The sequence below is a fragment of the Xenia sp. Carnegie-2017 genome, unplaced genomic scaffold (assembly GCF_021976095.1).
Source record: "Xenia sp. Carnegie-2017 unplaced genomic scaffold, XeniaSp_v1 HiC_scaffold_24, whole genome shotgun sequence".
NCBI lineage: Eukaryota > Metazoa > Cnidaria > Anthozoa > Malacalcyonacea > Xeniidae > Xenia > Xenia sp. Carnegie-2017.
In genome coordinates, this window is record NW_025813487.1 from 9585119 (window position 1) to 9729297 (window position 144179).

Consider the following 144179-nt stretch of genomic DNA (forward strand, 5'->3'; position numbering starts at 1 on the left):
CCTAAATGTCTTATGTTTTAAGATGCATTGTGGACGTACCAAGACATGTTTTATATACGTAACGCTGTATTGTATAAAACATAAAAGTGAGAACTTGCTTCGAAATATAAATTTTTTATTTGTCATCGAAAGACCAAAAATTTAGAAATACCGAAAGATAAAACTGATAACAGGTAGTCTGTATCTTTGAATGCTGTGCAAAATACACACAATTCGCTTAACATAACATGTTTCATAACAATTTTACTGCTTTTAAAGTTAGACTTGCTTTGTAAGAATTTCACATGCTCTTTTTGTAGTGTGCGATAGTGATGATTTGAAATTTTGAACTATGGGTGATTGTTGGTTCTTGTCACTTACTTCTCCTACTTCTCAAGAACTGGTGGAAGATTTGACATGCATCCATATTTGTGTATTGAGCATTTTATAAGCAAGTTCATGCTTATAAATAAATAGCCAAGTGTACAACATGACAAGTATTGCTAATATAACCTGCTCTACATAAATGCCAAAAAGCAACCCCCATCCTCAGTGGTTTGAACCAGGGTTTTAAAATGATTATAAAGCAAGCAAAGCTATATCATATATCAAAATCTTATAGTATATCATATTGATTGTAAAATTAGTTTTTTCTTGTAATACAAATGATGATAAATGTCTATGTGATATATTATATTTTAGGATGTGTGTTTAAAATGTTTGGTCATATTTGTGAAAATATATGATGATTCTATAATATTAGACTAATAATCTTTTTCATACTTGTATTACATTACAAGTTTTAGAAAACAGCGTTTTTTTGCCCTGACAGCTTCATTTTCAAAGATTCAAACAATATTACAAGGATAGACAAGTGTGTTTTACATCATTTTAATGAAAAAAAACGAGGAGTGTCAGTTCTGCATTCAAGTTATAAGGCATGTTTTCACGCGCCAAAGCAAAGTTCGCTTTTCATCTTTCTAAAAAGAAGCTTAAACATGTACAAATGTCGTTCAAACTTGTTTTATATTAAACTCCAAATATTGTTGAAGGTTTTTAGACATTAAGCTGGCTCGAAAACCACTGTTTTTTGCAAAAAATCAGGCAATTTCGAAGTGATGTATTTCGCCTCCGTATCCTCAATAACGGCGATCATGCAGGCTTCAAAGATGGTGGCTAAGTTAGCGTTCCAGTTGTTGTAGAGTTCACTGGGCATGACCCATGTTGCTTTCAACCCTATGTGACCAAAACTCTATTTTATCTAATCCGTTCTCCTCTCTCATTACTATGCTCAACAAATATTTGAAGGAAAATGTAGCTGCAAGCGACATTCATTTTTTAAACAGTATAAAAGATTCTTTGAGCAATCGATTCAAAATGAAAGATCTAGGCGAACTAAAATGGTTCTTAGGAACATAATTCAAAAGAAGTGAAAATTGTTATAAGATGAATCAAACACGGTATATTCAGAAAGTTCTTTTAAAATTTAAAATGTCCGATTACAAACCAAAACCGACACCCTGTGTTTTTGAATTGAAAAAGTAATGAGCGAAGAATCACCGGTACTATCAAATCCAAAATTGTATAGAGCAATCGTAGGAAGCTTAATATATGTGATGACTGGAACCAGACCAGATTTGTTATATTGTTACTAAACTATCTCAAAAAATGTCTGAACCCACACAAGCAGATTTATCCATTGCCAAAAATGTTTTAAGATATTTAAAAGGGACAGAAGAGGTTCGATTAGTCTTTCAAAAATATGATTCACAACTTAAACTTACAGGTTTCTCTGACTCAGATTGGGGAGCGTCTATAAAAGATAGACGAAGTATTACAGGTTATAATTTTCAGCTTTCACAAGAAGGTCCTCTAATATCATGGAAGAGCCGAAAGCAACCAACTGTAGCACTATCAACGTGTGAAGCAGAATATATTGCCCTAGCAAATGCAATTCAAGAAGCGTAGTTTTCAATGCAACTTTGTTTAGATATGAAGGTAAGTATAATGGAAGGTAAGTCTTTTCTTTTAATAGATAATCAAGGAGCAATGAATCTAGCTAAAAACCCAGTTCATCATCAAAGATCAAAACATATCGACATTAGATACCACTTTATCAGATCAGAAATTCAGCAAGGAAGAGTTAGCTTAAAATATGTACCTAGTGAAGACAACGTAGCAGATATTTTTACAAAACCAACAAGCAAAAACAAATTGGAAAAATTTAGGCAGACAATATTAGGAAACGTGCGGTAGAAATTTTAAAGTGCGCATAAGTAAGGCCAAAGGTAAGTATCAGTTTAGGAATAATAATAAGACAAAAAAAAATGTAGGATGCTCAGAACATAAGAGCAACAGGGGGTGTTAAGATATGCTCTCATATTCTTTCTGTCATTAGTAAATAATTAAGTCAAGTGTAATTAACTAAATGATTATATTAAGAGATACTTATGTGCAATAATCACAACATTTTTTATAGTTCCTAATAGCTTTTCGTTGATTGTAAATTAACCATATTTAGTAAAGAAACGAATATATCCATACGTAATATCTTGTATAAATAGAAGTAGTTTAACCATTGTACGATAGATCGTAGACAATAGACATTGACGTTGAACATTAAACAAATGTGATCATAACAGTTATCTGTAATATCTCCATTTGTTGGTGTAAGTCAATATATACTAAAGAAGGTAGATGGCTACATCACAAAACCTCACAAACATAACTTTGATTGCTGAGATTCGAGTTGAAAAAAGAGTAAAAGTTGCAAAATTCAACGCAGTCTTCGTCATTTCAGTTTTTATGTTGAGTGAATTAGAAAGTGCTTTATAGCTATTTTATCAGCCCAAATCCCAAATGTATCTAGACATATTTTGCAAATATTGCATTCAAAAATGTTCAGTGTTGCTTTGTATAAAATAATAGGGGTTATTAAAAAATATTGAACAGCGCTTGCTCTTATTCTTGGATTGCAACCAACCTCCACAGAATTATAAAATAACACACCACCACCACCACCACCTCCACCACCATCCTACGACGGCCGGTGCCCACAATAGCATTGATAAAGTATTCATTTGCACGAAAAATAATTTGCCAGCCACCTTTCTTCTTTATCAAAAAGACTGCTGTGATTTTAAAGACATGACTATCGCCTTTCAAGTAAGGATGCATTAAAGCACTTGGCATATTCCTAAGCCTCTGTAACATATTGCTTTCAGTCGCATCATGATGTGCAACTGTACGAATCAACATTCCCCTTTATAGAGTCCACTTTCGACTCAATATGTAACGTTCAACAAATATCATTATGTCATTTTATAAGAAACGAACTGAAGCCATTCTAAGCCGTAATGCCAAGCACACGCACGACATTCCGCGATAAAAGCTTATATTTTACAAAGCAACGTCCTGTTCCAAATTCCACGGCAATGGTTTGCGTTTGCATGTGTGATGTGGTTTCTCCGCATGCTAACATATCAATGATGACGTCACTAGCTCATTATGGTAATGTGCTCAAAAAAGCTCCTACATGCATGGTAAAAAATTTGTAAACTTTAAAAGAGCACTAATGGCGGGCATTTTGAATAAGTTTATAGATACTCAAAAATGGCCGTTTTTGCAGTAAAAATGATAGCGCATATCGACTGTGGATGAAGCAGTCTTCTACAAGTGTACAACAAAATTTTTGTGCATTGTAATGATTGTATATAAATTACATGATCTTCTAATTATAAAAACAAGATTTAGTTGACTAATTCGAAACAAGAATTTCACATCCAAAAAAACCATAAATCGCTTATATGAGATTCATTTTATTTGGTCTCGCAGTCGAAACTGTACTTAGTCAGTGGATTTAGATCGTTGCCTGTTCCACCCCAAGACTGATAAATGAATGATTCGCTTCGCATTATGTGCTGTTGTCGTCTATCAAGGCCCAGCGAAGTTGTATCAACGCTTCATTATTTGGCGCTTTCATACTTTGCTACTCAGGCCAAGTCCAGTGACGATCTTTGCATAACACTACAGGCAAAGCGAAAGACGTCTGCTGTCAAACGAAAGTTTACTCAACATTAGCAAATGACAAACAAAGAACACCTTGAAATTACGGAAAATAAATGTTTCCAGAATATTTACCGGCAACTGAATACTTTATCACTTGTGAAAAACATCCCGTTGAGTCACCTGATTTTTTCAAGTCCTGAGACGATTGCTTAAATTGTCCAGCAAAGTGCGAAGATCATTTCTTCATTTAATGGGAAAAACACTGTCGCAAAAACAAAAGCGAGTAAATCTGGGGTGTATAGTAAACTGAAGAAGGATGAAATGAAAGACGGAGCTTGAGCATCCGGGGTTTATTTAGTCGATGATAGCAAACTAATATTGTCCTCTAATATAAGGGGTTATAAATAGTGTGATATGCTGTTATTCACTAACAAGAAACGTAGAATTTTTTAAAATTTCCGAAACTATTGATTGTCAAGGTCACAGGATTTCCTCATCCCCGTTTCGAATTGAAGAAATCCTCAACAACAAAAGTTAAAGGACTCCTCGCAAAAACTACAGAAAAAACGATAAAAATCTGTTAAAAATGTTCGACCTTGTTATACGTACTAAGTTCAAAAGCTATATATCTTTTAAGTATAGGTAAAATTATATAGACGTTCTCACAATAGATAGTTTGATTGTTATTATTAGGCTCTTGATTCACTGAGGGCCCGTCCACACTAACACGGATTCGGTCAAATCCGTAAACATTTTGATACGCTTAGGCCTTCCGACCACATTAGCATGCGGATCGGATTCACCGAGTCAGTATATCAGTTTGGAAATGCTGTCGAAAGTGGATAAAAACGACATATGTTTTGAGCTAGTATGGACGGTTGGATCTGCATAAAAATTGAAACGATGTCATCAACCAAACGCAAAACATAATATAAAATATTGTTCATTGGATATTGTAACTAGAGATTTGACAGTTATTTGTAAACTTACATGTAGCCAAGATTACTCGTAGAGTTTAAGTTAACATGCCTTTGGCATACAGCGAAAGTTTTGAGAGAAAAACACTTTTCACATACGTTTTAATAGGACGTTTTGAATATCTTCATTAATCATAATATGTCAATAAGATGTTACATTACAAGATATGTCATTGATGCGTGTCAACTGTGAAATCTCTAATTCCAATATCGAAAGAACAAAATCAGAAAAACGCGATTAGAAGACATTACTCGGGATTCTAATTTGTTTTATTTTTTGTTTTTTTGAAGTGGTCTCCAAGTCTTGGTCATAATAAAATTGTATACGGTGACTCCAAATAATGTAACACATTATTCTATGTCAACACGAAGAATCAAAAGGTTAACATAATTTGGAGTTATCGTTGTTGTGTATATACTACAGTTATTATAAATGACAAAGTTTCTCTCATTCCGGTTTTCCCAGATTCCGGATTTTCTCATTCCGGGTTTTCCCATTCCTCCATTCCATTCCCCGATTCCCCATTCCTTGTTTTACAGATAACCGACTGTTATGTGGAAATAGCTTTTCCTAGGACTGCATTCGACGAAATAGCTAAAACATGCGACTAAGTGAGGCGAAAAGATTTTTGTTGAAAGCGCGAGGTGACACCAGTTTCGTTTCACAAACTTTTGTTCCGAAAAGTCGTCTTTTGCATGAGCAAAGTGCTCATTATGTCTTGCAAGGCATTCATTACATCCTTCAAAGGGTAGTAAGGACCATTGGAAGCGCAAGAAAAACGGCAGTGTGGACGCGGATCAGTTGATGCGTTTTTGATTAAACGAATCCGTATTATTTTGAATCCGCGTTATTGTGGACGGGCCCTGGCACGTGAGTGACACACATGCGCAAGTGAATGCAATGATCTTTAGGAAATAACATCCAAGGAAAAGAAAAGTGGGAAGAAATTATGACTGGGGTGTATAAATCTAGTAGGAAAAGAGAAGGTGAAAATCGCATTTTTAAAATGGAGCAAAGTCATAATTTGGGGAGATATTGGGACAAAATTTGATGTATGATGAACATGAATGGTAAAAATACTAAACATAATGGGTTCTGGGTGGTCGAGGCGGTAAATAGTCATCGACAACCTGAGGCGAGGTATTTTTCTTTGGTGGCTTTAGGATAACATCACATGTCTTTCGAGTCAGCTTCCCGAGCTTACATTTTACAAATTTCTCAATGTATTTGTTAAGATAGGCCTCAGGCGCAGAACCTTGAGACAAAACCTGATAATGAAACTCTTGAATGTTGAATGAGTCATTCAGTTGTTTCTTTGCATAGTTTCTAAGCTCAACGAGTTTCTGTTGACCCAACATGTACGCTGTAGCTTGTCCGTGAAAACCCTGGTACCGAGTTATCTCCTTTTGGGCAAGGTCTGTGTCGTCCCAGGCATAGTGGGCGAAGTACCATAAGGCTTTGCTTCTGTAAAAATAAAAATAACAAAAATATTGGTCCATGTTACTGTGGTGAAAAACATGAGACATAATGTTAAATATCGATTTTTGAATCCATGTAAAGCAAGCAACACAATTATATATAATTGGTTAAACATCTATTTCAGAGAAGGTTGAAGTGAAAACGTCTTTAATGATGTTGAAGTATCACAATGAAGAAATGCGTATAGAAACGAACAAAGTTAAAATAGCTTTCGTATTTTTACTGAAAGTGGAGGATAATTTGAGGGTTGCAGTATTTGTCTATATTCCATGAGGGGGATAATTAGAGGGCTAAATGTCAAATAGAAGAAATACGTTAGTCAAAGTGCAAACCTGTTTTTCCGCTCGTATTTTATGATGCTGAAGTATCATAATATGTAAACTTAGTCAGGGGCGGATCTAGGGTATGTCAAATCAGTCACGCGACTGATGTTTACACTTCAAAAATTATTTATCAAATTTAATGATTACAATTTTTTTTGATCATTAAATTTTCGTTCTGTAATCGTTTGGATTTCATCGTCAAAATTCTGTTTTATGTATGAAAACTTATGCAAATATCACCTTAGTAAATAAATCAGAAGATAAAAACATATCTAGAATTATATTAACTGACTGACTGATAAGCGGGGTGGCTCGACTAGTTCGACCGATAACGGAGTTCAGAAACGCTAATTTAAGTCATTCCATTGGTCAATAGCCAGATCAGTGGACGATCTGGAATAATCTCGAAGGATAAGCGGGGTGACCGGACCGATAAGGGAGTCCAATTGCTATCGTGTAATCGGTTCGTTTAAATTTTTGTCTTACTGTGATTGGTTTGATCAATTTCGACTGATAGCAAACTGAACTAACATAGTCAAGCTCTGAATTGAAGGTTTCATCGTTTCATAGTAATTTTCTAAAGCGTGATAGAAACTTAACTACAATCACATGGAATTTATGGGAATCTTTTACAAATTCATATATTGACATGAATGCTGCTTTCCAAACTGTGAATTTTTTCAAGAGGGTGAAAAATTTATGGATGAATTGTAAATGCTTGGGAAAGTCATTGATGTTCAAAAGCAAGCCAACTTTGTTTTGAGTTTTCTCAGCAGAAATTTACTTCCAAAATCGTAAGTAAAGGACAACTGAAGTGTATGCATGAATGTAAAATATCAAAGTCAATTTATGGGAGTATGTGATGCAATTTATGTCAATATGGCGTATGGTAAGCAGATTGATGCTTCTAAAATTGTTATTGCCGAAGGACTTTTAGCTATGATTTCTTCAGTGTTAGGGGAATCGTGGCCGTTATATGGCAGCGAAATCCTACATTCCTTTAATTGTATTTCAATAGAAAAAAAATCTGTAGCAGTAAGGTGCCATACTATTATTATAAACAAATGTTTGGGGCTTTTCAGTCTATGATCATTGATCATTCAATCATTGGACAGTTATACTACATATTGTTTAAGATTTGAGAAAACTAAAATTGATTACATGAGAAGCTGTTTACTATAACCTGTGATTTTGAGTCTTTTCTGATCCATGCAGCTTTTTATTTTGACAATTTTACTGGAATGGTCTTAAACCTAAGTATTTCGCATAAATGAAATGTTGTCCCATGTCACATATTGTCCCCTTTTCTAGTTGAACACATCATGTAGAGATGTCAAGGTGTGTTGATCTACGGCTCATACCAGATTGTTTGCCATAAATTCAAAATGGCTATTGATGTATGAAAAGCATTTTCTATAAAGTTAAAATGTCTTCCTATGTATGCAGATAAACCTTGAAATTTGGCAAAACAGCAAAGTATTTTTCATGGTCACTAGGTAATTTTTTTGATGATCATTATAATTTCTATAATAAATTATTTCAGATTTACATTTAAACAAGCTTTGATCATATGAAAAGATATTTATCATAACCAGTAAGCACAACACATGAACCAATTTTAACATTCATGTAATTATATAATTAAAGACATGTTGGTTACATTCTGTTTGTATTTGCAAATACAATGCTACTAGTAATTGCTATATAGCACACCTTGCATATGCTTACAGAAGATAATAGTCTAGTGAAATGCCTAATAAACATTAAGGGCATTAAGCTGTCCTTAATTGCAAATTTTCTGATAATTTTTGCTTAATCTTTGGCAGAAAAAAATTTTGAGTTTTTTCTCAAAAGGTGAATTTGCTGGCACTGTATGTGGAGATGGGTAAAGGGTTACAATAAACTTGCATGGTTTGAAGTCTGAGCTTTTCTATATCTATGAACTGTCACTTGTAGTACCAAATTTCTAACTTAACTCATTACATAGAGGTTTGAATGGGGGTCTCTAGGGGGTCTATGCCTGATAACTTTGTAGAAATTTTTAAAGACAATATCTGTTTTTGAATAGCATTATTGTAAAATAAATTTTACGTTCCTAGACATGCTAATGAGCCATATATTTGGCATGATAATGAGCCTAAATATTTGGCAAAACATTCAAGTATTGTTCACTTCAGTTTTTTTTGAAAAAAACGTAAGCAAAATGTGTTGTATTTACGCAAAACGATGCCCACTAAATGCATTTTGTATTGCTCTAAAACGCTGAAAATGGCATTTTCAAGGCTCTGAAATTCAAAATTTCCCGTGGAAGAATGCCTCGGACCCCCCCAGGTACTGAGCACCTCCGACGTTTTATGACTGATGTTTGAAAACTCCTAGATCCGCCCCTGAACTTAGTAAAAAAGAGACTTTGTCGTGGTGACAAATTTGAATATCACCTTAAAAACTAAAAAAAAGGCAATTGCGATGGCGAATGGACAGAACCAAAGAAAACCACCAAACCCAAGATAAAACCGAGAAAAAAATAGCCAGAGAAAACCAAGAAAAATAAAGAGTTCTGAAAGAACTGTTTTACAATGAGAGTACTAACACGAAAGTGCTGAAAAGAACTGTTTTAGAAATTTAAGACACTTTATTCAATTCGGCAGTCAACTCGTCAGGTGTCAACGTCTGCTATCTGTTAAGGGTGAATCAGCTTGTAAATATATGATTGATTTTGACGATGACTCATCCAGCATGGGAGATGCGTCATCGTCGAAATAAAGTCAATTTAAAAATTAACTGCTTGGGTCGACAAAGGACCGGATTATTAAACTTGATAATGACTCCTTCCATTGTTTTGAGAGAAAAAGCAGACTTGAATTTGTGTAATATCTTACAAAATTTAGCATCTGAGTATGCATCAGCACAGGATTTGTTTGAAAGAAGGTGTGTGCCAATTGCCGAGTCAAACTCTATTTCGTGATGTTGTCTACACTTTCAAACTAGTAAGGCGATATTCAAATATGTAAACTTCTCTTTTTTACGATTTACTTTTAATCCTACGTCACATACCTATTCATTCCACGATAATGTAATCCAGTATCAACAATCAAACGTAGAGCTCTCCATACCTTAAAAAAACAGAACGAACTTGAACAAGCGTAATGATTGATGAAATTATTAAATGAAGTCGCTGAACAATTTGAAGACCAAATGAATTATCTATCTGAAGATGTCTTAGCAGAGACGTCATTGAGGAGATTGGGGTGGAGAGGTGAGAGATACATAACATGATTCTTTCGAACGCAGACAGATTTTGTACAGGGCGGGGATACTGGCTTAAGTCACTAGAAATTTGTACTACTCACAGCATTCTATTTCTGTAAATAACATATATTTGAAATTTGATTCTGTTTAGACTTTAAAGTGAAATCTAATATAAAACGTTATCGTCGTCAAAACTTCAAAATCTGATAAGGTTGTGCACCATTAAATAACTTTCTCTTGCGCAACAGGCAAAAGGCTCTAGGTCAGTGACTCAGTATAAAAATTTGATAGCTATAAGTAAATACAGAGATTTAATCATCACAAGCTGTAGAGTTGTTTCCTTGCTACAAATATAGTTCAACTATAGTTATAATTATCGCACTAAGCAGAATTAGTCCAGCAAATTTGTTTGTTTGATTGAAACAAGACATTTGGATTTTATGAATTCTATTAACATTACTTCTTATTTTCTGTTTTGTACCTGCCATTTTAGCATGCCAAATTTCTGCATTGGTTCTTCTTTGTAGGTGTCTGTGTCATCGGAAATGACAGGATTTTCCGAATACAAACCCCAGCCTTCGCTGAAGAATGTGTAATCGGTTATGTCATCAAGCCATTTTGGCAGACCACCATAAGGGTCTTTGAAATATTCTATATGACCTGGAATTCAAAGTTTGCTTTTTTATGCTAAGTACAGTTAGAAGCTGTTATGTGTAAGTAATGGTAGTGATGAATGAACAATGGAGAAGGAGAACAGTCTTTACACTATCTAAAATATCTAAGAAAGAAGACAACTTGTGTCAGTGCATGTAGGGATGAATGAACAAGAGAGAACTAGGACAATCTTTTTACTATCTAAAATATAGAGTATAAGAAATAAAAGTGTATCAGTTTTTTTATATAATGTTCTACCTCATTCAATAATCTTTTATAATCAGTCTCTTGACCAACACTAACACATATTACCTTATTTCTTAAATCTGAGATAATGTTAAGGCTGTTTTTTCTCTTTTGTTCATTTATCACTACCTACACTGACAAGCTTTAACTTCAGGGTTGAACTAAAAACTCACTTTGCACTTGAGTGTGGTGTCCAGGCCAAGCCTCATGCGCAGTTACGGACCACTCCGAAAACCGAGGACCATGATTTTCAAGAAAGAAAGGTAGACCAAACTTTGCTGGAAATGTACACGCCTTTGTAGTGCTCTGAAAGTACTGGGCTCCAGATGAAGGATTAAAATTAGGTTCCATTTCAATAGGACAGTTAGGTACTGTTATCCATTCACCAGTATGATAAAATAAATTAATGATTTTTGGTGCAAGCATGCTCATGACCTCTCGACATGACGTCATCCAAACTTTTAATGATTTGTAGCGTTCCGAACAAAACTTTCGAGCACTTTCCATGTCTGTACAGCGCTTGTGGGCGGTAGCATTTGATTCGATCTCAGGAAAAGGCTCCTTGTTATAATATGACGTTTGATTTGCTAGTATCTTACGAAAAGCTGCTATGGCGGCGGTTTCATCTGACAGTCCAGTGACATTTTTAGCTATTTCTACAACCTATTGCAAAGGAAAGGGGAACAAAGTTTTACAGCACTTGGTACGTTTTCTAAGGCGCAAAAAGGATTTTACGTAAATAGACAGGCAAGAAGTTTTTGAAATGATAATAAAGTTGACAATCTTTAGTCTATTTGTCCTTCATTTTCGTTCAACCAGTACTTGATGAAACCTTCCTATATAGGAGGGTCTGAAGTAATCATAGGAGAAATGAATGCAAAAATAAATAAAGGGCAAATCATAAGATAATAAGGACATTCTTAAGTTCATCTGTCCTTCATATGTAATAAACTAACACTCGATAAAGCCCTCCTATATGGGAGAAATTATTATTTTTTTTAAAATGTGTGCCTAACCAATGCTTCATTACGTTTAAGAGATAAAACCTTGTTTGAGATATTCCTTCATTATATCACAAAAGAATAAAATCTTCACCTGAGGATAGAGAACATTTAATCGTTCATGTCCGATTTCGTTTATTCTTTCAGGAGTAATGTCACTTGTAGTAAAAAAAGCCAAAATGTCTTTGTACGATTTCTTTCCATCAATAATCGTGTTTGTGATGGGAAGTCTCCTGGTAGTGCGATTATCTGTTCTCTTTCCATCGACATATATATACTTCACTGGAAGATTGGCAAGACCACTGGCATGATTTAATGGAAGGCAATGTCGTAGATGTACATTTTCCATGTATTTAACAAGATCGACTACAGGCTTGCCAATTCCTAAAACAACGTTTAATTTTAACGTCGTATGACTGATATACTAGTGTAGATATACTAGTATGTCCTGACATACTAGTGTAGTGTCTTTATCAGGAGTGATCTAATGTTGAAAGTTGAGTTCTTATACACTTTGGTCTTCTGTCTTCATTAGGAGTGATGTAATGTTAAAATTTTTTATACATTATGGCGATAAATAGTAGATACACACGTTGTTTTCATAAATAGTATTAAGATGAATTTTAACCGCCACTAGACCACATTACCAGGGGCAAAATTAAAATATCAATTGGGTGAGTGGGGCGTGACGGTGAATAATAAAATCTTCAGCTATGGCCTGCTAACATACCAAATCAGTAAGGTAGAGATGAATATATGAATATTTACTCTCCCAATTAATGTTCTAGCTTCACCCCTGCACATTTCCAAGTAATGCAGACCCAAGGAACGAGTTTAGCCTCTTTTGATGGAATTTGATCACTTTTCAAACAATATTTGGCTATCAAATACACTGACAAAATCAAAAACTTGATGACTGAGAACTATTCAAGTTTCGAATTTTTTTTTCTTTTACCTACCTTCGATTAAACTTTCTTTAACGGATTGGCTAAAATTTTTCTTGTACGTTTCCATCCATTTCTCTCGATCTTTCGTCGACAAATCTTTACTGAACTCGTCTCGAAGGTAGACATGAACAAACCACTCGTTAACCACTTCTCTGGCGTTATTTTCTCTCGAAATTTTCTTAAACATCTGTTTGAACGCGTTAATACCAGAGATACAGTTAACTTTTGAGCGAACCATTCCAGTTCGAACGCCTAGCTGCATGTTTGATCTTAAAATAAAAGATACAAATCACATTGAATTCTGCTGTGAAACAGCACTACTAGCCCACTTATGTCTTGCTTTGCAATTTTTTCCTCAGTTCAATAGCCGTAAATACAATACATTTGTGCAAAGCAATGAAACTGAGCTGGCTTGTTGGCTTCGCAATGTAACAAAGCAAATACCTTGCAAAAAGCATGACCCAAGGACAATTAAGGTTACTTTGAGACCTGATGCAAGATCTCCCCTATTCCGTTAACAAGACTGCTACCAACAAGTCACATTTATATCGGGGAAAAAATATTTCCCAATGGCCTGTGACTTTATGCAATTTTGAATATTAAAGACTGCAAGAAAATTGCGCAACATGTCCTGAAAGTTAAAAAACTAACAATGGAGGCCTGGGGCCTCCATTGGTTTGGAGGCCTGGGGCAAAATACCCCTTCTAAGGAATTCCAATTTATGCCCGTATAATTTTGGGTAAAATTTGTTTTAATGAGAATAATTTTCTTTACTTTCGCCAGCTTATGGTCCGATTATTCAACCTTTTACTTCTCAAGTTTTTTTAGTCCTTTGAGTTTTGGATGGTTTCTTTAATGTTGCAATTCGGCAACGCTTAGAGGGAAAGCTACTAGGCTAAACATTCATGAAAGGATCTAACATGTATAAAACTTAAAGGTCATATAGCTAGACTTGCTGGAGGTAAATGTGGAAGGTTTATTATCAGTGACTTGTGCAATTTGGAGATATCAAGAAATTTCTGGAGGAATCGATGGCTGTTAAAGTTGGCTCTCAGTTTGTTCTAAAAATTTAAATAATACTATCCGTTCTGCAGCGACTTATTAGTCTGAATCTCAAGCTTGCTATAACCATCGATTTGGGAGAGCATTTTCTGAAAGCAACGTGTTTTCCTAAGGGAAATGGTCCTATTGTGTTTTGGTGTTGTGAGTTTGGTTTACCTAGTTGACGCAGTTGACGTATTTGAGAAAAAAGAAAATAAAACCTGGTTTGTTAAATTCGAAGGAAACAAAACAAACTGTTTGTCTGTTTAGCTGTGATCTATTTGTTTCAATACATTAATTATTTATTAATCAATTTTATCATTCGTCAATTGATCAATTGACTTATTTATACAGATAATTAACTATTTAACATTCAAGTTCACCGTATCTGAAAATATATATACAAATTTTACCTTAAAAACAAATGTCATTGATCATTGCAATAGTTTATTTGAATAGTTTATTCAAACGTTACTTGAGCCTGGAAGGTATAAATGTTTGTCGACAAAAAATATGAAGAATTTTCCCAAGTTATAGCTAACATTTAGACGATATGTTGGACATTTATTTGTACTTTTGTCGTAAGGGTAGAACTTCAGCAATGGCTCCACGTCTTGGACAGTTCATCGAAGGACGATATGTCCATGAGTCACTTCTCTCAATATTAAAACACTCAACTGATTTAAGAAATTTACCTTCCTCATTCTGACCCCCCATCACGACGATTGTATCTCCTGTAATAATAGCACAACACTCCCATCTTTTTCCAACATTGATGGTAAGGCTGTGATTTTTCGGTCTTACTATCGTACATCTTGACGTCGTTTAAGAATCTCCCATGACCAGTGTGACCGCCAAGAAGGACAACCTGATCTCTCCATGTAACTGTTGACATTCCAGTCATTGAATGAGGTAATGGAGGCATTTTCTTAAATGTGAGCGTCATTGGATCAAACTCAATTACACTGGACAAAGTATTGCCATCTTTTCCACATCCACCAAAAATAAGAACTTTATCGTCAACAATCCCAGCTCCAAAGTTCCTTCGTGGTTCAGGCATATGACACAACTCTTTAAAAAAAATCAGACGCGGCATCGTAAATCTGCACTTTACAGATCAGAGAGGATGTTGCCTTGTTATCGAAGTCGTACTCTCCATTGCAATTAACCTGAGTCAATCATCTCGATTGACTTGCAACCAACAACAAATATACTAGCGCCATAAATGAACGCTGCAGCCCGCAAACGATTGTTTTCCATTACTGAAATCTCAAACCATTTCTTGTCCTTCCAGGAATATATTTCTGTTCTTTTCTGGGAATCATTCGGCAAACCGCCAGCAATCAAAATATTTCCTTTTACTTCGTTCGTCACATCGTAAATTTTTGACAACTCGATTTTTTCTTTCTCGTCATTTTCTTTGGTGGAAAGAGCTGAGCACAGAACATTTTCGTTTCCACCTTCGCCATTTATTTTCTAAAATTTGTATGCCTTTGACGTTTGATCATGGCGGAATTGAAACCAAATACGCTTTTCACTTAATAGGGAAAGACAATGGTAAAAACTCCAGCCTTCAGGCATACATCAACAAAATGAAATTGGTAGATTACAGCACAGTTTGTGCAGTAGACTATTAAGCAATAATACTTCATTGAGTATTGATTCAAAGTTTCATGGACCGACAATATGATACAATGCTGAAGATATTTGTTGAAACTTGATAGTTCTGCTCCATTTAAATAAACTGCCTCCTACGTATTGAATGATATTAAGTATGCTGATTTCGTGAAATAAAATGAACTGTGACTTATCCTAATTGCTCATGGCTTTTAAAACACAAATCAATAATTTGTTCAACGCACGCAAAGACTAATACACCAAAGCGACAAATGCAAGTCGAAGACTAATAATCTTTTGGTTACGAATTAATTACTTCTGCATCACTTTGTTGGCTTTGGTAAATTCTCTTCACAGTTCGTGATTTATTACTAAAGATTAATAAATTAAGTTGATTTCGAAAGATCGAAATGCTTTCGGCTTCCCGGTGCCGGAAGTCTCAAGTTTTTCTCCAAAATCGTCAGTTTTTGGTGCGGAAAGTCTCAAGTTTTTCCTCGAAAATCTTTAGTTTTTTTAATGGCACAAGTCGAAATCTTCAATTGCATGGTCTTCTAATGTTGGCGAGCCTGGTAAAACTCTGCTTTTTCATTAAAGTTCTTAACAATTCTAACATGCATGGTTATATGCGAGTGTTCTAACTGTCGCGGGCAGAAAACACTTATATGACTTGCTCAAAAACTTTTGCCTTCCTGTCTTACCTGATAGAGTGGCAAACTAGCATATCCGGGAGTGTATCGAACTGTCGCGGGTCGCATAATAAAGACGCGTTAAATTCTCAGGAATTCTTTATGTCTATGTATGCCCACTTGAATGTGCTCTATAAATCAACGTTCTCTGCTGTCAAAATATGTCACCGGTGCTTTGGATATTTAAGATGTGTTTTGTTTTACCTATCCAAATATACAAAACGATGCGTTGTCAATAAGAGAGGAATTATTATTATAAAACATATTATTGCTAAGTAAAAGAAACTTGCCAATCGTGCGCAAGGAAAAGTGGAAGCGGTTTTACTTATATAATCTATCCATAGCTTATGAAATATGATCATAAACGAAATGTGTTTACAACTTTAAGTGGATGTACGGAGTTTTCAACGACAATGTCCTCAAACCTTGCAGCCTCTAATTATAGAATTTACATACTGGTTACATTGTGTATATCGTAAGTATAACTTACACTTTACGTCTGTTGGAAATTTGCGTTTCCCTTATAACTACCAGTAATTCAATTTCTAATGCATGCAAATTTTTACATTTGGCAATGCTTTTCATGATCGATGTTTTAATTCTGGGTGTCATGTTAACAACATATCTAGAGTTACCATAACTTAGTAAAAGCACTATTAATATTGCGCATTTAATGAATACGACAAGTTTTTTTAAATAAACATGTTTCAACATCTCATGATGCCATTTTAGTATATAGTTGTACACGAGTAATTCCTTGAATTGTTGACTGTTGTTAAGCGCACAACTATATGCACGATTATAGCAATAAAGTACTTTGAAGTTTAATCCAACACATGTATATTTGGATAGATAAAACAAACACAAATCTTAAATATCCAAAGTACCGTTGACATATTTTAATGTTGACAGCAGAGAACGTTGATTCATAGAGCACATTCAAGTGGGCATACATAGACATAAAGAATTCCTGAGAATTTAACATCGACTTCTTTCAAACTTTTCCATGCAAAAGAGTGTTTTTATTCCGCGACTTTACCCGCGACACGCGTCTTTTTATCCGCGACCCGCGACAGTTCGATACACTCTCGGACGTGCTAGTTTGCCACTCTATCAGGTAAGAAAGGAAGGCAAAAGTTTTTGAACAAGTCATACTTCTGATGTAGTGTTATAGTCCGTTTCATAAACACCGGAATATTCATTCTCAATTGTACCGTGATTTGAGTGTATTTCAAAACCATTGGCAGTACGTTTTTAAATCCCATCTAAGCTACATTTTTCTCAAGCTGTATCCTCTATGTTGAAGTAAAGTGACTACTTGTTACGAACCGTTCACAAGATCCGATTTGTTGGATCGTATAAAAACGGATCATGTGAACACATATAAAATGAGCCTCCGACAGTCGGACAGTCAGTCAGAAAAATTGGATGGAAATAGAACTTGGTCTTTTTTCATCCGATAAGATCAGAGGAAGCCAACCAGCCCCAGACTTTGCACTCTCCATACTTCCAAATTTGATTAGGCGTAAAAAATTACATAAAAAAGACTTGCAAACAAGAACAAAAATACGCAAAATATATCGATAAATGTACTGGAAAACATAAATCTCTGCCACCACGACTGGAAATATCTAAACGAATATAAATATCAACATAATTGTCGGACCGTCTGAACAAGAAACCGAAAGTCGAAACCGAAACAAACAGATCCGACAATCGGATCCTGTGAACGGGCCTTTGGTGTTTTATATATGAACGAGTCTCCCGATTGGTTCCATCTGACAATGACAATGAACATTACCTATTCGCTTTTTAGATACAAAACTTCAATACCATATTGTACTTTATTGTACTCCGAACTAATCGTAAGCCCGATTTCATAAGTTAATACACCATTTAGGCGTTTTGTGTTATTTTGTGAGAATTTTAAAATCATACAAGACTTACTTGAATTGCATAATAGAATGCCTGTTCGATAAAATTTTCTCTATAATTTCCTTAGCGTCTTCAAAACTTTGTGGTGTAACACGGCTTCCGTAAGAGACGATGTGGTAAGGAATTGAACAGATTGCTTGCCAACAAAAATGGTTTGGACCCATCATCCAATCTGCATTATAAAAGTTTTCGTTGTAAGGAGCACCAAAAATCGTTTTCAGAAAGTGCTTTACCTGAAAGGAGTGTCATAAAATGGCTTGTTTTATACAAAAGCTAAACCTTGCTGTCAAGATTGTGAGGTAAGTATTTATTTTGCCCAACAAAAGAGCATGGCAAAAGAGTACGCATGTTATCTACAATACATGGTTGCCTCGAGATCTTATGTTATCACAGGGATTTTTACTGACGTATTTCCCTCAATCTTAGGGATGAGGTTTAGTTCTAAATATTCCTCATCAATATTAAAACAATACGCCTTGTTTTTACATCTTATTTTATATTTTGGTCATGTAGAAATTACTTTAGCTTGCATCTTAACTTTTCGACGGCTGAATAATTCTGCTAAATGAAAATGGTTAATTGCACAATGTCTTCCGCAAGTCCTTTGAAACCACGACACTTTGTGGGCAATTTTACCAAATCGAATATCGTTTTGCTCGACTGTTGTTACATCGTTAATTTTTCAGAATCAGAGACAAGGTAAATCTTTTGACCTATAGTTCAAATCGACAAACTTACGTTATTACAAGCCTTAGTGCCTTACAATTAATGTCGTTGAGTGGTAACAGAAATCGTCCTTCCTTAGGGTCAGAAAATTTCTTGTCACTTACTTGGGAGAACCAATGATGAACCATCAATAACTTCAACAATAATGAATATTTGCAAAGCAAATTTAAAACAGATTCACTGAAGCAGTTCAAAAATAAAATTCACAATTCAAAAGCTACATGAATTTCTTTATTTCATCACTAACCATAAACAATGTACGCTACAAACAACATCATTATGATTGTCAATATTTGAATGAACGAGCTCAAAATTCGATAAAATTATTATCAAACGGAAGAGTCTAATGCATTGATTATTCCCTCTGCAACCATGTTATTACACAGTAAACCCATGATTTCAGTGTATTAAATATTCGTTTAAGCCTCGAGAGGTTTAGAAAAAGCCCTCGAACTTTTACTAAGCCTCCCTCGGTTTGCAGGACAAAGAATTAATCACTAATACCCTGACAGCATGCGTTTACTTATAATGAAATCGTTTTTGTATAAGATATTATGGACAGAGGCGTAATCTCAAAAAGGGATGGGATTGGACTTTTTCAACCTCAACACCACAATTTACACTCTTGGTTTTAAAGCCAAGGCTACAATGAACTACTGTATATTGTGATAATTAAATGCGATTATTCAGGAGTTGGGGCGAGGGGAAATAATACCTGCTCCAAAGCTTTAACTTCGCGAGGGGTCATTTTATTTTCATCGATGTTTTTTGCGTTGATTTCATCTAAAAGTTTTAATACAGCATCCGTTTTTTCCTTAAGATATTCTGGAGTTGCGTTGTAAGGAAGATGTCTGTAGAAGTAAACCACAAAATATAAATATGACGCTTGAACTGAACGCACAATATCTGTTACATATGGATAAAGGGGTGTAACATTTGAGTACAGAGTTTAAGCACATGGATATATGGGTGTAACATCTGGATAAAGAGGTGTAAAATCTGGGTAGAGAGGTATAACATCTAGGTAGAGAGGTTAGATATCTGGATAGAGGTATGTGGCACATGGGTATAGGGGTGTAACATCTAGAGAGAGGGATAGAGAGGTGTAACATATGGATGTAACATCAGATGGACAGGGAGAGGTAACATTTGGGTGGAACATGAGAGATAAAGATATCTGGGAGGGGAAGTGTGGAAGTAGGAGTGACAGATGGATGTGTAACATCTGAGTGAAACAACTGGGTAAGTAACAAGTGCGTGACCATTGTCAACTTTCTTGACAAAGTTTATAGCGATACAATATAAAAAATTTATGACAGTTTGTTATACATGCATTGTCAACACAGCATCTAAAGACAAACACCATGCCATTAAAGTATAGCACATGAGATATATATTGATGGCAGCCCTATCCGAAGGAGTTAAAGGCCAAAAGAGATTTTCGATAAATTTGAATTGTAAACAAGACAAATCTTTTGTTTAATTCAACTGGCAAGATGGCGGCCGTATCGTAACAAGCAACTAAACTATATGTTGTTATCTGTTGTTGAATTTCGATGGTTCAAGGAGAAGTTGGGAATTAGGAGATGTTGGGAAAAACAAATTAACAACAAAGCCAATTCTGGCTTACAACCAGTGACTAACGAGTAACAGCATGAACGAAACAAACCTGCGTTTCAGTTCGTCGGTTCGTATCTGAGGTTCCCAAGTAAGCGTGTGTGGATTATACTTGAAATATGTATCTTGAACCCTTTGTAAGAAATTTTGTAATTTGATGCGTTGAGCTTCATCAGAATAAACGTATATGCTCTTAGTTGAATCTAAAGAAAAAACACTTGAAGGTAAAAATGCCAAATATTTCGGTGGGAATACACAATACCATGATGTTTATTAGGAGTATACAGGATAATACAGTAAGATACATTTGTTATTAACACGCTACCATGTTTTATATTATAGGTGTATTGCGCTGTAGGATACATTTAGCGTTAAGCTTGTTTTCCACTAGCCACGTATCGTAACGTATCGTAGCAAAACGTAACATGGCGCATGCGTGCTTATAAATTTGATGGTCAATATGCACAAGCACGCATGCGCCATGTTACGTTTTGCTACGATACGTTACGATACGTGGCTAGTGGAAAACAGGCTTTAGCGTCAATCCGAAATAACTTGGGGGGGGACCATATTCATATATTCTGCTATGCCTAGGTAAAACTTTAGAATCCAAATGAATAGGTAACGAAAGTTTTATTATCATTTGCCGTCAACAAAGTGTATTGGCAAATTTGATTAATATCTGCAGTTGTCAGCACCTCATTAAAACGACTTTTTTGTTGACGTTAAATAAAACGGCGAGGCGAAATGCGATTTCTTATCGCAGATAAATGGTCAAATTTAAGCAATACAACGCGAAATTACATTGTTGCTTTGCTTTTACACTGTATTTTTCAAATGGTTTGCTACATTTAAACAATTTCATTGGGATGGAACTCGAAGTCAAAAACCTCAAAACAAATTTTGTCAGGTTTAAAACGTTTAACGGGTTGCTTTGTGAGAAACATTTGCCTTAACTTACGTATACTTAACACACATAGTTAAAACAAACAAATATTATCTAAGACTGAAAGCTCTAAAGAAATGCTTAGAAACAGTTAAACAAACATTTCCACAACAGCCACCGATGTACGCGAATCTTTCACCTCCCTATATTTAGCATTTCTAATCGCCAAAAACCATATTTTATTAGAGTCATATGAATGAAATATCAGGTCTGAAAGACTGTGCGAACTTGTGATTTGTGAAAAGTGTTTCTCCATTGGGTTTTAACACTCATGCTAATTACGATTCTGCTAAATATTTGTAAACTATTCAACTACGTACACGGACACGGTACAATTCACTTTAAATACTAGAAGAACAATTGCCACTAGATAGCATTGTTGAAAAATAACTAGAGTGTTTAAATAACAAGCCCTTGATAACCGAGCTCGAGGTCTTTACGGAGAAATATCGGACCAAAGTTTTTTTTGTACAGAAAGCGAGGTTATTAAAGAGTCTATTATATGGCATTATTTGATCTGAAACGAAGCTTGCTTTTATTCTCGTCCTTGCTGTTTTTGACCGGTTGGCTTTCACTTTTCTAGTTTTCGTCCATAAAAAATAAATCTTTTCAATTTGTATTGTCTGGATAGTTGAACTGTTTTCCAAGTGCTTTTCCTTCGAATCACATTCGTAAATGGTTTTTGTTTCGTTTTTCATGCGTTTTGCTGTTTGCTTTGCGATGTTTGTTTACATTTGACTGTAAAATTACGCGTTTTGGACCGTGGTCGATTACAGAAAAATAATGGACAAGCAAAAACGTTTCTGAGCCAATCAAAGCGTGCCATTCTACCGGATGGGACGCTTGCTATATAATAATACAGATTAATGAATTGATAACCTATCTATTCGTAAAATATTTTCTGCTAAGTGCATATATTGCAAATCTTTGTCTGTATGGCACAAAAGTTTTCTTCTCCTGGTGAATTAAACACATCTTTAACGGTTCTAAACGCAAAACATGCAGAGTTATAATGCAGGAATTATAGAAAGTGATTAGTCATCGAAATTCTAACAATTGGCAAATATCCTAGGATTCTTATTTAATACATCCTGTAGATATGAGTATGTTAGTTTAAGCATGAAGGATCGTCATAATAAAATAAACTATTTTTTATTTGGTCCTAATTTGCAATCCGCTTTCGAGGTCTTTGTTTATAATAACAACAATTAATAATGAACAAAAACTCAAAATTGAACTACATGAAATCATCAAACCTTTCAGAAATTTCAATATTTAACGTCAAGCTCTTTCATTAAGTCCGTTGTCGGGCAGTGCACCATAAAACCTGGTTTCCACTATTAACACGACAAACGCGACATGGATTAATTTTAATCGCGATAATCCCATATGAGAATGTGGTAATAATCGCAATAAACGACGACTAACAATCGCGACAAACGCGATAAAATATCAAAAATTTTTGATATTTATTCGCATTAATCGCCAAAATGACGTCATCTTAAATGAAAATTTAGGAATTTAAGATGGCGAAGCCAAAACGTTGTTTTCTTTTCTTCGATGCCTTTTAACGGTGTCTTTGTCGCCTCCATAAAACATAAGCTACTGTAATTACTACCAGATCGTATTTTTTTACTGACGCCATTTCACAAATAATCGCCATCCGACATAATGTAAACAACACGTTTAATCGCACAACCATTGCGAATAAAAGTTATCGCTATCGCTTTTATCGTGATAAACCAATAGTAGAAACCAGGCTTAATGGTCGAGATTTGCAACACTTTATAATTGTTTACAAATAGCACAATGAGGCAAACATTAGCTAGAACGTTGAGACAGTTAAAATATTTCAAATGTAATTTAAAGAAACCTTTAATCCTTAAAGCATCCAAAGCATGTATTATTGATGTGAAATTAGTAAACTTCTGTTGTCGAAGGCTCTTATTTTAAAGTGATGACTATCTTTGTGATGACACTCAGCTAATTAGTTAAAAATATTATATTTCGAGTTTGTTTGTGAAATTGTCGTGCGTGAAATAAGTTGCATGTAAACAACACAAGAAAGGCAATTCTACATTTGATTTCAAAAGGCTTTTACAGCTTAATCCAAACCATACAGTTCCTTAAAATTGGTATAAATCTTTAATGAACTGTTTCGACGGTTTAACATTTTGATTTCCTAATTCAATTAAGACGCTCAAACCACACATTTTTTTAGTGGAACTAATTTAAAAAATTCAATTGGGAATTTGCTTTCATGAAGAAGTAACACATAAAATAATCGCGGAAGGGTTGACATTTCAGTTAGTTAAAAAATTCCCAAGTTTTTTTTATTTCTTTCCTTTTTACCTAAAAACTAAACGTTTCTCCTGAAGATTATACTTCTACGCTATAGTTTCAAAAACGATAGCGTAAGACCACAAGTAATGTGTTCCTCTCTCGCGCATACAAAATCAACAGGATGTATTTTTTTCTAATTAGTGTAGTAGTGGCGTTCATGCATTTAGACTCTCACGCTTTATCCCATCTCATCAAACATAACCACATACAATGTTTCTCATGCTGACATCCTATCCTTAAAAATAAACTTCTTCATTCATCTATGGTCAAGCCTGACAATTTCATGGATATTATCTAAAATACGTGCAATTAACGCGACTATGCTATTTCCGCTAGTCGATTTGTTTATAATGAAAATTGCAACAAAGAACGACTTATGCTTAGAAAGTAAATCTGCCTCGGCGTTGAGTTGTCTTGCCATTTTTCTATTACATCTACTAATTACAACATCCACATTGTCACTATAGATTGAATTGTATAATCGCTTTAGATTTCACAACAATTAATGCAACTTAAGAATTAAGCGCCCCCATAAAGAGTTGACAAACCACACAGTACTGGAAGATTATTTGTTTCAATAGAAGCAATAATCGTTTCCTCACCCATTGCCGCAAGCAAACGCACAAACAATTGATGAATCCATTCATCGACATCAATCTAAAATCGTTGTTACCAATCATAACAATCGCCTATTTATATCAATTGAACCATTCAGAAATAAAGCGGCGCTAAAACAAATTTCCCCACTTGCTAGAATCGTCGCCCACAACTCATGGTGGCCTCAAGCAGGTATTTTCATGACAATGCAAACCTTCAAACAACTAATAAACTATACGATTGAGAAAAGTAAGCAACGAACAAAGATAACATTGTATATGCACCAATAATTACAAACCGACCTTCATTTTCTGAATTTGAAACATCCTTCGCAGATTTTGTCACCAATAAAGCCATGAGCACTATGCAGATTATAAACAAGATAACAGCAACAGAAACAGAAATAAGGAGTCGCAGATTTTTCTTTAAACTCCGAAAAGCGAAAGTTTTTTCTTTTAAATCTCCAGTCAGTTTCGTCTCAGACAAGCCACGAGCGTGCTTCGATCCTTTCATTTCAAATTCCAACTCGGTAGCGTCGTTTTCTGCAGCCATTGCTTTGTTAGTTGTTCCTATCGCGATAAGAGGGAGTTTATTACTTCATTAACAATTCATCCAAATGACCTTTTCAACTTTATTCGAGGCTTAGAGGGCTGGCCTGTAATTTGATAACGTAAAATCCAAAATGTTTCTAAATCTAAGGAAGTGTTTTAAACGAAGAAGCCACACGAATTATATTTGTTTAGCCATAAAAGCACTCAACTGAGACAAAAAGACGTAATGTATACAATTTAAAGGAAAACTTACGCAGCAAATTCAAACGCGCCACTTTTTCCGACAAAACACAACGTGCAACTATTTTGATTATGTGAAAGTAATCCAAAATGAAACTGGCGTCAAATAGACGTTGCAATTTCCTTTCGATAAATTGAAATACAACATCGAAAGAATATTTGAGTCATTAAAGAATTTGCTATAAATGCTACATAAATGAAAACTTGGCGAATGGCGGGAAACATGATTCTTAACGAAATTTGTCATTTAACCACATTAAATAGCAGCGGATTTGAGTTTTGCAAAAAGTAATCGAAGGTCTAATGGCTTTTCTTAGTTAAAAAGCATTTGGTATTTTATAAGCTTGTACTATTAATGTTGCATTTTATTTAGCAACTCACCGCGAGCAAGAAAACTTCCTTATGTAAACAAACTTTCTACAATTTACCTTCTTCCTTTTAAGATGAACGAGCAAATACGAAAAAGTCAATCAGACAATAACGATGAACAGTAACTACTTTAATAACTCCTCTAATCTACTCTAATCGGACTAAGGAGTTATTAAATAATAGAATTATTTAATAACTCCTTAGTACGATTATTTCTATAGCGTAGTAGCTAAGTACGTCATGGTTTTTTGAACCAATCATAACCGCCTACCATATATATGGGCACTGAACCAGATGAAGTTGACTTGATAGCGTTATCGTCATATCATTAGCCAAGCAGGTTGCATCTGGGTCGCATGATCTGAGCATAATAAAGTAATGTCAAGTCTAGGTATCAAAAGGAAGAGACATTCCGAATTTTGAATAGCATCACAAAGCCAATTTTAAAGCAACGTATTTCTTCTAAAATTTCTCTTGCTAAAGAGGAATTTTAGAAGCAAATTTTATACATCAAATAAATGTAAATCGAAACCACGACAGTTGTTCACAAATGACGAATGTTAACTGGCCGAAGAGGGATGTTAGCTAAAAGTGATGATGTCATCCAAGAAATGTGTTGATGTCATCCAAGGGATTTTTCTCTGCATGCATCTCTCTCCTATGTTAATTGCTCTCCTATGTTAAAACGTTATCAATGATAAAATATTAATGACCAACAAAGTTTTGACTAGAGCCATAGAAATAGTCCAAGAATTGTCTTTTAACTTCTCTTTATTTTACTTCCTAACTTCCTTATCATATATCCATTTGACACCGCCTCTTTTAGTAGTAATTTAACACTCAATTGTAATAAATATATCTTGTCTTAACATCCTATTTATTAATTGTCTGAAGATGTCTTGAGTAAAGACGAAACGTCACAATAAATTCAATTTTACAATTTTTTGGTCTATTTCTATGGCTCTAATGAAAACTTATGTTGGGCATTGATTTTTATTACACGAATTCGATTTCCGCTGGGCAAGTCTCTCGCTACAATGATAAAAGAGTTCTTTCTATATTAATACTCCTCGGCATTTTCGAAGCATTCCTTTTGAAATAGTGTATCCTGTAGAAACTAGAATCAACGATGAATGCTCTTGACAAACAAGTAAAGATTTTAATGCCAAATTTGCTATCAAAACTAGGGAGCACGCTACTGAAAACTATAATTTGAGAAATAAATATTTATGTCTAAATATTCTGAAGTAAATATTGTCCATCTATGGGCAAACTTACCTATAAACGTATGCCTTATGCCGTGTAATAAATATGAATACTTTACGTATACCACAACAGTTAAAAAAAACTCCTCGAAAAAACTATTGGGGAAACGAAAAAACAACTTTTTCACAAACCTTGGCAAATGGAAGAAAAACAACCTCTACTCACGTGATTATAGATCTCTTAAAAATTGTCAATTCTTGTCATATATATATATCAAATGCAATGAATTTCGATGGAGCTCTCAATGACCCTAACCCGTGTTATCACTCTGACAACAAAGAATATTGATTATGCATTTGCGCGTTTGTGTTTGTGTGACGATAACAGAATGTAAAAGGCGAAAGACGAAGGGAATGGTAAGAAATTATGACTAAGAGTACAAAGCTAGTCACTATGCGGAGGTAGAAGGTGATAGAATATAAATGCATAACGTACATGAATGGTAAAAATACTAAATATAATGAGTTCTAGGTGGTTGGGGCGATTCATAATCATCGACGACCTGGGGCGAGTTACTTTTCTTTGGTGGTTTTAGGATAACATCACATGTCTTGCCAGTCAGCTTCCCAAGCTTACACTGCACAAATTTTTTAACATGTTTGTTAAGATATGCCTCAGGCGCAGAACCTTGAGACAAAACCTGATAATGAAACTCTTGAATCTTGAATGTATCATTCAGTTGTTTCTTTGCATAGTTTCTAAGCTCAACGAGTTTCTGCTGACCCAACATGTACGCTGTAGCTTGTCCGGGAGAACCCTGGTACCGAGTTATCTCCTTTCGAGCAAGATCTGTCTCGTCCCAGGCATAGTGCGCGAAGTACCATAAGGCTTTGCTTCTGGGAAGTCCAAATAATAAAACTATTATTCATAGTTAAACGTTTGTGGTGGATAAAAATGAGTCTATGACTTAAAAGTATGCAATTGTAAAGCATGTATTACAATTCAAAATAATAGGCTAAACATCCATGTATCGTATTTTCTCCATTTGTCCCCCTGAAGGTTTTATTTCACTGGAATCGTTTCTATTATTGTCTTGGTACGCTACACTGGGGCCTAAATAGATTTTCACGCCAAAGTGCAAATGCGATTCTGGTTTCAATATTAATTTCTAATCATTAAAATACCTAATTCAGTAAGTACAAAAGTGCATTTTAAAATGAAAACCTAAACACATTTGATTTGTTTGAAATTTTGATACAAAGGAAGTGATTATTTTGATCTTTACATGTAACTTTCAGACAAAAATACAAACGCCTAAATCAATGAATAGCATTCCTATTTTGTTACAATTTCACAGCGAGATTGATTTCCCGTTGAGTTTTAATTTACTGAGAGTGGGAGATAAAAAGATGGTCGGAGTTTTTTACGGCCTTTCGTGTGGGAAATTATTATGATGTAAAAAAAGGCTGGAGATGAATAGAGGAATATAGATACGTTAGTCAAAGTGAACACATTCTTTCCTAATCCAATTTCAGTCTCTCCAACTTCTCTCTATTAGTCTAACTTGATTTTCTAGTATACTCGGGATTTTGCAATTTTTTTCACTTTATAGCAAGTGCACGTGCAGAAAACATCAATGCCATGTAATACATGAAGAGAGTCCATAACCGCTACGTCACATACCTATTCATTATAAAAGGCATGGGGAGAGCATAACTGCCTCGTCACATACCTAATCATTATCTAAAGCATAGGAAGAGTATAACTGCTACGTCACATACCTAATCATTATCTAAAGCATGGGAAGAGTATAACTGCTACGTCACATACCTATTCATCATCAAAGGCATGGGGGAGTATAACTGCCACGTCATATACCTATTCATTATCTAAGGCATGGGAGAGTATAACTGCTACGTCACATACCTATTCATTCCACGATAATGTAATCCAGTATCAACAATCAAACGTAGAGCTCTCCATACCTTTAAATGAAAATAATAATTGATAAAATTGTCATATTAAATTGTTTAATGTACACCCAACAAAAATTGATGGGAATTATTTCTAGACAAAAAACACAAACCTACACACATATGCTAGTTGATTTAAACATTTAGGAAGCACGGTTCGAATGGGATTTTTTGATTTTCAGACTATTTCTTACAAAATAACTAATGATATCCAAGGATACTGCAATGTTTTCAACAGCTTGTATATTCAGGCAACCTTATATATATTTTGCTTGCAGTTTCCATTGGTATATACCACTTCCACGATATATCTCTCTCGTAAATGGCTTCATGTATCATGAGCAAACCATGGCCTTCATGACAAATAAAGATCATTCTACTTTCCTACACAATTGCAATGCTATTCATTATGAAAAGCGCTACAAATATCATGAAGTAGATCATCATTCTCATACATCAATTTATTTGTGTAGCTTAATGTGATTAGTTTCTTAGTAGTTTAATGTAATCAGTTTAGTAGTAGTTTAATGTAATCAGTTTAGTAATAGTTTAATGTAATCAGTTTGGTAGGACCTTTGTCATACTAATCGCACGACACATAACGATAGTGTGGAACGTTGCCTGGCAACATATAGCTTGTTTTAACGAGTACAACTGTGACTCACCCAGAATCTATTATTTTGTTTTGTACCTGCCATTTTAGCATGCCAAACTTTTGCATCGGCTCTTCTTCGTAGGTGTCGGTGTCCTCGGCAATGACGGGGTTTTCCGAATACAAACCCCAGCCTTCGGTAAAGAATGTGTAATAGGTTCTATCGTCCAACCATTTCGGCAGACCACCGTAAGGGTCTTTGAAATATTCTATATGACCTTAAAATAAAAGTCTCCTTTCTTGAGCTCAGAGCAAAAATAACTATTTAACTTGACGTTTTCTTTTGTTTATTCATCACTACCTACATCAACACACGTTATATTATTTCTTGTAAAGATTGTTGTCGTTCTCTGTTGTTCATTTATTACTACCTACACTGACACACGTTATCTTATTTCTTATCTATTTAAAATACTGTAGAGACTGTTCTAGCTTTCTGTTAATCATTCATCACTTGCTACGTTCACACACGTTATCTTGATTGTTATACATTTTAGACGATGCAAAAACTATTCCCGTTCTCTGTTGTTGATTAACACCTATACTCAGACTAACATGCATACGCTACTTTCTGGCCACACAAGAAACTAAACTAGATTAATACATGGAAAACCCACTTTGTATTTGAGTGTGGTGTCCAGGCCACGACTCGTGCGCTGTTACGGACCACTCCGAAAACCGAGGACCATGATTTTCTAGAAAGAAAGGTAGACCAAACTTTGCAGGAGTTGTACACGACTTAGCAGTGCGTCGGAAGAACTGCGCTCCTGCCGAAGGATTAAAACTAGGCTCCATTTCAATAGGGCAGTTCGGAACTGTTATCCATTCACCAGTATGATAAAACAAATTGATAATTTTTGGTGCTAGCATGCTCATGACCTTTCGACAGGACGCTATCCAAGCCTTCAATGACTTGTAGCGTTCGGGACAAAACTTTCGAGCACTTTCGATGTCTGTGCAGCGTTGGTGGGCGGTAGCATTTGATTCAATCTCGGAAAAAGGCTTCTTGTTGTAATATGTCGTTTGATTTGCCAGTATCTTACGAAAAGCTGTTATGGCGGCGGTTTCATTTGACAGTCCCGTGACATTTTTAGCGATTTCTACGACCTATAACAAACAATTTTGTAGGGAGCCAAAGCATAATTTGACAAGGATTTTACGAAAACAGACAGGAAAGAACTGATATGATAATAAAGACATTTTTTAATTTATTTGTCCTTCAGATTCGTTCAAATAGGACTTGATGAAACATTCCTATGTAGGAGAGTTTAATATAATTTAAAAATGAGTGCATAACAAAGATTTCTTTACGTTTAAGAGATAAAACCTTTCTTGAGATATTCCTTTATTAAATCACAGGAAAAAACTTTACCTGAGGATAGAGGACATTCAATCGTTCATGTCCGATTTCGTTTACTCTTTCAGGAGTAATGTCACTCGTAGTAAAAAAAGCCAAAATGTCTTTGTACGATTTCTTTCCATCAATAATCGTGTTTGTGATAGGAAATCTCCTGGTAGTGCGATTATCTGTTCTCTTTCCATCGACATATATATACTTCACTGGAAGATTGGCAAGACCACTGGCATGATTTAATGGAAGGCAATGTCGTAGATGTACATTTTCCATGTATTTAACAAGATCGACTACAGGCTTGCCAATTCCAAAAACAATGTTTATTTTAGAAAGTTTAAATTTCTGAATTGCTTTATAAAATGTCTTTATGAAGAGTGACTCAATTTTGATACTTGAGTTCTTGTCTTGGTATTTTCCTAAAAAGTGATCTTATATTGAATCTTCAAATACTCCAATCCAGTGCCTTTATCACAAGTGATCTTATGTTGAAACTTGAGTTCTTATACACCATATACTCCAGTCTAGAGTCTTCCTCAGGAGTGCATGATCTGATGCTGAAACTTGAGTCCTTATGAACTCCAATCTAGTGTCTTCATCAGGAGTGAAACTTGAGTCCTTATGAGCTCCAGTCTAGTGTCTTCATCAGGAGTGATCTGATGTTGAAACTTGAGTCCTTATGAACTCCAGTCTAGTGTCTTCATCAGGAATGATCTGATGTTGAAACTTGAGTCCTTATGAACTCCAGTCTAGTGTCTTCATCAGGAGTGATCTGATGTTGAAACTTGTGTTCTTATATACTCCAGTCTAGTGTCTTCATCAGGAGTGATCTGATGTTGAAACTTGTGTTCTTATATACTCCAGTCTAGTGTCTTCATCAGGAGTGATCTGATGTTGAAAATTTTGTGCTTATATATTCCAGTCTAGTGTATTTACCAAGAGTGATCTGAAGTTTGGAAGCTCAGTCCTTATGTATTCCAGTCAAGTGTCTTCAACAAGAGTGATCTGATGTTAAAACTTGAGTCCTGATATACCATATACTCTAGTCTAGTAACTTCACTAAAAGGGCCATGATCTTAAAACTTTCCTAGGTCTATCGACTAACAAGGCTTTGAAGTTTTTTTTTGACTCTGCTCATTACCTTCAATCAAACTTTCTTTAACTGACTGGGTAAAATTTTTCTTGTATGTTACCATCCATTTCTCTCGATCTTTCGTCGACAAATTCTTGATGAACTTTTCTTTAGTGTACACATCTACAAACCACTCGTTCACCACTTCACTAGCGTTATTTTTACTTGAAATTTTCTTGAAAATCTGTTTAAACGCGTTGATGCCGGCGATACAGTTGAATTTGGAGCGAACCATTCCAGTTCGAACGCCTAGCTGCATGTTTGATCTTAAAATACAAATTGTATACTTTCCTGTGAATGTTATTTTTAAATTAAAAAGGTTAACGTGCAGCAAGCCAGATTATTTAATTCTGTTAAATCATTCTGTATTTTAAAAAAATGAATGATGACAATATCCTGTACTTTACATAGCAGGACCATCCCAAAACTAATCAGAGGGATTAGAACATGGAAATATCAGAACATAGAGCTAATCCCAAGGACTAGAACGTTAAGGCTGATTTCAATTCAGGGCAAATTGTCGCGCAATCGACTTTTTCCGATCACTTTCTTTTGAATTGTGTGTAGCAGTATGAAACTGCTCCGGTCGAGAGTATATAACAGAATTATCCCAGGAATGAGAACAACAAATACCTAATCCCAGTGATCAGAACATTATAGAACTAGTCCCAGTGATCAGAACATTATAGAACTAATCCTAGTGATTAGAACATTATAGAACTAATCCCAGTGATCAGAACATTATAGAGCTAATCCTAGTGATCAGAACATTATAGAACTAATCCCAGTGATCAGAACATTATAGAACTAATCCCAATGATCAGAACAATATAGAACTAATCCCAGTGATCAGAACATTATAGAACTAATCCCAGTGATCAGAACATTATAGAACTAATCCCAGTGATCAGAACATTATAGAACTAATCCTAGTGATCAGAACATTATAGAACTAATCCCTGTGATCAGAACATTATAGAACTAATCCCAGTGATCAGAGCTTTCTAAAGATATGAATGGTGAAAATGTAGTCAAATTTAAATAATAGGGAAAAAATATTAGGCTGACAACGCCACCGAGAAAATCAAACCCTGACAACTGTAACCTGTTAACTCAAGCCAATTCCTTCAAGAGCAAAAGTTGTGATGAAACTTGGTTTGAAAGGCAAAAACGAAAAATTTTAAGTTTTAATGACCTTGTTTTGAAATGCCACCATGTAATCAGATTGTTTGAAATTTTGATAGCTTGTGCAACACAATCCATATTTTGACTGAGGGTGATTAAATTACTTTTCTAATGGCTGATTGCAAAGTTGTATTGCCGCAAATTCAGAACAGAGGGAATGTCTAATCTCATCTAACCGAATCTGGTAAAAAAACTTGTCTGGTCACACTGCTCACAACACTTACTTGAATTGAAAAATCGAATGCCTGTTCGATAAAATTTTCTCTATAATTTTCTCAGCGTCTTCAAAACTTTGTGGTGTAACACGGCTTCCGTAAGAGGCGATGTGGTAAGGAATTGAACAGATTGCTTGCCAACAAAAATGATTTGGACCCAACATCCAATCTGCATTATAAAAGTTTTCGTCGTAAGGGGCACCAAAAACCGTCTTCAAAAAGTGCTTCACCTGAAAGAAATGTAATTATAAGATTGACGGTTGGCCGTAATGTCAACGTTTCAATAACATATTTGTGTCGCAAAGAACCAACGTTTGGAACTCCGTTCCACAAATCGTGCACAAACCACTGTAAATATCCTATCAAGTGTTAAATACAATTGTCAAAATACAGTCCCATCGTTCGAGTGAAGTCTCGAGAGCAGTGAACCAGCACTTCGTACAGGTTGTGCGAAAGGCTTATAATTTATATTCAACATGGTCACGCACGCACGCCAATTTGTGCAGTAAGGAGTTCAAATGCTATTCAAAGGATAAATTCCCATTTCACCAGAACTAAGACTGCGTTATCAAATAAAAAGGAATTTCGTCAATACATAGAAAGATTTCGATAAATGTATTTTTTCATTTAATGGTAATTCCCCGAAATTTTTTGTTAAACGGTAATTCCCCGTTTTCTGGGTTTTCCCCAATTTTCCATTCCAAGCCTTTCTTCTTTGTTCTTTTTCCTTCGAATTTCATTGAAATCGATAATGGTGAACTTATTTTTGCGCGTCTGTCTAGTTCGAACTTCAGTTCATGCTCATTTGTGATTGGAGACAGCAACGAGGAAGATAAATACATTTTAAACAGGAAGTAAATGAAATGAAATCTCACGAACCACAAAAAATACTAACTTGTGTATTTTGTATGATAGGATTAACTACGACAATACATTTTAACGAATTTTTAGCAACAAATTGATGTTGAATGTCCAAGGAATTAACATGTACAACGCGCAATACCAATTAACAACCGAATGCCATAATTCTAAAAAGTAACTATAATTTGAGCAGCTAATAGATAACGAATGATATTTACCTTCGGTTGAAATATTTAGCTGAGCAGATTCAATCTCATGGAAAGTATTTTGGTCATCTTCAAAAACACAGAATTGCAAACTCGCCACTACGATTACTTGAATGTAATGAATGCAATGAATCAAACCAAGGTCATTTTCAATGACAGAGTATGAATACCATGAGCCAATAGAAAGCAAGAATACCTTAATGATTTGTGAATGACGATCACGTGCCAACATAGAGCTTGATAGAGCGATTGCAGAAAGTCATTTGCAACATTAGCCAAATTCGGAAGCAAAAACCCCGAAACCACTGGCATTTTCACTCTGCTTTAAATAGTTGTACATAAAAAATACCTTAATATATATTTCTTTAACAAATATAAGATGAAATTAGTTTGAAGCATAAAAGAATGATTGGTGTGTAGTCTTGAATCAAGATTAAAATAATAACTGCCAAGTGAAAACTCCTTTTATAAATCAACATTTTCAATATAAATGATTCTAGAAAAGGCTAATAGCCTACTTGATATTTGAAATATATTACGTTTTCTTCAATTTGACAAGATTTGTGAATCATTCTTACATTTCAATGGCCTAACATGATCATAATATAACTAGCCATAGCTCACATATCACTAATATGGTAACAATCGATTGGTTTCTATCAATTGTGAATAAAAGCGCAATAATGTTTGTCTATTCCAACTAAATACTTTAGCAAAATGGCTGAGATTTGAATGAACACGACATATGACTATATGTCACTTTACATACATTGAAACACGTGGCATGACCACTGAACTCTACAACAACTTGAAGGCTAACTCACAATATACATGCCTTGATCGTGGCCAATATATTCATATTGAAAATACATGCCTAGACTTGTATGAAGCCACTTAGAAGCTGATTTGCCGCTTCGCGTGTATCTCGCGTGGACTGTTTTACTTGCGTGACGGATTGTTTTGCAAAACTGCTAACTTGGAAATAGAATGCTAGCCTAAATGTCTTATGTTTTTCAAAACCGTTAGCAAAATTTGGTTATTAATGTGTTAAGATGCATTGTGGACGTACCAAGACATGTTTTATATACGTAACGCTGTATTGTATAAAACATAAAAGTGAGAACTTGCTTCGAAATAGGAATTTCTTATTTGTCATCGAAAGACCAAAAATTTAAGATAAAGCTGATAACAGGTAGTCTGTATCTTTGAATGCTGTGCAAAATACACACAATTCACCTAACATAACATGTTTCATAACAGTTATCTGTAATATCTCTATTTGTTGGTGTAAGTCAATATATACTAAAGAAGATAGATGGCTACATCACAAAACCTAACAAACATAACTTTAATTGCTGAGATTCGAGTTGAAAAAGTAGTAAAAGTTGCAAAATTCAACGCAGTCTTCGTCATTTCAGTTTTTATGCTGAGCGAATTAGAAAGTTCTTTATAGCTATTTTATCAGCCCAAATCCCAAATGTATCTAGACATATTTTGCAATTATTGCATTCAAAAATGATCAGTATTGCTTAGTATAAAATAGTAGAGGTTATTAAAAAATATTGAACAGCTTTCGCTCTTATTCTTGGATTGCAACCAACCTCCACAGAATTATAAAATGAACCCCCCCCCCACCACCACCACCTCCACCATCATCCTACGACGGCCGGTGCCCACAATAGCATTGATAAAGTACTCACTTGCACGAAAAGTAAATGGCCAGCCACGTTTCTTCTTTAGAAAAAAGACTGCTGTGATTTGAAAGACAGAGCCACACGCCTGTCGCCTTTCAAGTAAGGATGCATTAAAGCACTTGGCATATTCCTAAGCCTCTGTAACATATTGCTTTCAGTCGTATCATGATGTGCAACTGGGCGAATCAACATTCCCCTTTATAGAGTCCACTCTCGACTCAGTTAATATGTGACGTTCAACAAATATCATTATGTCATTTTATAAGAAACGAACTGAAGCCATTCTAAACCGTAATGCCAAGCACACGCACGACATTCCGCGATAAAAGCTTATATTTACAAAGCAACGTCCTGTTCCAAATTCCACGGAAATGGTTTGCGTTTGCATGTGTGATGTGGTTTCTCCGCATGCTAACATATCAATGATGACGTCACTAGCTCATTATGGTAATGTGCTCAAAAAAGCTCCTACATGCATGGTAAAAAATTTGTAAACTTTAAAAGAACACCAATGGCGGGCATTTTAAATAAGTTTATATATGCTCAAAAATGGCCGTTTTCACAGTAAAAATGATAGCGCATTTCTACTGTGGATGAAGCAGTCTTCTACAAGTATACAACAAAATTTTTGTGCATTGTAATGATTGTATGATTGTATATATATTACATGACCTTCTAATTATAAAAACAAGATTTAGTTGACTAATTCGAAACAAGAATTTCACATCCAACAAAACCATAAATCGCTTATATGAGATTCATTTTATTTGGTCTCGCAGTCGAAACTGTACTTAGTGGATTTAGATCGTTGCCTGTTCCACCCCAAGACTGATAAATGAATGATTCGCTTCGCATTATGTGCTGTTGTCGTCTACCAAGACCCAGCGAAGTTGTATCAACGCTTCATTATTTGGCGCTTTCATACTTTGCTACTCAGGCAAAGCGAAAGACGTCTGCTGTCAAACGAAAGTTTACTCAACATTAGCAAATGACAAACAAAGAACACCTTAAAATTACGGGAAATAAATGTTTCCAGAATATTTACCGGCAACTGAATACTTTATCACTTGTGAAAAACATCCCGTTGAGTCACCTGATTTTTTCAGGTCCTGAGACGATTGCTTAAATTGTCCAGCAAAGTGCGAAGATCATTTCTTCATTTAATGGGAAAAACACTGTCGCAAAAACAAAAGTGAGTAAATCTGGGGTGTATAGTAAACTGAAGAAGGATGAAATGAAAGACGGAGCTTGAGCATCCGGGGCTTATTTAGTCGATGATAGCAAATTAATATTGTCCTCTAATATAAGGGGTTATAAATAGTGTGATATACTGTTATTCACTAACAAGAAACGTAGAATTTTTTAAAATTTCCGAAACTATTGATTGACAAGGTCACAGGATTGCCTCATCCCCGTTTCGAATTGAAGAAATCCTCAACAACAAAAGTTAAAGAACTCCTCGCAAAAACTACAGAAAAAACGATAAAAATCTGTTAAAAATGTTCGACCTTCTTATACGTACTAAGTTCAAAAGCTATATATCTTTTAAGTATAGGTAAAATTATATAGACGTTCTCACAATAGATAGTTTGATTGTTATTATTAGGCTCTTGATTCACTGAGGGCCCGTCCACACTAACACGGATTCGGTCAAATCCGTAAACATTTTGATACGCTTAGGCCTTCCGACCACATTAGCATGCGGATCGGATTCACCGAGTCAGTATATCAGTTTGGAAATGCTGTCGAAAGTGGATAAAAACGACATATGTTTTGAGCTAGTATGGACGGTTGGATCTGCATAAAAATTGAAACGATATCAACCAAACGCAAAACATAATATAAAATATTGTTCATTGGATATTGTAACTAGAGATTTGACAGTTATTTGTAAACTTACATGTAGCCAAGATTACTCGTAGAGTTTAAGTTACATGCCTTGGGCATACAGCGAAAGTTTTGAGAGAAAAATACTTTTCACATACGTTTTAATAGGAGGTTTTGAATATCTTCATTAATCATAATCTGTCATTAAGGTGTTAAATTACAAGATATGTCATTGATGCGTGTCAACTGTGAAATCTCTAGTTCCAATATCGAAAGAACAAAATAAAAAAAACTCGATTAGAAGACATTACTCGGGATTCTAATTTGTTTTATTTTTTGTTTTTTTTTGAAGTGGTCAGTAAGTTTTGGTCATAATAAATTTGTATATGGTGACTCCAAATAATGTAACACATTATTCTATGTCAACACGAAGAATCAAAAGGTTAACATAATTTGGATTTATCGTTGTTGTGTATATACTACAGTTATTATAAATGACAAAGTTTCTCTCATTTCGGGTTTTACAGATTCCGGCTTTTCCCATTCTGGGTTTTACAAATTCCGGCTTTTCCTATTCCGGCTTTTACAGATTCCAGCTTTTCCCATTCCGGGTTTTACAGATTCCGGTTTTTCTCATTCCGGGTTTTGCAGATTCCGGCTTTTCTCATTCCGGGTGTTACAAATTCCGGCTTTGATGATTCCGGGTTTCAAAGATTCCGGCTTTTCTCATTCCGGGTTTTCCCATTCCTCCATTCCATTCCCCGATTCCCCATTCCTTGTTTTACACACAGCCGACTGTTATGTGGAAATAGCTTTTTCTAGAGCTGCATTCAACGAAATAGCTACAACATACGACTAAGTGAGGCGAAAAGATTTTTGTTGAAAGAGCGAGGAGACACCAGTTTCGTTTCACAAACTTTTGTTCCGAAAAGTCGTCTTTTGCATGAGCAAAGTGTTCATTATGTTTTGCAAGGCATTCATTACATCCTTCAAAGGGTAGTAAAGACCATTGGAAGCGCATAAAAAAAGGCAGTGTGGACGCGGATCAGTTGATGCGTTTTTGATTAAAGGAATCCGTATAATTTTGAATCCGCGTTAGTGTGGACGGGCCCTGGCACGTGAGTGACACACATGCGCAAGTGAATGCAATGATCTTTAGGAAATAAGATCCAAGGAAAATAAAAGTGGGAAGAAATTATGACTGGGGTGTATAAATCTAGTAGGAAAAGAGAAGGTGAAAATCGCATTTTTAAAATGGAGCAAAGTCATAATTTGGGGAGATATGGGGCCAAAATTTGATGTATGATGAACATGAATGGTAAAAATACTAAACATAATGGGTTCTGGGTGGTCGAGGCGGTAAATAGTCATGGACAACCTGTGGCGAGTTATTTTTCTTTGGTGGCTTTAGGATAACATCACATGTCTTTCGAGTCAGCTTCCCAAGCTTACATTTTACAAATTTCTCAATGTGTTTGTTAAGATAGGCCTCAGGCGCAGAACCTTGACACAAAACCTGATAATGAAACTCTTGAATCTTGAATGTATCGTTTAGTTGTTTCTTTGCATAGTTTCTAAGCTCAACGAGTTTCTGTTGACCCAACATGTACGCTGTAGCTTGTCCGGGAAGACCCTGGTACCGACTTATCTCCTTTTGCGCAAGGTCTGTCTCGTCCCAGGCATAGTGGGCGAAGTACCATAAGGCTTTGCTTCTGTAAAAATAAAAATAACAAAAATATTGCTCCATGTTACTAAACTGTGGTGGAAAACATGAGACATAATGTTAAATATCGACTTTTGAATCGATGTAAAGTAGGCAACACAATTATATATAATTGGCTAAACATCTATTTCACATGGTTGAAGTGAAAACGTCTTTTAATGATGTGAAGTATCACAATGAAGAAACGCGTATAGAAACGAACAAAGTTAAAATAGCTTTTGTATTTTGTGATGATTTGATCGTGAGATAAACTTCACGCTGATTTTTTAATTCACTGAAAGTGGACGATAATTTGAGGGTTGCAATGTTTGTCTACATTCCATGAGGGGGGTAATTAGAGGGATGCGTAATTTAGTACTTAGTCAGGGGCGGATCTAGGGTATGTCAAATCAGTCACGCGACTGATGTTTATAGTTGAAAAATTATTTATCAAATTTAATGATTACAATTTTTTTTGATCATTAAATTTTCGTTCTGTAATCGTTTGGAATTCATCGTCAAAATTCCGTTTATTTATAAAACTTATACAAATACCATCATATAAACAGATCAGTATATAAAAACATATCTATAGAATTATATTAACTGACTGACTGATAAGCGGGGTGGCTGACTGGTTCTACCAATAACGGAGTTCAAAAACGCTAATTTAAGCAATTCCAATGGTCAATAGCCAGATCAGTGGACGATATGGAATAATCTCGACCGATAAGAGGGGTGGCCAGACCGATAAGGGAGTCCAATTGCTATCGTGTAATCAGTTCGTTAAAATTTTTGTCTTACTGTGATTGGTTTGATCGATTTCGACAAATAGCCAACTGAACAAACATAGTCAAGCTCACTGTCTGAATTGAATGTTTGATCGTTTCATAGTAATTTTTAAAAGCATGATAGAAACTTAACTACAATCACATGGAATTTATGGGAATCTTTTACAAATTCATATATTGACATGAATGCTGCTGTCCAAGCTGTGAATTTTTTCAAGAGGGGGCAAATTTATGGATGAATTGTAAATGCTTGGCAAAGTCATTGATGTTCAAAGGCAAGCCAACTTTGTTTTGAGTTTTCTCAGCAGAAATTTATTTCCAAAATCGTAAGTAAAGGATAACTGAAGTGTATGCATGAATGTAAAATATCAAAGTCAATTTATGGGAGTATGTGATGCGATTTATGTCAATATGGCGTATGGAAAGCAGATTACATGTTTGTAAATGTAGATTGTCCAGGATGGTATAGTCCCGAGAAGGACTGTTTTTGTTGTTGTTGACTGACGTTTTGACAACCTTAGTGGTAGTCATCTTCCCGAGTCAAATGAGGAGTAAAAGTCAGGTTAGCCGTATTTGTTATCTGGTTCTTACGTCATTGTATGGTGTGTACAGGAAATGTGTATTGTCATTGTGAATTAGTGTGTAGTGAAATATTCTTAGTTGTAATGTGTGATTTAGGTGTGATGTTTTTACTTGTAATGTGTGGGTGTCAATTGTGTATTTTCATTGTGAATTAGTGTGAAGTGTAATGTTTTAAGTTGATCGTTGTTTTGATTGTGAATAAGGCGTTTGTAAGGCGTCGGTAATTGCTGTGATCTGTTCAGGGGGGTTTGTTCCAAGTTGATATACCAACTTTCTAATGTAAGCCGTTGTCTATAGTCAGTACTGTAAGCGATGCATTTTGCCGAGTCCCAGTCAATGTTGTGCTTTGTGATTCGGTGATGTTCGGCAATGTGATTAGTTTTGTCTTGTTTCTTAGAAGCTCATTTGTGTTCAGTAAGTCTTATGTTTAAGTTCCTGCCAGTTTCCCCGATATAGGAGGCGTGGCAGTCGGAGCAGTTTATTTTGTAAACTACACCTTGTCGTTTGTTGGGTTGTTCTTTGTCCTTTATGTTCGTTAGTACTTGTCGTAACGTTGTGATTGGTTTATGTGCGACACGTATGTTGTATGGTCGTAAGATACGCGAGATAGTCTCAGACGTACCTTTGATATAAGGTACCGTTGCTGTTGTCACTGAGTTGTTCGTTTCGTTGGGTTCGTTGGGTTTGTAAGTGTTGCGTTTGATAAAGTCAGAGTTATAGTTGTTTTTGTCAAAAACTCGTTTGAGATAGTTGTTTTCGTTGTGTAGAGCGTCCGGTGAATCACATATGATTTGTGCACGTCTTGTTAATGTTCTGATTGTGGTGGCTTTGTGTAATGTTGGGTTGTAAGATGATTGGTCTAGTAGTCGGTCAGTATGTGTTGGCTTGCGATAAACTGTCGTTCGTAGTTTTTGATTGTCATGTTTTACCAAACAGTCGAGAAAAGGAAGAGTTCCGTTTTCTTCGACATCTTTGGTAAATTGTATGTGGCTGTTCTGTTTGTTGATATGAGTGTGAAAGTCATCAATCTCGTCGGCATGTAGTGCTGTGATTGTGTCATCTACGTAGCGAAACCAAAAAGGTAGTGCATGTTTGTAAGTCGTGAGCACCCGTTCCTCTATAGATTGCATTACAATTTCAGCAACTACAGCAGAAACGGGCAAGCCCATTGCTGTCCCATGTAATGGTTTGTAGTGTGTGCCTTTGTACTGGAAGTAAGTTGATGTGAGGCAGAGCTCCAGTAGCTCCATAATGTCTTCTATCGGTAATGGCAGTACGTCCGTGGTGTTTGTAATGAGGGTTTTTGTACAATTAAGTGCCAGATTAAGTGGAATACTGGTGAACAGCGATTTCACATCAAAAGACACTAGTATATAGTTTTCCGGTATATGTATAGTGCTCAGTTTTTTAAAGGAAGTTTCAGCGAATTGTAGCTTGTGCTTTGATTTGTTTATAAGTGGTTGAAGTATGTCAGTCAAGTACTTTGAAAGTTCGTACGTAGGCGAACCACAGAATGATACAATTGGTCGCATGGGTATTTGTGGTTTGTGAAGTTTTGGTAGTCCGGATCGTCTGGGTGGTCGTGGTACTAGTACTGACTATAGACAACAGCTTACATTAGAAAGTTGGTATATCAACTTGGAACAAACTCCTGAACAGATCACAGCAATTACCTGCACCTTACAAACGACTTATTCACAATACAAACAAACGATCAACTTAAAACATTACTCTTCACACTAATTCACAATGGCAATACACAATTGACACCCAAACATTACAACTAAAAACATCACACCTAAATCATACATTACAACTAAAAATAAAAATATTTCACTACACACTAATTCACAATGACAATACACATTTCCTGTACACACAATACAATGACGTAAGAACCAGATAACAAATACGGCTAACCTGACGTTTACTCCTCATTTGACTCGGAAGATGACTACCACTAAGGTTGTCAAAACGTCAGTCAACAACAACAAAAACAGTCCTTCTCAGGACTATACAAACCTGGACGATCTACATTTACAAACATGTAACGATACTCCCGGGTTCAAACCATTTACTTTGGTATGCAGATTGATGCTTCTAAAATTGTTATTGCCGAAGGACTTTTAGCTATGATTTCTTTAATGTTTGGGGAATCGTGGCCGTTATATGGCAGCGAAGTCCTACATTCCTTTAATTTTATTTCAATGGACAAAAAAAATCTGTAACCGCAAGGTGCCATACTATTATTGCAAACAAATGTTTGGGGCTTTTCAGTTTATGATCATTGATCATTCAATCATTGGACAGTTATACTACATATTGCTTAAGATTTGAGAAAACTAACATTGATTACATGAGAAGCTGTTTACTATAACCTGTGGTTTTGACTGTAATGGTCTTAAACCTAAGTATTTCACATACATGAAATGCCGTCCCATGTCACATATTGTCCCCTTTTCTAATTAAACACCTCAGGTAGAGATGTCAAGGTGTGTTGATCTACGGCTCATACCAGATTGTTTGCCATAAATTCCAAATGGCAATAAATGTATGAAAAGCATTTTTTCTAAAGTAAAAATGTCTTTCTATGTATGCAGATAAACCTTGAAATTTGGCAAAACAGCAAAGTATTTTTCATGATCACTAGGTAATTTTTCTGGTGATCATTATTATTTCTATTCTAAATTGTTTCAGATTTACATTTAAACAAGCTTCGATCATATGAAAAGATATTTATCATTTACCCATTAAGCATGACACATGAACCAATTTTAACATTCATGTAATTATATGATTGAATGCATGTTGGTTACATTCTGTTTGTATTGGCAAATACAAAGCTACTGGTGATTGCTATATAGCTCACGTTGCATATATCTACAGAAGATAATAGTCTAGTGAAATGCCTAATAAATATTTATGGCATTAAACTGTCCTTAATTGCAAATTTTCACTCTGATATTTTTGTTTAATCTTTGGCAGAAAAAAAATTTTGAGTTTTTTCACAAAAGGTGAATTTGCTGGCACTGTATGTGGAGATGGGTAAAGGGTTACAATAAACTTGCATGGTTTGAAGTCTGAGCTTTTCTACATCTATGAACTGTCACTTGTAGTACCAAATTTCTAATTTAACTCATTACATATGAATGTTTTATGCAGTGCGGTGTTTGAAATTATCATATCTTCATTTAATTAACTCACTACATAGATGTTTGAATGGGGGTCTCTAGGGGGGTCTATGCCTGACAACTTGGTAGAAATTTTTAAAGACAATATCGTTTTTGGAATAGCTTTATTGTAAAATAAATTTTATGTTCCTAGACATGTAAATGAGCCATATATTTGGCATGATGATGAGCCTAAATATTTGGCATGATGATGAGCCTAAACAGTCAAGTATTGTTCACTTCAGTTTTTTTGAAAAAAAGTAAGCAAAATGTGTTGTTTTTACGCAAAACGATGCCCACAAAATGCATTTTGTATTGCTCTAAAACGCTGAAAATGGCATTTCCAAGGCTTTGAAATCAAAATTTCCTAGGGGAGAATGCCTCGGACCCCCCAAGGTCCTGAGCGCCTCTGACTTTTTATGACTTATGTTTGAAAAAATCCTAGATCCGCCCCTGAACTTAGTGAAAAAGAGATTTTGTAGTGGTGACAACTTTAAATATCGCCTTAAAAACTAAAAAAAGGGCAATTGCGAGTGTGAATGGACGGAACCAAAGAAAAACCACGAAATCCAAGATAAAACCGAGAAAAAATAGCCAGAGAAAACCAAGGAAAATAAAGAGTTCTGAAAAGAACTGTTTTACAATAAGAGTACTAACACGAAAGTGCTGAAAAGAACTGTTTCAGAAATATAAGACACTTTATTCAATTCGGCAGACAACTCGTCAGGTGTCAACGTCTGCTATCTGTTAAGTGTGAATCAACTTGTATATATATGATTGATTTTGATGATGACTCATCCAGTATGGGAGATGAGTCATCATCGAAATAAAGTCAATTTAAAAATGAACTGCTTGGATCGACAAAGGACCGGATCATTAAGCTTGATAATGACTCCTTCCATTGTTTTGAGCGAAAAAGCAGACTTGAATTTGTGTAATATCTTACAAAATTTAGCATCTGAGTATGCATCAGCACAAGATTTGTTTGAAAGAAGGTGTGTGCCAATTGCCGAGTCAAACTCTATTTCGTGATGTTGTCTGCACTTTCTAACTAGTACAGCGATATTCAAATATGTAAGCTTCTCTATTTCACGGTTTACTTTTTTTGCACTAAAATCCCGTGTTCCTGCGCGCAATTCGAGCAAATTTACAAAGACACCTCAGGAACATAATATAAAGTTTTTGATTAATGTAAGACAGTATAAAGGAAAATAGTGATTAAGTCAGACTGATTGAAAAGAAAATCACATTCTAATGGCAGAGAGATAGGTTTCCATGAGAAATTTTGGTCTGTCCCACAACTTTTTGTGATTTCCGTTCGACTGCTACATCACATACCAATTCATCATCTTAGACATGGGGAGAGCTTGACTGCTACGTCACATACCTATTCATCGTCTTATGCATGGAGAAAGTTTGACTGCTACGTCATATACCTATTCATTATTTAAGTCATGGGGAGAGTTTAACTCATACGTCACATACCTATTCATTCCACGATAATGTAATCCAGTATCAACAATCAAACGTAGAGCTCTCCATATCTTAAAAAAACAGAACGAACTTGAACAAGCGTAATGATTGATGAAATTATTAAATGAAGTCGCTGAACAATTTGAAGACCAAATGAATTATCTAGTTGAAGATTTTTTAGCAGAGACGTCATTGAGGAGATTGGGGTGGAGAGGTGAGAGATACATAACATGATTCTTTCGAACGCAGACAGATTTTGTACAGGGCGGGGATACTGGCTTAAGTCACTAGGAATTTGTACTACTCACACACTTGAAATTTGATTCTGTTTTGATTTTAATGTGGAATCTAACATAAAACGTTATCGTCGTCAAAACTTCAAAATCTGATAAGGTTGTGCACCATTAAATAACTCTCTCTTGCGCAACAGGCAAAAGGCTCTAGGTCAGTGACTTGGTGTAAAAAATTGATAGCTATAAGTAAATACCGAGATTTAAACATCACAAGCTGTAGAGTTGTTTCCTTGCTACAAATATAGTTCAACTATAGTTATAATTATCGCACTAAGCAGAATTAGTCCAGCAAATTTGTTTGTTTGATTGACATAGGACATTTGGACTTTATGAATTCTATTAATATTACTTCCTATTTTTTGTTTTGTACCTGCCATTTTAGCATGCCAAATTTCTGCATTGGTTCTTCTTTGTAGGTGTCGGTGTCCTCGGAAATGACGGGGTTTTCCGAATACAAACCCCAGCCTTCGCTGAAGAATGTGTAATAGGTTCTATCGTCCAACCATTTCGGCAGACCACCATAAGGGTCTTTGAAATATTCTATATGACCTTAAAATAAAAGTCTCCTTTTTTGAGCTCAGTGCAAAAATAACTATTTAACTTGACGTTTTCTTTTGTTTATTCATTACTACCTACAGCAACACATGTTATCTTATTTCTTGTAAAGATTGTTCTCGTTTTCTGTTGTTCATTCATCACCACCTACACTGACACTCGTTATCTTATTTCTCATATATGTGTAAAGACTGTTCTCGTTCTCTGTTAATCATTCATACAAACCCCAGCCTTCGCTGAAGAATGTGTAATAGGTTCTGTCATCAAGCCATTTTGGCAGACTATCATAAGGGTCTTTAAAATATTCTATATGACCTGGAATTCAAAGTTTGCTTTTTTATGCTAAGTACAGTTATAAACTGTTATGTGTACGTAAAGGTAGTGATGAATGAACAATGGAGAACGAGAACAGTCTTTACACTATCTAAAATATTTAAGAAATACGCTAACTTGTGTCATTGCAGTAGTGATGAATGAAAAAGAGAGAACGAGAACAATTTTTTTACTATCAAAAATGTATAAGAACTAAGATAACGTGTATCAATGCAGTAATGATGAATGAAAAAGAGAGAACGAGAACAATTTTTTTACTATCTAAAATGTATAGGAAATAAGATAACGTGTGTCAGTACATGTAGGGATAAATGAACAAGAACTAGAACAGTCTTTTTACTATCTAAAATATAGAGTATAAAAAATAAAATAAAGTGTATCAGTTTTTTATATCATGTTCTGCCTCATTTAATAGTCGTTTATAATCAGTCTTTTGACCTACACTAACACATATTACCTTATTTCTTAAATCTGAGATAATGTTAAGGCTGTTTTTTTCTCTTTTGTTCATTTATCCCTACCTACACTGACAAGCTTTAACTTCAGGATTGAACTAAAAACTCACTTTGCACTTGAGTGTGGTGTCCAGGCCAAGCCTCATGCGCAGTTACGGACCACTCCGAAAACCGAGGACCATGATTTTCAAGAAAGAAAGGTAGACCAAACTTTGTTGGAAATGTACACGCCTTTGTAGAGCGCTGAAAGTACTGGGCTCCAGATGAAGGATTAAAAGTAGGCTCCATTTCAATAGGACAGTTAGGTACTGTTATCCATTCACCGGTATGATAAAATAAATTGATGATTTTTGGTGCAAGCATGCTCATGATCTCTCGACATGACGCCATCCAAACTTTTAATGATTTGTAGCGTTCCGGACAAAACATTCGAGCACTTTCCATGTCTGTACAGCGCTTGTGGGCGGTAGCATTTGATTCGATCTCAGGAAAAGGCTCCTTGTTATAATATGACGTTTGATTTGCTAGTATCTTACGAAAAGCTGTTATGGCGGCGGTTTCATCTGACAGTCCAGTGACATTTTTAGCGATTTCTACAACCTATTGCAAAGCAAAGGGGAACAATGTTTTACGGCACTTGGTACGTTTTCTAAGGCGCCAAAAGGATTTTACGTAAATAGACAGGCAAGAAGTTTTTGAAATGATAATAAAGTTGAAAATCTTTAGTCTATTTGTCCTTCATTTATGTTCAACCAGAACTTGATGAAACCTTCCTATATAGGAGAGTCTGAAGTAATCATAGGAGAATTGAACGCAAAGATAAATAAAGGACAAATTATAAGATAATAAGGACATTCTTAAGTTCATCTGTCCTTCATATGTAATAAACTAACACTCGATAAAGCCATCCTATATAGGAGAGTTTAATATTTTTTTAAAATGTGTGCCTAACAAACGCTTCTTTACGTTTAAGATATATAACCTTGTTTGAGATATTCCTTCATTATTTCACAAGAGATAAAATCTTCACCTGAGGATAGAGGACATTCAATCGTTCATGACCGATTTCGTTTACTCTTTCAGGAGTAATGTCACTCGTAGTAAAAAAAGCCAAAATATTTTTGTACGATTTCTTTCCATCAATAATCGTGTTCGTGATAGGAAGTCTCCTGGTAGTGCGATTATCTGTTCTCTTTCCATCGACATATATGTACTTCACTGGAAGATTGGCAAGACCACTGGCATGATTTAATGGAAGGCAATGTCGTAGATGTACATTTTCCATGTACTTAACAAGATCGACTACAGGCTTGCCAATTCCTAAAACAAGGTTTAATTTTAACGTCGTATGACTGATATACTAGTGTAGATATACTAGTATGTCCTGACATACTAGTGTAGTGTCTTTATCAGGAGTGATCTAATGTTGAAAGTTGAGTTCTTATACACTTTAGTCTACTGTCTTCATTAGGAGTGATGTAATGTTAAAATGTTTTATACATTATGGCAATAAATAGTAGATATACACGATGTTTTCAAAAATAGTATTAAGATGGATTTCAACCGCCAGGAGACCACATTACCAGGGGCAAAACTAAAATACCAATTGGGGTGGAGGAGATGTGACGGTGAATAATAAAATCTTCAGCTATGGCCTGCTAACATACCAAATCAGTAAGATAGAGATGAATATATGAATATTTACTCTCCCAATTAGCGTTGTAGCTTCGCCCCTGCATATTTCTAAGTAATGCAGACCGAAGGAACGAGTTTAGCCTCTTTTGATGGAATTTGGTCACTTTTCAAACAATATTTGGCTAATACATTGACAAAATCAAACACTTGATGACTGAGAACTATTCAAGTTTCGAATTTTTTCTTCTTTTACTTACCTTCGATTAAACTTTCTTTAACGGATTGGCTAAAATTTTTCTTGTACGTTACCATCCATTTCTCTCGATCTTTCAACGACAAATCTTTACTGAACTCGTCTTGAACGTAGACATTAACAAACCACTCGTTCACCACTTCTCTGGCGTTATTTTCACTCAAAATTTTCTTAAACATCTGTTTGAACGAGTTAACACCAGAGATACAGGTAACTTTTGAGCGAACCATTCCTGTTCGAACGCCTAGCTGCATGTTTGATCTTAAAATAAAAGATACAAATCACATTGAATTCTGCTGTGAAACAGCACTGCCAGCCCACTTATGTCTTTCTATGCAATTTTTTCTAAGTTAAATAGCCGTGAATACAATACATTTGCGTAAAGCAATGATGCTGAGCTGGCTAGTTTGCTTTGCAATGCAACAAAGCAAATACCTTGCAAAAAGCATGACCCAAGGTCACTTTGGTCACAATTAAGGTCACTTTGAGACCTGATACAAGATCTCCCCTATTCCAAGACTGCTACCAACAAGTCACATTTATATCGGGGAAAAAATATTTCCCAATGCCCTGTGACTTTATAGAATTTTGAATATTAAAGACAGCAAGAAATTTGCGCAACATGTCCTGAAAGTTAAAAAACTAACAATGTGATCGTTTGGAGGCCTGGAGCAAAATACCCGTTATAAGGAAATCCAATTTTTGCCCGTGTAATTTTGGGTAAAATTTGTTTTAATAAGAATAATTTTGGATTTTCTTTACTTTCGCTAGCTTATGGTGCGACTATTCAACCTTTTACTGCGCAAGTTTTTTTGGTCCTTTGAGTTTTGGATAGTTTCTTTAATGTAGCAATACGGCAACGCTGAGAGGGAAAGCTACTAGGCTAAACATTCATGAAAGGATCTAACATGTATAAAATGCAAAGGTCATATAGCTAGACTCGCTGGAGGTAAATGTGGAAGGTTTATTATCAGTGACTTGTGCAATTTGGAGATATCAAGAAATTTCTGGAAGAATCAATGGCTGTTAAAGTTGGCTGTCAGTTTGTTCTAAAAATTTAAACAATACTATCCGTTCTGCAGCGACTTATTAGTCTGAATCTCAAGCTTGCTATAACCATCGATTTGGGAGAGCATTTTCTAAAAACAACGTGTTTTCCTAAGGGAGATGGTCCTATTGTGTTTTCGTGTTGTGAGATTGGTTTACTTAGTTGACGCAGTTGACGTATTTGAGAAAAAAGAAAAAAACCTGGTTTGTTAACGTCGAAGGAAACAAAACAAACTCTCTAAACGTCTGTTTAGTTGTGATCTATTTGTTTGAATACCTTAATCATTCCATTAATCAATTTTGTCATTCGTCAATTGATCAATTGACTTATTTATTCAGATAATTAACTATTTAACATTCAAGTTCCCCGTATCTGAAACTATAAATACAAATTTTACCTTAAAAACAAATGTAATTGATCATTGCAATAGTTTATTTGAATAGTCAAATGTTACTTGAGCCTTGAAGGTATAAATGTTTATCGACAAAAAATATGAAGAATTTTCCCAAGTTATAGCTAACATTTAGACGATATGTTGGACATTTGCTTGTACTTTTGTCCTAAGGGTAGAACTTCAGCAATGGCTCCATGTCTTGGACAGTTCATCGAAGGAAGATATGTCCATGAGTCACTAATCTCAATATTAAAACACTCAACTGATTTAAGAAATTTACCTTCATCATTCTGCCCCTCATCACGACGATTGTATCTCCTGTAATAATAGCACAACACTCCAATCTTTTTTCCAACATTGGTGCTAAGGTTGTGATCTTACCGGTCTTACTATCGTACATCTTGATGTCGCTTAAGAATCTCCCATCACCAGTGCGACCGCCAAGAAGGACAACCTTATCTCTCCATGTAACTGTTGACATTCCAGTCATAGAATGAGGTAACGAAGGCATTTTCTTAAATGTGAGCGTCATTGGATCAAACTCAATTACACTGGACAAAGTATTGCCATCTTTTCCCCATCCACCAAAAATAAGAACTTTATCATTAACAATCTCAGCTCCAAAGTTCCTTCGTGGTTCAGGCATATGACACAACTCTTTAAAAAAAATCAGACGCGGCATCGCAAATCTGCACTTTACAGATCAGAGAGGATATCGAATTGTTATCCAAGTCGTACCCTCCAATGCAAATAGCCTGCTGTTTAAAAACAATTATTTTGTGGCTTCCGCATTTGTAATCAAGCCCTCTGGGAAATGTCCGCCATGTCAAGGGCAACAAATTGAAATTCATCATCTCGATTGACTCGATTGACTTGCAACCTCCAACAACAAATATACTATCTCCATAATTGAACGACGCAGCGCGCAAACGATTGTTTTCCATTGCTGAAATCTCAAACCATTTCTTGTTCTTCCAGGAATATATTTCTGTTCTTTTCAGCGAATCATTCGGCAAACCGCCAGCAATCAAAATATTTCCTTTTACTTCGTTCGTCACATCGTAAATTTTTGACAACTCGATATTTTCTTTCTCGTCATTTTCTTTGGTGGAAAGAGCTGAGCACAGAACATTTTCGTTTCCACATTCGCCATTCATTTTCTAAAATTTGCATGCCTTTGACGTTTGATCATGGCGGAATTGAAACCAAATACGCTTTTCACTTAATAGTGAAAGACAATGGTAAAAACTCCAGCTTTCAGGCATACATCAACAAAATTAAATTGGTAGATTACAGCACAGTTTGTGCAGTAGACTATCAAGCAACAATACTTCATTGAGTATTGATTCAAAGTTTCATGGACTGACTATATGATACAATGCTGAAGATATTTGTAGAAACTTGATAGTATTGCTCCATTAAAATAAAACTGCCTCCTACGTATTGAATGACATTAAGATTGATGGTTTCGTGAAATAAAATGAACTGTGCACTTATCGTAATTGCTCATGGCTTTTAAAACACAAATCAATAATTTGTTCAACGCACGCAAAGACTAATACACAAAAGCGACAAATGCAAGTCGAAGACTAATAATCTTTTGGTTACGAATTAATTACTTCTGCTTGACTTTGTTGGCTTTGGTAAATTCTCTTCACAGTTCGTGATTTATTACTAAAGATTAATAAATTAAGTTGATTTCGAAAGATCGAAATGCTTTCGGCTTCCCTGTGCCGAAAGTCTCAAGTTTTTCTCCGAAATCGTCAGTTATTGGTGCGGAAAGTCTCAAGTTTTTCCTCGAAAATCTTCTGTTTTTTTAATGGCACAAGTCGAAATCTTCAATTGCATGGTCTTTTAATGATGGCGAGCCTGGTAAACACTGCTTTTTAATTAAAGTTCTAAACAATTCTAACATGAATGCAGGGGCGGATCTAGGATTTTTCAAACATCAGTCATAAAACGTCGGAGGCGCTCCGCGCCGGGGGGGTCTGAGGCACTCTCCCCTGAGAAATTTTGAATTTCAGAACCTCTAAAATGCCATTTTCAGCGTTTTAGAGCAATACAAGATGGATTTTGTGGGCATCGTTTTTCGGTAAAAACAACACATTTTGCTTACGTTTTTTTCAAAAAAAAATGAAGTGAACAATACTTGAATGTTTTGCCAAATATTTAGGCTCATTATCATGCCAAATATATGGCTCATTAGCATGTCTAGGAACGTAAAATTTATTTTACAATGCTATTCAAAAACAGATATAGTCTTTAAAAATTTCTACCAAGTTGTCAGGCATAGACCCCCCTAGAGACCCCCATTCAAACCTCTATGTAATAAGTTAAGTTAGAAATTTGGTACTACAAGTGACAGTTCATAAATATAGAAAAGCTCAGACTTCAAACCATGCAAGTTTACTGTAACCCTTTACCCATCTCCACATCAGAGCCAGCAAATTCACTTTTTGAGAAAAAACTCAAAATTTTTTTCTGTCAAAGATTAAGAAAATTATCAAAGTGAAAAATTGCAGTTAAGGACAGCTTAATGCCATGAATATTTCTTAGGCATTTCACTAGACTATTATCTTCTGTAATAATATGTAAGGTGTGCTATATAGCAATCACTAGTAGCATTGTATTTGCAAATACAAACAGAATGTAACCAACATGTCTTTAATTATATAATTACATGAATGTCAAAATTGGTTCATGTGTCATGCTTACTGGTTATGATAAATATCTTTTCATATGATCAAAGCTCGTTTAAATGTAAATCTGAAATAATTTAGTTTAGAAATTATACTGATCATCAGAAAAATTACCTAGTGATCATGAAAAATACTTTGCTGTTTTGCCAAATTTCAAGGTTTATCTGCATACATTGGAAGACATTTTTACTTTATAGAAAATGCTATTCATACATCAATAGCCCTTTGGAATTTATGGCAAACAATCTGGTATGAGCCGTAGATTAACACACCTTTACATCTCTACATGAGGTGTTCAGTTAGAAAAGGGGACAATATATGACATGGGACAACATTTCATGTATGTGAAATACTCAGGTTTAATACCATTCCAGTCAAATTGTCAAAATAAAAAGCTTCATGGATCATAAGACTCAAAATCACAGGTTATAGTAAACAGCTTCTCATGTAATCAATGTTAGTTTTCTCAAATCTTAAACAATATGTAGTATAACTGTCCAATGATTGAATGATCAATGATCATAAACTGAAAAGCCCCAAACATTTGTTTATGATAAAGTAAATAATAGTATGGCACCTTATGGCTACAGATTTTTTGTCCATTGAAATATATTTGCAGAAATGTAGGATTTCGTTGCCATATAACGTCCACGATTCCCCAAGCATTAAAGAAATCATAACTAAAAGTCCTTCGGCAGCAACAATTTTAGAAGCATCAATCTGCTTACCATACGCCATATTAACATAAATCGCATCACACACTCGCATAAATTGACTTTGATATATTGCATTCATGCATACACTTCACTTGTCCTTTACTTACGATTTTCGATGTAAATTTCTGCTGATAAAACTCAAAACAATGTTGGCTTGCTTTTGAACATCAATGACTGAAATGTCGCTCGCGAGATCGTCTTTGCCAAGCATTTACAATTCATCCATAAATTTTTCACCCTTTTAAAAAAATTCCCAGTTTGGAAAGCAGCATTCATGTCAATATATGAATTTGTAAAAGATTTCCATAAATTCCATCTGATCGTAGTTTAGTTTCTATCATGCTTCAGAAAATTACTATGAACGATGAAACATTCAATTCAGACAGTGAGCTTGACTATGTTAGTTCAGTTGGCTATCAGTCGAAATCGGTCAAACCAATCACAGTAAGACAAAAATTCAAATGAGCCAATTGTAAGATAGCAATTGGACTCCCTATTATCGGTCGAGATTATTCCAGACTGTCCACTGATCTGGCCATTGACCAATAAAATAGCGTTTCTGGCGTTCATAGACTCCTTTATAAGTCGAACCAGTCAAGCCACCCCGCTTATCAGTCGGTTATTCCAGGTCAATTAAAATTCAACTGATCTGGTTACCAAGGAGATATTCGTTGCATTAGTCATTAGTTTTCAATAATAAATAAAGCTGGATTTTTATCACGAAGTAAATGGGATAATAAAGTAAGAATAATTAATGATTTTTAATTAATATGAATAGGTAATTTTTGAATTTCAAACATCAGTCGCGCGACGGATTTGACATACTCTAGATCCGCCCCTGCATGAATGGTTATATGCGAGTGTATCTACTGTCGCGGGTAAAAAGTCGCGGGTAGAAAACACTTTTTTTGCATGGAAAAGTTTAAAAAAAGTCGATGTTAAATTATCAGGAATTCTTTATTTCTATGTATGCCCGCTTGAATGTGCTCTATGAATAAACATTCTCTGCTGTCAACATTAAAATATGTCACCGGTGCTTTGCATATTTAAGATTTGTTTTGTTATACCTATCAAAATATACAAAACGATGCGTTGTTAATAAAAGAGGAATTATTATTAGTTTTGAGGGCCGTTAAAATTCTTATAAAATTGAAGTTGTAAAACCTGGTTCATATAAATTATTAGATATGGTTTATTTGTATGTATAACTTGCACTTTCTCACGATTATAAATTTGCTTTTCTCTAGCAACTCAGATCTCATTACCATTAAAACAGTTGTATCCAAGTAAATCTTGAATGGTTAGTGATGCTTGGTATTAATGAAAAGCTAACTATGTTTTTCATAGTGATTAGTGTATAAGTTCTTTATATTAACATTATATTTGGTACATAGAACAAACACACATTGCTCATGAGTCACGATTTTACGCAACGCAAATGAGGTATTTCTTTTGACAAAAGAGAACGTGTCTCTTATACACCCTGGCTCTAAGTGTCGAAGTCATAACAAATATCAACCATTAATTCAAGATTTATTTGGATAGAGCTCATATAACGGATATAAAACATATCATTGCTAAGTAAAAGAAAGTTTCTTGCCAATCGTGCGCAAGGAAAAGTAGAAGCGGTTTTACTTATATAATCTATCCATAGCTTATGAATTATGATGCTAAACGAAATGTGTTTACAACTTGAAGTGGATGTACGGAGTTTTCAACAGCAATGTCCCCAAACCTTGCAGTCTCTAATTATAGAATTTCCATACTGGGTACATTGTTTATATCATAAGTATAACTTACACTTTCCGACTATTGGAAAGTTGCTTTTCCTTTATAACTATAAGTAATTCAATTTCCAATGCATGCGAATTTTTACATAAAGCAATGCTATTCAATAACTTCTGAGTATCATGTTAACAACATCTCTAGAGTTACCGTAACTTCGTAAAAGCACTATTAATATTGTGCGTTTAATGAATACGACAATTTTTTTTAAATAAACATGTTTCAACATCTCATGATGCCATTTCAGTATATGGTTGTACACGAGTAATTCCTTGAATTGTTGACGGTTGTTATGCGCACAACTATATGCATGATTATAGCAATAAAGTACTTTGAAGTTTAAATCCAACAAATGTATATTTGGATAGGTATAACAAACACAAATCTTAAATATCCAAAGCACCGGTGACATATTTTAATGTTGACAGCAGAGAACGTTGATTCATAGAGCACATTCAAGTGGGCATACATAGAAATAAAGAATTCCTGAGAATTTAACATCGACTTCTTTCAAAGTTTTCCATGCAAAAAAGTGTTTTTATTCCCGCGACTCTACCCGCGACACGCGTCTTTTTACCCGCGACAGTTCGATACACTCCCGGACATGCTAGTTTGCCACACTATCAGGTAAGACAGGAAGGCAAAAGTTTTTGAATAAGTCATATTTCCGATGTAGTGTTATAGTCCATTTCATAAACACCGGAATATTCATTTCAAAACCACTGGCAGTACGTTTTTAAATCTCATCTAAGCTACATTTTTCTCAAGCTGCATCCTCTATGTTGAAGTAAAATGACTACTTTTTACGATTTTCACAAGATCCGATATGTTGGATCGTATAAAAACGGATCATGTGAATACATATGAGATGAGCCTCCGACAGTCGGATCAGTCAGTCAGAAAAATTGGATGGAAATAGAACTTGGTCTTTTTTCATCCGATGAGATCAGAGAAAGGCAACCAGCCCCAAACTTTGCACTCTCCATACTTCGAAATTTGATTAGGCGTAAAAAATTACATAAAAAAAGACTTCCAAACAAGAACAAAAATACGCAAAATATATCGCTAAATGTACCACGACTGGAAATATTTAAACGAATACAAATATCAACATAATTGTCGGACCGTTTGAACAAGAAACCTAAAGTCGAAACAGAAACAAACAGATCGGATAATAGGATTCTGAGAACGGGCCTTTGGTACTTTATATATGAACGAGTCTCCCGATTGGTTCCATCTGACAATAACAATGAACATGACCTATTTGCTTTTTAGATTTAAAACTTCAAAACCATATTGTACTTTATTGTACCCCGAACTAATCGTAAAACCGATTACATAAGTTAATACATCCATTTAGGCGTTTTGTGTTATATTGTGAGAATTTTATAAGCATACAAGACTTACTTGAATTGCATAATTGAATGCCTGTTCGATAAAATTTTCTCTATAATTTTCTCAGCATCTTCAAAACTTTGTGGTGTAACACGGCTTCCGTAAGAGTTGATGTGGTAAGGAATTGAACAGATTGCTTGCCAACAAAAATGGTCTGGACCCATCATCCAATCTGCATTGTAAAAGTTTTCGCCGTAAGGAGCACCAAAAATCGATTTCAGAAAGTGCTTTACCTAAAAGGAATGTCATAAAATGGCTTGTTTTATACAAAGGCTAAACCTTGGTGTCAAGATTGTGTGGCGAGGATTTATTTGTGGCAAAAGAGTACGCATGTTATCTACAATACATAATTGCCTCGAGATCTTATGTTATCACAGAGACGGTTACTGACGTATTTCCCTCAATTGTAGGGATGAGGGACGTTTAGTTCTAAATATTCCTCATCAATATTAAAACAATACGCCCTGATTTTACATCTTATTTTATATTTTCGTCATGTAGAAATTGCTTTAGCTTGCATCTTAACTTTTCGACGGTGAATAATTCTGCTAAATGAAAATGGTTAATAGCACAATATGTTCGGCAAGTCCTTTGAAACCACAACACTTCGCTGGCATTTTTACAAAGTCGAAAATCGTTTTGCTCGACTGTTGTTGCATCGTTATTTCTTCAGAATCAGACACAAAGTAAATCTTTTGACATATAGTTCAAATCAACAAACTTGCGTTATTACAAGCCTTAGTGCCTTGCAATTAATGTCGTTGAGTGGTAACAGAAATCATCTTTCCTTAGTGTCAGAAACTTTCTTGTCACTTACTTGGGAGAACCAGTGATGAACCATCAATAACTTCAACAATAATGAATATTTGCAAAGCAACTTTAAACACAGATTAACTGAAGCAATTCAAAAACAAAATTCACAATTCAAAAGCTACATGAATTTCTTCATTTCATCACTGACCATAAATAATGTACGCTTCAAACAACATCATTACGATTGTCAATATTTGAATGAACGAGCTCAAAATTCGATAAAATTATTATCAAACGGAAGAGTCTAATGCATTGATTATTCCTCTGCAACCATGTTATTACACAGTAAACCCATGATTTCAGTGTATTAAATATTCGTTTAAGCCTCGAGAGGTTTAGAAAAAGCCCTCGAACTTTTACTAAGCCTCCCTCGGTTTGCAGGACAAAGAATTAATCACTAATACCCTCTCTGATTATGGAAAATTTGTACGTAACAATTTTTCACGTTTAAATCTCAAAAAGGGATGGGATCGGTCTTTTTCAACCTCAACACCACAATTTACCCTTTTGGTTTTAAAGCCAAGGCTACAATGAACTACTGTATATTGTGATAACTAAAAGCGATTATTCAGGAGTTGAGGTTAGGGGAAATAGTACCTGCTCCAAAGCTTTAACTTCGCGAGGGGTTATTTTATTTTCATCGATGTTTTTTGCGTTGATTTCATCTAAAAGTTTTAATGCAGCATCCGTTTTTTCCTTAAGATATTCTGGAGTTGCGTTGAATGGTAAATGTCTGTAGAAGTAAACCACAAAATATTAATATGACGCCTGAACTGAACGCACAATATCTGTTACATATGGATAAAGAGGTGTAACATTTGAGTACGGAGTTTAAGCACATGGATATATGGGTGTAACATCTGGATAAAGAGGTGTAAAATCTGGGTAGAGAGGTATAACATCTAGGTAGAGAGGTTAGATATCTGGATAGAGGTGTGTGGCACATGGGTATAGGGGTGGAAAATCTGGATAGAGAGGTGTACCATCTGGATAGTGAGGTGTAACATATGGGTAGATAGATGTAACATCAGAGTAGAGAGGATAACATTTGGGTGGAGAGGTGCAACATTTGGGTAGAGAGTTGTAACATCTAGGGAGAGATGTTAGATATCTGGAGAGAGAGAAGTAACATCTGAGTAGGCAGGTGCAACATTTGGATAGAGAGGTGTAACATCTAGGCAGAGAGAGGTGTAACATCTGGGTAGGAGTGAAACAACTGGGGAGCTAACAAATACGTGACAGTTGTTCACTTTCTTGACAAAGTTTATAGCGATACAATATAAAAAATTTATGACAGTTTGTTATACATGCATTGTCAACACAGCATCTAAAGACAAACACCATGCCATTAAAGTATAGCACATGAGACATAGATTGATGGCAGCCCTATCCCAAGGAGTTAAAGGCCAAAAGAGATTTTCGCCATTTTGAATAAAATTTGAATTGTAAACAAGACAAATGTTTTGTTTAATTCAACTGGCAAGATGGCGGCCGTATCGTAACAAGCAACTCAACTATATGTTGTTATCCATTGTTTACGAAAAATTGGAATTAGGAGATGTTGGGAAAAACAAATTAACAACAAAGCCAGTTCTGGCTTACAACCAGTGTCTAACGAATAATAGCATGAGCAAAACAAACCTGCGTTTCAGTTCGTCGGTTCGTATCTGAGGTTCCCAAGTAAGCGTGTGTGAATTATACTTGAAATATGTATCTTGAACCCTTTGTAAGAAATTTTGTAATTTGATGCGTTGAGCTTCATCAGAATAAACGTATATGCTCTTAGTTGAATCTAAAGAAAAAAGCACTTGAAGGTAAAAATGCCAAATATTTAGGTGGGAATACACAATACCATGATATTTATTAGGAGTATACAGGATAATACAGTAAGATACGCTACCATGTTTTATATTATAGGTGTACTGCGCTGTAAGATACATTTAGCGTTCGCGTCAATCCGAAATTACTTGGGAGGAGGGACCATATTCATATATTCTGCTATGCCTAGGTAAAACTTTAGAATCCAAATGAATAGGTAACGAAAGTTTTGTTGTCATTAGCCGTCAACAAAGTGTATTGGCAAATTTGATTAATATCTACAGTTGTCAGCACCTCATTAAAACGACTTTTTTGTCAACGTTAAATAGAACGGTGAGGCGAAATGCGATTTCCTATAGCAGATAAATGGTCAAATTTAAGAAATACAACGCGAAATTACATTGTTGCTTTGCTTTTACACTGTATTTTTTAAATGGTTTGCTACATTTGAACAATTTCATTGGGATGGAACTCGAAGTCAAAAACCTCAAAACAAATTTTGTCAGGTTTAAAACGTTTAACGGGTTGCTTTGTGAGAAAGAATTTGCCTTAACTTACGCATACTTAACACACATAGTTAAAACAAACAAATATTATCTAAGACTGAAAGCCCTAAAGAAATGCTTAGAAACAGTTAAACTAACATTTCCACAACAGTCACGGATGTACGCGAATCTTTCACCTCCCTATATTTAACATTTCTAATCGCCAAAAACCATATTTTATTAGAGTCATATGAATGAAATATCAGGTGTGAAAGACTGTGCGAACTTGTGATTTGTGAAAAGTGTTTCTCCACTGGGTTTTAACACTCATGCTAATTACGATTCTGCTAAATATTTTGTAAAATATTCAACTACGTACACGGACACGGTACAATTCACTTTAAATACTAGAAGAACAATTGCCACTAGATAGCATTGTTGAAAAATAACTAGAGTGTTTAAATAACAAGCCCTTGATAACCGAGCTCGAGGTCTTTACGGAGAAATATCGGACCAAAGTTTTTTTTGTACAGAAAGCGAGGTTATTAAAGAGTCTATTATATGGCATTATTTGATCTGAAACGAAGCTTGCTTTTATTCTCGTCCTTGCTGTTTTTGACCGGTTGGCTTTCACTTTTCTCGTTTTCGTCCATAAAAAATAAATCTTTTCAATTTGTATTGTCTGGATAGTTGAACTGTTTTCCAAGTGTTTTTCCTTCGAATCACATTCGTAAATGGTTTTTGTTTCGTTTTTCATGCGTTTTGCTGTTTGCTTTGCGAAGTTTGTTTACGTTTGACTGTAAAATTACGCGTTTTGGACCGTGGTCGATTACAGAAAAATAATGGACAAGCAAAAACGTTTCTGAGCCAATCAAAGCGTGCCATTCTGCCTGATGGGACACTTGCTATATAATAATACAGATTAATGAATTGATAACCTATCTATTCGTAAAATATTTTCTGCTAAGTGCATATATTGCAAATCTTTGTCTGTATGGCACAAAAGTTTTCTTCTCCTGGTGAATTAAACACACCTTTAACGGTTCTAAACGCAAAACATGCATAGTAATGCAACAGTGGAATTATAGCAAGTGATCAGTCATCGAAATTCTAACAATTGGCAAATATCCTAGGATTCTTATTTAATACATCCTGTAGATATGAGTATGTTAGTTTAAGCATGAAGGATCGTCGTAATAAAATAAACTATTTTTTATTTGGTCCTAATTTGCAATCCGCTTTCGAGGTCTTTGTTTATAATAACAACAATTAATAATGAACAAAAACTCAAAATTGAACTACATAAAATCATCAAACATTTCAGAAATTTCAATACTTAACATCAAGCTCTTTCATTAAGTCCGTTGTCGGGCAGTGCACCATAAAGCCTGGTTTCCACTATTAACACCACAAACGCGACATGGATTAACTTTAATCGCGATAATCCCATATGAGAATGTGGTAATAATCGCAATAAACGGCGACTAACAATCGCGACAAACGCGATAAAATATCAAAAATTTTTGATATTTATTCGCATTAATCGCCAAAATGACGTCATCTTAAATGAAAATTTAGGAATTTAAGATGGCGAAGCCAAAACGTTGTTTTCTTTTCTTCGATGCCTTTTAACGGCGTCTTTGTCGCCTCCATAAAACATAAGCTACTGTAATTACTACCAGATCGTATTTTTTACTGACGCCATTTCACAAAATAATCGCCATCCGACATAATGTAAACAACACGTTTAATCGCACAACCATTGCGATAAAAAGTTACCGCTATCGCTTTATCGTGATAAACCAATAGTGGAAACCAGGCTTAATGGTCGAGATTTGCAACACTTTATAATTGTTTACAAATAGCACAATGAGGCAAACATTAGCTAGAACGTTGAGACAGTTAAAATATTTCAAATGTAATTTAAAGAAACCTTTAATCCTTAAAGCATCCAAAGCATGTATTATTGATGTGAAATTAGTAAACTTCTGTTGTCGAAGGCTCTTATTTTAAAGTGATGACTATCTTTGTGATGACACTCAGCTAATTAGTTAAAAATATTATATTTCGAGTTTGTTTGTGAAATTGTCGTGCGTGAAATAAGTTGCATGTAAACATCACAAGAAAGGCAATTCTACATTTGATTTCAAAAGGCTTTTACAGCTTAATCCAAACCATACAGTTCCTTAAAATTGGTATAAATCTTTAATGAACTGTTTCGACGGTTTAACATTTTGATTTCCTAATTCAATTAAGACGCTCAAACCACACATTTTTTTAGTGGAACTAATTTAAAAAATTCAATTGGGAATTTGCTTTCATGAAGAAGTAACACATAAAATAATCGCGGAAGGGTTGACATTTCAGTTAGTTAAAAAATTCCCAAGTTTTTTTTTATTTCTTTCCTTTTTACCTAAAAACTAAACGTTTCTCCTGAAGATTATACTTCTACGCTATAGTTTCAAAAACGATAGCGTAAGACCACAAGTAATGTGTTCCTCTCTCGCGCATACAAAATCAACAGGATGTATTTTTTTCTAATTAGTGTAGTTCATGCATTTAGACTCTCACGCTTAATCCCATCTCATCAAACATAACCACATACAATGTTTCTCATGCTGACATTCATCTATCTTCTTCATTCATCTATCAATAAACTTCTTCATTCATCTATCGTCAAGCCTGACAATTTCATGGATATTATCTAAAATACGTGCAATTAACGCGACTATGCTATTTCCGCTAGTCGATTTGTTTATAGTGAAAATTGCAACAAAGAACGACTTATGCTTAGAAAGTAAGTCTGCCTCGGCGTTGAGTTGTCTTGCCATTTTTCTATTACATCTACTAATTACAACATCCACATTGTCACTATAGATTGAATTGTATAATCGCTTTAGATTTCACAACAATTAATGCAACTTAAGAATTAAGCGCCCCCATAAAGAGTTGGCAAACCACACAGTACTGGAAGATTATTTGTTTCAATAGAAGCAATAATCGTTTCCTCACCCATTGCCGCAAGCAAACGCACAAACAATTGATGAATCCATTCATCGACATCAATCTAAAATCGTTGTTACAATCATAACAATCGCCTATTTATATCAATTGAACCATTCAGAAATAAAGCGGCGCTAAAACAAATTTCCCCACTTGCTAGAATCGTCGCCCACAACTCATGGTGGCCTCAAGCAGGTATTTTCATGACAATGCAAACCTTCAAACAACTAATAAACTATACGATTGAGAAAAGTAAGCAAGGAACAAAGATAACATTGTATATGCACCAATAATTACAAACCGACCTTCATTATCTGAATTTGAAACATCCTTCGCAGATTTTGTCACCAATAAAGCCATGAGCACTATGCAGATTATAAACAAGATAACAGCAACGGAAACAGAAATAAGGAGTCGCAGATTTTTCTTTAAACTCCGAAAAGCGAAAGTTTTTTCTTTTAAATCTCCAGTCAGTTTCGTCTCAGACAAGCCACGAGCGTGCTTCGATCCTTTCATTTCAAATTCCAACTCGGTAGCGTCGTTTTCTGCAGCCATTGCTTTGTTAGTTGTTCCTATCGCGATAAGAGGGAGTTTATTACTTCATTAACAATTCATCCAAATGACCTTTTCAACTTTATTCGAGGCTTAGAGGGCTGGCCTGTAATTTGATAATGTAAAATCCAAAATGTTTCTAAATCTAAGGAAGTGTTTTAAACGAAGAAGCCACACGAATTATATTTGTTTAGCCATAAAAGCACTGAACTGAGACAAAAAGACGTAATGTATACAATTTAAAGGAAAACTTACGCAGCAAATTCAAACGCACCACTTTTTCCGACAAAACACAACGTACAAGTATTTTGATTATGTGAAAGTAATCCAAAATGAAACTGGCGTCAAATAGACGTAGCAATTCCCTTTCGCACTTAAGTGCTTTCTTTCTCTTAATTTGTATAATATTTTGCCCAATCATAATTGAAATAGATTTGCAAAAATTAGTTTTTTTGTATAGCTTTCAACACAATTACGTTCGCAAAGTGATCATACTGTCTAGGAGACGTTACATTAGTTAAAACAGCAGGTCATTTAAATCGTTATAAGTCCAGCGCAGGTGGAAGTCGCACACGAGTCCATTAAGATGCACGAGAAAAAATATAGAAAACATTCAAAGAGATTATAAATTAGTAAACACGGTTTGCAATACATACGTGCGAACTTTATCGGTCCGATAAATTGAAATACAGCATCGAAAGAATATTTGAGTCATTAAAGAATTTGCTATAAATGCTACATAAATGAAAACTTGGCGAATGGCGGGAAACATGATTCTTAACGAAATTTGTCATTTAACCACATTAAATAGCAGCGGATTTGAGTTTTGCAAAAAGTAAACGAAGGTCTAATGGCTTTTCTTAGTTAAAAAGCATTTGGTATTTCATAAGCTTGTACTATTAATGTTGCATTTTATTTAGCAACTCACCGCGAGCAAGAAAACTTCCTTATGTAAACAAACTTTCTACAATTTACCTTCTTCCTTTTAAGATGAACGAGCAAATACGAAAAAGTCAATCAGACAATAACGATGAACAGTAACTACTTTAATAACTCCTCTAATCTACTCTAATCGGACTAAGGAGTTATTAAATAATAGAATTATTTAATAACTCCTTAGTCCGATTATTTCTATAGCGTAGTAGCTAAGTACGTCATGGTTTTTTGAACCAATCATAACCGCCTACCATATATATGGGCCCTGAACCAGATGAAGGTTGCATCCAACCAAGCAGGTTGCATCTGGGTCGCATGATCTGAGCATAATAAAGTAATGTCAAGTCTAGGTATCAAAAGGAAGAGACATTCCGAATTTTGAATAGCATCACAAAGCCAATTTTAAAGCAACGTATTTCTTCTAAAATTTCTCTTGCTAAAGAGGAATTTTAGAAGCAAATTTTATATATCAAATAAATGTAAATCGAAACCACGACAGTTGTTCACAAATGACGAATGTTAACTGGCCGAAGAGGGATGTTAGCTAAAAGTGATGATGTCATCCAAGAAATGTGTTGATGTCATCCAAGGGATTTTTCTCTGCATGCATCGAGCAGAATTTACTCTCCTATGTTAAAACGTTATCAATGATAAAATATTAATGCCCAACAAAGTTTTGACTAGAGCCATAGAAATAGTCCAAGAATTGTCTTTTAACTTCTCTTTATTTTACTTCCTAACTTCCTTATCATATATCCATTTGACACCGCCTCTTTTAGTAGTAATTTAACACTCAATTGTAATAAATATATCTTGTCTTAACATCCTATTTATTGTCTGAAGATGTCTTGAGTAAAGACGAAACGTCACAATAAATTCAATTTTACAATTTTTTGGTCTATTTCTATGGCTCTAATTAAAACTTTATGTTGGGCATTGATTTTTATTACACGAATTCGATTTCCGCTCGGCAAGTCTCTCGCTACAATGATAAAAGAGTTCTTTCTATATTAATACTCCTCGGCATTTTCGAAGCATTCCTTTTGAAATAGTGTATCCTGTAGAAACTAGAATCAACGATGAATGCTCTTGACAAACAAGTAAAGATTTTAATGCCAAATTTGCTATCAAAACTAGGGAGCACGCTACTGAAAACTATAATTTGAGAAATAAATATTTATGTCTGAAGTAAACATTGTCCATCTATGGGCAAACTTACCTATAAACGTATGCCTTATGCCGTGTAATAAATATGAATACTTTACGTATACCACAACAGTTAAAAAAAACTCCTCGAAAAAACTATTGGGGAAACGAAAAAACAACTTTTTCACAAACCTTGGCAAATGGAAGAAAAACAACCTCTACTCACGTGATTATAGATCTCTTAAAAATTGTCAATTCTTTTCATATATATATCAAATGCAATGAATTTCGATGGAGCTCTCAATGACCCTCCCCCGTGTTATCACTCTGACAACAAAGAATATTTATCATGCATTTGTGCGTTTGTGTTTGTGTGACGATAACAGAATGTAAAAGGCGAAAGACGAAGGGAATGGTAAGAAATTATGACTGGGAGTACAAAGCTAGTCACTATCCGGAGGTAGAAGGTGATAGAATATAAATGCATAACGTACATGAATGGTAAAAATACTAAATATAATGAGTTCTAGGTGGTTGGGGAGATTCATAATCATCGACGACCTGGGGCGAGTTACTTTTCTTTGGTGGTTTTAGGATAACATCACATGTCTTGCCAGTCAGCTTCCCAAGCTTACACTGCACAAATTTTTTAACATGTTTATTAAGATATGCCTCAGGCGCAGAACCTTGAGACAAAACCTGATAATGAAACTCTTGAATCTTGAATGTATCATTCAGTTGTTTCTTTGCATAGTTTCTAAGCTCAACGAGTTTCTGTTGACCCAACATGTACGCTGTAGCTTGTCCGGGAGAACCCTGGTACCGAGTTATCTCCTTTCGAGCAAGATCTGTCTCGTCCCAGGCATAGTGCGCGAAGTACCATAAGGCTTTGCTTCTGGGAAGTCCAAATAATAAAACTATTATTCATAGTTAAACGTTTGTGGTGGATAAAAATGAGTCTATGACTTAAAAGTATGCAATTGTAAAGCATGTATTACAATTCAAAATAATAGGCTAAACATCCATGTATCGTATTTTCTCCATTTGTCCCCCCCCCCTGAAGGTTTTATTTCACTCAAATCGTTTCTATTATTGTCTTGGTACGCTACACTGGGGCCTAAATAGATTTTCACGCCAAAGTGCAAATGCGATTCTGGTTTCAATATTAATTTCTAATCATTAAAATACCTAATTCAGTAAGTACAAAAGTGCATTTTAAAAATGAAAAACCTAAACACATTTGATTTGTTTGAAATTTTGATACAAAGGAAGTGATTATTTTGATCTTTACATGTAACTTTCAGACAAAAATACAAACGCCTAAATCAATGAATAGCATTCCTATTTTGTTACAATTTCACAGCGAGATTGATTTCCCGTTGAGTTTTAATTTACTGAGAGTGGGAGATAAAAAGATGGTCGGAGTTTTTTACGGCCTTTCGTGTGGGAAATTATTATGATGTAAAAAAAGGCTGGAGATGAATAGAGGAATATAGATACGTTAGTCAAAGTGAACACATTCTTTCCTAATCCAATTTCAGTCTCTCCAACTTCTCTCTATTAGTCTAACTTGATTTTCTAGTATACTCGGGATTTTGCAATTTTTTTCACTTTACAGCAAGTGCACGTGCAGAAAACATCAATGCCATGTAATACATGAAGAGAGTCCATAACCGACCGCTACGTCACATACCTATTCATTATCAAAGGCATGGGGAGAGCATAACTGCCCCGTCACATACCTAATCATTATCTAAAGCATAGGAAGAGTATAACTGCTACGTCACATACCTAATCATTATCTAAAGCATGGGAAGAGTATAACTGCTACGTCACATACCTATTCATCATCAAAGGCATGGGGGAGTATAACTGCCACGTCATATACCTATTCATTATCTAAGGCATGGGGAGAGTATAACTGCTACGTCACATACCTATTCATTCCACGATAATGTAATCCAGTATCAACAATCAAACGTAGAGCTCTCCATACCTTTAAATGAAAAGAATAATTGATAAAATTGTCATATTAAATTGTTTAATGTACACCCAACAAAAATTGATGGGAATTATTTCTAGACAAAAAACACAAACCTACACACATATGCTAGTTGATTTAAACATTTAGGAAGCATGGGATTTTTTGATTTTCAGACTATTTCTTACAAAATAACTAATGATATCCAAGGATACTGCAATGTTTTCAACAGCTTGTATATTCAGGCAACCTTATATATGTTTTGCTTGCAGTTTCCATTGGTATATACCACTTCCACGATATATCTCTCTCGTAAATGGCTTCATGTATCATGAGCAAACCATGGCCTTCATGACAAATAAAGATCATTCTACTTTCCTACACAATTGCAATGCTATTCATTATGAAAAGCGCTACAAATATCATGAAGTAGATCATCATTCTCATACATCAATTTATTTGTGTAGCTTAATGTGATTAGTTTCGTAGTAGCTTAATGTAATCAGTTTAGTAGTAGTTTAATGTAATCAGTTTAGTAGTAGTTTAATGTAATCAGTTGAGTAATAGTTTAATGTAATCAGTTTGGTAGGACCTTTGTCATACTAATCGCACGACACATAACGATAGTGTGGAACGTTGCCTGGCAACATATAGCTTGTTTTAACGAGTACAACTGTGACTCACCCAGAATCTATTATTTTGTTTTGTACCTGCCATTTTAGCATGCCAAACTTTTGCATCGGCTCTTCTTCGTAGGTGTCGGTGTCCTTGGCAATGACGGGGTTTTCCGAATACAAACCCCAGCCTTCGGTAAAGAATGTGTAATAGGTTCTATCGTCCAACCATTTCGGCAGACCACCGTAAGGGTCTTTGAAATATTCTATATGACCTTAAAATAAAAGTCTCCTTTTTTGAGCTCAGAGCAAAAATAACTATTTAACTTGACGTTTTCTTTTGTTTATTCATCACTACATACATCAACACACGTTATATTATTTCTTGTAAAGATTGTTGTCGTTCTCTGTTGTTCATTTATTACTACCTACACTGACACTCGTTATCTTATTTCTCATATATGTGTAAAGACTGTTCTCGTTGTCTGTTAATCATTCATCACTACCTACATTGACACTCGTTATCTTATTTCTTATCTATTTAAAATACTGTAAAGACTGTTCTAGCTTTCTGTTAATCATTCATCACTTGCTACGTTCACACACGTTATCTTGATTGTTATACATTTTAGACGATGCAAAAACTATTCCCGTTCTCTGTTGTTGATTAACACCTATACTCAGACTAACATGCATACGCTACTTTCTGGCCACACGAGAAACTAAACTAGATTAATACATGGAAAACCCACTTTGTATTTGAGTGTGGTGTCCAGGCCACGACTCGTGCGCTGTTACGGACCACTCCGAAAACCGAGGACCATGATTTTCTAGAAAGAAAGGTAGACCAAACTTTGCAGGAGTTGTACACGACTTAGCAGTGCGTTGGAAGAACTGCGCTCCTGCCGAAGGATTAAAACTAGGCTCCATTTCAATAGGACAGTTCGGAACTGTTATCCATTCACCAGTATGATAAAACAAATTGATGATTTTTGGTGCTAGCATGCTCATGACCTTTCGACAGGACGCTATCCAAGCCTTCAATGATTTGTAGCGTCCCGGACAAAACTTTCGAGCACTTTCGATGTCCGTGCAGCGTTGGTGGGCTGTGGCATTTGATTCAATCTCGGGAAAAGGTTTCTTGTTGTAATATGACTTTTGATTTGCCAGTATCTTACGAAAAGCTGTTATGGCGGCGGTTTCATGTGACAGTCCAGTGACATTTTTAGCGATTTCTACGACCTATAACAAACAATTTTGTAAGGAGCCAAAGCATAATTTGACAAGGATTTTACGAAAACAGACAGGAAACAACTGATATGATAATAAAGACATTTTTTAATTTATTTGTCCTTCAGATTCGTTCAACTAGGACTTGATGAAACATTCCTATGTAGGAGAGTTTAATATAGTTTAAAAATGAGTGCATAACAAAGATTTCTTTACGTTTAAGAGATAAAACCTTTCTTGAGATATTCCTTTATTAAATCACAGAAACAAAACTTTACCTGAGGATAGAGGACATTCAATCGTTCATGTCCGATTTCGTTCACTCTTTCAGGAGTAATGTCACTCGTAGTAAAATAAGCCAAAATGTCTTTGTACGATTTCTTTCCATCAATAATCGTGTTTGTGATAGGAAATCTCCTGGTAGTGCGATTATCTGTTCTCTTTCCATCGACATATATATACTTCACTGGAAGATTGGCAAGACCACTGGCATGATTTAATGGAAGGCAATGTCGTAGATGTACATTTTCCATGTATTTAACAAGATCGACTACAGGCTTGCCAATTCCTAAAACAATGTTTATTTTAGAAAGTTTAAATTTCTGAATTGCTTTATATAATGTCTTTATAAAGAGTGACTCAGTATTGACACTTGAGTTCTTGTCTTGGTATTTTCATAAAAAGTGATCTTATATTGAATCTTCAAATACACCAATCCAGTGCCTTTATCACAAGTGATCTTATGTTGAAACTTGAGTTCTTATATATACCATATACTCCAGTCTAGTGTCTTCATCAGGAGTGCATAATCTGATGTTGAAACTTATGTTTTTATATACTCCAGTCTAGAGTCTTCCTCAGGAGTGCATGATCTGATGTTGAAACTTGAGTCCTTATGAACTCCAGTCTAGTGCCTTCATCAGGAGTGATCTGATGTTGAAACTTGTGTTCTTATATACTCCAATCTAGTGTCTTCATCAGGAGTGATCTGATGTTGAAAATTTTGTGCTTATATATTCCAGTCTAGTGTATTTACCAAGAGTGATCTGATGTTGGAACTTCAGTCCTGATATACCATATACTCTAGTCTAGTAACTTCACCAAAAGGGCCATGATGTTAAAACTTTCCAAGGTTTATCGACTAACAAGGCTTTGATTTTTTTTTTGACTCTGCTCATTACCTTCAATCAAACTTTCTTTAACTGACTGGGTAAAATCTTTCTTGTATGTTACCATCCATTTCTCTCGATCTGTCGTCGACAAATTCTCGATGAACTTTTCTTTAGTGTACACATCTACAAACCACTCGTTCACCACTTCACTAGCGTTATTTTTACTTGAAATTTTCTTGAAAATCTGTTTAAACGCGTTGATGCCGGCGATACAGTTGAATTTGGAGCGAACCATTCCAGTTCGAACGCCTAGCTGCATGTTTGATCTTAAAATACAAATTGTATACTTTCCTGTGAATGTTATTTTTAAATTAAAAAGGTTAACGTGCAGCAAGCCAGATTATTTAATTCTGTTAAATCATCCTGTATTTTAAAAAAATGAATGATGAGAATATCCTGCACTTTACATAGCAGGACCATCACAAAACTAATCAGAGGGATTAGAACATGGAAATATCAGAACATAGAGCTAATTCCAAGGACTAGAACGTTAAGGCTGATTTCCATTCAGTGCAAATTGTCGCGAAATCGACTTTTTCCGATCACTTTCTATTGAATTGTGTGTAGCAGTATGAAACTGTTCCGGTCGAGAGCTTATAACAGAATTATCCCAGGAATGAGAACAACAAATACCTAATCCCAGTGATCAGAACATTATAGAACTAATCCCAGTGATCAGAACATTATAGAACTAATCCTAGTGATCAGAACATTATAGAACTAATCCCAGTGATCAGAACACTATAGAACTAATCCCAGTGATCAGAACATTATAGAACTAATCCCAATGATCAGAACATTATAGAACTAATCCCAGTGATCAGAACATTATAGAACTAATCCCAGTGATCAGAACATTATAGAACTAATCCCAGTGATCAGAACATTATAGAACTAATCCCAGTGATCAGAACATTATAGAACTAATCCCAGTGATCAGAACATTATAGAACTAATCCCAGTGATCAGAACATTATAGAACTAATCCCAGTGATCAGAACACTATAGAACTAATCCTAGCGATCAGAACATTATAGAACTAATCCCAGTGATCAGAGCATTATAGAACTAATCCTAGTGATCAGAACAGTATAGAACTAATCCCAGTGATCAGAACATTATAGAACTAATCCCAGTGATCAGAACATTATAGAACTAATCCCAGTGATCAGAACATTATAGAACTAATCCTAGTGATCAGAACATTATAGAACTAATCCTAGTGATCAGAACATTATAGAACTAATCCCAGTGATCAGAACATTATAGAGCTAATCTTAGTGATCAGAAACTTATAGAACTAATCCCAGTGATCAGAGCATTATAGAACTAATCCTAGTGATCAGAACATTATAGAACTAATCCCAGTGATCAGAACATTATAGAACTAATCCCAGTGATCAGAACATTATAGAACTAATCCCAGTGATCAGAACATTATAGAACTAATCCCAGTGATCAGAACATTATAGAACTAATCCCAGTGATCAGAACATTATAGAACTAATCCTAGTGATCAGAACATTATAGAACTAATCCCAGTGATCAGAACATTATAGAACTAATCCTAGTGATCAGAACACTATAGAACTAATCCTAGCGATCAGAACATTATAGAACTAATCCCAGTGATCAGAGCATTATAGAACTAATCCTAGTGATCAGAACATTATAGAACTAATCCCAGTGATCAGAACATTATAGAACTAATCCCAGTGATCAGAACATTATAGAACTAATCCCAGTGATCAGAACATTATAGAACTAATCCCAGTGATCAGAACACTATAGAACTAATCCTAGCGATCAGAACATTATAGAACTAATCCCAGTGATCAGAGCATTATAGAACTAATCCTAGTGATCAGAACATTATAGAACTAATCCCAGTGATCAGAACATTATAGAACTAATCCCTGTGATCAGAACATTATAGAACTAATCCCAGTGATCAGAACATTATAGAACTAATCCCAGTGATCAGAACATTATAGAACTAATCCCAGTGATCAGAACATTATAGAACTAATCCCAGTGATCAGAACATTATAGAACTAATCCTAGTGATCAGAACATTATAGAACTAATCCCTGTGATCAGAACATTATAGAACTAATCCCAGTGATCAGAACACTATAGAACTAATCCTAGCGCTCAGAACATTATAGAACTAATCCCAGTGATCAGAACATTATAGAACTAATCCCAGTGATCAGAACATTATAGAACTAATCCTAGTGATCAGAACATTATAGAACTAATCCCAGTGATCAGAACATTATAGAACTAATCCCAGTGATCAGAACACTATAGAACTAATCCTAGCGATCAGAACATTATAGAACTAATCCCAGTGATCAGAGCATTATAGAACTAATCCTAGTGATCAGAACATTATAGAACTAATCCCAGTGATCAGAGCATTATAGAACTAATCCTAGTGATCAGAACATTATAGAACTAATCCCAGTGATCAGAACATTATAGAACTAATCCCAGTGATCAGAACATTATAGAACTAATCCCAGTGATCAGAACATTATAGAACTAATCCCAGTGATCAGAACATTATAGAACTAATCCCAGTGATCAGAACATTATAGAACTAATCCCAGTGATCAGAACATTATAGAACTAATCCTAGTGATCAGAACATTATAGAACTAATCCCTGTGATCAGAACATTATAGAACTAATCCCAGTGATCAGAACACTATAGAACTAATCCTAGCGCTCAGAACATTATAGAACTAATCCCAGTGATCAGAGCATGATAGAACTAATCCCAGTGATCAGAACATTATAGAACTAATCCCAGTGATCAGAACATTATAGAACTAATCCCAGTGATCAGAACATTATAGAACTAATTCCAGTGATCAGAGCTTTCTAAAGATATGAATGGTGAAAATGTAGTCAAATTTAAATAATAGGGAAAAAACATTAGGCTGACAACGCCACCGAGAAAATCAAACCCTGACAACTGTAACCTGTTAACTCAAGCCAATTCCTTCAAGAGCAAAAGTTGTGATGAAACTTGGTTTGAAAGGCAAAAACGAAAAATTTTAAGTTTTAATGACCTTGTTTTGAAATGGCACCATGTAATCAGATTGTTTGAAATTTTGATAGCTTGTGCAACACAATCCATATTTTGAGGGTGATTAAATTACTTTTCTAATGGATGATTGCAAAGTTGTATTGCCGCAAATTCAGAACAGAGGGAATGTCTAATCTCATCTAACCGAATCTGGTAAAAAAACTTTTCTGGTCACACTGCTCACAACACTTACTTGAATTGAAAAATCGAATGCCTGTTCGATAAAATTTTCTCTATAATTTTCTCAGCGTCTTCAAAACTTTGTGGTGTAACACGCCTTCCGTAAGAGGCGATGTGGTAAGGAATTGAACAGATTGCTTGCCAACAAAAATGATTTGGACCCAACATCCAATCTGCATTATAAAAGTTTTCGTCGTAAGGGGCACCAAAAACCGTCTTCAAAAAGTGCTTCACCTGAAAGAAATGTTACGAATCAACCGTGCTTCAAACAGACTTAACCTTGGTTTCAAAATTTTGGTTGAGTTGAAAGCTTTTCTCGATAAAGGACGCGTTCACTCTACAAAACTATAATTGTCACTAATAAAATTGCGTTAATAAGATTTTGTCCAATTTTGAAAACAAAATTTTGCTAAACATTTAAACTTCGAAAAAATTTAAATGCTTAACACTTAACGTTGAACTAAAATGTTTAGCTTTTTTCTGAGAGGGAAATAGCCAACTTTCAACTATCTCTCCTCCCAATTTAGGATCTACCCTCTTAAAGCCAATGTCACAAATAGGAATTGCAAGTTTTTTTCAGTGAAAACAAAATGCTGTTTTTCGGTAAAGTTAAATTTTCGGTTTACTTGCCCTAACGGATGCATGCAAAAATAATAATTCAGGGTGGGTGGGTAAAATCATACCTGCTCTAAGGAAGGGAGGGGTGTAAAATAATGCCTGCTCTAAGGAAGGGAGGTTAAAATAATACCTGCTCCAAGGCTTTAACTTCGCGAGGGGTCATTTTATTTTCATCGATGGTTTTCGTGTTGATTTCATCTAAAAGTTTTAACGCAGCATCCGTTTTTTCTTTAAGATATGCTGGAGTTGCGTTGTAAGGAAGATGTCTAATAAAGTAAAAAACACGTAATGTTATACAGGTGCTGTGTATGTTAAATGTGATTGGTTCATTCGTAATGAAATGACTTGAAATAAATGCAATGTATTCCGCTGGAGAACAAGTAAAAATATTTGCTTGCTCATCGTCAAAGCCCACTGTTTCCTGCCGGAGCATGCATTAAGTGCATAGCGACATCCTCAGTTCTTTCAAATCATAGTTAAAATCTTTAAAAGTTGAGCTGAAACCAAATACGCTTAGTTCCATTGATAAATGAATTTTGTACATATGCTAGTAGCAGTCGAAATAATATGATTTCAATGATATTAACTAATGCTTATTATATGGCAAGTTTCATTTCCGGTGAAATAACGTGATTTGATTGGCGCAGAAACATTTTTGCCGTCTATTATTTTCCCGTAACAGACCAGCGTTTCAATCAATACGCGTAACTTTTCGACAAAATGTAAATATATTTCCTCAAGGAAACAGCAAAAGTTTTGTAAAACGTAAAAAGTAAAACAAAAAAATGACACATAGGCCAGTCTAAGCCTGCTTACAACCAGTCACTATGACAACTTAACAAGTAACAGCATGAACGACACTAACCCGCGTTTCAGTTCTTCGGTTGTTATGTCAGGTTTTGACGAAAGCCAATGTGAATTATACTTGTAATATGTATCTTGAACCCTTTGTAAGAAATCTTGTAGTTTGATTCGTTGAGCTTCATCAGAATAAACGTATATGCTCGAATCTAAAGAAAAGACAACGTGATAACGAAAAAAGTGTGATGCATTTTGAAGAAACTCAGTAGCATGATATCGGTGCTGCATAAGGGCGGCGGAATATTGATAATTAGGAGGGGGGGCTATTATTCATAAATGCATGTTTCACTTTATTAGTTTCTATTGAAAACAATTGTGTTTACGGATTATAACATATGAATATGTGAATATAGCCCCCCTAATTATCAATATTCAGCCGCCACTGGTGCTACATAAGTAAATTTATCAGAAGGGGGAGGAGAGGGCATTTTAAAGAAGGCGAAGGCATGAAATGGTAAAAATGTGTTACGTCTTCGTATGATGTCATAGAAGTTAACAACGTCTCACTGAGTCCATGACTAATAGCTGATAGACGTTACTCTCGCACGAAATGGACTTTATGTTTGGAATGGAGTTACACTCACAGTACAACCAAAGTCTTTAAAGACATTGCCACTATATGAAATGGACTTTATGTTTGGAATGGAGTTACACTCACAGTACAACCAAAGTCTTTAAAGACATTGCCACTATATGAAATGGACTTTATGTTTGGAATGGAGTTACACTCACAGTACAACCAACGTCTTTAAAGACATTGCCACTATATGAAATGGACTTTATGTTTGGAATGGAGTTACACTCACAGTACAACCAAAGTCTTTAAAGACATTGCCACTATATGAAAAGGACTTTATGTTTGGAATGAAGTTACACTCACAGTATAAACAAAGTGTACGTGACAAGGTTCGGTAGATTCGTTTGAAAACTGCGATTAATAAATTATAGATTTGGAAATTAGACGAGAAGCTAATCTCCAAGCATAGACTCCAAACCAAGCACCCCCAACATAAGACTTACTGAACACAAACGAGCTAGCACAATGAAACAAAGCTAAGCCTACTACATTGCCGAACATAACAGACAGACAGAGCATAATACAAGACTGGGACTCGGCAAAACGTACTACTTATAGCACTTACTACAGCCTCTACACACAATATGATGACGTAGGATAGAGACAAGAAATAAGGCAAACATTTACTCCTCACTGGACTCTGAAGTTCACTACAGCAAAAGATGTCAAAACATCATTCACCAACAACATCAACAGCCCTTCTCAGGACTCTACTAACCTGGACGATCTACATCTTCAAAAAGGATACATTAAGGAGAAACGCTGTACAATAGGATAATAGGATATTTTGTCGTCAACAGTTGACAGAAGCACAGTTTACCAAACCAAGAAATTTAAAATCTGACAATGTTTCCACGATAGAAACAGTTCTTGTAAAAAAGGTTTTCTGATCAGGCACGATCTCACGATTCAGCTTGTTAAATGCCTGCCAGTTGAATATTTGTTTAATAAGCTCTCGATAACACACCAAAACGCACGATTTAAAACAGTTGAGTTCATTCATGTTTAAATATTATCTAATTTCACGTAGAAGTTTACATAAAACAATTTTGAATGCAGACATCTTGTGTCGTAATATTCAAAAAAAAGCTTTGCATTTTCTCGTTATTTCTGCTAGCTGTGTGCACGAAATTTTGTCTGTTACACTATTGCACTCAAATAAAAAGTTAAAAGTAAAAAGTTACGACAGCTCTGTACTCATTAGCCGTCAACAAATGATGAGGTCATGTCCGCAAGTACCAGCAACTTGTCAGCAATAGTGGACGCAGGATTATAAAATGGAGAAGCGAAATGCGATACGATACCAAATTGCAGATTCAACGCAACATTCGGGCAGTACAAATTACATTATTGCTTTGTAAACACTTTGCTACATTTATGACAAATTTTTGTCAAAGCAGTTTTTATTAGAAATTGCCGTGTGGTAAAATGGATTTTCCTTAAAAAATAGCCAAATAAACTTAACGAAAGACAAAACCAAGCATTAACAACAAACATAAAAACGTACATGCATCGATAACTATAAACTGACCTGTTTCACCCGAACTTGAAACATTCTTCGAAGATTTATTCACCAATAAAGCAATGAGCACAATGCAGATTATGAGCAAGATAACCGCAACAAAGACAGCAATAAGGAAACGCAGATTTTCTCTATAACTCCGAAAGCCGATAGTGTTGTCCTTTGAACCTCCAGTCAGTTTCTTTAAACTACTGTACTTTGTTCCTTTCATTTCAAATTCCACCTCAGGAGCGTCGTTCTCATTAGTCATTTTCTTGCTAGTTGTTTATATTGCGTGCTGTTTATAGTATCAATTCATCCAAATGACCTTTTCAACTTGATTCTAAGCTGTGCTGAAGAGCTGGTCCTGTAATTTGATAACGTAAAACACTGTTCAATAGACCTTGTTGTATGGCAGAAACCGATGCAATAACGTTTAGCCACGTTCATTGAATATGATTTGTAAAAATAGGTTGGTCATAGATCTAGGGCGATTATCTAGGCATAATTCATAGTAAGTCAGTCAAACAGCTAAAAAATACTGAGGTTTGAGACAACAGCTAACTTAAATCCAGGGTTGGTACAATGAAAAAGAAATGAAATTCAAGAACTTTTAAAGGAACTTCAAGGACATCTTTTGAAAAATTTAAGGCGCGAAAGACCTTGAATTGTCTACAAAGCATAACTTAAGTAAGAAATCATTAAAACCATTATCAAAATTAAGGCCCGGTTCAAACGTTTGAACCGGGCCTAAAACGAAAGAACTTTTTCTCGTGAATCGCGAGCAAATGGCGTGTTTTCCATATGACTTCTACATGACATTATAACCCATTTAGCACACGAGTCACGAGTCACGAGTTATATTTTTTGCAACAAAGCTTGAAGATAAAATTTCAACAACACTTTTGGAAAGGAAGTAGTGCGAAGATGACATGTTTACAAAAATTCGATCAAAAATTCGAAGAGAATAACTTTTAAAGAATTTTTCAATTGAATTTCAAGTATATTCAAGTTTTGTACAAACTACAATCGCAGGAGAAAGTCAAGGGCTCTCTACTGGTACCTGAGAAATTAAACACTGTTTTTAATACACAAACACGAATTTGAATGTCAGGGGGTCGGTTGCACGAAGCCTAGACAGCGTTATCCATTGGATTGGAGATCGTGACTAAAACACCACATGAGTACATACGAGTACATACGAGTACATACGAGTAACATACGAGTACATACGAGTGACATACGAGTACATACGAGTGACATACGACTATTTTCTGGTGAACAAATGAGAAACAACACAATTTCTTCAATACATTGATATTTGCGTTTATTTTTCCTTGTATTTGTGTGGACTTTGGGGCAACCATTTGATGGATTTAAATGCTGAAAAGGTATTTTACATTCATTTGTATGTTTTAGTTGAATTTGTTATAGATATTTTGTCCATGCGATTTGCCAGTATTTGAGCGCTTTTTGACACACTTTCACCTAGGAAATACATATTTATGAAAGCGATTATACATTCATTTTGGTCTTTAAGATACTGATTTTTCAGTTAAAAGACTGAATTATATCAGCTACAACTTTAAAAACATTAAAAGTAAGCTGAAATTGTACGCATAATATGATATATATACGTAACACAGTGCAACTCTCATTTAATTCAAATATATATAATGTACATTTATTTCATATAGCACGTTTTGAAAGCATTATTTATACGTTGTTTATTTAATCGCTTTCATAAATATGTATTTCCTAGGTGAAAGTGTGTCAAAAAGCGCTCAAATACTGGCAAATCGCATGGACAAAATATCTATAACAAATTCAACTAAAACATACAAATGAATGTAAAATACCTTTTCAGCATTTAAATCCATCAAATGGTTGCCCCAAAGTCCACACAAATACAAGGAAAAACAAACGCAATTATAAATGTATTGAAGAAATTGTGTTGTTTCTCATTTGTTGACCAGAAAATAGTCGTATGTCACTTGTATGTACGCGTATGTTACTCGTATGTACTCGTATGTTACTCGTATGTACTCGTATGTCACTCGTATGTACTCGTAAGTTACTCGTATGTACTCGTATGTACTCGTGTGGTGTTTTAGTCACGATCTTGGATTGGATAGCAATTTTTTTAACTTTAATAAAACCTTTTAAAAAGCAAAAAAATATAACATTCGAACTGAGAAAACACTGAAATAAAATCTTGTTTCGAAGGTTAAGAAATTTTTTTGTCGTATGAAAAATATAAACACCTTTCTTATAAGTTTGAAAATTTCTGCTATCCATTGGATAACGCTATCAAGGCAACAGGCCGAGATGAACTTAACAGCAACAACTAATGTGTTATTGTGATCATATGATGGAGAATTTAAATTAAATTCTCCATCAAAATAAAATGTTCTTAATATTGATTAAACTTTCTTAAGAAGTCATCTCCACGACAATGATATGGACACTTCAAACAAAGTCCAAAATGTTGTCGGTAATATTAAAAAACACGCATGGGAAATATATTTGTGAATCAGTTGCCGTTGGCACGTCTGACTGGAGCCATTCCTGATATCCTCTTGTCAAATTACTACTCCGTAACGAAATAGATAACATCTAACCAAATAGAATCAGCAAGTCAGTCTCCTCAGCGATAGAAACTAAGTTGATTGAAACCATTTTATGCGATATATACAACACGTCAAAAAATCATCTTTTATAAAATGTGTTGTGTGGGTATTCAAACCAAACACGCATTTAACTTCTGTTAGACAAACAATAGCCATTGCCGACCGTATAGAAATAAAATTTTGAACGGTGTACTTTTTCCGTCGGTATTTTTGCAACATTTCGATAAAGCTGGATTTCCAGTATATCCGATAAAATGGCAAGTAACTAATGGTTTCATGTTTTCTATTAACTACCTACAAGATTTTCACTTCCAACATAATTCGATCGGTTAAGTCGTTCGCGGTAAATTAATTTCACAATTTAACAATAAAACAATAATCCTAAACTGGCGACTATAGATGAAAGGTTTTAAAAACTTACTTTATGCCATATGAGCGATTATCCGAATAAAGAACTTTTAATGTGTCACAAACCGTGAATCATTAAGCAGCCACGATGTGGGAATAAGACAATGGCCGCGGAGGAGTGTATCCAACTGTCGCGGGTTGCATGTCGCGGGTAAAAAGTCGCGTGTCACGGGTAAAATGTCGCGTGTCACGGGTAAAATGTCGCGAGTATAAAAAACACTTTTTTGCATGGAAAAGTTTGAAAGAAGTCGATGTTAAATTCCCCATAATTCTTTATTTCTATGTATGCCTACTTGAATGTGCTCTATGAATCTACGTTCTCTGCTGTCATTATTAAAATATGTCAACGGTGCTTTGGATATTTAAGATTTGTGTTTGTTATACATATCCAAATATACAAAACGATGCGTTGTTAATAAAAGAAGAATTATCATTAGTTTCGAGGGCCGTTAAAATTCTTATACAATTGAAATTTTAAAACCCAGTTCATAAATCATAAGATATGGTTTATTTATGTGTATAACTTGCACTTTCACACGACTATAAATTTGCTTTTCTCAAGCAACTAAGTTCCCATTACCATTAAAAGAGATGTATCCCAGTAAATCTTGAATGGTTAGTGATGCTTGGAATGAAAAGCTAACTATGTTTTCGATAGTGATTAGTGTATATAACTTATGTATATCAATATTTTATTTAGATAAATAGAACAAAACACATTGCCTATGAATCAGGATTTTACGTAACGCTTGTGGGTATTTCTATTGACAACAGAGAACGTGTATCTTACAGACCCTGGCTCTATGTGTAGTACAGTCATAACAAATATCAACTATTAATTCAAGATTTATTTGGATAGAACTCATGTAATGGATGTAAAACATATTATTGGTTAGTAAAAGAAACTTGCCAATCGTGCGCAAGGAGAAATGGAAGCGGTTTTACTTATGAATTATGATGCTAAACGAAATGTGTTTACAACTTGAGGTGGATTTACGGAGTTTTCAACAGCAATGTCCTCAAACCTTGCAGCCTCTAATTATAGAATTTACATACTGGTTACATTGTGTATATCGTAAGTATAACTTACACTTTCCGTCTGTTGGAAAGTTGCTTTCCCTTATAACTATAAGTAATTCAATTTCCAATGCAAGCTAATTTTTACATTTAGCAATGCCATTCAATATCTTCTGAGTGTCATATGTTAACAACATGTCTAGTTGTACACGAGTAATTCCTTGCCTTGTTGACGGTTGGTAAGTGCACAACTATATGCAAGATTATAGAAATAAAGTACTTTGAAGTTTAAATCCAACACATGTATGATAGGTATAACAAACACAAATCTTAATTATCCAAATCACCAGTGACATATTTTATTGTCTTTTTATACTTATGATATACCCAACGTACCCAGTATGTAAATTCTACAATTAGAGGCTGCAAGGTTTGCGGACATTGAAAACTCCGTAAATCTACTTCAAGTTGTAAACATCCACTTCAAGTTGTAAACATCCACTTCAAGTTGTAAACATCCACTTCAAGTTGTAAACACATTTCTTTTAGGATCATAATTCATAAGCTATGGATAGATTATATAAGTAAAACCGCGGCTTCCATTTTTCCTTGCGCACGATTGGCAAGTTTCTTTTACTTAGCAATAATATGTTTTATATCCATTACATGAATTGTATCCAAATAAATCTTGAATTAATGGTTGATATTTGTTATGACAGTACTATACACTTAGAGCCAGGTTCTGTAAGATACACTTTCTCTGTTGTCAATAGAAATACTTCATAAGCGTTGCGTAAAATCCTGATTCATAGGCAATGTGTTTTGTTTTTATGTATCCAAATATAATATTAAAATACACAAGTTATATACACTAATCACTATCTAAAACATAGTTAGCTTTTCATTCCAAGCATCACTAACCATTCAAGATTTACTTGGATACAACTCTTTTAATGGTAATGAAGAACTTAGTTGCTAGAGAAAAGCAAATTTATAGTCGTGTGAAAGTACAAGTTATACACATAAATAAACCACATCTTATAATTTATGAACTGGGCTTTAAAATTTCAATTGTAAGAGAATTTTAACGGCCCTCAAAACTATTAATAATTCCTATTATTAACAACGCATCGTTTTGTATATTTGGATAGGTATAACAGACACAAATCTTAAATATCCAAAGCACCAGTGACATATTTTAATAATGACAGCAGAGAACGTTGATTCATAGAGCACATTCAAGTGGGCATACATAGAAATAAAGAAGTCATGAGAATTTAACATCGACTTCTTTAAAACTTTTCCATGCAAAAAAAGTGTTTTTCAGACCCGCGACAGTTAGATTGCACTCACAAGACTCTTATCACGGCAGACTCTTTCGTTTATTTGCATCGTCTTTAAATTTCCGCCACCTACAACTTGTGTCGGCATTTTTCACTTACAAATTTGATAAGAAAAAATCTACATTAAATCAGTTGAGAGCACGCTTTTTAAGATTCCTCAGAATAAGAAAATATTTTTATTTCAAATACTAAATGCTAACAAACTAATGACAAACTATACTAACATTGCAACGTTGTAACAAGTACGCTGCCCATCCTGCCATTCGTGTGTTGCTCGTCATTTGATTCCTCATAAATGTGTTATTATTATTAATAAATTTTCAAGGTTCTATTGATCAGGTCTGATATTATATAAAAGCAAAATTTTAGGAAAAAAGAAGATTTTTTCACCCCTCCCCCCGCTTGTAAATCCTTTTAGGAATTGCATGACGTCAAATGTAGTTAAAAAAAATGGCAAATAATAAGATGATAAGGATATTTATGTGTGTAATCACTAGAGATAAAAACGCCAAGACAAATGAAGGACAAACAATGAAATTCAACAATACTTTTTAGTCTATTTGCCTTTGAGTAGAAAATTCGTATTTTTTCCAAATTAAATGTTTCATAGAAAGAAAAGCTACAGTTCCACACAAATAATGCATAAACTTCATATTATATTCATTGATATCCAAAATATGTATCTATGACGTTGCCAATGACAACGGTCAATATGTACGTCTAGTTATTTATTTTATCGTCACCAAAACTATCATCACGGCAACACGCGACCAAATTGACCCATCCAGTACATACCATAGATCAGTTTTGATATGAGCGCCTTACTTACCGACAACCAACGCAAGCAGTGCCATTCGTATGTACATACCATATTCAGCTTGGCGGAAATACGCGGCTCTTGGATCATTGTCGACATCCGTGCTAAAAACATAAGGGTGAAACTGTTTTAGCACAGACCTTATTTCATGTCTTGGTTGAAAGACAGATAGAGATACACAAAAAATATCGTTATCATCTCATTTTTTGTCGTCCATTTGCCTTTGTGCTCAATTTTTCTGTCTATATAGGAAAGTTCATATTGAACACACATGAAGAACAGATAGAATAAAAATATCTTTATCATCCTGTTATTTGTCCTTCGTTTATCTTTGTGTTCAAAACTTTCAAAAAACTTTATCTTTGTATCAAACTTTCCTGTATAGGAAGGTTTCGTCAAGCCGGTGACGTCAGCAGCTCGACAATCGGGGAGGAGGGGAGTGATAACAGACAAACTTCGAGCATATCTACATTACTTCTCACCTGATCTCATTAATTCTTGGCAATGGATGCATCACAACCATTTTCTCTTTAGCCATTGTCAAAGTTTCCGGAGTAATAATGTAACTGCCACAAACCTGTACAGAAAAAACATACATTATTTACATAGGATTGAAAATTGTTGATAATCAATTAGATGGAAATCGCTATGCCATTTTTATTTGCAAAAACCAATTAAAGAGATGTATTAAGATTATCTACAGTATCAAAAACAGAAGAGGCAGCACATCTACTACCTTTTCAAACTCCTCTGCATTCTCGAAACGTTCCTTTTGAACTCGTGTAACATAAAGTACATCCGTTTCGGGTAAAACTTCATCTAATCTGGTGAACTCTTCCTGTAGAATCAACAATAAATTGCCTTATTAATAATTCAATGTAATCCAAAATTCAATCTAATCTAATCTAATTCAAAATTCAAAGCCATGTAGTCAGAAAATACCAAAAATTACATAAAAAGATCTCTTATGGATGTTTTCTTGTGGATTTTAATCAATGATTGAAGACTCAGATTATACTCTATACATACCTGCACGATTTTTCGTTCGGCAACATACTGTTTTACTTCATCAGGCATTCGCAGGCTGGAGGGCGACACATACTTTAGGTTAACCCGATACAGACTGAGCAGCCTTGCCAGGGAATGAACTGTGCGACCGTGCTTGAGATCGCCAACCATGGTAATCTAAACGATATTAATTAATTGCGATTTCTCACTAATCTACGTTACACCAGTAATGAAATGATGTTAAAACTTGAGTCCTTATATACCGCAGTCTAGTGTCTTCATCAGGAGTAATCTGACGAAGAAAGTTGATTTCTTTAACTCCTTGAGTCGAGTGTCTCATATCATACTTCAATATGATCTGGTCAACATACCGTCAGTCCATTCACAGTCCCAATCTCTTCACGTATCGTAAAGACATCAAGTAAAGCTTGAGTTGGATGTTCACCGACACCATCTCCTGCGTTGATCACAGGTTTTAAAGAACTCTTTGCTCCTTCCTGAAAAAACGATCATTAAAACTCAATCTTCGGAGAAAAGTCAGCCACTTGAAGGAAAAGTTGCTTATAGTATCCTACAGTATGCTTATTGACGGAATGCCATGATAACAACGACAACATGAAGTATTTCGTGTATTTAAAATTTCTGGGAGACTCCCTCCCCAGTCATCATTCAAAGCATTAAAAAGCCTAGCAATTTACCACTGACTATAACTTTATTAATAATTCATGCCCCTTCGTGCCTACCTCAACAGCTCCTGGAGTTGGATGACGTAATACAATGACATCGGAATATGATTGCATCATTTGAACAGTGTCTACATGTAAAACATGAGAAAATGAAAACGCACAAGCTTAGTTATGGTATATAAAATAAAACATAATCCGAAAAAAGACATCTTGAAAACAGTCATATATCGGTTCTATTTCAACACCATCATAAGACAGAATGATATATTTTGGAGCTGGCAGTTATATATATATTTTCAGAGTAGCAGTCATGTTGTATTGCGAGAAAAATCAAATATATGAGCAGATAAGTGTGTTCTAACTGTTCCAATAAAATTTCCTCAGAAAGTAACTTAACAACTGCTCTTAATATCTAATCAATTTACAAAATAACCGAATCGCCAAAAATAACGAAAGATCGACGGAAAAATGATGAACGATAAATGATTTTTTTGGGAATATGAAACTGCACAAACCGGAAATAGTTTCGCCTTTCATAGCAGAAGAATCGGACGCCTTCAGCGGGATAACAGAACCGCCCAATCGCTGCATGGCAGCCGAAAATGAACAAAATGTTCTTGTGCTTGCTTCGAAAAATATCGAGCCCATGATACGACCCTAAATATAGAATGAAAAACAGCGGTCAAACAGCGTCTTTGCGTTTATGTGAAGGGAGGGGTGGGGGTTGTGGGTGGACAGTAACAACGACTTGAAAGCAATAATATTCTACGACTAAATCTTTGACCTCGCATGAGCTTTTACACTGTACAAAGCAGTTGGGCAAGTCTAAGTTTATCGGACCGAATCAAGTAAGAATCGCATAAATGGCAATTACCACACTTGCTGTCAGTTGGTACACCACCAAGTAATGAAACACACACGTGATTAGTTTAAACCAATCACGGTGTTGAATGGTAGAGCGGCATGATTAGTTTCGACCAATCACGGTGCCGAATGGCAAAAGTCATCCTTTCTGATCTTGTTTAGCTTAGTGGTTTGTTTTCAGTGATTTGCTGATTGTTCGAGACGTTAACTTACCTCAAGCAATGGCACATTGCCATCCCTTTGAACGATCAATCTCATTTCGTGAGCGACGTTGAACAAGTGTCGTACCTAAAAAATAACACACGAGACTGAAACTCTTAACAGGTTTTCCGCGTAAAATTCTTAGTATGTGTAAAGCAATAAATTAGAACAAAGTCCCAGATGTCTGACTACCGTGTCAAGGGGAGGCCTGTGGGTGAGGCAAGGGTGTTATCTTGAAAGGTGGAAAAGTTAAGAAATCTCAACCAAAAACAAGTTGAAAAAAAGTTAAGAAAACAAGCTTTTAAAACATTTATAAAACAAAGCTAGACTATTAACTCCAAAACTGCATAGTCGTACATTTCGTCTGTTTGCCACCTTTCAAGATGGCGGCTTGCCTCGTTCGTAACTATAAAACTTCGGCGGAGTCAAACATATGACAGATGAGGTTGAAGGGGTAGGAAAAGAGATCCTACAATGCTAAAGTAATGAAATTCAGGGACTTTCAAGAGAATATTACAAAAAAAAAAGAAGGGCGAACTTGAACATCATGCAAAGCACAACTAATGCAAGAAATTTTTAACCACAATATCCAAAGAACTTGTTCCGTTTCCTAGTTGTTTAATAAAGTGTGCATGCGCAGCTATTGTAGATTGTATAACAGATTGCACAGATCGTACCTGCGTTTTTGTGAAACTTTTAACGCTTAGAATGTGGCGACGATGCAAGCCGTGATATGAAGTGGGCGGCAAAATGAATTTCCGAGTGCGCGGCGGAGAGTTACGAACAGGTGCCGAAGCTGGTGTTGGCACTGGTATTTCCAATGTATGAGCTGGAGTAGACGTTTCTAAAGAAAAAAAGTACGAAACGGTTAGACGAGTCAAACGAGTCCAGCAAATTTCTCGTTGCTTGACAAAATATGCAATGATTTGAAAAAAGCACAAAGATGAAACATCATGTTAGGAAGGTTTAAATACGTTGACCGAGTTTTAAGATGGATAAGTTCAGATTATCCAACATCAACGGTTGTAATATAAGATGAATTGCTCGAATAAATGGATAGTACAAATGAAAATACTCGTCCTTTATTCCTTAACTTCAAATGCAGCATTTTATTTACTGTCAAACCTGTACTGCCCACGCAGCACCGTAGTAAACGGTCACCCTGGGTTAAAGCAGTCATGTGGTAATGTCCATATAATTTCATAATAAAAATACTACTTCAGCGAGCTTTTTTGAATGGTCACCTCTATGAGGCAGTGTTGACATACTGCAACAAAAGGAAAAACAACGAGAGAAAAAATAGCGCGCGATACGTTAGGCGGATGCGGCCATCTTTTTTAAGCTTCCATACTTATTTTTTAATTGTTTTGAAACTGTATTAAATGATATGGTAAAATTACAACCAGAATAGAATAAAATTTTTAACCAAATCTTTGTTAGCAAGCTTGTTAAAATCTTTCAGTTCGAGTAGTCCGCAGAAAAAAACAAAAGTTCAGGACTATATTTTGCTATTTGAAATCCAAGACATATACTGAGCTGTCGACATCAAATTATCACGTGGGAAATCCTTGAGGGTGACCACTTAATACAGGTTTGACAGTACAATAATTTTACACGTAAGACTGGGCCGAGTCTGTGTAAGCGTAATTGTCCTCACCAAATTTTCGTCTTTTTGCTGGAGGGGAATCTAAAAACGAAAAAATGGGATAGGGAAGAGAGTATTGTACTGTCAAAAAGAACTTCTCAAGTCTTATAATTATGGCCGATACAGAATGATGTGTAAAGTCAATCTGTGGAAACAAATGATGAAATGAAATATGTACAATTTTTGTAACATTTAGTACATGGCACGCGATCCACCAGCAAAACTGTCTGTCAAGATTTTTAGGTTACCGGCTGAGAAGTTTCCCCCAAATTGTGTGAACACTGTCCCACATTTCGTTCTTGGAACTTTTTGCGATCTGAACCATAGTTTCAACATTTCATCAACATTTATTTGGATGCAACCCACTTCGCTAACAAGTTTGTTTAAGGAGTAGCATTCGTTCGACAATGCAAAAACCCTTCAATGACGTTCGGAACGGATTCCGTTCACTCGGGGACAGTGTTTGAACATATTTGCGTATTAGAATAGCTGCCAAACAGTAGGAGGAAATTCATGGCAATGTAATCACACAGAGATAGGCGTGATTTGTGTAATCTCGCAATAATACAGGAAAACGGAATTTTAAACTTGGGTTTACCACTAGTCGCTCGAGTAATTTCGAAAACAAAATAAAAGCTAAAACTTCTAACAGCATAAGAAATACCAATTTGAACATTTCTTTTTGACCGCCAGTGTATCTAGTCCTCATTTATTTATGCAGTTCATCTTATACTCGGCAAACATTGGTTTTGTAAAATTCATTGTCATTTCCATGTGACAATAGAGTGATTTAACAAACACGACGTTTCGTCTAAAACGTCGTAAAAATGGCGTGGCATGCGCCTTTTACTTCCGGTTCAATCTACGACAGCAGTTGACGACTAATACGTGAAAACATACGATTTGAAGTCCTAACAACGGCTGAAACAAACTTAATTTTTGAACAGAAATAAGGATAGATCTTTGATATTCGCATCTTAAAAGATTATATAGGCCTACATATATTTATCAAAGTAAAAATTACGAATGTTTTGTTTCCTAAAGCGTAAAAAACAAACAAATAAACATCGCGGGGCCTGCTCTGATTTCGGGGGTTTCCTCGGAGTCAAAACAATTTTAGTCAATTTAAATGGAGATTTGGATACGATGGAAGCACTTTTGGAACGTCCGCGCTCATTTCTTAAAATAGGTGGTACCAAGGTAGAGTCGGCTATAGTGGTCATTATGCGTGGCCACTTCACCTACTGGTTTCTCAATTAGGGGGAGGGAGGGGGGATAACAGAGATTTTTTATTAAACTAATTTTTATCGAAATCATTACAGCTTCGAACTCTGGTCTCCAACTCAAAGCACGAGAGAGCTAATTTGTAAGTAGTGTCGAAAAGAAACTTAAATCGAACCGGCACCAAAGGGAGTGCAACTGGAGGAAAAGCACCGAATCTAATTTCCATAAGGGTGAAACTCGGTCTATCCTTGACTTCTCGTTTACCACCACGCTATTGTGGCCTGGGATGTGTCGAGCAGACATATGTGTATTTCTCTTTGCAGGTATGCTAGCAAGAAGAGGGGTCTTCATTCCATTCTGTTTGTACAAGCAATTGACTGTTGCATATTTCAAGAGCATTTTAACTTGAACGAAAGCTTCGTTTTGGAAGACTGTATTAATCACAATTAACTTGCGACAGTTCATGTGATTTAATCGTTATTCTTGTGAATACAGCCCCTGATCAATCACACTGCTTTAGGCTCAAATACCTAAATACCAGGCGTCTGTTTCTATTATGAAATTGTCTACTTTCTTCGAGAAACACTTTCCGCTTCATGTTGCGTGGTAGACTGAATAATAAAAGTTACTGAGAATTCTTCGTACGATAATATAAGTTGATTGAGAGTACTTAGTAGGATAATATACGGTGACTGAGAGTTCTGATTGGGATAATATACGGTGACGTAAGAAGGATCTATGACTTATAATACAAAATTTATAAGTTCATTAGTAAAACAAAAACAAGGTGGGAAGTACATTTATATACACATCTATGCCCAACACACGGACAAAACGATACTAAGAGTCATCATAAGCCGGATTTCTTTTATTGACATACAGTCAATTAAGAATGTTGATCAACTTTCTTTTCATTTAAGATCAAGGAAAAGCATAGTAGCCCACCCCCCGTCAAACGTTTCAATACAATCAAATGCATTTACCTGTACGTGGAGAACTGTGATCCCCAGAATGAAATGCTTTGTCAAAATTTCGCTGAATTGGAGGTGGAAACACCCAACGCTGATCCGCCATCTTCAACGGACTGCTTGGGGCTGAGGCAGCAGTATGATGTTTTAGAGGTTCCGACTCAAAGGGCACAAAACCATGACTGCGCACGTCTTCGCCGTAACCGGGTTTTGCAAGCACCTGGAGTGGAAATATTTGAAATGCGGGCTCATATAAACTTCGTGGAGTTTCACAGATCAAGTTTGGTAAGGACATTTTGGATACTTTTTCAACCAAAGAATTTGTTCGAGTTTTTGTTAAATTTGAAAAAGTGAAACATACTTCTATGATGAACGTACATGAACATTATCGTTTATTAATTATATATATCCCAAATTACTTATATCACATAACAGGGATGGGTTTCCAAGGGGGCGGTGTTTCCTGGTTGGGTGCACACCATTCCTAACCTAGGCTAAAGAGAGAACAGAAGGAATATAAACAATTACTATACCTTATCGGTGGTTGAATGGCCTGACCTAGTAAATAGTAACTGGGCAAGCGGGTAATCTCAATACGTGCAGTGGATGGCAATGAACGTAAACAAATGCAAACCAATGTTTGCAATTAGCGAACTTACCTTCCCATCCACCATTGCAATTTGTCCTCGTAAGACAACGCGCTTCACCGAGCCGTAGACCTTCATGCCTGCAAATGGGGTCCATCTGGACTTTGTGTACTTCATCGCGTCAGGAATAGTCCATGGTGAGCCCACTTCGACCTCAATATATGTGTCCGGTTGCTCCGGAAGTCCAAAGATACGGCGAGGGTTGGTGTAAAGTCGAAGTACAATATCCTGAAAAGTAATCGCATTTAGTACAGGTTCCCTAGATCTTAGAGCCGGAATAATTTCAGGAGTACCTTATCAAGGAAAACGCAGTTGCGGAAGAAATTTATTGACCATTGAAATTACAGAATGAACTTAAAAATCTTCCACAAACCTCGATAGTCAATCGTCCATCGTGAACAGCCGTTAGTAAAAGTGGAAGCATGGTCTCAAGGCCAGGAAAACCGGGGGGTGCGTTGTCAGAATTTTTTTCCGATACGGAATGAGGCGCTAGAATCAGAGAAAATACGATAAAGCAAAAAATTTTCATTTAAAATACGGCGAGATCTGCACTTCAAAAACTTTCCTGATCATGATATTGACGAGTACAAATCGTGGTCGATTATTCTCAATATCGGCTAAAATATTAAATCCAACTAATTAGGTGCAGCGCCATATTGAACAGTACCACTCTAATGGGAAATTTGTTATAAAAAAGAAATGCTTGCAGCGGTCACCATGAATTTAGGAATGGATTAGAAGCAGAAGCTTACTGTTAAGTCGTGAACAGGAAACATTGATCTTGAGAGAGAATATTTAAATCGGCACAATCTAAAGAGTACATGCTAAACAGCATTCAAATGTTTCCTACACTAAGATTTGTGCAGTTAAAACTTGACAGTTTGATTAAAGCATAATAAAAAATATCTCTACAAACTTTTCTACAAAAATCCAATGTTATAAATCGTGTTAACTTGTTAAAGTGAGACTGTTCAATACGGCGGCCGTTGTCATTTCAGACTTCAAGTTTATCTCCGCATGCACAATATATTTTCTACACTTAAGAAATAAAAGATGTTTGCTGTGTTTGCACGCGCTTGTGCAAACCGAGGAGACCTTTACGAGAACTCGAGAACAGATCAGTGCAAGCCTGAGACCGAAGGTTGAGGGTTGCACAAGCTCGAGAGTTCTCACAGACGTCTCCGAGGTTTGCATAAGCCTGTGCAAACACGAAAAAATTTTTTATTTCTTTTATAAAATAACAATAATGCGAAAAGGACAAACTTTTAAATTTTTACTCTAAAATGTATTCTTGATCGATTTGCAAATTCTCTTTGACTGATTGATTGTTTGATTGGTTGAGCTCAGACGTGTTTTGCACAGACTAATGCAAACACGGCTCTAGACCAATCACTGCACGCGTTTTATTGTTTTTATTTTATAAATATCAATGATACATTTTCACCAATGATTATAAAATGAAAGTTAACAACAAAAAGTAGGACGAAAGAAAAAGACTGGCGAAAAGAACGTTCTAAAGAACGAAATTTCCGGCGAAAAGTGCAGCTTGCGAACGTTTCTCATTGAATTTGGTGAAAATTTGAAAATTCGCATCCCTATATATTGCAGCTAAAGCTTTTTGACAAACCTTTTCATTAGTATAAAGTTTTTACTGGCTGCATCGTTGGTGAAAATATCAATGCAGTGAAAACAATTTGTATGCGTCTTGTGCTTTATCAAACATCTGACTTTGAAAGCAACTTATTTTTATGGCCGCTTTATAGTCTCATGCTAACACATTACGTTGCTAAAGAATGAGCTCAGGCATGGATGGAATACTTCACTTTCATACAGCAAATTTACAAAATATCCTGAGAAAATTTTTCATTAATAACTGTTGAAAACGAGCGTTGGCACATTATAGTTTGCAGTCACCAGAAAAGTTCTAAATTGTCTTGTTTACTTTATCGAATACGGATAACAGTGTCATGTGACTAACGTTTTCATTAGACCTGTATTTTGGATCCACTTTAAATTGTCAAAAAATTGCTTGTGCGTAATTTTCTAAAAAAAAATCCTGGCCAACTGCGCCGCAGGACATTTTCCGGACCTGAACTTGAAGTAGCTAACAACGTTTTCGTTCAAAAGAATTTCAAACAAAAAACGCCGAAAATTTACCGTGATCCGTCGCAAAACAATCAACGATGTCCATATTATCCCATAATGCTTTTTGATCTTCGGGCGTCACGAGATTTGGTTTAACTCGGCTTCTCGTTGGTCCAATACGTTCTACGTCATCTTGTGTCAGAAAGAGATGATGAGGGGCAACTTCACACGTGACAGGAAAACCTTTTTCCTTCATTGCTCGAATTATCATGATCTAAATAATAATACACACATAGTTCAAATAACTATGAATTACAGAAAAACACGACACAAGTATTGAAATGAAGATTGCGACTCAACATCCGTATTGCTGATAAGTTAACCACATCGTTTAGTTGTGGTGTAGTAAAGAATACGACAGAGCATCTAGACATGGTATTTCTAATCGGTTGAACATCGAGTTTGGTTGTGGTGCAATAAAGATTACCACGGAACATCTATGCATAATATTACCACAGAGTAATAATTACACAGAACGGCCACTCAAGTGTCTTCACAGCTTTTTTCACTTGGTTCCAACCATTCCAAAAACATGACGTCATTTCCTCGTAACGAAATCGACAATATTTTCATATAAAAAATGACGTCGGGTCATTTTAGTGTTTTGCAACAAGTGAAAAGCCCTATATATCTTGCTGGAGTAATGGCAGTCGATATGCGCGGCGAAACATGCGCGAGGATAAAAACACCAAAGCCTCCGACACGAGTGATATATAGGTATATTGGGTATATTCCCTATTCTGGGTATTTCTAATAAGTTTTCAGACTCAGAATTTTAACGGAAAGAATTCTTATTGTTATCTCTTTAAGTAATCTAGCATTTTGACGTACGTGTCATACCTCAGACTGTCTGGCGACGTGGCAGATGTGAATAGGTCGATCAGCGAGCTCAGCCAATAACAACACGGCGGCCGTTGTCTGACCTTCAGCATGACAGCAAATCGGAAGATGTTTTGGCCAGTTTTTCAAATGCTACAACATATAAAATTTAAGTAAAGTTACGTCATATTCACTAAAACCATAATGACGTAATGCAATGATGGCAAAAAGTACATGTAAATGAATATTGAGTGATGACGTTAAGAAAATATTTAATTGAATTGACGAAGTAATTTAAGAATGATTGGATTGATAGAACAAGATTTATCTACATCATTACTCCAACTTAGGCAACCAAGTGAAGGGTGTAGTCAGCCCGCATGCTAAGTCGTGCTCACTTGGGTTTTGCCAAGTAAATTTCAGCAGTCCATTTCCATTACCAGTTATTTTCTAATAAATCATTGTTTTTACAACGACTTAATACAGAAATATTTAAACAACAAGAGAAAACTTATGGGCTCACTACGCCACTTTTTCCGTAGAATTTAGCTGTGTTGCGTTGGAGTTGCATTTATCAATGCTAGTGGAAAACAAGTTTCTCGATGCGTTGTAACACATGCGCATTGCATGGAGTTTTTAGTTCTGTATACATGTATTTATGATACGACTTCTCAAAAGTAAGGGGTCTCGTTCGATAATGTTTGTGTTAAATCAACCGGTCAGGCGTCGTGACGAGAAAAACCGTTTCATTCATAATTAACGAACATGTTCACCATAATTCATAACGCATTAAGCCCTTCCCTACCCAATCAAAAAGCTTTCAACACTAAAATACCTTCATCCAGACACCACAATCGTCCAATTTCAAAGTCGAGAATGTGTCATTCAGATACATTTTGAGTGCAGCGCCTTGCCGAGCGAGTTGCGCAGAAATGGACGTGTTGCTAGTACTCGCGCCAAAATACAAACCGTAATCACAACGAGAACCTTGAGAAGCTGCCTATAAAGTTAGATATATATATATATATATATACTACATGAGCTTATTTCATACTTATCCTTACCCTACACTACTCATCAAAGTTTAAGACGAATGCCCGTATTTTAAAAGCTCACTCACAAACCCACACACATATACACATTGAGTGTGACATAAATATCACACTCTAGCTAATCATTGGCAAAGTCGTTTCTTCATCTATGGCAAGATTTTCTCTTAAATATTTCAAATCAAGCAATCAGTTGAATTAAATTGCGGTCTTCGCAGTATTATGAAGTGATTTTGAAGCCCTACTCATTGAGTCAGAGTGAGCGTAAGTGCTTAAGAAACGAAAATTTCTTAATCAAGTTATAGATTAACTCATAAGTTGTAGATTAAGTTATAGATGTTGTTAAGTGACAGCGGTTTTCGTAAAACAGTTCATGCATATCTCTATCTTTTCATCCTCAAGATTTTGATGTTTTTGTAATGCATAATTTACACATCCAGTGATGTGACATTGCACTGAGAGAAAGTGAATTTTCCTTTGCTATATTTGTTGACAAATTATTTCAGAAGGACAGAGCTCCGTTTGCTCTAAACTGTTGATGATTAAACTGTTCTATAAAGTCTACTGTCATTTTAAATATTCTGTTCAATGAAAATGTAATTTTCAGGGCCTGTAGAGCAAATATTTTACTATTTAGATCATATTTTCATTGAAAAGAACACTTAAAACGACAGTGGATTTTAAAAAGCAGTTAGGTCATCTTTTTCATTCTCTAAACATTGAAATTTTATGTCCAATTCACATTGTACAGTTTTAATTATTGAGAATATTTAATGATATGTTACATCAACCGAACAGAGTTCCCGTCGTTGTAAAGTGTTAATGTTATTATTTGTATTTTATCCAAAAGTTGGCAGGAAACAAAAGAATGTTCAAAAATTTGCAGCGACTCGTTTTGCAACGTGACGTCATTTCCTGTAGTGATGCACCGATATCGGCATATCGGCGTATCGGCTCTAAAACACAATTATCTATATTTATCTTGCTCATAATACAGACATTTAGACATTTCATTGAAAAAGAAATACAATTGAAATGAATCATAGTTCAACAATACTACATATATCAACTCAATAATTTTAGTTGAATTAATACTTCTTAAAATTTGTTGTTTCCACATATTAATTTCCGACGACGATTGTGTTGTGAAATATGACTGCAGTGTAAATATAGCCACTTCGAATTTTATATCTTTTTTATCAAATGAACAGTCACTGGTGATCACAAAGTGGCATAATTTATGTTTAAGTTCCGTAAAATGGCACAAAATATGGGTTATCGGTACAATATCGGTACAATATCGGCATTTTAATAACGGCTAATCGGTACATCGGTAAAATCCTATATCGGTGCATCACTAACTTTCCGTATAAATTGGACATCACAAAACTTCATTATCTTGAGAATGCAAAGAGATGTGATTAAAGTATTCTAAAAAGTACACTGTTATTTTACGATTTTGTTTTCAATGAAACTACAAATGTAAAGGCAAATTTTTGATTCACCAGCTCTTAAGTAATAAAACTTTTTCTTTATAAACACTTCAAGGGCATGAAATATGTATGTTTTCAACGAACTTCATACTTATACTACCACACGTCCTATTTTATCAACTTACCAGTTGAGCAGTTTGAAAAGAAGCCTGGTCGATAACTGCCGGCTTTGTGTTTGGCATGGCCAGGACCATAGTTATGCCGCCCGCGAGCGCAGCCGCTGAGCCAGAAGCAAAGTCCTCCTTATAATTCCCCCCGGGTTCGCGCATGTGTACGTGAACATCGATGAGGCCGGGTAGGCGGTATACTTGAAAGGAAGATAAACAATCGATGTGCGTTTTGATACCGGGTGAGCCGCGTACTCTACGTAAGGCCTGGCAACGAAAAGAAAAAACGCTTAGACGTCAAGAGGTAAGATACCATTATAAAATGGAATATAAATCTTATCTCTAGTTAATATAACTCCTATCTCGAGTTTAAATCATGTGTTATTAGAGTATGCTTTCTCTTATATTTTCTTGTTCCGCGCGCAGATTTTAGTGCGGGGACAAATTTTAGATTTTTATAGCTTAATTTATCAGAAAACTAGACACGCTTTTTGAAATACATAGTGCAAAACGCCGGGATTCTATTCGGAAATAAAACAGGCAGTGACAATGCCTGATGAGAATTGAACTGTACGGTGTTGCATTGTGAGGTAATTTATTATATAGCAGTGTATTGTGTTGTATTGAGCTGTACTGAATGTACTGACTTCATATAATACCTCAATAAAAAGTTTTGCACATTTAATATCAGTGATCAAAGGGATTGAATAATCGATAGCCATTCGTCTCGTACGATAACCGTGAGTCACAAAAGACGACGATCTTCGAGCACCAGAGTTTCGCAAAGGAAGATTGATGACCATATCGAATTTATTTTGCGTCAGATAATCTGCAATGCTCTTCGTCTTGAAACCATTACCGCTTTCCTCAAACGGCCAATCTACAGGATGAATCTATATGAAGTGGATTAGATAGTGATTACATTGGCAAAATGATTACATTAAAATAGTCATGGCTTCTTATGAAAACACTAGACTGAGCATATATGGTAAGGACTCAAGTTTCAACATTAGACCACTTCTGACGAAGGCAATAGACTGAAGGAGATATGAGGACTCCAGTTTCAACATAAGTTCACTCTTGACAAAAATACTTAACTGGAGTATATAAGGACTAATGTTTTAACATCAGGTCATTCCTGATGAAGAGTATATAAGAACTCAAGTTTCAACATCAAATCTCTCTTGATCAAAACGCTACACTGGAGTATGAAAGCACTTAAGTTTCCATTAATATAAAACAAACCTTCACTCCATGTTCGGAATAAAAGTCGGCCGTACCAAGACTGGCGTATAACTGATAGCCAAGATCGACTAAAGTTTTTACGCTTGACAACATTTCATTCTTCGCTTTGAAGCTGCCAATAGATAACAAAATACTCTCCTTCGGTACAGTCATACCAGTGCTTATCAAGCCTGGAATATAGAATCGTAAACATGATAAATTTAAATATCAAAATCGAGCACAGAGATTGGAAAGGTGGAAAGCAAATTCCTAACAGAAATATGATAGCCCAAGTAAAAAAAACTTAAACAGGAATAGCTAAGAATTTAAATTCAAAGGTTTTTTCATTACTGAATGGAATGTGCACGTCAAACTTCCTAATCTTTCTTAAAATGTAATTTAACTGGACAATTAGTTCGTTTATGTACGAAACCTCTCGTAAAGATATATTATTGTACCTGAAGATGTCTTTACTTTAAGACAAAACGTCATTTACAAACAAAATTATACCACAAATCTTTGTCATACCTTTATGTTAAAAATAATATGTTGCTTCAAAGAAGCATTCAGGTAGACTGCAAAAGAATCCAAAGTTAAAGCAACAACTACAAATGTTGATGTACCTTTTAGATAAGCCTCGTAACGATTCTCTCCGAAGCAAGCAACTTCGCCAGTGCTCGCCATTTCCACTCCCAGCATGACATCAGCTCCAGCCAACCTCGCGAACGAGAATTGTGGCACCTGATGAGAAGACATATCCATTACATTTGAGAGACCAGTAAAATTTTGTTTTGGGAAAGAAGTAGAATACAACTAACCTTGACCCCGACTCGACCATAACAGTTTAGTTCAATTGCAGGTTCAACAACATCAGCCTGGCAAATGACGCGAGTTGCCAAGGCAACAAAGTCGTGATTTAGCGTTTTCGAGACGAATGGAAAAGAGCGGGAAACTCTAAGGTTACACTCGATCACTTTGAGTTCGTTGTCCTAAAAAATACGCTCTTTTTAGAAAACATGAAAGCATTTTGGTGCTGGGATGGCTCAAAACAAATGAAAAGTTTATGAAACGTTTTAAAGCAAATTTTGAAGCGAACTATTCACAAAACGATATTCCGCGAGTCAGCAAATGTTTCAGGTGAATTGTCCTATTTATTTGGTGCGAAATGTCTGCGTTACGTAAAAAATCACCCCAAAACCAAACAAACATTCGTTTCCTTTCAACCTTCAAAGGAGTTGATCAAGTTTGGATAGGCTTTCGATGGGTTTTTGTGATTGTCACCATGCCATGTCAGACGTTTATGTTAAAATCTGTTACATCTATACCTCTAATCGCGAGATATTTTTTGGAAGTGCATTCCATCAAACACGACTCATAATTGCCTTTGCTCAATTGCTGGTTGCATTAGTTATTTCGTAGGGAAATTGGTACCTCTGCACTTCCTTTCACTTGGACAATGTAGGATGCACACTCCCTTATAAATTCATTCATGTCGAAACTCAACATTAGATAAGTGTTTTCACAACAATATATTCAAATTAACAGACAATTTCAGACATATTAACATCCATTGTTTTGCTGGTAAAATATACATATTAGCAACAATAAAAAATCCCTCAAAAGTGAATTCGATCCAGAACCCGCAGTCAACACCAAATAACACAATACCCAATCTTACTTTGGCAATGAGTTGCATATTGAACGGACCGCTGACCATCAAAGCTTTGCCGATGGCGTAACAAATGTTCTTGATTTTTTCCATGGTTTCGTTGTTGATATCCTGAGCTGGAAGCACCATCGTTGCATCACCCGAGTGTACACCGGCGTTTTCGACGTGTTCCGAGATGGCAAGCGTCAGTACGTTGCCATTGCAAGCTACAGCGTCAACATCAATCTCCTAAACATTTTGAATGCGCTTTCAAGATCACCTTTCCCAACGAATAGACCTTATGCGAACGATGTCATAAGGCTTGAGGCAGGTAATGGCGCCATGAAGCTTTAAGCTCGAAAGGTTTTATTGTCTCAGTGGTCACGCATATCTAAAACTTTAATATGGCTACCACTTTTGTTCTATTTCAGAAACTTTTTAACCCAACAAAGATCACGGTTACAATCTATTCAGTCCTTATGGTTGTGCCTACTGGTTCAACTTTTTAAGCACTAAGTATACAAAAACATTAATCTTTCCCACTATTTCTACCTGTTTTGCCAATTTGAAATTGCATCTCATTCTATCACAAGGTTTATTTATATATTCTACTTGATTTAGCCTTTAGGTAGACTTGTTCAGTTTTTATCCAATCAATTTATTACTTGTTCTAAAATGTTCACTACACATAGACCGGCAGCTAGCAAGCCAGAAAGTTTGGTCGAGCTATGCAAATTTCAGAATTTTCTTTCAAATTTTGGCATCATTCATTTCGTTTGTCCAATGAGGTAACATCAAAATATTTACATAACTCAAACTAGCTTGCGAGCTGGCTACGCCTCTGGAGAGAGCCCGATGTCTCAAACAATACCTTAGCCTCCATGATGAACTTCGATATGACCACGGGATGTTCACGCGATAGGGAGGCAGTCATCGCCATGTATTCGGTGAGGTCATCATCAGAGAACGCGACGTACATTGCAGCACCACTGAGGACATAGGAAGGTCTTACAAGACACGGATAACCAACAGAATTACAGAATTCTTTTGCAGCCTACAAAGTAAGGAAAATAAGTTTAGTGTGAAACGCCCACATCTGTAATGGTGAAATAACGACTCCTTTCAATGCAACGCCGAATCTCTGGTGGCTAAAATCATGTGATCATCATCCAATACATGTACCCATAGATATGTACAATGAACTAGATAGCACATTGCAATATGACGCCCAATAAAAAGTTGAAGCCAAAGTAATCGGGTGCTCACATTGTTATCATCCGATTACTATGTCCACCCGAGGAGTAAAACCCAACTTTAATATACGACAGAGCTTTAACGACGACATAAATCTGTTATTTTTGGAACTTAAAGCCTTGTGTAAACATAGCAAATTTTGTGGAAATATGATTATGCTTATTATGATTATTTTTTCGTATCAAGTGGGCCCTTCCAATATGGCGGTTATGGCTTCACAGAAATAGGGGAGTTAGGACATTATCCAGTCTAGTTTCAGATCAGTGCATGTACCTCGAGTGTCGTCAATTCTTTCCACTTCGGTTGTGAAATTTTCACGCTGTCCAGCAACCGAGAAAATTTGAATCGATTCTCGGCACTGTCGATCATTTCCGGTGATGTTCCTAAAACACGGACCTGTAAAACAATTAAAATAATTCCCCACTATGCGAAAGTACTTCAGGAATATTCATAAAATTACACTGTGCAAGGTCATTAATAGTAATATTCACGCTGATGTTGACTGACGTTTCGAAAAACTTGATTTTGATAGTCAAGACTACAGCCATGGTTGCTAAAACATCAGTCAACACAAACACGAATAATCTTTCTCAAGAATGGTCGATCTTTCATTTTAATACATTGCTCTGAATGAACTCTTATGTCATGTAGCTACACAGGATATGTATAAACACATTCAAACAGGAAAAAAGTAAATTGAACATCGAGGAAAATTATTCAGGCAACGAAAACAGTTTAACCAATAAACTGGTAATCGACAATATAGCAAATAAAAATCATGCAAATCTAGCTATGACAGAACTCAATACTTACAGTTCACAATGCGTGCAAGACCTGGGCTAAGCCCCTTGACCACTAACCTGGCTACGATGTAACGCCATAGCAATGTTGTTTGGTAGTTGTCCTCCCATTGATAAAATAACACCTTCAGGATTTTCCATCTCGTAAATATCCATTACAGTCTAAAGAAGAAAATACATTAGTCAAAAGTACATCAACTTAAAGTACATCAATCTTAAGTATATCAGTCAAAAGTACATTAGTCAAAATTAAATTAGCCAAAAGTACATCAATTTTAAGTATATCAGTCAAAAGTACATTAGTCAAAATTAAATTAGCCAAAAGTACATCAATTTTAAGTATATCAGTCAAAAGCACATCAGTATTATGTACATCAATCTTAATTACATCAGTCTAAAGTGTATCAGTCAAAAGTACATCAGTCTATGTACATCAATTTTAACTACATCAGTCAAAAGTATTTCAGTCAAAAGTACATCAGTCTAATGTACATCAATATAAAGTACTATCAGTCAAGTCAACAATAAAAAGATAAGACCCCACCGAGGAATTGTCCATAAAAAATACGAAATACTTGGAAAATAATCAAGAATGCACAATCTTATTCACCTCAAAAGAGATTTCGTCAAAATACAAACGATCGCACTCGTCATAGTCCGTGCTCACTGTCTCTGGATTATAATTCACCATGATGGTTTGCTTGCCTAGCTACATAAAGAACATGAACACAGTAAATGTTACTGCTGAGTTTATAAACACCGTTATTAGTTCTTTGATGGTAGACTAGTGTTCAACGAGGATCGTAAGTGACAAAGCAGGATATGTCGTGATGAACCTGGTTACTAGGGTAGTCTTAAATTTACTTTTTTTCGCTGGATGTTTTGAAAAAGCTGTTGCTTCTAAAGCGGTACAAATGGCATTACATATATCGTCAAGGCAGGAGTTGTATGAAAGTTGCTAGATTTGCAAACTAAGTTATCACCAACCCACGATTAAACACACTCAGCAACCTTTGAGCATCTGGCCTTTGGTTGCACGAAAAAATCATAGTCATATTCATTGGATTACAATTTTTCGAATGTTAAAAAAAAACACACAAAAAATCAGCGACCTTAACTGAACAAATAATAAAATAAAACTGTAGCTCAAAGAACTCTCATTTTCTTGAACAAAACACAGATACCTTTCTCAGAAGCTTAACAAAGCTTTTATTCAAATGCTAACGCTATCTTTGGCTTCTTGCAAACCTTCCCCTGGCATTTTAACGAGATATCTTTCACTGCAAACACTTACCTTACGTAACTCACGAATGCAACCGACAGCACACCAATCAAACTCCACGCTGCTTCCAATACGATAGACCCCAGACCCTAACACCACTAGAGCCCCACCGGGGAAATCTAAATCGTTCTCCTGACCGTTATACGTTAAATACAGATAGTTTGTAACAGCAGGATACTCCGCGGCGACTGTATCGATTTGCTTGGCACAAGGAATGATTTTTAGCGATTTTCTAGCATGTCGTACACTCGCTTCAGTGCTGAATAAAAAAAAATTATAGGATTTGGCAAAGGAACAAATACTGGATCAATGGTATCAGAGCATGATTGACTTTTGGCAAATTATCACCGTACGTCATTAAAATTGCAAAAAGCATATTCTTTGATAGATTTACATTTTAATCGTAAAAGCAACTCGACTGAACGAACATTGCCATGAAATAATTTTGAACAAATAATTTCACTGCGATAATGTAATGTCAATAGTGTAGCTCGCCATCTTATTTAGTCGTACTACAAAAAATTTTCTTTGTTTGTTGATTTGAAATTTACATTACATGGCCAAACTTGCAGACTGGCTACACTACTGTGTAGTTTGACAAACGCAAGATCCGCCACTGCGCTTAAATTATGGACAATTCTCAAGGGTTTATGAAATCTTATTACACAATTTTTCATCACATAGCAAAGACTGAGGAGTTATTCAGTATACATTCAAAAAAACGTAATAATACAGCCCAGCTTCTGCGTTTTACACTGGTTTTTTGTGTGATATTTTATTTCTCAGTTTTACATTGTTTTTGTGTAAAGTAAGACTGGTTTTTTGTGTAACACGAGATTTCTGTGCACGACAATTTTTTTTTGTAAAATAAGATTTCTGTGTTTTACACTATTTTTGCGTAATATACTGTATATTACAGAAAATGCAAAAAAGAAAAAGTACCTTTGAATAACTTTTGCTATCTGTTTATCAGAGAATCCGAGTTTCTTAGCTTGCAAGAGTTGAGAACAAGATAGATCGTGCACCTGAAAATATCCAAATTTTTACACGGAAATCATTCAAACATACGAGTGTTATGAAAGAAATCTCGCTACTATCCATAAATTAATCTGTTGAGCAATACAAAAAGGCTTTCCTTACTAAAATGCAATGCTGGTATCATTTTCTATACATGTTTTTTGCTCACCCGAACGTGGCTTTCCTTCAACTGTTTCTTAACGTCAGCGATGTTCTTCATGCGGTACAAAAACCAACGATCGATCTTTGTTAATTCGTAGAGTTTTTCCACGCTATAACCAGCTTCAAGAGCAGCAGCTAAAATATGGATCCGCTTATCCGAAGGCTGTTTTAAGTCCTAAAGGAAATACTCTTCAAATGTTTGTTTGACGCCAGAAGTATAACTTTGCAATCATGCAGCCATAAACTATACTATACAGCTAGGTAAATTTAGAACACTATGTTTATGTATGTTGGTTTAGTTGAAAATTTTTTAATTTCCAACATTATATGCAGCAGTTCAACTCACTTGTTCTTTCGCTTGGCATCCATTTGCATCGAAACCAATATTCCATTCATCAACCATTCTCAAAGCCTTCTGCAAGGCTTCTTCAAACTTCCGACCAATTGCCATTACTTCACCGACACTCTTCATGGAAGATCCAATCTAAATTTACAAATGCTGGAGATCATCATCACGTGGTTGTGATGAATGACCAACTTTGCTTGAACATCATCATAAAAACACAAAACTAGAGTATAAAAGGACTCAAGTTAAAAAATCAGATCACTCATGATGAAAATACTAGACTGGAGTATATAAAGATTCAAGCTTCAACATCAGATCACTCCTTATGAAGACACTAGACTGGGGTGCATAAGAATTAATGTAAGATCATATGTCTGTGACGCATATCCTCATTGCTACTCCCACCTTTGTGCTGACTCGACTAAATTTGTTCAAATCCCATCGAGGTACTTTAACGACAATGTAATCGAGACTCGGTTCAAAACACGCCGTAGTCTTATTCGTCACAGAGTTTTTGAGATCAGGCAGAGGTATCCCTAGGGATAACTTTGCAGCCACGTACGCCAGGGGATAACCAGTGGCTTTTGATGCCAGAGCAGAACTGCGGGACAGTCTGGCATTTACCTCGATGATATAATACTAAAGAAAAATCAATTTAGAACGGCTTAGCAATGCAAATATGATAAACCAAGAGCCAGAGGTCAAAACAAATTGTAAAATATATTTTTGAAAAGATGAGAGCCTGATTTCTATGTATACATTTGCTGATCCAGGGTAAGTCAGAACGCATAATTGCATCTTATTTTAAATTCAAAATCCATATCAACAAAACTGGGGTAGGAAATTTCTAAAGAATAGTTTGAAGACAAAAACTTTACCAATAAGTGGATTGCAACCATTCCCCCACGGGACTAAAAGGACAAAGCTACATTCGCCATGTTGGCTGAAATTTGAATAGTAAACAAGAAAAATCTTTTGTTGAATTCAACTACGATGGCGTCCATAACGTAACATGCACACCACTTATACTAGATCCGCCACAGAACGTACATGGCTAACATGAAAATGCTTATTGAAAAAGTAATTAAGGAATACACGTAGGAAATCTAGGAATGCGATTTTTCTTAAACACATTAGGCTCACCTCACTGGACGAAGGATTCAACGCATACTGGATGTTGCATTCTCCAACAATACCAAGGTGACGTATCAGTTTAATAGCAGTCGACCGAAGCATGTTGTATTCGGAGTTATTCAACGTCTGACTGGGTGCTACCACTATAGACTCACCGGTGTGTATGCCAAGTGGGTCAACATTTTCCATATTACATACCTAGGTAAACAAAGACAGATTATAGGAATTTTCATACGATATAGAGTGATCTTATATAATATATTAAATATATTATATAAGCGAACAAACATTAAAACAAACATTAAAACAAACATTTAAACAAACATTTAAAGAGTATATAATATATTAATAATAGGATTAATATTATATATATTCTCTGATGATGGCTTTGGAATAGAGTGACCTTGTTGTTCAACATCGCTAAACTATTATGTCTTGACAATAGAAATTGCAAAAATTTGCTTATAAGAGGTTAGTTAAGAGAATACGTATGTTAACCCTCTTTTCGAAGATCATAGAATGTTCGATTTCAAGATAATAGAAATTAAAGTAGATTTGTTTCTTCCAAAGTATATAAGAGAGTAATGAAACCTTATTGTATGAGATTATATGAACACTTTGTGTCAAGATGACAGAAAGAAAATCAGACTGTTCTTTCTAAAGTAGTTCAGAGAGTAACGCAATCTTGTTGTCTTACGTCATACAAACAAGTGATGTTAAGATAATAGAACTTCAAGAAAAATTGCACTCCCCCCGTCCGTAGTTCTGAGAGGTTGGTAATCAGCTCTTACCGTAATACAGTTATCATAAGCATCGCGAACGACTTCATATTCAACTTCCTTCCATCCTCTTAGCGATTTGTCCACCAAAACCTGTTTTGTATGAGCGAACGCGATCTTCGCCAATCTCTCCAGTTCGTATTCGTCGTCTGCAAAACCAGAACCCAGGCCACCAAGGGCGAATGCAGCGCGCACCATGACAGGATAACCAAGCCTGGAAGCAGCGGCAAGAACCTGAAAATAAAAGACTTTTTACCAACGCTTTCCACTGCTAAATGATAGTTTGAATGAAGTCTAAACTTGAAGCGTAAAAAGTACATTCTATAATAAAACATCGGGAGTAATTACTTAACAAGTTAAGTCAGGTGATATAAAATATTGGTTAGTTTAAACTAGAAATAGTTATAAACGCTTCCCGCAATATTTCGGCAACTCTGGATCATAAGATCTTCCCATTAGTGAATTGTCGGCAAGCTTCGTTCGAAAATTATTGAAAGTATATTTCCCACAACAAAATACTTCAATGAAGCTAATGCTGTTTCCAGACTCTTTCAACAACACTCTGCTCGCTTAAATCTTTATGATCAGAATTCCTTACCTACTAATATCTCCCTAATTGAGTTTACTGTGCTCTGTCGATTTTGAGTCCCATTTTAGGAGTTACAATATTTAGAATTTTAAACAATCTTGTGGCTTCTACGTTAGAATTGGATTTTTTAGGCTTACCATTTTACATTATTACACAGAAATAGTTGACAAATTTAGCAGTGACTAAAAATATACATCCGCTTCAGTTGTAACTGGACTTCATGCAGTTGATTTCATATTAACTTCTACTTGACTTTTAAGCACTTTTCAAGCACTTTCTATAAATTCTGATTTTTTTGACGACTTTTCAAGTGCCCTTAATATTGACTTTTCGAATTAAGGACTTTTCAAAGGGCATATTTCGATAGTCATTCAATATATAGTCATATCACACGTCGCGCAACTGGCTCCAGTATTCTAAAACAATACCAAAGCATGCGATAACTCGCATGCAACATTTGAAGAAACTTGTTGTGCCCCACCTCCTCTATAGAGTACGCCGCTTCGCTTGGCGCACACTTTTCGTCGATTTCAGCAAGTTTCTGAGAAAACAGCTGCCTGTCTTCGGTGTTGATAATTGACTGTATCGGAGTGCCAAGTATCCTGAGCTGATATTTCTCAAGAACCCCTTGTTCCTGAAGTTTCACACCACAATTTAAGGCAGTTTGTCCGCCAAATGAAAGTAAGACTCCAGTTGGTCGCTCGCTTTCGATAACCTGGATTAAAAAACAAACAGTAAAATTCACCAAAAAGACAAATAATCACTACACTTTCTGTTTGCTTCAAATTTCAGGGTTGGATTTACTGGGGGTGGGGAGGGTGATGAGTTGGATGGTTGTGCGGATGGGTATGTACACACCCCTCGTAGCTTTGGTTAGATGTTGTAAAGGAGGGGGCCTAATTTCCTCGCGAAATATTAATATAGTAAGCAATTGAGTAAAAGCAGATGTGATTTGTGTTTGATAGCACATTTTCAAAAAAAAAATCGCCCAATGATATACGAAAAACAAAATTTAACAAACAAAACACGATGACAACACCAAAGTAGCCACCACAATCAAGTTGAAACTGGAGCACTCCCCACCCTACAGTAGCCACCACAATCTAGTTGAAACTGGAGCACTCCCCACCCTACAGAATCCTGAATCCAAAAGCTAAGAAAGTGAAAAGCAGACATCAAAGATCATATTCATGAGTAAGAAGACGCCTATCAGGCCACTCAGGCTACTGGAAAACAGCGTTTGGATATATTTGCGTATTATAATAATTGCCGAATAGCAGAACGAAATTTACATGTATGCAATCTGACATGTGACAATTTATAATGTCAGTAAATCGTGTTTCATTATACGCGTCATTACAGACACTCGCGTGAAACGATCCACTAAAGATTTTGCTTGGTTCAAGGACTTCGTGTCGGTCACGCGTGATTTACGTAATCTCGCGACAATAGAAGAAACTATCCGAATTTTAAACTCCCGAGTAATGAACCAATGGCATGAAAACTGTGCATGTAATCAAATTTCTAAACTGGGCATAACCACTAAACTATACATTTGCCTCAGCTTTGAAATAAAGAATTTTACTGAAGCGAGCCTTACTCGTATAAATATAGTGCAGTTAGGTAAATAGTAAGAGACTTATTATTTTACATTGGGAATGGCATACATAGAGTACCTGAGTCACATATTCTGTAGTGATGGGTAAAAAGTAGACTCTGTCAGCAAGACCTTTCGATGTTTGTACTGTGGCGATGTTGGGATTAATGAGCACTGTTTCAATACCTTCCTCCTTCAATGCTTTGATTGCCTGGATGAAATCAAGATTATTTCAATACAACTTAAAACAAAAGAAATTCTAAGTTTTCACAAACATTAGTAGAATCATTAATCTTACAAGTATTCTATTGGAAATGATTTGAAGTGACTGGCTACTCTACTCGCTGTCTAATTATTAATAGACAACGAGTAGCAAAGCAAAAAATAGCAATGTTTACCTTATAGAAATCTCGAGCTTGTAATCTTATTGTTAAATGTAGCAACTTTGTGTCAGAGTAATCTTTTTGTTGTGGGAAGGGAGGGTTGTAACAATGTCACACATGATACAGTTTACTTTAAAAGTAATCTCAACTCAGAAACATGGAATGTTATCACAAGAGGTGATTCTCCCACAACTTGTGTGACATTTAAAGTGCCCTTTCAGCAAAAAGTTTCACGTGCGATACTAAACCTAAGGCAATTTCTAACATATCAGTGAAAAAGTTTTAAGCTGGTAAAATCATTCCATTCTTAAGGCTGTTTGAAGTTGGAAAAAATGCTCGTTTTAATAGACCATCATCCACAAAGTCTGAAAGGACTTACTTTAATAACGTCATGTAAGGTACTCCTTGGACGTCATAATTTCAGACTTCATTCAACGAAGGACCTTACGATTTGACCGAATTGAAAAATTTTTTCACCAACATGTCAACTTAACATATTGGCTTTAATATTGCAAATAAAAGTTTTTGCTGATAGCGACACTTATGCTGTAATTGAGTATGTAATAATATGTGTAATAATAAAGTATGTTGTTACTCCAGGACTCGAGACTAGACAATAAAAAAGAACTTAGCTACAAGTATAGGTTCTTATTGTGTCTCACTGTAACTTAATGTGAAAACATATAAGCAGTTATAGTTTTCTACAATCCTTTTTTAAATAGATAAAGGCCTACTTTCTTTTAAGTGCCACATTCTGTGAACTTTGATATGTCGAAGTAATGAAAAATACATAACACACAACAATTAATTATCGTCATTTAAGCTGAAACAGCAATATTTACATGCTAAAACACATCATAAAAGTATATTCCCATGCAGATTCTCTTCCACACAATTGCCCTAAGTATGAAAAATCTACCTGCGAGCCTGAATAATCAAATTCTCCTGCTTGGCCGATGGAAAGTCCGCCCGAACCGAGGACCAAAACCTTTTTAGGTCGAACATTAATATCACGTGAAACCGGCGTGTACGCAAACCTCTTGTGTATCATCTCTTTGACGGTGTATTTCATCACTCCAGTTTTTGTATCGCGGACAGTTTTTATGAAAAAGTCAAACAAACACTCAAGATCTTCAGGGCCAGCGTTATGCTCTGGATGAAATTGAACGCTGAAAAATGGCGCAGAATTATGAATGATGCCTTCATTGGTCTTGTCGTTCGCATTGGTGAATAACGCTGACCAGTCGGACGGAATTGTGTCCGGGTCCACGGCAAAACCATGATTTTGTGACGTAATGAAGCAACGTCCGGAGTCTCCGTGAATGCAAGGTTGGTTGTGGCCACGATTTCCGTACCTGTAAATAGGCTTCTTTAGATTTATATAGCGAGGATTTGTGTTGTTATGTCATTTCTGGATATACACTGTTGTAGTTCTTGGTCGTTCATTCATCACTACATACACTGACATACGTTATATTAGCCATTTCTTATATATTTTAGATAGTGTAAAGACTATTCTCATTCTCTGTTGTTTATTCATGACTGTGCTGACATACGTGGTATTATTTCTTATATATTTTAGGTAGTGTATAATGTAAAGACTGTTCTCTTTCTCTGTTGTTCATTCATCATTAACTACACTAACAAAACTTCTCAGTCTCAAAATACTTAACACTCACTTCATTTTGAACGTTTTACAACCCACAGCAAGGGACAAAAGTTGATGACCCAAACAAATGCCAAAAATCGGTTTCCGTTTATTATCGTTGACGAGCTTCTTGATGTTCTCGATGGTGCTACCACATTGTGTTGGATCACCCGGACCATTGCTCAAAAACACGCCGTCGAACTCAGCTTGATAAAAAACAAAAACAAACTTTGTAAAAATGAACGAAGTCAAATTATTTGATGATAAGTGCATGTTATAAAAATAAGCGAATAGAGTTCTCTAATCCAATCTTTAATCTATATTTCAGTCTTAGCCAAGTACCATTTAAGGATTACTGTTAAAATTCAATTCCACGCATCAGTCGAAAATAGAATTATTACCAAACATGGTGTCGGTTCTTTTCTAAAAGTAGATTAGCAATGCAAACGTGCATGCGCTTATTTCAACATTATATCACGGTAGTAAGCACACGGAGCTCAAACTGGGGACTTTAACGGAAATTTATAGATCTTTTAAATACTTTGTAAAAAACGTAAACATTTTCAAAAAGAATAACTTAAAGACCTTTGTGCGAATAAGATCAATGAGTTTGGATAAAGGGGTAGTCATATGATCACTATCTGGTGATCACTTAGCATTTAAAATTAGCTGAGACTAAATGGCCGAAGATTGATTGAAACTTACGTCTAAACACAAGAATTGCATATAAAAATAACACTTAATGCTCCAGTTTATATGCTATGTTCATGAGGCCAGATACAAATGTAGTGTGTGTATTTTTTTAAAATTAATCGTAAGTGTTTAAAAGTGATGATGCAACATATTATACACATGTATAATATTACATGCCTCTTGTAAACCACTGTGTAGACTGTGCATTGCGATTAAAAACTTGTAAAAACTTCCAACCTTGTGTGAAGTCGTAATTCCAGGGTACAACCTGCACACAGGCACCGCGTGAAACAAGGCATCTGACTTGGTTATATTTCAGTCCACAATCTACGATTAAAATCTTGAGTTCTCCATCAGGATTGAACACAATTGGTTTCTTTCAAGTAAAAACACGAATACAAATATTAAAGCTTTTGCAACGCCATCGGCGCTATTTTTCATTTTAGTAACGACGAAGATGTTAAAATGAGTCAGATGTTACGACGAAGAAATGTATTATAAAAAAACTTCTAATACGATAAAATAAGAATATAAGAAGTAGAAGGTACAATGATATTATTCTTCGTTTAAGTAAATGGTTTGAACCAAGGCGTATGGTTACATGTTTGTAGAAAGATATCGTCTAGTTTAGTGTAGTCCTAAGAAGGACTGCTGGTCTTAGCAGTTGTATCTTTGAAGACTCTAAAGATGACTACGGTTAAGATGCTTGGAATGCTATGAAGTCTAAAGAAGACTACTGCTGAGATGTGTGGGATGCTAGGTTCATTGAAAATGACTAACGCTAACATGTCTGGAATGCAAGGATGTCTAAAATCCACCGCTAAAATGTCTCGGATGTGAGGATGTTTGAAGATGATTATCTCTACGATGTCTGGGATGTTAGGATGTTTAAAAATGACTACCGCTAAGATGTCTGGGATGTTAAATGTTTAAAAATGACTGCCGCTAAGATGTCTGGGATGTTGGGATGAGTAAAGATGACTACCGCTAAGATGTCTGGGATGTTAAATGTTTAAAAATGACTACCGCTAAGATGTCTGGGATGTTAAATGTTTAAAAATGACTACCGCTAAGATGACTGGGATGGTAAATGTTTAAAAATGACTACCGCTAAGATTTCTGGGATGTTAGGATGATAGAAGACGACTACGGATAAGATGTCTGGGATGCAAGAATGTCCAAAGATGAATACCACAACAGATGTCAAACATCAGTCATTATCAACAACACAATCCTTCACAGGGACTGCACTAACCTGGACGATCCTAATCTAAAAACAAGCAATTCTTATTCTCACGATAATATTCAATCGTTCATATACCTGTAAGGATACTTCGGCGACAAGATTACGTTCGTCAGGATTTTCAAAAGAGATTGAATCATAATTGTAGCCATCAACCACAATCTAGTAAAATAGACAAACAAACTTCATAAACGTTTTTCATCAATCATAAGAAAAAAGAGAGGTTTTGAAAGCAATAGTTTAATGATTGTATAGTGTAGAGATATGAAAAAATTAACTTAATAATTTGGAAATGATTATAAAAACGACAGAGGAGTTTTTTAACGGTTCAACACTTCATTCTCAAAATGGAACGAAAGTAGGCGATGTAATTCAGCCTGTCCTCCTTTATTTTAAAATTGTTGAACCTAAGTTAAAATGGACCTAGATTCTCAAACGCTTGACACAGACAATTTATGGTGAACTATCCATACATTTCGATAACCTTTTGCTGTCCTATATGGATGATAAATTTTCTATAGATTCCAATGTTTTACACTACTACGTAAGAACTATTTGGTCATGGTGATTACAAAATTGAAATTTCAAAAGATGAAAAATTAACTATGCACAAATTTGGGCCATTCATCCCACAATTACTGAGGGACCCACCCCCACATCTACCAAAGTTGAGCATTGGTCCCGAGTTCCAGTGTCCTTTAAATAAAATATACTGTTTTATTTTGCTACAAATACCTTCCCAAGCATTGTTCCTTTTTCACGGATCTTCTTAGTTAATGCACGTGTATCAACACCTGAAAAGTTGAAATGATCACAACATCAGCAATGGCCACTGATCAGGGGGAGGGGGGTGGAAGACAATATGATTGACATGAGTTGTGTTTTAGTGCTATGAATTTTACAAAAACCTGCGCGCATGACTGCAACTAATTCAACTTATTGTGTCCCCCCCTTAGTGTCTGTAACTATACAACCAGGAGCATAGCAAAGTCCATGTTTTCCAGTTGGCTTCTTGCATGAAATTTGCCCAAGAAATTGTGTGTGGAATGGGTCGTTTCTTGGGGATAGTTAGTAACAATGTGTTAAAAATGTTAAAACTTTATCAAAAATTACCAATTGAGGAACAATTTTCACCAACTGAATGATGATTGGGAGATCTGGCCCTATCATGAAGTCCCTGTGTACAACATAATACCAAAAACATGTAACATAATGATAAAAATGTTTTTCTTTGCTCTTTAGCATGCTCATTGCATTTTAAGTAGAAGAATGCACTGGGTGGCAGTGACATAGCTTTATCATTATTCATTTCTTTAGAAAACTGTTTTTGCAGTGAGTGAAGATGAAATTGTTCACAAGCTGGCAATCCAAAAGACAGGTAAAAAAAACACCATGTAAAGAGGCTCAAATGATAAAGATTTTTGAGATAAGTGCCATGATGCAATAATATTCATGTCATCTGAACATTAATGTGCATTGAACAAGGTTGGCATTTAAAGAAACAAAAAGAGCTATAGCATACAAACATAAACACAAATGCAATATGAGCCCACAAGTCTAAACTTAAAATTCTAAAAGAAACCTCAGTTCAAGGGCCAAAAACTATGAGATTAATAAATTATATTGCTTATCAACACTAGAATCTTCATCACTTTAAACAGAAAATTTGGGGTGGCCATAATTATGCAGTTTTTACCAGAGGATGATAAAGAAAGGAGGCAGTAGTTCCCAAAAAGGGGTCGAATGTACTACATGATTTATTTTTTGCTCATTTAGTTTTGGGTCATGTAAATACATTATCCTTTGGGCCCTTTTTTTCATTTGATTCATTTTTCCATTTGCTCCTCCCCAATTATATTGCTTTGAATGCTTTGAATCAATGCTCCCCCCCCCAATTATATTGCATTGAATGCTCCCCCCAATTATATTGCATTGAATGCTCCCCCAATTATATTGCATTGAATGCTCCCCAATTATATTGCATTGAATGCCCCCCTGGTTATTACCATGAATCCCAGGAATATCATACTCCTTGAGCCATTCTGAGAGAGATTTTTTAGCACTCCAATGGCTGTAATCCTCAACATCATCGCCAATGATCAATCCTGACAACCAGAGTTTCTTTGATTCAAATGATTCGATGATCCCATATTCATCCACACTGTCATCTGGAATACCATAGTTTCCAACAAGGGGATAAGTAAGGACAAGGATTTGCGAACGATATGATGGATCTGTCAAAGATTCTGGATAGCCAACCATACCAGTTTGAAAAACTAGATTTCAAAAAAGTAATCATATTGAACCAAGAGTTGATTTACAAGGAGGGCACTCATCTAGCCTAGGCTTGACGGGTGTAAAAGTCAGTTTCAAAGCCAGCCTGTTTCTTACTTCTATAATGCAAGGCTTTTTGTATTAGGTCATTGGAACAGCAATGAATCAATTTAATTTTTTGATGAAATGAATATTAATTTTGCAAAAAAAATTGCATTTTAAGAGTGAAAGATTGGGCTGGCTTCACCACTGGCAACACTGTCAATTTCTGAAATGCAAATATGCCAAACAATTAAGCAAAAGAAATTTTAATACATTTTTCATTGAGAGCACTTCCAAAAGCAAAATTTTATAAAAACTAAAGCACCACATCTACAAAATCATCTTGAATTGAACCCCCTTTGGCTCTTGCAGCATATGTTTGAAAATCGTGAAACGCAATGAAATTTAATTGGGAAAAATAGTTTAGACTTCTTATTGGCAAACTTGAATATCCTTCATGCCATGTTCAAAGAAACTCAAACTGTCATATCATATAACATGAGACTGAAAAGGTAGCAGATGACTTAGGGGCGAATATTTGGGAGGTGTGGGGGTGTGACAGCCTTAGCTTTTATTAAATATGTACATGGAATAAAGTAAGGTCCGAAAAATGATTGAGAACAAAAAGAATCGTGGCTGAAGTTGTGATCTTTAACCATTAAATAAAAAGACTACAAAAGTCTGTTCAATAGCATACAACAACACACAAATATTTTTTCGATGCACACTCCTAAACAGACTCCCACATTCACCATTTCACTATACAGGCAAAGTGTTTAAATAGATATATTTTGCGTGTATAGTAAAACAGTTTTGAAACTGTTCACAACTGAATGAATCCAAGAATAAATCCTGTCTTTTAATAATATGGTTAATTATTCAAAAAATGTATGGTGCTTTGATCAGTCAGGCGATTTTCGAGACTAGAGGGAACTTTTGCCTAGTTTTAGTTTTTGGGAAATGAGTTGTGAGCAAGTCTGAGTTAATAATCAATCTTCTTTCCCTTTCAAATACATTCTTCATTTATATAAACGTAATGAATGGCAGAATTTATAAATGAAAAAATTATTCATATTTCAATAATTTAATCGATTAGTTAAGGTAGGATAATGACGATTGCATAAGGTTAGACACGCTCAAATTCAAGCTATCGACATAAATCGAAAGGCAAACGAAGTCATGTTTACATAAACTTGAGAAATATAGACAAAATAATGAGAATTCAGGTTAATCCAATTGTAATATCACAGGCGAGTGATCAAACTTTTGTACAAATATTCATAAACGGGAAAGCAATGTAAATTCAACAATACACTGAGTCAAGAAGGCTATAATCATACAACCTAAACTATACAATGGTTGATTTAACTTTTAAAGGAGCACTTTGCTCAAATTAGGAATAATACTGATATTACAACACAAGTTAATTTAACTACACACCAACTTCTCCAGGCGAGTTTCTCGACGAGCCAAACGCATTTCCTTTAAAAACCGTTCCATCTTCAAGAACAAGACTTGCCATTTCAAATGTCTTAAGAAAACTATACGATCTTGCCAAATATAGAAATTATTTGGGACGTAGCATAGGCAAGACTGCATAAATGACTAACGTTAGGCGCCATGTGCTGTGATAAAGTGTTACTCTCACGTGCCAGTAACGCGGGCTTTTCGCAGGTTTTCGCGGGAAAAATTTTGAAATTACTCCAAATGAGACTGCGATTTAAACCAACATTGTTATGTAGAGTACTCTGATGTTAAATAATGTTAAACTGGTGCGATTGGTTGACAGCAGGTCGACTATTTTGGGCTAAATAGGCAAATATTACCATATGCATGTTACAATCTGTAAAAAATATAATCCACCCATCTAGTAAATAATTAAAATAATTATAATCATTCATTTACGATTGAATTTATCATTAAATACAAATTTTCTAACTTTATTGATTTCAAGACTATCATTCTTTACAGTTGTCCCCTAATAGTCATTAAAGTAATTTTTGGAATGTTTAGTTATCAAATGATGCTTTATATGAAATTAAATGCACTTCTAAACTGCTGTTGATTTAATAAGTTAACCCGTTAACCCATGACCATAAATTACATTAAATAGCAAAAATAACTCATAACATTAAATGTTTAAAAGTATTCGTTGGTTGCTTGCTTTGAAAAGAAACATTTTACATGAAAAAGTGTATATTTTGTCAAGCGTGTTCCTCGACATGTAAAACAGAGGGATTTTCGTCAACGTTATTGAAGGCACGCAAAGACTGCTGGGCATGAAGCTGTCTTGTTTAAACATGATTCCGCCTTTTTCAAAGAGAGAAAGACAGAGATAAGTATGGAAAGCGTTGGATACAAATGGACAAGAGAGATCATGATGATATTAATTTAACCTTCAGTTCATCACTGTACATTTTTTCATAAAGATCATCACGAGTCAAAACACGTTTTCCAACAAACTTAAATGTTTCCTATATTGTGGAAGATGTAAAGCATAAAAATTGTAAACTCCATTTAAAAATGATCAATTTTTCACTTACCGATTTTAATCTGGAATAACGAGGATCGTCAAATTCTTCTTTAGTAAGGTTTATTTCACACTTAGGGGCTGTTCATATGAGCCCGGCTAACCGGGATTCAGTGAGGCGTTAGATGATTTTGGCAAATGGAAACGATTCTATACTTATCATTAGATAAATCTTCTCGAGCAATTCCACAATATTCTGATTTAATGACAGCGCAAAACATTTAAAATTGAAACAGCCAGTTTAGCCTAATTTGAGAATTTCAACAGAAATGACTTGTGACGCTTAGCAAACAGTTGTAATTTTTACGCTTAAAGTTTTGCCCCCTTTCAATGCATCAAAATCATTTAATGCATCACTAAATCCCGGTTAGCCGGGCTCATATGAACAGCCCCTTAATCTTATGTTGACTTCCTGTAACATAAAGTAATCAATGATTCATTAAATAACAATCTCATCATTAATGTTCACTATCACCACACTTACTCCGCACGTTTTGATGTTTGCTTTGAAACTTAATAGAAAAAATGAATGCATCCAGGATAATCGCAACAACGATCGTCATTACAGCCTTAAAATAATACATTTAATTACAGGATAAAGTAGCTATAACACATGAGAACGAGCGATGGCATTCTTTAGATAAGGAAAATGACCTCATCCCTATTTCCTGCAAAAAATCATACCATCCCCTAGACTCCTGGTAAACTATTTTACCATTCAGTAAAAGCTAAACGGGACAGGATCACATTAAAGTACTTTACCAAAATAACGATGTAAAATATCATGAAAAATATGCGACTCCATTCCGTTGTAGCTTGTGCAAAACCTTCCTGAAAATTAGGAGTTAAAATGTGTGGTTAAACAGGAAAACTTTTTATTGGAAAAAAAAGGATTGCTTATAGTTACCATAATAACATGCCAATTATTGACAACAGTTAACTCAAAAAGAGTCACTGAAAATAATTAAATAAGAAAAAATACACAATATTAAAAAAACTTCATAACTTTGAATAACTTTTTTCAAGTTATGTTGCGCTACACTTTAGACGGAGTTATAGTGCTTGGTGTACGGCAAGTATTTTATTTCAATGCTAGATTTTAGTAACTTGGAATATAAAAGAATATCATATTCAATAGCAAGTAAATTTCACGTGAATTTTAAAACGATGAACACTTTTGTAAAGATTTGTAGTAAAAAATGCCCTTCTAACATTTATATCGATTATGAATTTCAAAAGACTAAAATCAAACCAATAAAAAGGTTTTTACAAAATACCTTGCCTTACACGGGATCAATTAAAGGTTTACATTACTGTACCGTAGAACTAAATATTTACGCACCAAAAGAATGATAAAAATTGTTGAAGTTATTTAAGTAGTAGCTAATATCCATTTTCCTCATATTGATACAGGATGGAATCGTTTCTACATAAAAGACGTGAATTGTTAATAATCACAAAATATCTGTGCAACCTTCACTTATACAAAAATAATTTAATTGTTGATTAGTTTACCTTGAATATCTCACGTCAAACGTCAAATAGTACATAATTATGACATTAATTGATCGAAAACTGACCTTAATTAGATTACATGTTTGTACATGAAGATGTCAAATGTCATATATAGATGACGTACGCTTACCGTCCGATTAAAGTATTAAAATTTCTTTTTGAAGATAATTTATTCATGCAGTGTAGCCATTTATTTACCTGCAGCAAGATTTAAAATCAACACCAGCAAATATTTCCATTCCAATGATGGCTAAAAAATAATAAAACAGTATAATAACTATACCTAAACTAAAATAGAAACAGGAACTTATTAAACCTTATATTGAAAGGAAAAACGATTTGAATGAAATACCATAAAAGTCTTACTTCACCAAACTTGGTAAAAGAATTCTTAAACTGTCAAAATGACGCTTATAGAAGTACACTTATAGAAGTGCACTTATAGAAGTACAGGCTTCTATAAGTGCATTGGAAGAATGATTGCACATTATTTCCTACATACTGGATCACCACTGGAATGCCTAAAGTATTTGTTGATTATTTGGTATGTGACAAAGAGGAGACTCCTTTCATAGAAGTTTTGGATATACATGAAATTGACCTGAGGATTGCATTGAATGAGGTTTGAAAAGTTTTATTGCACCTGAGCATTGCTTTTCAGTATTTTGTTTGAGCTAATGTGTTTTATGACATAGTTGAACAGCCTTGGCAAAGATGAAGCTCCTGGAACTGCATTGAAAGATGTTTTAACTCAGTACAGAGATGAAGCTTCAATTTTAGATATACCATTCTCTGGTGCAAATCGTCATATTATTACCCAGCAAATCATGTTACATGCTGTCAATACATGTAGAAAATCAGAGTTGCAAGACCTAGCTGATGGACAACTAGTGGTAAGTGTCTTGGTAGAAAGATGCAGGGAAGGTTGTAATTGGTTGCAGTCAGTCTATGTAAGTGTTTTTCGTGTGAATATGGCTTGCTTTTTAATATTCGCACCACAACTGATTATATATTATATGTTAGAGCAGGAGTAACTTTATCTGTTTGAACAATATCAATGTCACTAATATTTTCTTGCTTTTAAATTGGACGTTTGCTTTCTCCAAAAAAACTTAAATGTTTGACTGTTTGAAGTACTAGTTTTATTAATACTATGTCTCTTTGGACTGGGTGTGATTTACTTCCTGCAAACGGTGCACTCCTGCATGTCAAAGTTGACAGAACAAAAGATCGTAATCTGGTGCCAGAAAGTAGAGCTTGTTTTCATTTGTTAGTTATTGCATGTTATGAAAACTTTGATTTATTCCAAAGCTTTCCAAAACTTTATTCCAAAGCCATTATCAGAGAATTTATATAATATATTAATTATAACACGGTTTTAATACCGTTTTAATACCATTATTAAGTCGAAACACGGTGCCATCCAGTAAAATGCTATAGTGGCGAGAATATCTCGTCCATACACAGTTTGAAAGAGATTTGACTCGTCTCCAATCCCTGTGGGCCTGGTAGCTCAACAGGTAGAGCGGCGGACTAGTATCCCGAAGGTACGAGTTCAAATCTCGTCTAAGTCACATGTTTTTTCATGTGCATATTAAAACCGTGTTAGGATTAATATATTATATGGTCATTTGACTTATATATGCTAAGCAGGATCCTTGTACCATAGCTGTTCAGGTGATAGATTTCTTTCTGTTTATATGGGAGATCTATTGTAATCTTCAAGGAAAATTTCCAAATTCCTGTTAATAATTGGACAAAACACATAATGCAACGAAAACACATGTTTTTCATTTCAAGGATCCAATATTCCATTACTTTCCATATGATAGAATAAATGATAAAAAAGACTTGTACAACCAACAAAAAGATCTTGCCAAAAGCGCTGAATCCGTTGGTTGTGCACACTTCTTCCGGTAATATGACTGCCACGACTGGGTCCTCGCAAGTGGTGGTTTGACATAAATTGAGCAATACCAACATTATCACAACCTTTATCTGCTCTTACTCTGGATGGCAGTCCATATTGAGATACCCAAATAGAAATAGACTTAGAACAGTATCAGCTCGATTGTTTGTGCTACAGCGAATAAATATCAGTAAACGTGAATAGCCGTCTATTCCTGCATGAGTCACAAATCTCCATCTAAAAATATTAAACTACTAGCACATTTGTATGCAAAACTGAGATTTATTAACTCCCCAAACTAGGTATTTTTTAGTAGCATACCTAATCAATTTGTGATTGCCATCAACATGCCAAAGTGATAAGGGGCTAGTAACGTGATATTTTCGTCTGTGCACTGCTTTAAGAGACAAAGCACGAAACAATGTACCCTGTCGATCAACTCTTCGCATCATTTCACGAATCCTGTGCTGCTGAATTCGCAAAACCTCTTGCTAAAAGCAATGCTGACATACGTTTATAGCCAAGATTGGGAAACTTGTTCGTTAGGTTTCTTATGACCAACTCGAGATCTGAATCGTTAACGTCAGAATAACAATTAGAAACTGATAAACCAAACTCGTTCAATCTTCTTTTCAATGGTTTTTTTGCTGAATCCTAGAAGATTTGCCGTATCTTTCATTGTAAAACGCTTATTTAAAAAATAACGCAAAATATCTTCGTTTACTTCATACATTGGTCGCCCTGGTGTGCCACTGAAAACTTGGGGGCAGTTCAATTAAGAAGACGTATTAATATCATGATGAACATCGACATTTAAAAGTTCTTTAGGGTTTGAGATTAACTGCAGAACAGCCTCTTCAAGCTCAAATACTTCAGCAAATCGCAACGTAGTATGGTAAAGAGAATCAATACGAAAAACGCAAAAATCCCGATCTGGACTTCCTTCGAGGTCAGCAATACAACCCAAAATAGAGTTGCGAAGAAGTCTTACAAAGTATAACCTGTCTGCCATGTTTTAGGGTTGTAGACTTGTAGGTAAAACAATTGGTTTATTTTGTTTTCATTATTAACGCATCAAGAAATAAATTATAAATAAATTATAATGTGATCGAGTAAATTTGATATTTTGCGAGCACGAATAATGTTACGTCTTCATAATGGAAAGTTCAGCAACAAAATGCGTTTTAACAGAAATTGTACAGGACAAAAATCCGATTATGGATTATGAAATACCAGAATGGAATATGATCAAAACAAAAACATTGCAAAGGACAAAATGCACATTAGTAATTGGAAAATGTAGCTATTAATTTTGGCCGAGATCACCCTCCATACACAGAAGGCGGTATTCCACTTCCTATTATGAAGTGACGTGTAAACTTCATCCGTCAATATCACATTATCATTTCCAACAAAACTAATCGTGAAAACGCAGAGCCAAAGGACTTCTAGAAAACGATTAACATGGTAATGAAATGTGCATAGCTTACAGTAATAATTATTAAGTAATTAAATTATCATCGTATATTAGTAATGATTAGTATTAGTATATTAGTTACAAGTGATTAGTGATAGCAACCAATGGCGTAGCTAACAATTACTTTAGACAGTGCAGATAGATAAATTTTCCTACAACCGGGCGTGGCAAGTTAGGCGTGACTAAAAGAAATGATTTTTTTAAAAATGGGGTTTAAAAACTGTGTTCAAATGAATATACATTAGGCTATACCATTTTGAATAAACCAAGTGCAACAAATGTGAAATAACAAATAATTATTGAAAAATTCTTCTAGTTTGTCGTTCAAGAAAGGCATTTTAAGTTCTCGAATCGAATATTTCGAAATAATTTCTCGGTTGATGGAAATACATGCGACATTCGAAAGGCGTTTTTCTGTCATAGTACTGCCTATCTGTTTTTTATCGGAAATGATTAGTGACATTGGAGAATAAGGAAATTTGACGGACGCTAAACTTAACACGTGAATATCTTTCACAATTTGCTACCTGAATGTAAATTACTGCAAAGAATTTGATAAAAAATTTTTACAAATGGCACACAATCTATAGCTATTAATTTTATCGGTAAAAATGGATTTAAAGTCCAAATATATAATATTGTACAATTGAATAAATAATCACTTTCATCACCTTGCCATTTCACTTCAAAAATTCCCACAGGTTTCCAAATTTCCGACAAACACCATTAATAACGTTGAGCGCGGGGGTCGGGTGGGGGAGGCGCTGAATTTTTGTGATAACAATCAAAAAATTTATCCAATCTGAATGAATGAGAAAACAATTTTGGCCAATCTGCATTGCGTTTGAGCATTCAAAAATATGACGAATGTTTAGATAAGTGTCCCTAGCATAGGTTTTGAAAAATATTTGGCACAAAACCTAAAAACATTCGCATTTTTCATATGCATGGAAATTCATTTTAATGTAAAAAAACTGCAAAAATGCAGTAAAATTATTCATGACTAATGAGATGTATTTCTTCGTGGTCTTCCATGTACTTATAGATATTTATGGTTTTGTGAAAGTGTTTCTGTTAAAGGTCGTTAATTTGTGTTGAGAGTTGCCTACCTTGTCAAAATATTAGACCTTTGAGACCATACATACGTGTAACTCAAGCGAGATAGTCCACGTAACAAACATTGCATATAAATCAAGAAATATACTTGTTACAGAAATCGATTGCATAAAAAACATAAACAGATTTCTGGTCCGCCTATGGTAGGACATGCAATAATGGAAAGTTTTTACCTATGAATGAAAGTGAATTAATATATTTTTCAATCTCAGGGGGAAGCCAATGAACTCCATAACAACTGGAAGGCTAACTTGGACGTCATCGTTGAAGACTGCATGATCGCCGCCATTGAGGGCACGGAGGCGAAGTGCATCACTTCGAAATTGCCGGATTTTTGGCAAAAAACAGTGGTCTTCGAGCCAGCATAATGTCTAAGAACCTTAAACAATGTTTGGACGTTAATATAAAACACGTTTGAACGACATTTGTACATATTTAAGTTTCCTTTTAGAAGGATGAAAAGCGAACTTTGTTTTGGCACTTGAAAACATGCCTTATAACTTGAATACAAAACTGACACCCCTCGTATTTTTTCATTAAAAGGATGTAAAATACACTTGTCTATCCTTATAATATTGTTTACATCGTTGAAAATGAAGCTGTCAGGGCAAAAAACGCTGTTTTTCGGTAATTTTTGTGTTTGCGAGCAAAATTAGCTCGCACCAGTCCTTTTTGAAAGTTCAGAGCATAAATAAAAAGAAAATCACTTTGCAAAATATTTCAAAACGTTAGTAAAAATTGTTTTGAGTTCGTTTTAAAAAAACTGTTATGCCATATTATTGTGTTATTAAGTGCACATTAAAGAGTCAAAGGTTCAATACCCACTTAAAAAAAATACAAAAATACAAATGACACTCCATATTCATAACTTTTGAAACACTTAAGTAAAAATTGTAATGTAATACAAGTATGAAAAATATTATTAGTCTAATATTTTAGAATCATCATATATTTTCACAAATATGACCATTTATTTTTGGCATTTATGTACAGCAGGTTATATTTAGTAATACTTGTCATGTTGTACACTTGGCTATTTATTTAAAGGATGAACTTGCTTATAAAATGCTCAATACACAAATATGAATGCATGTCAAATCTTCCACCAGTTCTTAAGAAGTGGGAGAAGTAAATGACAAGAACCAACAATCACCCACAGTTCAAAATTTCAAATCATCACTTTCACACATTATAAGAGCATGTGAATATCTTACAAAGCAAGTCTAACTTTAAAAGCAATAAAATTGTTATTAAACATGTTATATTGAGTGGATTGTGTGTATTTTGCACAGCATTCAAAGATACAGACTACCTGTTATCAGTTTATCTTAAATTTTTGGTCTTTCGACGACAAATGAGAAATTCATATTTCGAATCAAGTTCTCACTTTTATGTTTTATATAATACAGCGTTACCTATACAAAACATTTCTTGGAACGTCCACAATGCAACTTAACACATTAATAACCAAATTTTGGTAAAAACTAAAACATTTAGGCTAGACTCTATTTCCAAGTTAGCAGTTTTTGCAAAACAATCCGTCACGCAAATAAAACAGTCCGCGCGAGATACACGCGAAGCGGCAAATCAGCTTCCAAGCGGCTTCACACAAGTCTAGGCATGTATATTGTGAGTTAGCCTTCCAGTTGTTGTAGAGTTCACTGGGGAGAAGCTACCAAATTCTCTGTTGGGCCTTGAACAATTCCTCGTCAATGACATTACTTAGTGTACTCTTCTCACAACACTCCATCCGTACTTACAAATTTTGCGGAGTACACTTTGAATCTTCTTGCAAATTTTTGTAATGATTGTTTCCTCTTTACTTTCGAAATCAGATTCCTCGTCCTAAAGCAAAGACACTGGTATGCATTTTTTTATGTCTTTAGCAAGATCATGAACAATTCCCACTACTATATACCACGTGAGTCAACGAGCTTTAAAAGTGTAAGAATGATTCATCTATATTTCTTTTGAACAATATCTCCAGAAGACTCGGTGTTGTTACTCGAGTGTTTTGGTTTTGGAACCTCGTGTTCGCCAGAGCTATGGAGCTTTTATCGTCTTCAGCATGGTTGGAATCAATGGCGTAACTAGAACGTTAATTGGGAGGTGCATATTCATGTATTCCGCTGTGCCCTACTGATTTCTTATGAAAGTGATTCGGATTTCAAAAGAAATCAGTAAAGCCAAACTGAATATATCCCCAATTAACGTTCTAGTTACGCCTCTGGTTGGAATCATTCGTATTTTCATTGGTCCACCAGTCATCACCCCAAATTCTCAAGCAATTTTCCTAAATTGGTTTGTAACTCTCCATGTCACCTTCATTGACTGAAATTTTGATGCATGCTCACCAAAGAGAATTTGATAATCAAGCAACCATTCTGTTATTAGGGTAAAAAAATCCATTGCTCGATCTCCCATATCAACAGCCTCTTCATATTTACCAATATCATATGTGAACATTACGGATAACTTATGCTTTGGGGCGAAGGAATTTCTATTGATGGCTCGTTTTGTTCCTTGACATAATTTTCAGAAGATATTTGTTGAGTGATTTTTGCTAAGACCTCGGTAAATGTTGCTTCTTCTGTAACTTTGTCATTTGTTTCTACAACTTCAGCCGAAGCATCAATCTCAATAAAATCAGAATTTGTTTCCTCCAAAGGCATTGTTGCATACATGTCCTCTAAATTCTTACGTTGGGTTAGAATGGTGTAGATGGAAGTTGAGATATTGCTGGACTTCACATTAGTGTTTTAAGAATTTGCAAACGTTTTATAGGTGCAATGTCTGTCGTACAAATAAAAGTAAACTTTTAAAGACTTTCTTCTTCCCTTTTTATCTGTGTAAGGAATAACATGCATTTCTAGGCAAAGTGATGGTTTCTCGTGGGCTTAACACATTTGCCATACCATGCAAATTTTTTTAATATTAACAATGAATAAAAAATATTCTATTTTAGCATGAGTAAACTTTTGGTGGTATTGAACATTTGATGACATCCACAAAATAGCTTTTTTCCGATACGTATGAGTATTGTATTTTAGATCATAATGAAATATGTCTCTGGAGTGATAGAAATAATTTAAACATTCAAAACAATTATATAAGTTTCAACAGTTAGATTATTCTACTTATCTTGTCATAAGGTAAACGATAAACGATCACATAATATTTGGTTTAAAAATTATTATGGATATTCTTTAAGTGTGTGCATTATAATTGATTAACTGACCTGGTGTAATGACAAGTTGTTGATGACCTCCCAAGCTCATCTTTATACTCCTTCAACGTAAATGGTCTTATAGTAACTAGTATCATATAATCCCCACTTTTTAATAGCGAAATTGAAAAAAGGTATTTCAGTGATTGTTTTCTTGCAGTTATAATTGAAATAGTATTAGTAGAAGTTATTTTATGAACGTTCAAAGTCACGATTTTTAGCACTATTTTTGCGAACTTTTTCATCGGCATGTTAATGAGTTGTGACATAGATAGTTGAACTCATGTATCAACATGGCGTATACATGGATTGCTGGTGGAACTAATCAAGTTAGTTGTGCTAATGATTAAAAAACCTAAGGAATATTCATGCATCTTTTTCCCATTAAAGAAACAGAGTCGCAAAGACGAAGAAAATGGGTAAATTTTGTACGTAAACATCGAAAAGGCTTTGAGGCTTCCTCTGCCTCGTGACTATATTCTGCACATTTTGAAGATACCTGCTTTGATCTAAATTCGGATGTGCAAGTCAAACTTAAAAGAAGAACGACGCTATCTCAACCATTGTTTTGGCTGGGAGTCCTGAACCAACTAAGGAAGAGAAGACTTATTAAAAAGGAAAACAAGTAAGTTTAAGCTTGATGCAATTGAAGTTTAATAGCTGTTAATTTTTCTTTCTGTATAAATTCCATGTAAATTTGTAGATTATTCGAGACACTCTCCAATCTCATAAGTAAACATGATGTTTCTACAAGGAACTATCAACAACCATGTTTGTATACTTGTAAGATTTTAAGCAAATTATCTTTTTCAATCATGTAACTAAATTCCATTTTCGTGGCTCCTTTTTTCTGTTGTAATTGATTGATGGACATGTCTTTTACTGATATAGGGCATTCATGTGCAATGACCATATAAGATAAGTTCATGTGCTTGCTATTTTCTATTTTTACGTTTTACATATGCTGTGATATAAGTTTTTGACATTATTTCTTTTGTCTCTTTTTGTAGAGACTGACATTATAGAAAAGGTAAAAAGATTTTTTTACTTATTTTCTCAGCTGACATCTCAGTACTTGCTTCTTTACTGCATCCTCTTGTTTCCAACCAGTGAACTGCATGTCCACTTGTATAGTGCATACATATAACTCTAGCTTGGTCTTCATCTACGCATTTTAGCAGATCACTCTCAATTTCGCAAAAGCGATTCAGTCTTTACAGTCTTTACACAAGTCGACTGACTTTAATTATCACACCTCTCATGGTATGTATCGATATCCTTTTGTGTTAGCACTTGGATATGCTTTTCGAATGAAGTGTTTAACAGAAGAAGCCAAAGACTGATTATTATCCCTTCCATAGGAAAACAAAGCCATCGCATCAACCATCTGTATGCAACAGCTCTCAAGTACCTGAAGTAAATAATTTTAGACAAATCATTGTTGATAAAACAATGTTAAAAAAAGTTCTTGTACAATCTTCCTAGAAAGAGAGTGTCCCATTTCCTGCCAACACATGTACACTAATGCTCCTTTTAATAATTCTGTATGACATCATTGACAATTATACCCAAAATGTGGAAGCATTGTGAGTTATAAAGTGACTTTAGGTATGTTATAAGTAGGAGAAAACAGGAAGTAATAGAGCTTATGTGAAAAACAACTACTCACTATTCACTGATTATACCGTCAATCGTTCCTCTTATGTTGAAGGCAGATTTACACCAGGACCATCTAGAGTGCGTACTTTATCACCAGTTTCTGAGAGCCTTTCATAATCGTATGCCAAGTTATTTGATTGCTCGACATAACCCACGGATTCCGAGCTCGATTCAGACATCGATTGCAATTTGTCTGAGCAATGATTTGAAGCTATAAGTCTTCAGAATCCTTCTTCTTGTTAGTTTTGCTGTATTTTATCGAAATTCATGTATTTATTTGTTTGTAAAACAAGAAAATCGACAATAGAATCTATTTCCACGACATGAAATTATATTGATGGAAATAGACGTGTTCAACTATTCTTGTCACAATTGTCAATATGGCGTCGTAAAAAGTTTGCAAATAGTACCCAACTTCAGAGGCAAAATTAATGAATTTTTGGATGAACTTTTAATGAACTTTTAATGAACTTTTCTTTTATTCATCCGTTTAAGTCCATTGGGATAATATAGTCCTTTAAATAATTCAAACTTGCAATTTAGAAAGTTAAAAAGAGGCTAAAATTCATAGCATAAACACTTTAAAGCAAATGAAGATGTCGTGACGAGCGAAAGCGATACAGTGTAAACCAATGAGTTCTATAATAACTGGAGCGGCTAACTTTACTGGGGCGAGAACGCCAAAAAAATGGCAGCCAAAGGACGTATTTCCGCTGAAATGATCGCTTTGCAGAAAAATAATATTCTCGACCTCCCCCTGGTGTCTATAGTAAATTATAAAGAATTTTTCAAAAACAAACACGATATCACAGAATATGGATATCGTTTGTTCCATATTCTGTGACGATATCTTTTTCGGCATTTCTTTTATAATGCCAACACTTCAATCGTTGAATTTTTGGATGTCGCAGTTTCCACAAAAAGGAACATATCGCTTCTCACAGGTGAGATAGTTGCTTGTTTTGTTAATCCGTCAACGATTGAAAGGCAATTATACATGCACTTGAAAAGCCATAAAAATACATATTAAAGATCGCATTTTTTAAGACTGACTTGAACGCCAAATATACTGATGTTTTCCTGTTTTTGTTTATTAATACTTTTCTGTATACTTTTCTGTCATTTGTTAATGCATGAAATCGTAAATTTACCCATCTATTTGCAAAATAGTTTCCCTAAAACAAAAAAGACCCTGCACACATTTTGCTCTGTGAGTAAGTATCAAAAAGAAATGATCAGCCCCAACAGTACCCATGATTTGGAGCAGAGCTTGTTATGTTCTATTTGCTGACAACATGCAGGGAAGATAAAGGAGTAAAGATGACTGGAAGATGTTATTGACCAGACAGTCTTAAAAAATGATAATGCTGTAAAGATAATTGATTTATTGTCAGCCCTATCCAGAGTTATTTAATTTGATCGTGGTCAAATTCTATTGATGGAGACAATGGAAACACTAAGGATGCCTTGAATGCTTTGAAGTTAAAGTTCGTGATCCAAAGAAAGATGGCAAGAAGGTTGTGTGTGTTTTGATGCTTAATGAAATGTCAATTCACAAACATGTAAAATGGAAAGACCATAAAGTTTGTGTCTATGTAAACATTTGTACTGAGATTGATGATGAATCGATGCAGATGTGAAACATCAAACTGTATAAGCCATTGGGTTTTATGTAACTTAATGTTTAAATCATGTCATATCTTTATCAAAATATTTTAGTTGAGTGTTGTTTGAATGTTACTAATATCTAATGCACTATACTGAAGCATTAAAGATTCAGTGATGAAACCTTTAAAGTTACTGCACTGTATATTTCTTCATTATTACAGTTTTTGCTTTAAGAAACAGTTTGAGCTTATTTACCTAGTAAAGTACAGAATGGAGATTTATATGAATTATTGCTGCTTTTTTAAAGAAAAGTTTTTCACTTTTCAAAGCTTCCCTACAAATTTTTTGCTTCTTATTTCTTATCATGAGATTGATGATATAGAGGTAATATAATCCAATAACTTTCTAATTTCTAAAAAGCTTTTAAGCTTCTAGCATAAAAGTACACTATAGGTATGTAATTCATTTGGTTTTATTGCCTTGCATGACATATCTATTTGCACTTCATCATTCTTGTATGAACAAAACACTAGATGTGGATACTCAGAGAACAAAATGCACTACCAACTGCTTATGAAATTCATTATTGAGGTAAAAACTGTGTTAATCATTCAAACTATAGTGCACTTTTATTGCAAATATAGGAAAAACAAAACAAAGTGAAAAAGAAAGGTAGAAGTATTAAAACTACAAATGAATTAAAAACACCATTGGAAGCCTAAGTGTTTTTATGATTATTTGCATTTTGCCCAATTCATATATCAATACAACAAAATCAAAATGTGCTACAATTTTACAAGTATTTGATGCAGTTGCACTTCAGAAATCACAAAATGGTTACTTAAAGTAATTTCTATACAATACTGTTTGTTTTCACTTACCAAACCTATGCAGACTTGAGTCTTTTTGAAATTTCATAAGAAACTCAATTAAAGAAAATCCGTAAATATACAGAGATTTAATATTTACTTTTTTAAAGAAACAAGTGAAAATCCTACAATTGAGGCGAAAAAAGCCATTGCCCATTGCATGAAAAGAAGCAAACTAGCAATGATAACAAATAAGCTAACTTCTCTCTCGTGAACCGTGGAGATGAACTATGATTTACTTTTTTGTATAGACTAAATAGTTTAATCGATCAAACAAGTTTGACGCTGATAAGAAAACGACGCACATCTGCATTCATACATGTGTAGCCGACATATAGGTCTTTCGTCGATAGTTATAAATGCATCCTCGTAGGAGCAGATAACTGACAACCACAGTTGACTCGCTGTTATGAATTTAAGGTTTTTACCTTGATTTTTATCAAAAAATTGCTTGCCGAATCCGAAATACACACATACATTTTCTTCTCTCTTTCCTCAGGAGGGAGTGGGAAATTTTCGGAAAAGCGGTCAATTTCGGTAAATCTCAGCGGCAAAGGACGAAATCCGCCATTTTTTTGGCGTCATCAGGTATCTAAGGCCGCGCTTGAGATAGCTGCTCTAGTTATTATAGAACTCAATGGTGTAAACTGGGGCGGATCTAGAGTATGTCAAATCCGTCGCGCGACTGATGTTTGAAATTCAAAAATTACCTATTCATATTAATTAAAAATTCATTAATTATTCTTTCTTTATTATCACATTTACTTCGTGATAAAAATCCAGCTTTATTTATCATTGAAAACTAAATGACTAATCCAATATATATCTCGTTGGTAACCAGATCAGTTGAATTTTAATTGACCTGGAATAACCATTGAGTTCTATAATAACTGGAGGGGAAACGTCAACAAAATTAGTATAAATTATTAGCGCGCGGCCGCGTGGTCGAAAACATGACGGATTTTGGTGGTCAAAGTCAGCGGAGAGACGCGGGCTCATGAAATAAAATTTGTGTCGCCCACCCTGATTTGACCACCACGATTGCGAGTATAGAAAATATCAAAACTATTTATTTTCCTAACATAAACAATTTTTTAAAACTTTATTTATTAAACTGCCAACTTTTGTGGTTTGCGGATGCTGAAATAGCGACAGAAAAGGGAACATTTCTTGACTCCGGTAAGTAGCACAGTATTAGTTTTACTATTTTGTTTTTAACACGATACTTGAAGAGTGTTTCTACTACTAAGTTTTAATTTAAAGTTATTTTGGTCCAGTCTTGTTTGTTCTTCACTTAATCGCTCGCCAGACGTGGCGAAGCTGTGAATTTTTATCGAGTTTTGCATCCATCTTGCATCATGATCAAGGCATCAAGCTAAACTCTCCTGATTTGAATTGAGTTTACCTCCCAAACATGGGGCATAATTTGTTCATGTTTTTTTTTGAAAAGATGAAGGGAAAGTTTACAACAGAGTTGTGTTGAAATTGAATGCAGTGCCATGCAAAATTAATGAGAACTATGTTATATGTTGTATAATAAAAACAACTATTAAGCTGTCTGCCTGCTCAATTTAACTGACTGTATAGTGTAGACAATTATAATGGGATTGGAAAGTTGGATTTATGCAAACAATTTTAAAGTACTACTTAGCGTTTCTGTAAATGAAGTATTTATTGTTATAGTAAACAGGTTACTACTTCAATACCAAGATAAAAGTAGTGTGTTGAACAATGTGCTAAGATTTGTTTCTAACTTGAAATTTTTGTTCAACAGTAGCTTATGATTATATCATTAATATGCATGAAAAATTAAACATATTATTGTCTCATTTCACCAAATCCATACTTGGTATGATTCCAGGTGATCCACAAATTCACATCGGATGCATTGGTTACAATGAAGTTGAATGTAGAAGAAGCAAAAATAGATGGCAAAGAAATTCTTTGTGTCTTATGAAGAATTAGTAGAAATCAATAAAAAGATTCTTTAAACAAATTGTAAACAAATTTAAATTTGCTCATGGTCAAGCAACCTAGTCAAAGAAGCAAAGTCTGTCTTCAACATGTGACCTTTCCAATTATGTTTAGTTTCTTTGTACAAAATACTATTTTTGAGAAACTTGATTTGTAAGTCTTTCATTAATATTTTTTTACAAAGAGATAAAAGGAACTAATTCAAAGGCTTGATGTAAAATACAAAAATTTAACAAGTTGTTTATCATTTAATTCCCAAATGTTAGTTTGTACATGTAAATAATTAGTATTGGTAGCTGTAAGTTGTTTAAGCAAAACAGAAGAGTAGTAGTGCTCGAAGGGGTTAGCATTTTTGAAAAATTATATCTTGTTCATGACATATATTATACAATTCCAAAAAACTGTAAGTAATGCACAATAATATCTATAGAACTTGATAAATTTCTTCACCTACACTGTCAAATAACTATTTTGCCTTCATGCAGCAATAGACAGTGCTTATGTCAGAGAAACCAATGCACTTTAGTTTCCAAGTTTGTAATTTCAATGGAAAATTAATGTAGTTCTGTTCAGTAATAGATCCAAGATTCTGCCAAGCTGTTTACAAAATACAAATTACCAAGCAACAGTGTCATGGTGTTTTGAATTTTTTTCTTTTTTGTAGCTCTTCTAGTTCAACATGCTTTCGTTATGAGTTTTCAGTAGATTTATCAAGTAATGACTATACACTTATGATACTTATCCATGGTAAATTTTCAGTTGACTTATGTCGTAGGACTGTAGCAAACATTTTCTCGCTTCCTTAGGAGCATTTTTACACAGATTTATCAATTTGAAGTAAGAAAAATAGGTGCACCAAACTGTTTACAAACAGTCAAACACACAAAAGCATGAAATAATGTATAAGTTTGACGAGATTGACAGATATCTAGTAAAGAATGCCGTTTGATTTTCACTTTTAAAAGGCTAAAATGTCATAAAATAACTTAAATGTTACATCCAAAATATGCGTTTCTCTACCGTCGATCTTCTTTATTTTGATGTGTGTCTGTACTGTGTTTTTCACGCAATGCTGAAGCATTATTTTCACATGATATGCTGTCGGTATCGTAATTGTTTTTTTTCTCACTTGTTTTCGTTCATACAAACAGTATTAGAAATCAGGAGGGAGTGAATATTGAAAAAAATGTTTAAAGTGGAAGTTTTGACCACCAGAATCCGCCATTACCGCCATGTTTTTGACCACGGGGTCCAGGCCCCTTTGCCCCTCCAGGTTTTATAGAGCTCAATGGGAATAACCGACTGATAAGCGGGGTGGCTTGACCATTGAGTTCTATAATAACTGGAGCGGCTATCTTTACTGGGGCGAGGTCGCCAAAAAAATGGCGGCCAACGGACGTATTTCCGCTGAAATGATCGCTTTGCAGAAAAATAATATTCTCGACCTCCCCCTGGTGTCTATAGTAAATTATAAAGAATTTTTCAAAAACAAACACGATATCACAGAATATGGATATCGTTAGTTCCATATTCTGTGACGATTCTTTTTTGGCATTTCTTTTATAATGCCAACACTTCAATCGCTCAATTGTTGGATGTCGTAGTTTCCACAAAAAGGAACATATCGCTTCTCACAGGTGAGGTAGTTGTTTGTTTTGTTAGTCCGTCAACGATTGAAAAGCAATTATACATGCACTTGAAAAGCCATAAAATACATATTAAAGATCGTATTTTTTAAGACTGACTTGAACGCCAAATATACTGATGTTTTCCTGTTTTTGTTTATTAATACTTTTCTGTATACTTTTCTGTCATTTTTTAATGCATGAAATCGTAAATTTACCCATCTATTTGCAAAATAGTTTCCCTAAAACAAAAAAGACCCTGCACACATTTTGCTCTGTGAGTAAGTATCAAAAAGAAATGATCAGCCCCAACAGTACCCATGATTTGGAGCAGAGCTTATTATGTTCTATTTGCTGACAACATGCAGGGAAGACCAAGGAGTAAAGATGACTGGAAGATGTTATTGACCAGGCAGAGTCTTAAAAAAATGATAATGCTGTAAAGATAATTGATTTATTGTCTGCCTTATCCAGAGTTATTTAATTTGATCATGGTCAAATTCTATGGATGGAGACAATGGATTCACTAAGGATGCCTTGAATGCTTTGAAGTTAAAGTTCATGAACCAAAAAAAGATAGCAAGAAGGTTGTGTGTGTTTTGATGCTTAATTAAATGTCAATTCACAACATATAAAATGGAAAGGCCATAAAGTTTGTTTCTATGTAAACATTTGTACTGAGATTGATGATGACTCGATGCAGATGTGAAACATCAAACTGTATAAGCCATTGGGTTTTATATAACTTAATGTTTAAATCATGTCATATCTTTATCAAAATATTTTAGTTGAGTGTTGTTTAAATGTTACTAATATCTAATGCACTATACTGAAGCATTAAAGATTCAGTGATGAAACCTTTAAAATTACTGTACTGTATATTTCTTATATATTTCTTATATTTCTTTAAGAAACAGTTTGAGCTTATTTACCTATTAGAGTACAGAATGGAGATTTATCATATGCATCATTGCTGCTTTTTTAAACAAATTTTTTTCACTTTTCAAAGCTTTTCTACAAATATTTTGCTTCTTCTTTCTTTTCATGAGATTGATGATATAGAGGTAATATAATTCAATAACTTTATAATTTCTAGAAAGCTTTTAAGCCTTGCCTTTTATTGCCTTGTTATGACATATCCATATGCATTTCATCATTCATATATGAAGAAAACACCAAATGTGGATATACTCAGAGAACAAAATGCACTACCAACTGCTTATGAAATTTATTATTGAAGTGAAAACTGTGTTAATCATTCAAATTTTGCACTTATATTGAAAATATAGGAAAAACAAAACAAAGTGAAAAAGAAGGGTAGAAGTTTTAAAACTAAAAATGAATTATAAACACCATTGGAAGCATAAGTGTTATGATGATTATTTGCATTTTGCCCAATTTATATATCAATACAACAAAATCAAAATGTGCTACAACTTTACAAGTATTTGATGCAGTTGCACTTCAGAACATCACAAAAAGGTTACTTAAAGTAATTTCTATACAATATTGTTTGTTTTCATTTACCAAACCTATGCAGACTTGAGTCTTTTTGAAATTTAATATGAAACTCAATTACAGAAAATCCGTAAATATCCAGAGATTTAATATTTACTTTTTTAAAGAAACAAGTAAAAATTCTACAATTGTGGCGAAAAAAGCCATTGCCTTTCCACGAAAAGAAGCAAAATAGCAATGACAACAAATAAGCTAAATTCTCTCCCGTGAACCACTGTGGAGATGAGCTATGATATACTTTTTTGTATAGACTAAAGAGTTTAATCGATCAAACAAGTTTGACGCTGGTAAGAAAACGACGCAAATCTGCATTCATTCATGTGTAGCCGACATATAGCTCTTTCGTCGATAGTTATAAATGCATCCTCGTAGGAGCCGATAACTGGAAAGCTAGGTTGACTCTCTGTTACGAATTGTAGGTTTTTATCGTGATTTTCATCGAAAAATTACTTGCCGAATCCCAAATACACACATATATTTTCCTCACTCTTCCCTCAGGAGGGAGTGGGAAATTGTGAAATTTTCGGAAAAGCGGTCAATTTCGATAAATCTCAGCGGCAACGGACGAAATCCGCCATTTTTTTGGCGTCATCAGATATCTAAGGCCGCGCTTGAGATAGCCGCTCCAGTTATTATAGAACTCAATGGGCTTGACTGGTTCGACGGATAAAGGAGTCTATGAACGCCAAAAACGCTTATTTTATTGCTCAATGGCCAGATCAGTGGACAGTCTGGAATGGTCTCGACTGATAATAGGGGTGGCCGGACGTAAAAGGGAGTCCAATTGCTATCTTACATTGGTTCATTTGAATTTTGTTTTATTGTGATTGGTTTGACGGATTTCGACTGATAGCTAACTGAACTAACATAGTCAAGCTCACTGTCTGAATTGAATGTTTGATCGTTTCATAGTAATTTTTATAAGCATGAGTGAAACTAAACTACAATTAGATGGAATTTATGGAAATCTTTTACAAATTCATATATTGATATGAATGCTGCTGTCCAAACCGTGAATTTTTTCAAGAGGGTGAAAAATTATGGATGAATTGTAAATGCTTGGCAAAGACGATCTCGCGAGCGACATTTCAGTCATTGATGTTAAAAAGCAAGCCAACATTGTTTTGAGTTTTATCAGCCGAAATTTACATCCAAAATCGTAAGTAAAGTACAACTGAAGTGTATGCATGAATGTAATATATCAAAGTCAATTTATGCGAGTGTGTGATGCGATTTATGTTAATATGGCGTATGGTAAGCAGATTGATGCTTCTAAAATTGTTGTTGCCGACGGACTTTTAACTATGATTTTTTTAGTGCTTGGGGAATCGTGGCCGTTATATGGCAGCGAAATCCTACATTCCTGCAAATTCATATCAATGGACAAAAATCTGTAGCCATAAGGCGCCATACTATTATTTACTTTATCATAAACAAATTTTCAGTGAATGATCATTGATCATTCAATCATTAGACAATTATACTACATATTGTTTAAGATTTGAGGAAACTAACATTGATTACATGGGAAGCTGTTTGCTGTAACTTGTGATTTTGAGTCTTCTGATCCATGAAGCTTTTTATTTTGAGAATTTGACTGGAATGGTATTAAACCTTAGTATTTCACATACATGAAATGTTGTCCCATGTCACATATTGTCCCCTTTTCTAAATGAATATCTCATGTAGAGATGTAAAGGTGTGTTAATCTACGGCTCATACCAGATTGTTTGCCATAAATTCCAAAGGGCTATTGATGTATGAAAAGCATTTTCTATAAAGTAAAAATGTCTTCCTATGTATGCAGATAAACCATGAAATTTGGCAAAACAGCAAAGTATTTTTCATGATCACTAGGTAATTTTTCTGATGATCATTACAATTTCTAAACTAAATAATTTCAGATTTACATTTAAACAAGCTTTGATCATATGAAAAGATGTTTATAATAACCAGTAAGCTTGACACATGAACCAATTTTAACATTCATGTAATTATTTAATTAAAGACATGTTGGTTACATTCTGTTTGTATTTGATAATACAATGCTACTAGTGATAGCTATATAGCACACCTTGCAGAAGATAATAGTCAAGTGAAATGCCTGATAAACATTTATGGCATTAAGCTGTCCTTAACTGCAAATTTTCACTCTGATAATTTTTGCTTAATATTTGGCAGAAAAAAATTTTGAGTTTTTTCTCAAAAGGTGAATTTGCTGGCACTGATGTGGAGATGGGTAAAGGGTTACAATAAACTTGCATGGTTTAAAGTCTGAGCTTTTCTATATCTATGAACTGTCACTTGTAGTACCAAATTTCTAACCTAACTCATTACATAGAGGTTTGAATGGGGATCTCTAGGGGGGTCTATGCCTGAAAATTTGGTAGAAATTTTTAGACTATATCTGTTTTTGAATAGCATTATTTTAAAATAAATTGTACGTTCCTAGACATGCTAATGAGCCATATATTTGGCATGATAATGAGCCTAAATATTTGGCAAAACATTCAAGTATTGTTCACTTCATTTTATTTTTTTTTTGAAAAAAAACGTAAGCAAAATGTGTTGTTTTTACGCAAAAAAGATGCGCACAAAATACATTTTGTATTGCTCTAAAACGCTGAAAATGGCATTTTCAAGGCTCTGAAATTCAAAATTTCTCAGTGGAGAATGCCTCAGACCCCCCAGGTGTGGAGCGCCTCTGACATTTTATGACTGATGTTTGAAAAATCCTAGATCCGCCCCTGAGTGTAAACGCAGCTTATAAGAATATATAGACATAGAAGAGTAAATTTGAAAGTTTTGAAAGCATCTGCCTACGTAAGGAATAATTCAAACGAAAATGAAGTGCGCTATTTTTTACTGTTGCCAGATTGTGAACAAATTTCATAGACTTAAGAACTTTTAGTTTTTCTAAAATTTAGTGAACGAAAACAATTTTGTGAAATTTTCATGTAGTTTAAGAACTTTTTATGAAATTTTAAAAGTAAAATGTTATTAAAACGTAATGTGCAATAATATCTATAGAACTTACTAAATATCCTCACCGACACTGCTAATGTATTATTCTTTCTAACACACAACAATAAACAGTGTTTATGTAAGAGAAACCAATGTACTTTAGTTTACAAATTTGTAATTTCAATGGAAAATTAATGTAGTTCGGTCATGAGTTCTGTTCGATAGTATATCCAAAGTTGTGCCAAACAGGTTACAAATCACAAATTTCCAACCAAGAGCATCATAATGTATTTTCAACTTTGATTTCTTTCTTTTTAGTTGCTCTTTTAGTTCAATATATTTTCTTTATAAGTTTTCAGTAGATTTATCAGCTAATAAATATGGAATATTTTCAGTTGACTTATGTCGTAGGGTTAATGCAAACCTTTTTACGCTCGCTTTGGGGCCTTTTAATAAAGATTTATCCATTTGAGCAAGAGAAATAGTTGCACCAAACTGTTTACAAACAGTCAAACACTTAGTAGCATGAAATTATGCAGAAACTTGACAACATTGACAGACTTACTATGAAAGGTCGTTTGTTTTCACTTTTAAAAAGCTAAATATCATAAAATAACTTAAATGTTAAAATGTTCTATTCCTTACCTTAGATTTTCTTGATTTTTGATGCATGTGTGTACTGTGTTTTTCACACAATGCTGAAGCATTCTTTTCAAACGTTACGCTGTCGGGTAGTTGTTTTTTTTCACTGGTTATGAGTTATATAGAGTTTTAGAGAACTCAGAAAGGAGTGAATATTGAAAATATTTTTTAAAGTAGAATATTTGAGCACTAAAATCCGCCAATACCGCCATGTTTTTGACAACCGGGTCCAAGAATCATTTACCCTCCAGTTATTATAAAATTAGATGGTTCTGCTACATATAAAGATAGGTCGAAAATATTGAACCAATTATATAACTGGACAGCTACTTCCACTGAAAAAATTAAAACCAATTATTCAAATAGTTCTAGTATATCCACGCACAACCCAAGGGCATTCCATGATGAAAACAATAAACATTTCTGGACTTTACCTACTGAAGATAAAATCTGGCTTCTGCAAGTACGTAAACACGCACACTCATGCGTTAATTAAGTACATAAAATTTGTACAAGTATTGACCGACAGACGACTGAACAAAATTTTTACCAAATTGATAATATTTATTAGGATGTGTGTGGAATATATTCCTACAATTCTTCTTCTTGCTCTGTTAAAAGTGAAATTATCGTAAAATACTAGCAAATACACAATAATATATGTCTATACTTGTTGAGTTTCATTTTATAGCTGTGCTTAACAAGTTTAAAAAAGAAAAATTTTGAAAGAGCTTAATTATTGTCACTTAAGTGCATTATTCATTCATCATCAGTATCATTTGTTAGCAAAAGAACCTCTCCCATTTTTACTGACTTTTCTCCTCGGTTACAGAACCAGAAATCCCATATCTTTCCATCTCTAACATTTACTTTGCAAGGCACATTACCACCTACTCTTCCGACTAACACTGCGTCACATCTCCCAGCAGCTCCTGTCATTACAGAATTGGGTGGCATAATGTCTCCGCGTTTACTTTTAACAAATGTGTAGCCAGTATTCAAAAGAACATCTCCATTTTTCTCAGTTCTCTCAAAGTGGTAGGAATATATCCACTCGCAATACTCCCCATTTCTCACGGTCACTTTGCATGGCAGTCCCAAACGTGGAAGTACACGACCAAAGTACAAGTCTTCATCTTTATTAGTTCTTCCACCATAAATGGCTTCCTTTAGAAAGAAAAAAATTATGAAAACTATCTCCGAAGCAATGGTTTTTATCGTTTATTGTACTTACATTTGTTAAAGGGTCCCCTCGTTTACAACTTTTCCACTTTGGTTTAGGATTTGACAGCTTCACAAAGATATTTTCCTTACTTCCTGTTATTGAGATACAGCCATGAGTTTTTGCGTCAACAACAAGATTTGCTTGCCACATTAGATTTCCATCATGAACAGACAAGTAAGTTGGCTTACTGATGTCTTCAATAGAAACTGGTGTAGGCTCATCATTTTTAAAAATACAAAAGCCAACTTGAATCAAATGCTCAAACGTTTTATTTTCCAAACGTTCCTCTTCATTTTTTTTGCGGTAGCCTCCTTCAACATCAACAGGCTTTGCACCTGATGCCGATGCGTTTGCTGACATCACGACAAGATTGCGTGAGTAAAATTCAAATTTTTGTAATTTGTCATTTCTTAAACGAACGTAGAGTTTCTCCACTCCTGTAGTTTTATTTGTCACGTAAATATTATGCGGCATAGCTGGTGAATCTGTCAGAAAAATTGAATAAGTCGTTATCATCGAAAGGCCATGAAATCAAATCTTTGGGTTGTATACTTTTTTAAAACATATCTCTACCTTAATAAAAACTTTTTATTTAAATACAGTATGAAGAGTCGAACACAACTCTTCATACTCACTACTGAGAATGATTTGAATCCACAAAAAATTTATTTAAATGAAAGCGAACAATTAAGTTATCTAAGAATTTCACAAACATTATTTATGCGAAAAGAAGCATTAGGAAATTTGCTCGTGCTAGTCAAATGATAATATGCGCAGTGGCGTTTATAAGGGTCACGCTGGTAGCGCTCAACTCGACCATAAATTTCTCGAAAACAAAAATTTGTGCGTTTAAAAATTCAAAATAACTTAGTTTGAATTTCAAAACAACTTTAATCCATTTACTGTGGATTTTGAGCTTATAATCCAAATCTTTTAATAACGAATTTGGTTAAACACGCAATGAACTCCATAATCACGCCATTAACGATTTTGGTTTAACAAATACTTTTAGCAGCTTAGTCGGTCTCTCAAAATTCAGCCGGCCAAACAATATATTTTATAGAAAAAATATTCCTACTCTAACTTGCTAAGGACATCTGAGCATGCTCAAACACGCAGATATGGAGCATGTTGTCACGCTCATTTTATAGAGCCCGATTTGAGCTTTCGACATTAAAGGCTGCTTTCCACTTTCGCGTTTTTCAACGCGCATACACTTACGTTTCCGTAGGTGTTCTCCAAGCGCGTCAACGCACAAGTTGAGCACAACTTAACCTTTACGCAGCAAAATTGAAAAACGTGAGCAATTATCCAATGAAAATGAATTAAAAGATCACGTGCTTAACAGTGAAGTATGCTTTTTGCCAATTGATTTACAAGTTGAAAAAATATGGGAAAATATACAAAAGTTGAAGAAAAACTTTTTCAAACAATTGAAAAATACCCAGCGCTTTGGAATACAAACGGCAATAGCTATAAGAACAAAAATATTAAGGAAAGTGCGTGTCAAATAGTGGCTGATACTGTAAATGCAGCCTGTGAATCAACGTATTCAGGTAATATTGAAATGCATATGGTGTGTTTAGTTTTTGCATAGTTTCAGCACCAAACGATATGTATTCTAAAATATTTTTTGACCCAGTAAACGACTACAAAGACAGAATTTGGAAAAACTTACGCGATTCATATGTCCGTGTGTTAAGTGGAAATGGGAAAAAAAGGGGAGCAGGTGTGGATGAAATTCCACATTATCCATACTATTTGGAACTGTCATTTTTAAAACCTTATGTTAATATTCGAACAAAGAATTTGGACAGCAATTTCCAACCAGTTTTTAAGCAAGCTCTTTCAAGTCCATGCCAAGATCCACTTGCCATTTTATCTGAACCTCCTTCTAATGATTTAACAGGTAGTGTTGAGGCGTTTTCTCAAGAAGGATCTTTCCCTTCATTTGAGATTATTGATAACGTTCAAAATGGTGCTTCAAAACAACCAAGTAAGAAAAGGACTTATGCAGCAATGACACAAAGCAACTTGATTGGGCCTTGGATGTAAAAATCATGGAATATATATATGGTGGTGAGAACTCCTGTCAAAATCAATAAGCTGTGGTAACTGTAGAAGATGCATTTAATATAAATGTTGTTGCTCAGCTACATTTTTTGGATAAAGAAGCAAAAAGTAAAGCTATTGGTAAAATTCAAATTGTTTTAAGTGATCTCTTCAATATCAACAAACAGCTAGCATAAGAAGGATGTAAAGTGAAAAACTTGAGTTATTGAAAGGCAGGGGCGGATGTAGGATTTTTCAAACATCAGTCATTAAAACGTCGGAGGCGCTTCGCACCTGGGGGAGTCTGAGGCATTCTCCCCTGAGAAATTTTGAATTTCAGAGCCTTGAAAATGCCATTTTCAACGTTTTAGAGCAATACAAAATGTTTTTTTGTGGGCATCGCTTTTGCGTAAAAACAAACATTTTGCTTACGTTTTTTTCAAAAAAAATATGTAATGAGCTTAAATGTTTGGCCAAATATTTAGGCTTATTATCATGCCTAATATATCGCTCATTAGCATGTCTAGGAACGTAAAATTTATTTTACAATAATGCTATTCAAAAATAGATATAGTCTTTAAAAATTTCTACCAAGCTGTCAGGCATAGACCCCCCCTAGAGACACCTTTCAAACCTCTATGTAATGAGTTAAGTTAGAAATTTGGTACTACAAGTGACAGTTCATAGATATAGAAAAGCTCAGACTTCAAACCATGCAAGTTTATTGTAACCCTTTACCCATCTCCACATCAGTGCCAGCAAATTCACTTTTTGAGAAAAAACTCAAATTTTTTTTCTGCCAAAGATTAAGCAAAAATTATCAGAGTGAAAATTTACAGTTAAGGACAGCTTAATGCCATAAATGTTTACTAGGCATTTCACTAGACTATTATCGTCTGTAAGTATATACAAGGTGTGCTATATAGCAATCACTAGTAGCATGGTATTTGCAAATACAAAATATAACCAGCATGTCTTTAATTATATAATTACATGAATGTTAAAAAAGGTTCATGTGTCATGCTTACTGGTTATGATAAATATCTTTTCATATGATCAAAGCTTGTTTAAATGTAAGTCTGAAATAATTTAGTTTAGAAATTATAATGATCATCAGAAAATTACCTAGTGATCATGAAAAATACTTTGCTGTTTTGCCAAATTTCAAGGTTTAGCTGCATACATAGAAAGACATTTTTACTTTATAGAAAATGCATTTCATACATCAATAGCCCTTTGGAGTTTATGGCAAACAATCTGGTATGAGCCGTAGATTAAGACACCTTTACATCTCTACATAAGGTGTTCAGTTCAGTTTCACAAACATTTCACGTAGGTGAAATACTCAGGTTTAATACCATTTCCGTCAAATTTTCAAAATAAAAAG

At 35.0% G+C, this 144179-nt stretch overlaps 6 protein-coding genes and 2 long non-coding RNA genes across 13 annotated transcripts in view; all 8 read right to left on the reverse strand.

Annotated features, from left to right (window-relative positions):
* Positions 1-4563: 4563 nt before the first annotated feature.
* Positions 4564-34456, reverse strand: LOC124451071. Of its 4 annotated transcripts, none has more exons than XM_047001703.1 (8): positions 34326-34456; positions 33256-33476; positions 31856-32112; positions 30736-31133; positions 11090-11579; positions 10498-10676; positions 9822-9880; positions 4564-6429 (listed from the first exon to the last, which is right to left on the reverse strand). In XM_047001703.1, the coding sequence occupies exons 2-8, from the start codon at positions 33408-33410 to the stop codon at positions 6045-6047; spliced, it is 1923 nt and encodes a 640-aa protein (XP_046857659.1). In that variant the 5' UTR covers positions 33411-33476; positions 34326-34456; the 3' UTR covers positions 4564-6044. The 4 variants fall into 4 exon arrangements, with proteins under 4 accessions (XP_046857659.1, XP_046857658.1, XP_046857660.1 ...); XM_047001702.1 differs by lacking the exons at positions 10498-10676; positions 11090-11579 and adding exons at positions 29403-29581; positions 29981-30470; XM_047001701.1 differs by lacking the exons at positions 4564-6429; positions 9822-9880; positions 10498-10676; positions 11090-11579 and adding exons at positions 26667-27634; positions 28665-28723; positions 29403-29581; positions 29981-30470.
* On the reverse strand, positions 15221-25022 carry LOC124451075. Its single transcript, XM_047001709.1, has 5 exons — positions 24675-25022; positions 20539-20689; positions 19585-19720; positions 18156-18376; positions 15221-15442 (listed from the first exon to the last, which is right to left on the reverse strand). The coding sequence occupies exons 1-5, from the start codon at positions 24922-24924 to the stop codon at positions 15382-15384; spliced, it is 819 nt and encodes a 272-aa protein (XP_046857665.1). The 5' UTR covers positions 24925-25022; the 3' UTR covers positions 15221-15381.
* Positions 34457-37476: 3020 nt separating the features above from the next.
* LOC124450774 lies at positions 37477-64002 on the reverse strand. The gene is made up of 10 exons (XM_047001418.1): positions 63538-64002; positions 59568-59718; positions 58524-58659; positions 57126-57346; positions 49081-49337; positions 48219-48508; positions 47299-47788; positions 46216-46394; positions 45565-45623; positions 37477-39546 (listed from the first exon to the last, which is right to left on the reverse strand). The coding sequence occupies exons 1-10, from the start codon at positions 63785-63787 to the stop codon at positions 39162-39164; spliced, it is 2418 nt and encodes an 805-aa protein (XP_046857374.1). The 5' UTR covers positions 63788-64002; the 3' UTR covers positions 37477-39161.
* Positions 64003-65804: 1802 nt separating this feature from the next.
* On the reverse strand, positions 65805-80816 carry LOC124450775. Of its 2 annotated transcripts, none has more exons than XM_047001419.1 (11): positions 80749-80816; positions 77728-78064; positions 75624-75768; positions 74889-75024; positions 74154-74374; positions 70873-71129; positions 69970-70259; positions 69214-69703; positions 68558-68736; positions 67804-67862; positions 65805-66761 (listed from the first exon to the last, which is right to left on the reverse strand). In XM_047001419.1, exons 2-11 carry the CDS (start codon positions 77966-77968, stop codon positions 66377-66379), a joined length of 2403 nt encoding a protein of 800 aa, XP_046857375.1. In that variant the 5' UTR covers positions 77969-78064; positions 80749-80816; the 3' UTR covers positions 65805-66376. The 2 variants fall into 2 exon arrangements, with proteins under 2 accessions (XP_046857375.1, XP_046857376.1); XM_047001420.1 differs by having other exon boundaries at positions 66483-66761; positions 68532-68736.
* A 2816-nt stretch (positions 80817-83632) lies between these two features.
* LOC124450795 (CAD protein-like) lies at positions 83633-116508 on the reverse strand. Of its 2 annotated transcripts, XM_047001445.1 has the most exons (42): positions 116324-116508; positions 114574-114843; positions 113303-113361; positions 112646-112729; positions 111562-111700; positions 110663-110837; positions 109903-110338; positions 108680-108811; positions 107485-107718; positions 106427-106648; positions 105645-105833; positions 104907-105140; positions 104502-104639; positions 104163-104330; positions 103919-104001; positions 102989-103235; positions 102305-102403; positions 101755-101856; positions 101168-101290; positions 100512-100694; positions 99671-99889; positions 98811-98981; positions 98616-98733; positions 98014-98183; positions 97428-97661; positions 96787-97035; positions 94955-95119; positions 94141-94272; positions 93313-93514; positions 91529-91644; positions 91168-91383; positions 90524-90728; positions 88329-88358; positions 87349-87515; positions 86684-86758; positions 86122-86263; positions 85664-85734; positions 85292-85417; positions 84942-85097; positions 84649-84750; positions 84395-84489; positions 83633-84016 (listed from the first exon to the last, which is right to left on the reverse strand). In XM_047001445.1, exons 1-42 carry the CDS (start codon positions 116403-116405, stop codon positions 83917-83919), a joined length of 6660 nt encoding a protein of 2219 aa, XP_046857401.1. In that variant the 5' UTR covers positions 116406-116508; the 3' UTR covers positions 83633-83916. The 2 variants fall into 2 exon arrangements, with proteins under 2 accessions (XP_046857401.1, XP_046857402.1); XM_047001446.1 differs by lacking the exon at positions 88329-88358.
* On the reverse strand, positions 110425-110629 carry LOC124450797. The gene is made up of 2 exons (XR_006950204.1): positions 110586-110629; positions 110425-110500 (listed from the first exon to the last, which is right to left on the reverse strand). It is a non-coding gene; the product is annotated as an uncharacterized LOC124450797 (long non-coding RNA).
* A 1433-nt stretch (positions 116509-117941) lies between the features above and the next one.
* On the reverse strand, positions 117942-118363 carry LOC124450267. Its single transcript, XR_006949925.1, has 3 exons — positions 118321-118363; positions 118176-118244; positions 117942-117982 (listed from the first exon to the last, which is right to left on the reverse strand). It is a non-coding gene; the product is annotated as an uncharacterized LOC124450267 (long non-coding RNA).
* A 21695-nt stretch (positions 118364-140058) lies between these two features.
* Positions 140059-144179, reverse strand: part of LOC124451611 — an 8430-nt gene continuing 4309 nt past the window's right edge. Inside the window, exons 2-3 of the mRNA XM_047002226.1 lie at positions 140750-141225; positions 140059-140682 (exon numbers count right to left, since the gene is read on the reverse strand). Coding sequence (XP_046858182.1) covers positions 140275-140682; positions 140750-141214 — 873 coding nt within the window. The 5' untranslated portion in view covers positions 141215-141225 and the 3' untranslated portion in view covers positions 140059-140274. The remainder of the gene's footprint in view (positions 140683-140749; positions 141226-144179) is intronic.

Excerpts from the sequence above, each read along its gene's own strand:
- LOC124450775 (XM_047001419.1), bottom strand. The coding sequence starts at position 77,968 with ATGACTAATGAGAACGACGCTCCTGAGGTGGAATTTGAAATGAAAGGA. Across the intron at positions 69,704-69,969 it reads TGAATGTCCTCTATCCTCAG|GTCGTAGAAATCGCTAAAAA; the intron begins GTAAAGTTTTGT and ends TGTTTGTTATAG. Across the intron at positions 68,737-69,213 it reads ACACCACACTCAAATACAAA|GTCATATAGAATATTTCAAA; the intron begins GTGGGTTTTCCA and ends TTTTATTTTAAG.
- LOC124451071 (XM_047001703.1), bottom strand. The coding sequence starts at position 33,410 with ATGTTGGGTCCAAATCATTTTTGTTGGCAAGCAATCTGTTCAATTCCT. Across the intron at positions 32,113-33,255 it reads CATTCGATTTTTCAATTCAA|ATCAAACATGCAGCTAGGCG; the intron begins GTAAGTGTTGTG and ends TTGTATTTTAAG. Across the intron at positions 6,430-9,821 it reads CATTATCGTGGAATGAATAG|AAGCAAAGCCTTATGGTACT; the intron begins GTATGTGACGTA and ends TTATTTTTACAG.
- LOC124451075 (XM_047001709.1), bottom strand. The coding sequence starts at position 24,924 with ATGGCTGCAGAAAACGACGCTACCGAGTTGGAATTTGAAATGAAAGGA. Across the intron at positions 20,690-24,674 it reads TTCAAATTCAGAAAATGAAG|ATTCAACTAAGAGCATATAC; the intron begins GTCGGTTTGTAA and ends TTTTTTCTTTAG. Across the intron at positions 19,721-20,538 it reads ACCGACGAACTGAAACGCAG|ACATCTTCCTTACAACGCAA; the intron begins GTTTGTTTCGTT and ends TTACTTCTACAG.
- LOC124450795 (XM_047001445.1), bottom strand. The coding sequence starts at position 116,405 with ATGGCAAGTCTTGTTCTTGAAGATGGAACGGTTTTTAAAGGAAATGCG. Across the intron at positions 101,291-101,754 it reads TGGCGTTACATCGTAGCCAG|GTCCGTGTTTTAGGAACATC; the intron begins GTTAGTGGTCAA and ends ATTGTTTTACAG. Across the intron at positions 98,734-98,810 it reads ATGGTCGAGTCGGGGTCAAG|GTGCCACAATTCTCGTTCGC; the intron begins GTTAGTTGTATT and ends TCTTCTCATCAG.
- LOC124450774 (XM_047001418.1), bottom strand. The coding sequence starts at position 63,787 with ATGGCTGCAGAAAACGACGCTACCGAGTTGGAATTTGAAATGAAAGGA. Across the intron at positions 46,395-47,298 it reads ACACCACACTCAAGTGCAAA|GTCATATAGAATATTTCAAA; the intron begins GTGAGTTTTTAG and ends TTTTATTTTAAG. Across the intron at positions 39,547-45,564 it reads CATTATCGTGGAATGAATAG|AAGCAAAGCCTTATGGTACT; the intron begins GTATGTGACGTA and ends TTATTTTTACAG.